The 112395-nt window shown below is 45.3% G+C and overlaps 2 protein-coding genes across 6 annotated transcripts; one reads left to right on the top strand and one right to left on the bottom strand.

Annotated features, from left to right (window-relative positions):
* Positions 1-2242: 2242 nt before the first annotated feature.
* PLCD1 (phospholipase C delta 1) lies at positions 2243-58744 on the top strand. Of its 5 annotated transcripts, none has more exons than XM_031049780.2 (15): positions 2243-2549; positions 16386-16550; positions 28481-28709; positions 33511-33640; positions 37802-38105; positions 39216-39417; positions 40901-41045; positions 42080-42229; positions 47587-47754; positions 49538-49694; positions 52432-52548; positions 53293-53471; positions 53977-54109; positions 56683-56832; positions 57208-58744. In XM_031049780.2, exons 1-15 carry the CDS (start codon positions 2516-2518, stop codon positions 57297-57299), a joined length of 2355 nt encoding a protein of 784 aa, XP_030905640.1. In that variant the 5' UTR covers positions 2243-2515; the 3' UTR covers positions 57300-58744. The 5 variants fall into 5 exon arrangements, with proteins under 5 accessions (XP_030905640.1, XP_030905641.1, XP_030905639.1 ...); XM_031049781.2 differs by having other exon boundaries at positions 28461-28709; XM_031049779.2 differs by lacking the exon at positions 2243-2549 and adding an exon at positions 11387-11624.
* A 2379-nt stretch (positions 58745-61123) lies between these two features.
* VILL (villin like) lies at positions 61124-96719 on the bottom strand. Its single transcript, XM_034060840.1, has 20 exons — positions 96571-96719; positions 84953-85034; positions 83411-83485; positions 81148-81344; positions 79953-80061; positions 79517-79627; positions 77880-78079; positions 77714-77792; positions 76231-76329; positions 73848-74001; positions 72728-72828; positions 71990-72127; positions 71278-71436; positions 70235-70414; positions 69016-69161; positions 68187-68331; positions 67327-67515; positions 64632-64700; positions 62878-63135; positions 61124-61632 (listed from the first exon to the last, which is right to left on the bottom strand). The coding sequence occupies exons 2-20, from the start codon at positions 85019-85021 to the stop codon at positions 61519-61521; spliced, it is 2592 nt and encodes an 863-aa protein (XP_033916731.1). The 5' UTR covers positions 85022-85034; positions 96571-96719; the 3' UTR covers positions 61124-61518.
* Between the last annotated feature and the right edge of the window lie 15676 nt (positions 96720-112395).

Genomic DNA, 112395 nt, shown 5'->3' with positions numbered 1-112395 from the left:
CTTACCCAGCCTGGCTGACATTTAACTCCTTCCAAGCTCACTTACATAGCTAGAGAGAAAGAGAAGCTGTGGATGCCCCATTCCTGGAAGGATGCGAGGATGCAATGGGGCATGATACAGAGAAGAATGAAGGAGTTAATATAATGCCATTTCCCATCACCACTTTCAAACTGCCCTTCTCTACTTTTCCTGCCTTATAAAAACCGTAATGTCCTCATCACCTCAGCTTTACTGGAGCTTCCAGTCTGGCTGACTCAGCCACCAGCCTCCTGTACACTCCCGACAGTACTTTTCCCCATCTCCTGAAAGGATGGGTTTCGGTGGTGTCCTCCAGAAATCCCGCTACCTTGAGGCTTTTGGGGCTGTACAAAGAACCTCTTGGGTACCTCCAGCTGCTGTTCTGCTCGCCAGCATCCTGCCTTGCTGCCAGTTTGCCCCTGTCTAAATAAATGTCTCTTTGTCTGTCCTTGCAAAAGGAATGCTCCTCTCTGAGTCCTTTGGAAAGTGTTTAGCTGAGATGATGACACCCCTTTCTCCCTCCCTTCTTCCCCATGTTATGCTGGTGGCCCTGAGATAGAAGACTGGTCTTTTGAGGAGTCACGGGATGAAATCTCTCCTCTTTTTTTCCCCTCCACTTGTTTGGTTTTGTTAGCTTTGTACTAGCATGAGGAGTTCTGCTATATTAAGGCAGTTTTCCTTGGGTGGTGGCAGTAGCCTCATATTTGTGGACTGTAAACTATCTGAGAGCAAGTCTGGGCTGTTAAAGGAGCAGCCCAGTTCCTGTCAGGGAGGGACAAACAGTCTTAGTCCTAAAGTATTTTTCAACATGTGTCTCCTGATACGGATGTCCTGCGGATAGACTCCACAACTCGTTAAAGTTGTAAAATAGGTATGCTTTGTTCAGCGCTGAGGTGCATGGGGGATTGCTCCTCCAAAGGCTTGAGCACCTTTCTTTTCCCACTCAGTTTGTTTATATTACCTATAATGATTACATAAACATGAATTGCTTCACACCTAATACATATGCAAAACCTATTCCCTTCTAGTATTATAATTAGTTTTCTGGCATTCGTCCCATTGATGCACCTGCGCAGTGCCTCCTGATGGTGGTCATTAGGGGGTCATGAGGATGAAGGCCTGTAGTTCCTCTTCATCACCGCGAGTAACTTCTTGCTTTTATGCAGACTCAATAGGGTTTCGACTCCTAACCAAACCTCAGGTTTGGTACAAGCTGGTTTTATGTATCTTAAAGCAGAAACTTGTTAAGTTTGCAAATTTTGTTTCTCTGGTTATCTTTTGTTCCTTTTCTTTCTATGGATACTATTTAAACAAGAATGTCTTAAATGTTAAGTTATGAATCTTATCTACTACAATTCTGCCTAGCAGCTGTAACTCCTACAATTCTGCTTCACTAAGCACAATGACTGCTTAAGCAAGCAGGCACAATGTTAACCCTTTATTCCCTGGCATCATCCCAGATTTGTCATCATTGGAGAGGGACTTTTCAGTTCTGTCAGTGATGCTGCTGGCTTACAGCTGCTGAGGAGTGAGGGCTTTGAATCTGCCAACAACTCCATCCATTGGTTGCATCAAGGTAACCTAAATAACAAGAAATTGAAATGAACAACAGCAAAACAATAACTGAAAACCTCCCTCAAACATTCAAGTAGAAGGAAACTTTATTTTCGCACACTGGATTCCCTCTTTTCGTCCTCCCTGTTTGCCAGCATCGTTATTCTACCCTTAAAAAATACCTAATTCAAGAGTAGAGGATAGAGTGGAAGAAATCAGTTCCACTCAGTAAAACCCTCAGGACAACGTAGTTTTTTCTGTTTTCTGTCTCACTATCTCAAATACAAAACTTGTAACTTTTGCTTTTAACCTCATGCCTCTGCGAGTGTTTGTGGTTACAGCTTTTATGTCTACATTGGCAATTTGTGACCTGCTTTTTTTTTCTTTCCCCTGAGGAAAGAAGTATGCCCCACTACTATGCAAAAGCTCTTTAGACCCAGACTCTGATCAGTGGTATCTGCTTGAGGCCCTTTTCTTGCTTTGGGGTACCACGAAGGACAGATTCCCCGCACTCGGTGCCTTCTGGAAATCTTGCCGGAAAGGAGAGGAGCGTGATAACGTGCCAGGAACAGGAAAAGAGGCATCGTTGTGAAGATGCAGCTGTAAGCGAAACGCGGGAGGCTGGGCCAGCGGTGAAGACGCCAGATCTCAGCGGGGAGGAGCCAGGGCCAGCGGCGCTGGGGTTCGGGCGCTCCCCCTCAGTCGATGCGCAGGGCAGGCGGAGGCGTGCGGATGCGGGAAAGAAATAAATGAGGAGTCATAGCGAAGACCTAGTATTTCTAGCCAAGGGGAAGGAGCAGGCCTCTCGGAAGGGAGCTGACGTTGGGGATTACTGGAGCAGGGGGAGCTGAGCTCACGGGACTGGCTCCCACCCCGGGCCAGCGCTAACTTGTGGGCACAGCTGCTTCCCGGAGCTCTTTCTGCTACTTACACACCGGCAGCAATGGAAGCGAATGGCACTTTCCTCGCTTGTAACAGTAAGTCCTTAGAAATGTCCTTGCGTTTCAGCTCTCTTATCTGGTCCAAGGGCTTTATTTTCCCTCCTCTCTTCTCTCCCCTTCTCTGCCTCTCCATTCTCTCATTTGGAAGTAAATCAGCACAGAGTCGGTTGTTAGAGAGAGGTACGACAGATTCTTCTCTGTAATAGGGTTGCATTGGTGGGAAAGGTGTCATGGCTGGGTAAATGTCTGCAAGTCCAGAAAAGTTGATCCAAATCTCCTCCCCTTTATGGTGAAACTGAGAGCGGGATGGTTGCTCAGCTAAAAAAACTCTCTGGGCTCTGGTGAAGACAGCAGAGCCAAGATAAATCACCTCGGCTCAGGGTCTGCCCCTAAGACTCTATAAATGTTAAGTACAAAATAAGTAATGTTTCTGCAACAGAAAAAGTCCTCTCTGCCCTACAGGCAAAGTGATACTTCAGAAGGTTTGATTGGTACCAAGACTGGGAGGCTTGCCTTACAGACAGGGTAATGAAATATCTCTTATTCCCTTGTATGACTTTAATATATTGCCTTGCTACCTCTCTGTTGTATTTTACTTACTCTGATGAGCAGAAGCAACTCAGAGCTGTGATAGCTACAGTTTGAAATGGGATATTGTGATCCCACAGAAATGGGAAGAGGCTACAGTGCTTATTTTTATTTCATGAGGTAGATGCTTTCTTACTATAGATGTGCTATGAACAAAAAGAAATTAATAGAGCCATAAGTGATTGACCATAAACATAATCAGTTTAGCATTACCAGGAGAAATGTGAAAAGATTCCCACAGGCTCAAGTTTTCCTAGATGCTAGAAATCTGACAGGAAGGTGAGACAGAGGTTAATGTCATATTTATTGTAGGTATCTCACTCATTATAGAACCACTGGGGAAATAAAGCTAAGAAATGCATCTGGAACTATTGAAATATTTCCTATTCTGGTCTGTGGGTCATTTTTCAGTAAATATTATTCAGTCTTCTGTGGTTAAGAACCAAGAAGAATTCAATGGCTATTTGTTAATCTGTTTTCTTCTCTCAAGCACAAAAACACACGATGTTGAATGAGCCAAGCTTTTAAAAAAGTATTTACTGAAATTCTTTGACACATAACACACACAAGTGCCAAAGCCACTCTGAATGCCAGACTACTTAGACAAGAAAAGTTGCTCACATGTTAGTTTGTTAGCAGAATCAGACTTGTGCAAAGTAGTTTGTAAGACTGTGGTGACAGGTACTGTGGTTTGTAGATCTGTTTTCTCTACGGCTGTATGTTGAAACTCAGTTCTTTCAGTTTCTCTCTTTCTTTCTTTGTTTTTTCAACATAGATACAACAACAGCTGTATTTGCCATGTCAGAATTAGCCACAGGCACATGGCTCAGTCTCAGTGAAGTATGTGACAGTAAGTAGGAGACACCTCAGATATGTTCCAGTAGCAGAAGTGGGTTTTATTATGGATGAGAGTCTCCTAAAAGTTTATACAGTTTTGTTTGCTCTGCATTTGGATGGAGATCTGAGTCCTGGCAAGAAAACTGAGCATGCTCCCTTGTCTCTGCAGAGCCAGAGTAGCTGCTGTGATTTAGTGGTCTATGCCTTGTATTTTGAATGCATTTTGAATGCATTAATTCAGCTGGATGGGCTTCTTGTTGCTTATTTTATAAAGAGTCATCCACATTTAGTATGTAGTGAATCTGCTAAACTCTATGAGCTATTAATAATCTTTGTCTTGAATCATGAGTTAGTTTGTTTCTGAACTGGGAGCTCTTGTGCTCACAGAGAGTATAGAATAGCTAACTTGTACTATGCATTGTTCTTATACGTTGACTTTTTCCTCCAAGACACTGTGTACATTGTGCATGGAATGCCACAGCCCTGTTACGGAAACGCCCTTTGCCACAGCTCAGGGTGAGGACCAGCAGGGAGGGATGGTAGAATCTTAGAAAACAGGCCATTTCCTTGTCTCTTCTGCAGCTAGTCCTGAGCATTAGCTTCTAGATTTAAATTTCCAAATGAATCATCTCTACCTGCCCTTCTTAGCTGAGGAGGCTCATTCCGGGCTTCAGCCTCTGTGGGTGGAGATAATGCTAGCTGGGATCAGTGCTGGTGACTTTGATCTTCTTTCCTACAAACAAAATACTCCTAGCACACCTCATCTGATGCAGGTTGTGCCTGATGCTTTACATGGGAGTTTTTTGAGCCGTAGTGTTTCCAGTAGTGCAGGAGAACTTGCAATACTGACACTTGTCAGAACATTAAGCATGCAACTTGTTCCATTGCAGGATAATTAATTTGGGGTCTTTTTTCATTTTGACACAAAACCTGCTAAATTTCCAATCTGAGCAATGTCTGTTAGTAAAATTAAAGCCCACAGTGGGTTTATGAGGTTGTTGCTGGTGTGCAAACCCTACCATCAGGCCCAAGAACAGATGAATCGGGGCAAGACGTGGCGTGAAAGTAGGTGACTCAGGGTAAGAAGATGCCTGGGGAAAAATAGAGTTTAATGAGGAAATGAAAGAGAAGGAAGAAGGAAGTGCAGTTGCTTGGAAAACTGCTGCGTATAGCAGAGATGACAGGATACAGCCATCTCCAGGGAAAAGCAACTGGGAGAGGTATGTTGGGAAGAGATGGTTTATGCAGGATCTGGAAACTCAGCTGACTGGGTAGGCAGATGTGGGAGACAAAGGTGTTGATAATTTGGGAGCAAAGTATAGTTTCCTTTACAGGGAGACTGAAATACATAATTGGGTATTTATGAAGGAAAGCTGCAAACAAACACTTAGTGATTTGATCATTCAGGGTGGGATTCAGCTGGCTAAATGTGGGTCTCTGCAAGAAATGCTAGGCTTTTAGAGATCTAGAGAGGTGAATTGTACTCTGTCTTCTCCTGGCCCCTTGTTCAGTGCGTGTTAAATACCTAAATACTACAAGACTAACCCCCAGGCCATATGTCTACTAGGTCCTTACAGCAGGTGGAGGGTCTCAGTCCTTACTCAGCCAAGCCCATGAGAATGGAAGGCTGCAGAGCCTTGTCAAATGCGGAGGTTTCTCATTTTCTTTATGCAGGTAGAGAAGATTTTGCCACAGTTTCTTCTAAACCAAGATACTTCCACACTTTAAATAAGCCAGTTTAGATAATACGTGTGGGGTCATTCTCACACCTCAGGGTTGCCCCTCACATGGATGTCTTTTAAAGCCCTGTGTTGAGGTAACCACACAAGTCTTGTTGGCTGTTTTTGGCTAAAGTTAGATGTGATGAAATTCCAGATAAATCACTGGGGGGGGGTGTGTGTGTGGAATTAAATAATATATATATATCCTCCCCTAGTTTTGCATAATTCAATTGTGCAATTTAATTATTGCACAAATTTTGCCCTGCTACAGAAATGCGACAAGTGACCTGCACTTTGTAGAAGAAATTTCAGCTCCTGAAGAAAAGGTCAAGAAAAGCTGTTAAGTGATCTTAAAAATAAAAAAGCTGAGATCAACCTACAGTTGACTTTGGTTTTGTGAAAAGAACATCTTCATCAGTGTGTGCCCAGAAACATGATTTAAAATTAGGCAACTAAGCTGCATGAGTGCTTCTGGCTGTGGCTCCTGGTCCTATCTATCAAGTTGATATCCTTCTTTTCAATTACTTTCTTCACGCTCTTTTCACACCAGTGACTGGAAAAGCTGTAATTTACTGCAAGCCAGTGTTTTAGTGCCTCTTGCTCTGCAGCCAAATCTCTGTATGCACTGTAATGGAGGGATCAGTGGAAGGACTGAACCAAACCTTCAGTCTGGTTTGGTGCAGGGAACTACAGTAAGGTGTTTTACCTGGATTTCAGTAAAAGCACAGGGCAGTAGCTTTTGCTGGGTCACAACCTGGGCACAGATCGAAGCTCCCTTTGAGTGACCCAGACCGGCAGAAAGATTTATGAAGCTTTTCACAAATACAGGTCATAATTTGAACTGCATATGAAATGTCTGAGCAGGCAGCCTGGCTTCATCTATACAAACCAAAGCCAGGGCTCTGCACTGTTTAACTGCCAGCACATTCCTCAGCATGGTTTTGATCCACAGCAAGCTAGCCCATAGCATGATCTGGGTGATGGCATGGTTCTGCAGTCCTTTGCAGTAGGCAATCTGGATGTAGCCAGCCTCTTTTGGGAAAGGATAGCTGGGCTGAGCACGCTGATCAGACCGGGGCTGGAGAAGTGGCCCTTCTCCCAGAAACCTTGCGCACAAGTTGTGGCAACCAAAGGATACAGAAAGTGGTGCTGAAAAATACTGGGCATGGTGACAACACTGATGTAAATGCACCAGAAACCTGTCCATCACAGGACTTCTTGCCAGCATGCCAGCAGAGGAAGGTTTTAGGCAGTGATTTGAAGGGCAGCCACAACACGATACCTGGGGAGAACTCCTCTTGTATGAAACTTTAAGGTCACCCTGCCCCGGATCAGCAGGATCTTTCAAGCACCCCGGAAAGGGAGTTGGCAGGAAGGGTAAATGTAGGAAGAGAAGGAGGTTTGCGATGCTGCCACAGACCCTGTAGAGAAACCCGTTCTCAGTGTCACCACAAGGTGGAACTGGGTACATACCACATGCACCAGAGATGCACCCACTATCAAGAAGGAGGAGCATCTTTGGCCAGAGATGCACCGATGGTTATGGTCACAGCACCCACCCCCTGGTCTCCACTCCCCGGAGGGAGCAAGGAGGGGAGGGCTGGTGTAGAGGAGTCACTGACGTTTTGTGTTGGTGGTGAGAAACTGACTATTCTCAAGCTCTGCTGTGCCAGAATGATGCTCTGAGGATGTGAGGTGTGACGGGGGAGAATAAAGTGAGAGCACTGAGAGCAGTGACTGGTGTCCTGGAGGTAGTAAAGGAGGAGGGAAGAGTGAGGTTTCTATATGTGCGATGTGAGAGGGAATGAATGAAGTGAATGGACTTGAGAGGGAAAGGTAGGGCAGGTTGGCCCCTGCAGACATGGGTCTTGCTGTCCTGTTCTTCTGGCAGGGTTTCAGCTTGGTGAGAACTAACCATTGCTGGGACCACACTGATTCCAGCCATGGGCCTGCCAAGGAACTGATATAAAAGCCAGGTTGGATATAATTGTAGGGTGGTGACAGATGACAAAAGGGGTGTCTGCAGAGGCACTTCACAGGTAACATCAGTGATTTGCAAAAGCACTGCAAAAACCAACTAAATCCCTGTCACTCAGTGAGTTTTCTGCTTTTCCAAACAGCAGCCACTGCCCAGTGCTGCAGCTGGTTGTGCTCTTTTCCAAGCAGCTGCTGCACTAGCAATATTCCTCATGCTAAGCACGCAAAAGTAATCCTCAGACTTTAGTTACCATCAGGAACTTCAGTTTCTGAGTGTTCTGTCACCCTAACAAGTGACAGAAGGTTGTCATGCTACTATGCATCAGCTGAACTACAGCTTTTCTGAACTCTCATTGATTCTGAGTTCACCTGGACGGAATGTTCTCATGTTTGCTGAGGCCAAGGAATGTGTAGGAGCAGACACTGCAGTTTGTTAATGAGCAGTGACACTGACTGTGCTATTACTCTTATTAAAATAATTCTATTGAATTTCACTGTAAGGCAGCCTGGGAGGGAAGATGTAATTAAAGTGTTTCTTCAAGGAATGGCGTAATGTAACATAGACCTCATTTTTAATTCTGGGCAGCAAATACAGAGCAAGGGCACAACCTTTGGCCTCTTTAGTGGGAAAATCTCCCCTTAGCATGACATTTGTTAGTTGTTATGTAACTGCCATAGGCATTAGCAGTAATAATAAATAATTTACATCATGTGCATGATGCAGTGGGGAAGTGGTGAGGTCATCGTCAGCACAGCTGTTTTCATTCCAGGCCCAAATTATCACAAGTCTGGGCAAATCGGCAGCTGACTTGTCTCACGTCACTTGTGTCAGTGTGGTGTAAAGAGACTATGATCAGTGTTAGGGTTGCACCACTTTTGGTATTGCCCAAACACGATGGTGGAGGGAGAAAAGTCCAGCCCCAAAGAGCTCAAAACCAACCTGCATCTTCCTCTCTGAAGTGGTAACAGTGTTTCCTTAGCTCCTTTAGATAAGGATGTAATGGAGATTAATTCATTTGGAAAAGTGTCTGAAGAGCAGCCTGTGCATTAATAATTTTCTCACATTGACCATTTGCTACCAGGCTCTGCAGCCTTTCTATCTCAAATGTCTGTTTCCTGGATATTAAAGCTAACTTTGGGACCATATTCTGACCTCCTCGTTCACATCGATTTCCATTTGCTCAGTGAGTAATCCAGCTGGAATTGATAGGATAATTAGCACAGCCCCAGTCCTGGGCATGGGGACATGAATAATTTCCCTCATGTGACTAGTGCCATTTATTTCGGTCATGTGGCTAAAATTGCATGCTTGAGTGTTTGCAGGCTTCAGACCCAGTCAGGTGTTGCCTGCAGTGAATAAGGGCTAGAGAATTTTTCCCTAAGCCATTTGCAGGAATCACTTCCTCCAGTGCTGGAGCATGATACAGCAACATGTAACACCAAAACACAATGCCATGTAACCCACAGTGTCACATTTACCCTTCAGGCTTTGTCTGCAGGATGTGACACTGTCTTTAAATGACCTCAGGACCACAACATATCTAGATCTGTTGTTGCCCAAAGGAGGGCACTTCTGGTCCAATGAATTCATCTTCATTTTAAAACCAAATTGATTTTAAGTGCCTTACATCTCTGAAGCACTCACAAACACACACACAGCTGTTCTGTAGAAAGTGCTTAAACTCGGTGACTGCCGATCCTGTGCTTTGTGTGTTCAAGCTTCCAGGATAAGTACAGTAAGATGTTCTCTGAGAGCCTAGAAAGCCCTAAGCAGTGCTATTGCTGGCACTGCTTATTAGGAATTAATGAGAAAATGAAACGGAGGGGCTCTGTGTGCTCCCAGATTGATCCCTATGGAATTCTGGCTGCTGTTGGACATCAGCTGATGCACAGAAGCAAATTGTATTGCTAAGGCAAGTATGGGAGAGCACTCTCATCCCCACTGCTTTAATTGGATCAGTCTCTCCACTACAATGTGAAATATGGGAAGTGCTGAGAGACTGCTAGCTAATAAATATCATCTAGCCATTACATCATGGTGCCCACCTCCTAGCTGTAGCAAAAGCAAAGCTCCCAGCTCCCAGGGGAGCACTACAGAGATTATGGCTCTGACATCCAGCCCCTGTATATATATGCAGGGATCTCAGAAAAGGCTGGAGGTGTTTCCTCAAACACCTACTGACCGCCTGGCTAACATGCTCAGCAATGTCTCATCCAGAAAGTGCCTTTATTCTTCTTTGCTGTCTGTGATTTATAGTTGCCATGTGTAAATAAAGCATTATTAGTTGTATGGCTGTTCAAGGACACACAATGGCTCTGTCTTGTCCTCAGAGGGTTTCTTATGTGTGGCATATGGCAATGATTAATGACTCTTATCCTGACCTTGTGCTGGTCAGATATACCAGTCCTTGGTGTTTATCTGTGAGAAGTGATACACCTTCCTTCAAAATGCAGAGAAAGAAGGGGAAGATGGACAGATCACCAGAGATGAGGTGACAGAGAATGTTTCTAAAACCTCTGTTGAATTTGATGGTGGTGGTGATGGAAATGCTGGTGATGGAGAGCCTTCAGTTATGACTCCAGCAGAAAAGGTGGCATGTAGTTTGCTGTCAAGTTTCTTGGGCGTATGCTGGTTCTTCATTCACCCCAACTTGATTCCATTTCCTGCAGTATCTTCACCCTTGACTTGCCTGTCAGGGCAGTAGCTAGCAAAGGCAATGACAAAAACCCACAGTCTGTGATAAGGTCTGTAAACTTGCCTAAGATGGAACAACTTAGTAAGTATAGCTGCTGTATTTCACCACAGAAGTGATCATGGCTAGGGAGGAGATGGGTTTTAGTCCCAGCCATTGCTGGAACAATAGGCAGTGGTCATGAGTTTCAGCAAAGGAAATTTATACTGGTCGTCATGAGTGAATTCTTCACTAAGGACATTTAAGCTCTTGAACTGGGATTTAGATTGGCTGTGGGGTCTCCATCCTTAGAGATATCCAAAACTCACCTGAACAAGGCTATGAGCAACCTGATGTACCTTTGAAGGTGACTCCACTTTGAGTGGGTGATTAGGTGAACTAGAGAGCTCCAGAAGTCCATGCCAACCTGAATTATTCTCTTATTCTGTGCAATCAGTGACTTGTTGAACCGCTGATGGGGGCTTGTTCCTGTACCAGACTCCACAATAACTTTGAATTACAAGAATAAAGCCAGAACTATGCAGAAATGCAGGGTGACTCATTCAAATCATACAGGAAATCGGTGGCAGTGAAGACACTATCCAGAGTCTTAGGAAAATGCTCTTCTCTAGGTGGAAAAAGAAGAGCATTAAAGCACAGTTTCCAAGCAGCTATTGGGTTGCGTCTGCCCTGGCTAAAAGGTGTTTTTAGCTTCCTCTTCACTGACTGTCAGTGGGAACAGCACGGAGCAGCTCTGCACAGAAGAGAAAGGGTGGAGCCAAGCTCCCTCTGATCCAAGCATTTGTGGGCAGGCTAAGCTGACAAGCCCTAAGCACTGATTAGGAACCACAAGCAATATGTGGGACTCCTCCAGCCTCTGGAAGTGATGTCTAAAAACCCACTGGCATATGGCTGTAGGAAAACTTGTTCCTTCTACCTGGGCAGGGGCTGGCAGGCTCCTCGGTGTGATGTTGCATCCAGCGTGTGCTGGTGAGCAAAGCGGGAGGAGAGACTTCCCACGGTCCCACCCCCAGCTGGACTCTGCCCTCCCCTGCCTTCCTCTGATTCTCTCCCGCTGCTGCCTCCCTCCGCACCCTCCCTGGAGCCCCGTTTGACATCGCGCACGCTGGAGGCTCCTGGATGAGCAGCGATCCCCGCAGGGGTGGCGTAGCCCCCCGACCTTCTCGACGCCTCTCGCTGGGCTCCACACTGGATCATGCAGTGCTTCCGAAGGCAGCCCAAGCGCACCGTGTCCCAGGAAAACATCCTGCGGGAGCAGAGCCGTAGAGTGGCCGCATTGAATGGCATGAGGCTGGGTAAGGGACAAGTTGGCCAGACCCTCGGCACCTCCACATGCTGGCAGCCGCTTCATTTCTGCCTCTTCCCTGCGCAGAGGCAGTGCTCCACCCTAAAGGCAACTCCGTGGTTATTTTTAAACTCCCGAGGTTTCTTTTCCTTTCCTTTGCCTGTAACCACCCAACAGACGTGTAAACCACTTTGCTTGAGGCATCAAAGTGGGACCTCTTTGGCAAAGGGTCGGTTTTCAAATCTCTTGCTGGGCTTTTTTGAATTGTTACTTGTTGAGGGTGTTTGGGGAAGGCAGTGCCCTTTTCCTGCCTGGTTTTAGGACTTCTCAGTGGTGTATTGCCAATTGCTGTAAGAGCCCAAGGAACCACTCAGAGGTCTGCATTTGCCAAACGAAAAGAAAGAGGAAACCCAGGGAGTTTTGTAACTTCTGTGGCTGGCTATGAACTCCTTGCTGGTTCCTGCTCTCTGGAGAGACAGCCCGAGTGGATACGAGTCCCTTAATTTCTGTGGCTACAGAGGGCAGGTGGAAATGGAAAATCGCCATTTACCCACCCAAGTTCTTTGGATTTTATTGGGAAGCATTTCTTCCCTTTTAAGCTGGCAAACTTGACTTATGCCTGGTTATAAACCAGGTGGAAGAGGGAGAGCAAGCAGGAGGTGGCTTGTTTTGAAGCAGTTGTAATTAATGTATTTATGTCAGATCAGCAGCCTTGCAAGTGAGCAATGCAGAAATACAGATTATCATTGTATTATATGATATCATTCTACCTATCTCCATTGTGAACTCAAGCCTGGCTTCCTCCATGACAGCTATTGTTTTATTGTGTTTCCTGCTTGCTGTAAAACTGAGACAGATAAGACAAAGGTCAATATTTTTGATGTCTTAGTGTCTAAAGCTTCATAGTGCAGTATATTAACTTCATGGTTATTGCAGCGCTGTGTTTGCTTGAGGCATTCCTACCTTTGCCAGGCATGATTTTCACTCTGAACATTACTGCACACTAAATATATTCTGTTTATAAAGTGTGTGATTGATATTTTGAGAGGAAGGGGGTCTTGACCCTTAGAAATTTTGTAGGCCAAGTATGTATTTGGTATTTCATAGAGGATGCTAAGCAAGGCATAGTTCTGCCACATGTTTCAGGCAAGATTTGGACGTCTATTTTAGTGCAGTGATTGTGCTTCTCATGCCTAATGTTGTTATATAGTTGGAAACCAATATCCTTATCCTGCTGCACAGTGTGTTTTAAATGATGCGTGTGTGTGATGACTCTGGTTTCTTTCATACAAGTTTCCACTGCTGTGAGATGGAGCTCTGGACTGCAAACGTCCTCAGCTCTATGGCTTTGTTAGGCACAAATTCTCAGGAGCTGGCTCAGGCATAAAACCTGAAATGGGGTTTCTGCTGGGAAAAGGTGGCTTTTCTCCTGGAAAGTAATTCAAATGACCAACTGAGACTAACAACCCACTGGCACATCAGAGAGCATTTGTGGTTCTTGTATCAGCAGATCAAAGGGTCTTCTACTCCATCTATGGCCAAACAAAAATGCTGGTGCTTTGTAGGTAGGAATAGAGAAGCTAAGTGACTTACCCAAGGTCATTTAAAGGGTCTGTGGCAGTGCTTGGTCTGGGCATAGCAGGCAGGGCCCAAACCACTGGCCCTCTTTTCTAGCTGGTTTAGGTGCCTGAGCTTGAACTGCTGCTAGACAGACACAAAGAAGGCTTGGAATAGGCTGTGCCCATGTGGTTAAGAGGATGCCCCTCCTTCCTCCAGGCCCATCATTGGGTGGTTCAGTCAGTACTTGGGATTACCACTGACAGAGCTCAATTCTGTGTGACTGCTCTCTACCTGAAAGACCTCTCACATCAAGGAATGATGGAGCTGTTGGACGTCTATGATTAGTCCTCTCACCCTTTCCTGGCCAAACCTGCTGTATCATAGAAGCAAGCTTGTTTCCGTCCCCTCCCTGGCTTCTCTCACTGTCCTCTGACTCAAGCTCCCACCTATCTTTGATCTTTGCCATGCTCTCACAATGCACCATCCGGCTTCATCTTTCCCTCCTGCTCTTGGGAAGTACAGTGGCCTCCTTTGCTGAGTCAGTTCACCTGGCCTGCTCCTCAGGCATGGTGGCCAAGGATGAGTGCGAGGGCTGCTCCCAACCCATAGTTAGGTCCTCTGAAGAGGAGGGGGAGTTCTGACCCACACTAATGCACTGACTGGGCTGTGCTGGTGAGCAGGATGAAGGGCTCTGAGCTCCAGCTTGTATCTGACCTCTGTGGATCAAGCCTGAAGAAGAGGAGTCTGTGCTTGACCACTGCATGTGCCCATCCAGATTTGCCTGTATTACACTGGTGCAGCTCTTCAGGATGTCCAGGTAGCATGAGACGGTGCACATGCTGCATGTGGTGTCTGTGTAACAAGACATGCCCCATTTCACAGGGGTTTCTCATTACACACTTATGCACATAAATACCCAAAGGAATTGGTGGTTTTCCTGCTTTCCTCTTCATGTCACCCTAGGATAGCATGTCTTTCTCCTAGTCCCATGATCATGTCTCACATGGTTGGGATCTGAAGAAAGAGAAGGAATGACGCTGGAAGCCAGAACAGGAATGTTGTGTGTGATAGAGAGAAGGAAGAAGTATGTCTCCTGCCCAGGAACCTTGAGGGGTACCACAGTGCTGTTAGTGAAGCCTAAGTCTGTGGTATCTTCTCCACACTTGGAAGACCTTTGCTGTGCAAGGGAAGTTTTAACACCACAACTCAGGAGACCAAGAACCTGTGAAGCTGTTGTGGTGTCTGCCCTTCCACTAGATGGTCTTGGCCTCTTGTCAACCCCTGAGCATGCTTGAACCTCAGCAAAGCCAGAAGGGTGTCCCAGGCCCCATAGCTGGGGTCAGTCTTTCACCCTTCTGTGCTTTGCAAGATATGGCTTTTTTCTTCTCTTGATGAGTTTCTTTCTGAGGTTTCCAGAGGAGGAAGCATTCAAATTCTCCTCCTGGGAGCCTCCAGACCAAATAAGAGCTAGAGGCCCAAGGGATGCTGTAGCATGGGAAGACAATTAATTAATGAGATAGATAGCAAATTGAATTGAGAGGAAAGAGAGGCCACAGATGCCTTTCCAGGATCTCCAGTTCCCTCTGTGGCACTTTCAACTCTGGGTGCCTCAGCCAGCTCTGCCCTGGCCATGCTCCTTGGCATCTGCAAAACCAATAAAATGGTGTGAACAGCTCACTGAGTGGACACTCTAATATTTATCTCCTGTGGAGTTATCAGGCTTTCTTTGGCAATCAGAAATGATCTTTAGGTCAATGATCTTTAGGTCAATGTATCCCAGTTACAAACTCATGGTGCTGCTTTTTGTTGCTGCCTCCACGGTGTTCTACAGGACCTGGCGCTTCACTTAGCTGTATGAATTGTCAGGAGTCTGGGGATTTGGCAACTTGGTTCTCGTGCTGGATTTTGCTTTTCAAGCAGGCCTGAACTGGTGTTTGGTAGTTTATTGCCTTGCCCTGTTTAACAAACAACAAACCAAGTGTCATAGGGAAATGCCACACTGCAATATATGAATGTTGCTGCATAGATCAGTTAACTTGGATTTCTGCTTTGTGAGACACCGTGTTATGTGGCATTAGAAGATTTCCCATGATGTGTCAGGTGGCTGCAAGAGGCCAAGTGGTTATCTGCATTGCCAAGACGAATTTAGCAAAAAGCACCTTAGTCAGGATGTGCTTGATCAGTACTACAGACTTAAGTGCTGTTTCACCAGCTTTGAACCAACCTTTCATGCAATGTCAGAGAGATGCAAGGTGCCTATTACAGAAAACCAAGGAAGTGTTTCTCATGTTTCATGCTCTCACCCTCTCCAGCCCACACATTCCAGATCTGTAATTAATGGTTTGTTTGAGGGGCAGACTGTCCAAGGTGTTTATGTATGTGAAACCTGTTTAGGAATGTGTATGTTGCTGTGACATTCGAAACGTTTAGAAAGCCCAATCTATCTTTTCAAAGTCTCAGCAGATGCCTGTTGCTTCTCTAGATGCCTAAATGCCTTTCTGAATCTAGGCTGTGAAATCTGAAGTTCATGAAACCAGTAGGTCTGGTTATTATCACTCGGCATTGTGGCAGCCTAGTAGGGTAAGAAAGATAAAAGTCGTCTTGGATACTAGCTGGGAAATTAGGGGAACATGGTTGCTACCATACTGATGTGATGCTGTCTCTCACCAAGCTTATCTCTGTGTGTCCTGAGCTTCATGACACTGATCTTCAAAATCCCCATGTGGATAGGGGGACTGCTTGCCAGAGAAGGGAGATATCTTTGTGTACTCCTGTTTCCACAAAGGAAATCTGTTGCAGAATGGATTTGAAATCACTTGAAAGTTCCTGACAGTACTCCAATTAAAAGTTCTACAACTTTCCTTTGCCTGCTTTTACTGTTATGCTGTTGGTTTTGTTGTAGGTTTTGCCTCTTAACATTAGACTGTATTTGCTGGGAAGAAGATATTTTATGTTTGTAAAGCACTTAAGAATTATGGTACAAAAGTCTTTGTACTCAAATCTAAGAAATCTACAAGGCTCCAGCCTCTTGTAAGCATAAAGTACAGCATGACAGATTTCTGGGTCTCTCTGCTCTGTAGCCCTCCCTGGACCTGGCTGCACTGTAGTGCTCTGTCTATGTCTGTGATTAGTGTCCTGTGGAAAGGAAAACCCTATGAACATCATTTCTTGAGTTGAATCTTACAACAGTACAACTACTATTTCTCTGCAGGGCTGAAAGATGACAAGGATCTGAAGTTTCTCCTGAAAGGCAGCCAGCTGCTAAAAGTGAAGTCAAGCTCTTGGAGAAAGGAGAGGTTTTATAAGCTCCAGGAGGACTGCAAAACCATATGGCAGGAATCAAAGAAGATGCTGAGGTCTCCAGAGTCACAGATCTGTAAGTAAAGTTTGCTTCATCGTAGGCTTGGGGTTCTGTGGGCAGATGTGCTTGAAGTGAACCAGGACCATTATGCTTGTGATGTGAAGCAATGAGCCCAGACCCTTCGTACCTCCAGTAACACACAAACCGCGTAATGCTGTCAGCTCCAGAGGCAGCTGGGAGGAATCTGCCATGTCAGGAATGGCCACATTTCCCAAGCTCATGAGCTACTGCCTGAAATCATTATGGGGTAGGCCATGCTGGTCTCAGCAGCCTTGCCTGGCTCGTTTCCTCCCCAGAGCAAGAGTTCAGGTTACTCTGGTGCCTGAAACCTCATGTGTGATACATGGCTTGAGCATCTGTGGTGTGGTATAGTCTCCTTGAGCTGCTGGTCAGGGTTATGCCAGGACACTTCTTTTCCACCTGCATTCCCTCAGAAAGCTGGTATTTAAGCCTTACAAGGAAGCACAGAGATACGGAGATCTAAGGGCTGGCAGGAGATATCTCTGAGAAGGAAGGCCTGTTCTCATCCTTATATTGGAAACTCAGAATCTGCCCCATTTTTTAAAGTTCAGCTACAGCAGTCACCATTTACGGACACGGAGTAAACATTCTGTGCCAGCATTCACCCAGCTTGGGGCCATAATTGAGACCAGGAGCCCAACCATGCGATCAAAGTGGGATTGGGTAGGGTGTGTTTATATCAGTTTATGTCTGGTTTTGTTTCTCATCCAGTGTTTTTCTGGCAGATTTCTCTGTCATTGATCATAGACTTGTAAAGCCAAGAGGTAACTTAATAAAGAGGAATGTATTCTAAGGCATGTTGAAGTGTAGAACACAATGCCCGTGTTATTTACACAATCTTTCTGATAACAGTTGTAATTAAATAAATGAAGGGTGGGTCTTCCAAAGTAACCCCCTCCCACAAGCAGGGATAAGATGTTCAGCAGGAGTAAGGTAGCAGGGCAAAATATGTTTATCACCTTGACAGCTACACTCACATGACCTTGGGCACCTCATTTAATCTATTTGTGCATCCTTCCCCAAACATTTCCTTTTTCCTCCTCTATCTAGCTGTAAAATGCTTTTGGATTGGAGGCTGTCCCTTACTGTTTGTTTGCATGCCCAGCATGGCAGGGTCCTGATCTCAACTAGGTGGTTTAGGTACCAACACCCATGAAAAAACCCAGCACACAGAGGCCTTAGTGAATGTTTGCTCCCTTAGCGTGCCTGCTCTGTTGAGCTCTGTCCCATATAAAAGCAAAGTCTTTTCCCAGAGAATGTCTTGGACGGGGCTTGGAGCAGCCTGGTCTAATGGAAGGTACCCCCTGCCTGTGGCAGGGAGCTGGAACCAGGTGAGCTTTAAGGTTCCTTCCAACCCAAACCACGTTTCTATGAAAGCAAATAAGGACGTGAGTTGAGAAGAATGACTTTCAGAGCTTTCTTTCTTTAGACAGTAGTTTCCAAATGATGGGGGCTGAGAGCACCTCCAGGCTGACCCCACCTGATCCTCTGAAGTAAATGGGAGGGGGTCCCTATGCTGTGGCTCCAGGGACCTTGATGTCTGGTTGGAGAAGTTGTGGTTGAACCCATTGCCTCTGTTGCTGGGGCAGTGACACAGAGAGCTGGCACAACTGTGTTTTTTTATAGACTGAGCTGTAATAAGAGCCCTGCATGAAGATCAGGTCCTTTGAGCTGAATGTTGAGCAAAGGTGGGGAGTGCGTCTGTGTGGGTTTACATTTACAGCTCTCAAGGTACACTTTGCTAACTGAGCGCAACCAAAGTTGCCACGCTGCTGGAGACAGAGGCAGTGCCACTGCGGGAAGGAGATCTTGCTATGACCTGGGAGTGTCCTCAGTGCAAAGTGAAGATGTAGGAATACTACCTACTGATGCACACCCACATTTATGCTCCATAATATCTTCATGCATGCACACCTTTTCCCAGATGAAGATTCTTTTCTTTGTCATCAGAATAGCAGGAAAGGAGACAAGGCAGTCGAAGCAGAGTTTGTCCTTGCTGTGCTGAAAAAGCAAGCTCTGGCAGGGCTGTGTCCAGACTGGCTTTGCACTCCTACTCCCAGTTGACCGCAAGAGCATGTCTGGTGCCAGGCTGACCTACCCGTGTTCTGGAGCAGGCTCTGTCCTACTTTGAAGGATGCGAAGCTGTGCCTGTGGTGCAAGCTTTCAGGAGGGTTGGAGGCCCACCTTGGGGCTGCTTGCAGCAGGTGCTCTGAAGACACCTCAACCTGGAAGTCAACAAGAGAGATGAGTATTGACTGCCCAGTCCCATGCCATAACCCAAAGGACATCCATTTTCCCATACCTTGCCCCTCTCTTGGTCTTCTGAGACCTTCCATTCCCAAGTTTTCAGAGTGATGGCTGGGTTTGAGTTTCTTTCCTGAGGTTTTAACTTCACCAGGCTGCTTTGGGTTTAGGTATAGATTGGATTATCTTTGGTCAGTGCCATCTGGCAGGCTTTGTCACTATGGCTGCCACCTTATGTGGTCCAGTGTGTGAAGATGGTCAAATCAGAGGAAGAGTGCAGGCTCATGATTTGATACTCAAAATCAGGGACTTCAAAGAGAGTTGCTCCAGCTGGTCACCCTTCCTTGTTTACAGACAGTAACTTTGCCCTCCAGTATAAAGCCTTCCTAGAACTGCAGATAAGCTGCCCCTTTTTAGGCAGGAAAAAGAATGAGCAAAATGGAAACTGGAAGGTTTTAGCAGCAGGTCTAATCTTATCTGCAGCACTGCTGACAGCAAGCAGATGGAGACACCTCAGAGGAGAAAAGTCTGGGAAGGGTAAGGGGTATGTTCTTGTTTGGACAGTTTCCTGTTATTCCTGTTACTGCTCTTGTAATCATACAGCAAAGCTATTTGTAAACCATTGTGTGGTGATGTCTAGTAGATAAAACTGGGGACCGACAAAGTTAGACGGAGAAATCTCAGATGCTTGAAGTTAAAAAAACCCAAGATAGCAGGGTTGTCACAGGCACAGATGTTGCCTGGGCTGGATACAGGGGTATGACCAGTACCTTCCTGTTTTCCTTATTTTAAACAACTAGAAATTCAGACTGGATGTCACCATGATAGTTCTGTTACCTAGGGCTTTTTTTTTAGAACTGTATTGTCACAGGGCTCTTTGGGGCATAGGCTGTCACTCCAATATCATTTTTAGGCACATAGAAAATACCTAATCCATTTTTTTTCCTATTATACGTTATTTTTTTTAATGTTCCATTTAGGCTCAAGGAAAGAGTTTTTTTCCAAAAACCCTTGAAGCATCTTAAATGTTGTTTTCCAACAAACACGTTATGCCCTGTGTGTACTCTCTGGCTTGCTCTAGCAGAAACATAGGAATGCTGGCATGAAGAACTACACAAAAGCACCTTTAAAAATCTGTTTTTCACCATGACCTGCTAAATCCTGTGTCTAAGCTGCACAGCAGATCCATAAACACACTGCTGCTTTCTATTATCTTAAATGTCGTGTGGAGCTACAATTGGGGTGAATGCTCTCCTGTGAGGAAAAGCTGAGAATGTTGGGCTTGTTCAGCCTGGAGAAAACCCTGGGGAGATTTTAGAGCAGCTTCCAATACTTAAAAGGGGCCTGTAAGAAAGATGGGGAGAGACATTTTAGCAACATCTGTTGCAGTAGGACAAGGGATGATGGTTTTAAACTAAGAGAGGGGAGATTCGGGCTGGGTGTGAGGAAGAAATTCTTTACAATGAGAGTGGTAAAACATTGGCACTGGTTCCCAGAGAGGGTGGGTACACCTGGAGACACTCAGGACCAGGCTCAGTGTGGTTCTGGGCAACCTGATCTAGTTGGAAATGTCCTGCTCTTTGCAGGAGGGTTGGTACTAGATGACTTTTGCAGTTTCCTTCCAACCCAAACTATTCTATGGGTTTTTGGCCTGTGAGGCTTTTACGCATGTGACAACTTTCTCCTTGGACTGAGAAAACAGGGTTCAAGTGGCAGGATTAATAATTTTGGGGTGAAAAAAAAAGTTTCTGTGACGGGGCTGGTAAACAGTTCAATTGGAACCAGTTCACTCCTGAGCATCACTGTGGTGAGAGGGAGGAGAGCCGAAGTGGGAAGAGGGGCTTGTGTTGAAAGAGCAGCAGCCTGTTAGTAACACTGTCTTTAGCTATGGTCAAACATCAGTTCTCATCTAAGTGGGAAGAAGAACAAAAAGGCATGTGCTGCATTCAGTGAAATCTGGTTTTGAAAGTATTTTCTTATACCAGCTGAAATCGCTAGTGCGAGCTCACTTAAGCCAGACTCAATTCCTTTAAAAACTGTCTGGCTTTGTAAGGATGGTTGAAATGCTCTGGTGAAACATCCTTTTGGGCTTTTGGTGGGGAAACAGAATCTTCAAAGCCAGAAGGAAAAGACTAAATAAATTATTTAGATTTAGGGATGCTACAGTGGAGCCCCAGAGAAGCTGGTGTTTTGCTACCTCCTGCTCTCTCTGCTGGAGGCTCAGGGAGATGACGTTTCCTATGACAGCCATGAGTGAGCTCCCACTGCACCAAGGATGACTCACTGGGGGGTGTGTCATTGAATCATGAGCAGAGTAGTCAGGAAAGAAACTTAGGAGTTTTGGATGAGATGTTTCAGTTTCAGGCCAAAAGCTTTACTTAAAAACTACTATTGTTGTTTTGAGGTTTTCCCTGTATTTTGATTTAAAGAATCAGTTTTGGGAGCAATTTACAGAGGTGACCTAAATTACCTGTGCAACTGAGGGTTGCAAATGATAAGTGGCATAAAGTCATGTGATTGTCATCATGTCATGCAAGTCATTTAAAGTAATGAAATTGATATTTTGATCTAATAATTGATTATTAAAAATGCACAGGTTTTGCTCCAGTTCCTCAGACTTCTGACCCAATTATAGGTTATTTTTTGTATGGTTTAAGTATAGTTCAAATGTTTTATGTTTATAGCCTGTTACCAGTGTTCAGCAGAAATTTTTTTCCTTTGTTTTGGGTTCTTGTGAAAGTTAGGAATGCCCTTAAAATGTCATGCGATGAACATACTGTACCATTTTTGTGGGAGAATGAACAATTGTCTCCATTGAATTAAGGCACTGAACTTGCTTGCAGAAGAACAGAAAGGACGTGATCTTGCTCTGTGCTTCTTGAGTTGAGAAGTGAAAACTTTAACTTCTTCATGATAAATGCCTAAAGTCAACAGAAACTCTCAGCAACCTCTATACACACAGCAGGTAGTTGACTGCACTGACAGCTTCCTTCTGGAGCTGGATAGGCAGTTTCTTTAGGATCATTGCTTCACAATCAGACATGTATTTGTTCCTGGAAAACTATTTGCTGATGTGAATGTGTTATGCAAGGCGGCCATCAGCTGTGAAAACAAAACCGTCTGTCTGTGGGTCTCATTAGTCTGTATCAAAATCACTCAACCCATAAAACAAGTCATTTCAAATGCAGAGCCGCCTGTTTCTTCTATTTAATTTTAAATCAGGCCACCACATGTGTTGCTGGGACAGTTTTCATCACATGCATTGTGCTGACAAATATTGACCTTATTCTCCATAGCATATGTTAAATGCAAAGACAGAAGTGTTTAGAGCCTTAGATCCAAATTTAGCGGCGCTGTAATGGCAGAAGTAGGAACTAGCTGCAGAAATAGTTTGAAGGGTCCTGGTTGTGATGTGTGGAAGGAATGTAAATAGAGATCACTCTGTTTACATCAACGCCCCAAGCTGTGATGGGTAGACAGAAAGATTGGGTAAAGACCTTATATTAAAAGGTATTTCCAAACAACTTGTAAAATTACATGTGCATTATATCACTGGTTGTCAGCTGGTGACACACACCAGCAATGAGGGCTGACTGCTGTGCGGCAGATCTCAAGTTAAAACAACATGCTGAGCACGTCAGTGGAGGGGGAGAGAAGAGAATGGATGAGGAATAAGCAGCTGGGACCTGCAGTAATTCACATGCAGGGAGATGAAGGAGCAGTGCGATCAGGTCTAGGAAGGCACAGCGCAGTGGAGCTCATGCTAAAGCCACCCTTGAATCATATTAGAGCACCCCTCGGGGATGAGGGTGATGGATAGCCTTTGGTGTTCCTGCTCCAGGGGAGCTGATGGTGCTCCAGCTTGTGCTGATTACAAAGGTCCTGATCCCAACTGTGTTTGGCCATTAACATCAGCCACCCGTGGTGAAACTGAAATCAACTAAACTGCTTTTTCTGGGGTGAAACCAAAGAGAGAAGCAGCATGCAGTGACAGCTTGCCCCATGTGCTCAGCGTGTTGTGAAATCCACGTAGTCTCTCTGACAGATATCCTGGCTGGCAGGGCAGTCCTGGGGTCAGGCAGCAGCTTTCATCTGTTCTTGACAAGATGCTAAGCCAGCCTGGCTGAACTGCAGCTGGTGAAGGTCTGACCTCTCTGCAGACATGCAATAGTGTGTGCAGGCTATTAACAGCTGAGTACATTTCTCATCTGCATTTCCTGACAGTAAATAGAAGTGACTTAGTGAAACAATTAGAGCGGGGTGGAGTAATTCAACATGACTGAATGCCACATTGTAGAGATCACTTGTTAATAAGAGGCAAATAGGATAAGGAAAGGAAGGGCTCTGAGGAGTATTTCCCCCTGAGTGAAGAAAACAGCTCTCCTCCCCTAATGAGTAACTGTTGTGGTTTAACCCCAGCTGGCAACTGAGCACTACACAGCTGCTCACTCACTCCCCCCTGCTGGCATGGGAGAGAGAATCGGAAGGGTAAAAGTGAGAAAAGTCATAGGTTGAGTTAAAGACAGGTAAATTAGTAATGCAAAAGCTGCATGCTCAACAAAACAGAACAAGGAATTCATTCACCACTTCCCATCATCAGGTGGGTGTTCAGCCATCTCCAGGAGAGCAGGGCTCCATCACACCTAATGATTACTTGGGAGGACACATGCCATCACTCTGAATGTTCCCCCTTCCTTCTTTTCTTCCTTGTCTTTTATTACTGAACTGATGTCATGTGGTGTGGAATATCCCTTGGGTCAGTTGGGGTCAGCTGTCCTGGCTGTGTCCCCTCAGAGCTCCTTGGGCACCCCCAGCCTGCTCCCTGGTGGGGTGAGGAGCAGAAAAGGCAAACACTGCTGCAAGCTGTGTAAGCACTGCTTAGCAGTAACTAAAACACCCATCCCTGTGTTATCAGTGCCCTTTTAGGCGCAAATCTTAAACATTACCACTTAGTAGGTACTGTGAAGAAAATTAACTCTATTCCAGCCAAGGACAGCACAGTAACTCAAGGGCAGCACTTTCCATTGTTCCACCAAGTGTGTCTGTACATTGACCCTCCTCTGCCTCCTTATCAGCAAAGGCACAAGGAAGGAGAAGCAATTTTCAGGCCTTGTCCTTCACATGCTGCTGCAGGAGATGCAGGTTCACTTCCTTGTACTCCCTGTTTTCTATAAGATTCTTGACAAAGTATTTTCTCTCAAAAGGCTGCCAGTCAAACAGGAGGGAGGCAAAGGGTGGTTACTCTCTGCCCCTGTTCCTCCTTTCCCTGTTTTGTTTAGGATTACAGAAGTATTTTACTGTCCTTGCTCCCAGCAGAGTCTGAGGAGCAGTGATGGGAGAAGAGATGGAGAAGCCAGTGGCCAGAGCTCATCTCTCAAAGAAGTGTGCTAATTAGGCACCTTGTCAGGCTTCTCCATGTGTCTCTTCAAGACTTGTAGTTTTGGCTGCCCCATGGCTTGTAGTGCATACATGTGACTTGAATGCATTCCTGAAGCCTAAAAGTTCTGGGATTACAGTTTATAGGGTGATGGGGAGATTGGATTTATGTCTCTTCCTATTGATTCCTTCAGGAATAATTCTCTCACAAATGGCCACCCCCTCTCCACATGCACGCAAGGCTAAGATCCTTGCACGGGGGTGTGTTTGAAGGCACGTCGTGGAGGGTGGTCAGGCCAGCTGACATCCTGCTGGAGGGAGGCAGGCAGCCTTGAAGGAAGAATCTAACTTCTGGGGGATGAGGGAGTTTTGGGTCAGGTGGAGCCGCAGGGGAGGCTCAGCAAGGTTTTGTGAGTCACAGTTTTGGGCTTGGGTACTTGCAGACTCTCTAAGTCTGGTTACCAGCACATCAGTGTGAATCACAGATTTGTTTTCCTTTGAGAGGTGTTCCTCTTCCTTCTGCCCCAGGAGATGAGTTTGCAAGTGTAACTGCAGGCTCCTAGGAAGTTGTGAAGAGAGAAATTCAAATCAAGAGAAACACCCAAAAAATACGTGTTGGTTGCTTGAAAATATCAAGGCTGTTAAAACTGGCTGCCTACATCCTGTGGGCCTGAGTCACACATGCCTGCTAATGCTGTGGGTGCAACAAGAGAAAGACACTGGGCTGAGCATTGGCAAAGGAGGAGCACAAAGGCAGTATCCAGTGATGACAATTGAAAGGAGGATTAAAAAGAAAGTTCTCAGCATCTCCTTGAGACTAGTTCAGACACGAGTAATTCCACTGGCTCCAGGGAATGCTGCTGTATGTCCATGTCAGTGGGGAGCCTTTGGCTGTGGCAGTGGCTGAATGACATCCTCAGCAGCCAGAAGGACTGATCAGGATGTAACCTGTTTGACTTGATGTCTGGAGGCCAGGAAGGACACAAGTTTCCTTGTGCTGTGCTTCATGTTTTGGGCTTTACACAAACCACCGCTTCAGCAGACGTAAATACTGAGAAGTAGATGCAAACTTTCCAGATTCTCTTCTGCTTGTGGTTACCTCCCTGCTGTGGCGTGATGGGGAAGGAACAGGGAGGTTGCAGGGGTATGTGATTGATGGCTGTGTTCTGTAAGTGTTCCTCTGCTGTGAAACATCTCTGTCCCCCACTTATTTCTGATTTCTCTGTGCAGATAGCTCAGCTCAACACACAGTTAGTTTGGGACTGCTAATACAGTACGCTCACTGTCTGGGAGCAGCTGATAATGTACTCATGCTGGGTTAAGATTTTCCAGAAAAGAGATAACATTTGCAGATGGCTTGGGCTGACTCCTTTGGCTTCATCTTTTTTATTGATAGTTGAAAGCAGTACACATGACCAAGCTATGGAAAGCTTTAAGAAGTGTCCTCCCTTACCCTGTTTTTTTAACTGTTCCTGCATTGATAGTTTCTCTCTTTATCTCTTGGGTGACTACAGTAGACACCAATCCTTTTCTTCAGTCTTCCTTGTACCTTTTGTGCACCGAAGAGCTCTGTGCTCTTCGTCATCCTCTTCTCAGAATACCCCAGAGGGATCAAGGCAGCTCTTCCAGACACAGGTTTTCAGTCTTTTTTTCCTCCCACACAGCTCTCTTTTCCAGTGGATTCACTTTGCCAGGTAATGGTTTCCAAAGAATCCATTCTGAATTTCCAATATTTAACATCAGATTTTCTAGTCTTGGAAACCCTAGGTCATTGCCAACCCAAAGTTTAGGGATTGATTGCACAAGCAGACTAGCTAGCCATTCTGAAGGGACAATAACTCCTATGATCCAAGCAGTGGTGAGCAATTGGCAGGTGATGAGGAACAGGATGATCCTTCCACTTGCACTGTTATAACCCGAAGAGACCCAGAGTGGAGAAGAATCATCTACCTGCATGATGCATGTCTACATCTTTGATGCTCAGCCTGGACTTACTTTCTGTTCAAGGGTCCACTGTAGCCATGGATTAAGAGAATGATTTATTTTACCCTAAAGTTTTTTGATTGAGCAGGACAGAATATTTGTGTTCCAAAAGGTTCTTGTGTTTATTTTTTTTTCCATTGGCTATAAAAGGACCCTAAGTAAACTTTTTACACTTTCTGACTGAACTGAATCCATTCGAACATCATAGCATCCTTTACATGAAGGGTGTAGGTCTACCTGAGGCATAATCACAGTCATTTGCCTAGGCTCCTACTTAGTGGGCTAAGAGCAAGGCTGTTTATTAGCAATGCAGCTGCAAGGAAATTGCAGCCCTTTTCTTTTAAGGTTGATTTTAGTACTCAAACCCATAAACTTTCACTCTACAGTAAATTGACCAGATAACATAATTCCACAGCAGCCCATCCCAACCCAACCTTTTCCTCCCTTCCAGCTGATCAACTGTTGACCTTTACAAAGTGATAATAAAAGACCACACAGAGATAATTGCTCATGATTGTCAGCGAGGAGCTTTGCCAGCTCCTTGAAGATCCTCACGGTATGTTCTTGTATAGGAACCAAACCAGCAAAGTGTGGTGAAAGATGTTTGGCCACCCCAGCAAGTGGTAAGAATTTAAAGCAAATGTCAGGTGTCGGTTTTGGAAAGTTACTGAGTTTTGAAGACTGAAGTTTTGGGTGGTCGTGTTCCCACCTCAGCAGCTGAGCATTATCATGACTGCCCTGGGAAAAGAGGGAAGATTTCAAACTCTAAAGAGCAGCTGATAAATATCGGATGATAGCAGGGAAGCCATGCTGAAAATGTGCAGGGTCACTATATTGAGTTGTGCTTTTCTGCAGTGTTGACTTTGAATGAACTGGGTGTTTTAATGGTGAAATTGCACCTGTTTAAATAAATGAGTGGGTAAAATGGATGTTTAAAAGCAAGTTTCTCCTGTTCAGCTAACAGTGGGGATATTTTATAGTCATGTGCCACTTTTCAACGATATAAACACAAATAAAAATTATCTCACACATCTGTGACAAAGGAAATAATTTTTATTTGTAATTTGTAGTTTTTACCTGTAATTTATAACAATTTATAGTAATTTATAAATATAGAGAAGTTAAGCTTTTTTTCTTTTTTATTTCCTCGAAATTTTATGATCCTATCTGTTTATTTTTGCTTGCTTGTTTTATAAGGTGGCTGAATATCTCTCAGCTGTATTGTCTTTTCTGTGTGTGCCCTGAAATGGTATTGGTAGATGTTTGCAAAATGTTAACTAGAGAAAATGCAATGAGGCTTTTTCACTTATGGGCTCCAGCACTGTTGGCAAACATATTTGCCATTATTGTGTGTAGGTGTCATCTCTACTTCAGTCTTAAGTTTCTCAGCAGTCAAATGTGATTAAGCAGTTTCTGGCTTCTCCTCTCATTCCTTTGCAGATGTATTAAGTGACCCATGAAAGACAAAAAGAGGCTGTGCATGCTGCTGGGGACTTGCCCAATTTTAGCACAGTTTGAGGGCAGCTGCATGCTCTCAGGAGCAATGTAGGCATCTCTCCATTACTTACACTTGTTTAATAATGTAGTCTCTCGAATGCACTGCTCTTTCTGGATTGCCTTATGGTGCGACTTCAGGGCTCATTTCCACTAGCTGAGGTGCAGAGGTAGAAATGGGAAAGGATGGGCCTGAAAGGAGTGTTTTACTTTCTTGCAACGAAAAGGATCAAGTCTACCCTTGAAAGGGGTGAGGGTGAAGTATGGGTGATACCAGACTTCTCTGAAGTTGGTCTTTGCCTCCCTAATTCGCACTTGTGTGACTGAGAAGAATATATGGGATTTTAAATTTTGCCTTCTCACTTTTTGCAAACTAAGGAATGACTGGTTTAGTCCCTGTCCTCCTTTTACTGAAGTCACTTCTCATTTTCCCGTGAGGTGATGTTTACAGGGAGGCACATCTCCACTCTCCTCACCCTCAGATAGGGGCAGAGATCAAGTCAGGAATGCTCCAAAGACAGGGACTAAGCTCTTAGCAGTGATTTATATCTCATAAACATGATATCACAGTATGGCATCTAGTATATATCCTGCGTCTTTGTTAAATAAAGAAGTCTTCTTTAGGGAAGAAAGGTTGTTCTTTTTAAAAATCTCTTGCTTTTTCTGCTCCTTTTGATTTGAGCTTTATTTAGTGACCAAAATTTGGGGAAGGGGGAAGAGGGAAAGGTATCCTCCAGAGATTGCAAGAAACAGAGAATATCCCTCACCAAGTACAGATAAGCCTGACTGAACCCCTGCTGACAGCAGGCTCTGCTTTCTTTCCACAGTCTCCATTGAAGATATTCGGGATGTGAGGGCAGGCCATAAAACAGAAGGTATGGAAAAATACGCCAAGGATGTCCCAGAGTATCGCTGCTTTTCCATCATTTTCAAAGACCAGCGGAAAAACCTAGACCTCATTGCAAGTTCAGAGGACGATGCCAACCATTGGATCTCCGGCCTTGCGAAAATCATAGCCCACAGCAACAACATGAACCAGAAAGAGAAACTCCAACAGTATCCTTTGCGTTATAAAGTGGTTAATCACAGACAAAGATGCACTTGTCTTTCTCTGTGGGTGGAGATAGTAGACTAACGCCCTTTTTTTCGTGTTAACCCTGGGCAATGAGTTATCTCTCGCACTGATTTTGCACTCAGGCAAACTCTCTGGTTTCCAATGCTTTTTCCCCCTGTTTTACAGTGATACCAGCAAGAGTGAATTCAGGCTTAACATATCCCTTGAAACAAAGAATTGCCTCTTTCAGGGAGCTCCAGATAAAACAGTCATTATTTTTTTTGTGTTTCCCAGGGGTCTGTTTCATTTGCATTGCAGTAAACTCCAGGACAGGCACTTCTTGGCAAGGCATGAAAAGACCGCACTGTCTATCATGTTTCTCAGCAATACAAGGCGAGGGAACTGATTCTTCTCTTCTGACTGCCAAATTTACTGTGGGGTAGCTCCACTGACTTTGGTGAAATTACTCCTTCTTTGCCTCAGCATGGGAGGCAGTTTTGCCCCCAAAGAATCTGTGAATGCTCTAGTGACAGTCCAGACGTCAGAAAGGAAAGTTAGCAGAGCGGGAAACGAGGGTGAGTTAGTTGTGAAACGGAGTGTGAGTTGATTATTGGGTGAAGCCCTGCCTCTGATGATTTCACAGGGAATTTTCCCTGGGGCTGCATTTCACTCACTAAGTTGCTTTGCAGCCGCAGCTCTCACATCCATAAAAAGAGAGAATATCTGTGGGTGCAGTTTTTGATGGATTTTCTCCAGTGCCTGTAGTTCTGAGGCACTAACCATGACATGAACCTGCTGGCTGATTTCACCCTCATTTGACAGAGTTGCATCAATCATAAAATCCTTTAAGCTTTGTGAAGATAGGCATCCAGCTATCAGAGTGAAAACCAGATAGTGCTCTCAGACAGAGAAAGCTGCATGAGTTTCATGCCTTGTCCATCTCCAAATCTGTGGAGAGGAGAAGCAAAATCCTCAGCTGGGGAAAGTCACAAAACAGGAGTCTGAGCATAATCAGGCAGCAGGGAGCCTTGCTTGCAGTCAAGGCTTCACTCCATGTGGGTTCCCTGCTGGGTAATGATGTACTGCTGCTGAAGGAGGTGGCACATGAATGCTGAGCTTCCATAAGGCTTTTCTATTCTGTGGATTCTCTGAAGTCTAATAAGCACTTGCACAACCTTTGCACTTGCACAACTTTCCACAACTAATAGTGCTGTTCATTTAAAGGAATCAGACTCCAGTAGTTCTGATGTGCTGTGTTTATCTCCTGCACTATGAGTGTCTTTTTGGATGTTTTTTCAAGCTCTAGGCTGTAAAGTCATTCCTCAGTGGTATTACCATTTGTGTGTCCATAGTGATAGGGAGCAGTCCCTAGACAAGTTGGAAATGTGGTACCCTGGCAGTTCTCCTTTTAGATGTGAAGCCTTCCTCTACTCCTCAATGTGTGGGGAAAATCTGGGCTACAAAAAGTTGTCCCTGGAGTGTGTCAGATTGAATATATTGCTGAAAAACTTCCCCATAAGAAACGACAAGATTGCTAAAGGGGGAAAAATAACAATGACATTTGCAAGGGAAGAAGGCTGTAAATTTCCAGCATGGAAAAGTGCCTCTCTGTCTTTGGAAAGCAGAATAGAAGCTAAATAGGGTGGGTAGGCAAGCCGTATTTCTGGAAGAGTAATTACCGTGCAGTGCTGGCTTCCAATCTGGGATTGTCTCAGGCCATTTAACGTAACCTGGAATTACAGAACAGCATGATTTCTCATTTGAAATTTGATGATGTTTAATTAAAGCCTGGGATTTTAAATTTAGTCTGTCTTCACGGGGTTTGCTTGGCAGTGTGGGCTCACTCAGATCTTCCTTAAACCTCACAAGCGTTCTCCGCATCTGTGAGCACAGACGGGGACAAGGCAGTGCATGAGGAGAAGTGTTGGGTCCCCTGCCTGTCCCCCGTGACTGGAGAGCTGCCTTTCAGTGTATCTCATCCAGCCTCCAAAACCTTGCCAAGCAAGTAAAGAATGTGCAAGGTTTTCAAAACAAATATGAAAACAAAAACCTTTCTAGTTTCAGATGGGTTTTGTCCTGTTTATGATATGACGGAGTTGCCTGTGGTAGCAAGGGGCTCGATTTAGTGTCTTATGTGTCCTTCCCAGCCCCACATGCTTGATGAGTACTTCTGATGTTTTCAAGCATACAGTGCCGTTTCACTAAGCCTCAGATTCAACCCTGCAACAACCTGGCAGAGGTTATTTAACTAATATTCCAGGTATGTGTGCAGGGAAGACTTTAGACCAGAAAATACAGGGGACTTTTCATTTTAGCAGTGTGGCACCGTCTGCTTCAATTCTGGGATTTAAATATGAGCTTTTCTTCTGGTTGGAAAACACTTACCAGAAGTTTTGCAGCATTTCTCTTCTGAGCACATTCATGGGATATCTGCCAGATAGTTTCAGTCATCCCTCTTTGGTTTCTAATAGAAAGCTGGTAGCCTTGGAGCTGGCAGATCCTTTAAAAACAAGAGGCAGGAAGCAGGATGTATACAGCTTTTTCCAAGTCCACCCAGGAGGCCCAAATGGGTGCGTAAGGTGAAAGGAGACCAACAAGCAGGGCTGCAAAATGGTGTTTGTAACAGCTGAGAATTTCAACTGAAGTGTGTAGGTCATCCAGCTCCTCTAAATCCTCTCAAACCTGAGGGCTTCAGGTGCTTGGGGCGTTTGAGTGTTCTGAGGACTAAACTCTGCTGTTTGCTGCAGCAACAGGCTGAGGCCTCAGGTGTCCTCAGTCTCCTTTTTCTCTCTTTGCTGCTTGCCCTTCCAGCGAAAGGGCCCACTGTGTGCCTGTGCTTTTTGTGGGCTCTCTGATTTCCCTCCTACTGGAATGGATAGAGCAGGAAAAGCATCCTCCATTCACAGGCAGGACCCTGGCATACACTTTTTTAAGCTGCCCACATACTGCTTTCCAGGGCTGACTTTGGATATGTGCATGACCTCTGGGTGCTCATCCTCCGTGGAAATGACTGCAGACTTCTAAAATGGTGGGGGGTTTTGCAGTGGTTACAGCCAAAAGAGTAATTTCTACACACAGTGCTATCCAGCCCTGCTGCTCACCTGGTCGTGACAGACTGGATTTCCTATTGGCTCACTAGAGTTGCACATTACTCCTGCCTGTTCTTTTTAAGGAGGGCTGTGAAGGGAAGCTGAGGCATACGGATCAGGTATGAATGGATGGCATTGCTGTTGGCACCATGTTGACATGCTGAGCAGACCCTCTCTGGAGCACAGGTGGTGGAGGGGAATGGGTTTCTACCGTGGCATGGATGGTACTGTGTTCCCAGCAGAGCATCCTCTGTGCATGGGAGCTTCATGACTCAAACTTGGTTTCCTGGGAAGAATCAGACCCAGGTTCAGGGCCCTGGAGAGAGCTGGGGAATGTAACCTCTCTTTATTTTGGTTTCTGTGTCTAAAGAAGAGGCTTAGATGGAAGCAGTGTGAGGTCATTGCTTAGCACCTGCCAAGATTTTTATAGACAGAAAGTTCAACCTTCCATGAGACAAACAATACTTAGTAACAGTTTACACTTATCTCCATAGTTCAGAAACACTTGAATGCAGTAGTAACTGTGGTGAATGCTTTGTTCCAGGGTTATGTCTACAGACCCTAAGGCTGTCAGTTAATGCCCTTTTTGGGGGTTATTTTGAAAGGCCCAGTTACAATGTTATGGTACTAAATGCCTCGGCTGGCATTTGCTAATCCTGAGGCTTACTCTGCTTAATATACAGGTTGGGCATTTTTAAAGGAGTTTTTTTTAGAATGAATTTGAAGCAATGCTTCCCGTGCAAGACACAGAAGGTTATATTTGTGGGGATCAAATTGTTACTTTCATAATTTTTCTATTGGAAAATAGGGTATTTTTCTGGATGCTTTTCTTATTTGACAGTAAAGCAAATTAGAGTCAGTTCCATGATGCAAAAGAGAGTTTTTTGTTATTTAAAAAAGCAAGGTACCTCAACTGTCTAACAATTATTTTCCTGCGAGACTGAACGAACATGGGAAATCCAATTCAGATTATCTGACATCACATTAAATAGCTCATTTTTTGTAGTAATTACTCCAGACCCATAGATATACTAAAGTTATTATAAACTAATCTCTTATGAACTACTATTACAGTATGATACAGTATTAGATCACATACATTTCATGAAGGGTAGCCAAGACCCACAAAGTTTGGTTTGATTCTGCTTACAACAGAGTTCTTAAGACACAGGCAGAAATCCCTGAAAAAATACTGAAGCTGAAGGTGAGTCCAGAAATTTATATTAATGCTTCTTTTTAGAAAATCTCTGTTCTTTGTTCACTTTGATATGTTGAATACTGATCAAATCTGTAGCAATGAGTTTACCAAGTTCCATTTGAGAGCTCTTTTCATCTTTCCTCTATCCCCTTTAAACTGTCTGGAGCAGAATGTACTTTCTGTCATAAAAGAGAAATCAGACTGTTCTGGCTGTGGCCAGAAACTCCTACAGGGTAAAGAAAGCTGATCCAGCCTTTGGCCAGATGGTGAAAAACTTCTCCTGGGTCACAGTTGCTTGTATTACAGTGCATTTTGCTTCTGCCAAAGCACCATTTTACTCTTTCAGAGAAGAAGGTGAGATGATGTAAGCTGTTCAGTGGTAGCATGCTGATTTGCAGTAGCTGGAGAGGTGGTTCAGAGGCTTTAAAAGAGGATTTTCCCCCTGCTGTGGGCAGCAGAAGGGTGGTATTTAGGCTAGGCAGTGACCTGGAAAGATTTCCTTACATCATCCTGCAGCTGGATTCATACCTGCTTGCGAAAAGCTGATAAAAACAAAGACAACAAGATGAGCTTGAAAGAGCTCAAGAATTTCCTGAAAGAAGTGAACATTGAAGTTGATGACTATCATGCCAAGAAGATTTTCCAGGTAATGAGAGCAAGCAGATAAAGTATTTACTTTTGGCTGAAACCAAGGTCTCCCACAGCTTTCACCTTTCATTGGAAACCTAAGCTAAAGTGAGCTCCTAGCATCTTTTCTTGTACCAAGGAAGAACTCGATTTTTGGTGCTCAGCTGATTCCCACTAAGATCTAACTTAGGCCAGCACAATGTTTTTCATTAAGGTGTGCTAAGGTCTTTCTCTACTGTTGATTCTGAGGATTTAGAGATGAGATGCAAACATGGATAATGTGAAACAAAGGGAAAAACAAAGTTCTAGTGCTCATTGAGTCCTGGGTGTTTCAGTAGTTCTGCATATCACAACCACATGTCAATGCTGAAGTCTGGCTAAAATTGGTTTAGTTACAATTATGAATCTAGATCCTCATGTTCTCAGAGGAGGAGGGTGCCAAGTGGCAGTATAAGTAAAAAGAAAGTGCAAATTAAGACAAAAAAACCCAAGACCAGATGCATGATAGATATGTAACATTGCTCCCAAGCCTGCACCAGCCTAGTTTATTTAATACCCCAAGGCATATTTAATCTGGTCAGGGACATACAATTCTAAGTTCTCAAGATTTGGCTTGCTGGGTGAGCCAATCAGAATAAAAGAAAGGGCTGAAAATTTCTCAGTTGTTAAGCTTTTGGTTTCTCTCTGAAGAAGCCTTCCTGCTGAGGTGAGATAAAACATCTGGATGATTTCCAGACTTCTGTCCTGTCTGAAGCAGGATTTGAATTCAGGGGTGTGCAGTTTTAGAAATGCTTTTTCTGATCACTGTTAAGCATGTGGGTGGGTTTGGGCACTGAACAGTAATTCTCCTGCTTCTTCCTATAAGAGGATAGAAGGGAAGATTGGCAAGATCTCACTAGGACCTTCCCCCAAGGAGGTACAAGTTTCCTGATTGTTGCTTTATGAGGTCTCTCTCTCTGGTAACTGCAAGAATTGGGGAAGGTCATCAACAGATCTTGAAGAATTTCAGCCTGCAAAATCTTGCAGATGTCCTGCCTGCTCTGGCTGGCATATCCCATGCTTGATTCCCTGCTCAGGAAGACCCTGGAAGAATAGCTGTAAGGCTAGGATTCCTCTGATTGAATTAAATGTCTGCAATGCAGACTTCTACATTGGAAATAGTCACTAACACTTACACATCCTTTGCAGTCTGTGTAGGTCAACCCAGTAATGGAGACCAGGGTGTGATTTACCTCATCCTGAAGGATACATCTCACATATGTCAGATGAGTCACTCCCTACATGTTCAAACATTGAAAATCTGAACAGAATACCCTTTTTCTTTCTAGAGGTGCAGTCTCCTCTTCATTCAGTGAACATCCCTTGCTATTGCAATAGCTACAAGACAGCTCTAGGAGTGGAAACTTGAAGAAGTTCAATCCTCCTTTTGCTTAAGGTCTCCGAGTAATTACTAAACCTTGATTCAAGCCATCTAAATGCAGACAGCCAGTTCAAGTAGCCTCATTAGACATGTATAGGTTTCCTGTATAGCTGCTGGAAAGAGGGTCTTCGAAGGTTAATTCAGATATCTTGTGGGCTAAAGTGCCTTCAGGAAAAGTCTGTCTTACTGCTAAAGCAGTTTCATTTTCAGTTTACATACTGCCTAAAGGTAGATGGACTGAGAGACATTGCAGCATAATAAAAGGTGATCTTTTCTGTCTCCATGAGTTTTTCTTCATGTAGTCACAGGAAGGAAAGCTTGATGAAGGGTCCAAGAAAGAGCTACAGGACATGCTCTCACATTATTCTTGCTTTTCATCACCTAACTCTCTGTCCACATCTAGGTTTTAGATACACCTGAGTAAGACATATGCAATGCAACCAGAAACTGTGCAAAACTTCTCTGATAGTACACTTCATTTCAACCTGACTGTTCACTCTGGTGTATCAGAAAGGTTCTGACTTTTCCTGTCAGGGCAAGGTTAATTCAGGAATCGTGGTTGCAATCCATACAAGTGAGGTAAGCCACACTATTTTGGGTTGAGATTATTTTTCTCATTTGGAGCTCTTGTAGCCCAGGCAAGGACCTCACTTTAATACTGGGCATCTGATCTGTCCTGGAATATGACTGATGCCAATATATTGTCCTATATTCATCAGAGCCTTTAATGGCCACTGATGAACAAACTTCCCAAGGCACATCCCTTATAATGCCAATTTTGTAGAAGTAATATCATGTAATTTTCCCTGTTGTGTCTTAAAGAAAGGAATGTCTGTCATTCATGGCATCCCTGCAGTCTCCAGCAATTCATGATATCTGCTTAAGCCACATAACAGGATTATAGACAAGGAAAAGACAGCTCCTGTACTGCTGAAACCTAATTTGAAGGTGTCTGTAGTACTGAGCATTTCACAGATTCTCCCATCCCTGAGATGAGCCCATAACTTCTATCCAACAGATCCTGAAGTCAGGGCAAGTTGAACTTTTTGCTGTCAGTTCTGTCTGTGAAACACTGCATCATGATCATTTTGTTTGGTTTTATATGTGCACCATAAACAGACAGTGAAGGACTCCAGTGGGGGATTTACAAGGGATGAAATTCCCTCACTATCATCTTGCTTGGGGCACTGCCAAAGCCACTATGGCCATCACTGAGATCATTAGCAGAGTTAGCTTGAGATTAGTATGATGGCTTGTTAAACTGAGACAAGCATTTTGGTCATAAAACCTAAGACAATAGCTCTACACATGTCATAAGAGATCAAAGGTGGAAAACAGTTTAATTCCTCTGGTCTGCCAAGTTACCATCTATCAGCTAAGTCATAGTAACTGATAGCAACTTGTCCATAGCAAGGGTGAAATGAAATGCACCAATATCACCCCTGAGTGGGTTGGAGCACCCTTCTGAGTTCAGGCCTGAAGAAGAGTAGTTTTTAGGGCAAAGACTAAGTAAAGCAAGCCATGTCCTGCAGGGATTTTGGCATCCAGGCAAAAAATGATGTTTTTCTGATGTACCAAAATGTAAGATGTGAGTGGGTTGTATTAGATTAGGATACCACTTAAGGATATGATTGCTTGCTTTAGACACTGAGAGAGAGGGAATCATTGTAATAACAAGGCATCAACTAGAAGTGGATTGACTGCTGAAATTTGCAGGGGAAAACACTTGGAAGCTGTATAACGCTCCCTGATGTAAGTGGGGATCTTCCTCTGAGATAGGCTCTTGCTTTCCATTGCAGCTTGTTTTTTCTCAGCCAATATTGAATGCAGGGGTATAGATCCCAGAGATGACTGAAAAATAGTTGTTTACCTTTCTGTGAAGGATTCTGCTAGGAACAAACTACAGAATTAATATCAGGATTTGCCACAGAAAAAAAAAATACATAATTTCTGATGAAAAATTGAACCTGGGAATATTTTAAATGAACTGGAAATATTTGTTGTTGGAAAAGTTGCTATCCTTTATGGAGATGCTAATTTGCATATGTGAAATACATAACCTCTCATGGCCAGTCAAGTCCTTGACAGTAGCACTCTGTCAGAACTCTTATCTGGTGGAGAAGTTCAAACCTCAGAGAAAGAATTTGAATCGCAGCTCCTTGAGAAGATGATATCTGATTTGGAATTCTGTGGAGATTTTGTTACTTCATGTGTTTTGGATGAGAATGGAAAATTTCCATGGAAAGAGGGATTTTTTCATACCTGAACCTGCACGTGTTTAGCAGTATTTTTAAGTTGGTTCAGATGCCATCTTTGCAACCAACCCTGCTACTAGCTTTGGCAGTCTCTCTAGGCCTGAGCTCAGACCCACTAAGGTCAAGGGGAAAGCTCAATTTACTTTACTTACTGGATTTTAGTCCGCAGTCCCTATCAGTAGTTTCAGATGCATTGAGTTAATTGTTTCCATGTATTGCTCCATCTCATGAGATCAAGAGTCACATTTCTCTTGAGTTCTGATTTGTACTTACACTGTCTTGAGCTGTCCTAACTTATGGTTTGCACTGTGTACAGTGCAGTAGAGCTTGAGGTCATGAGCCATGCCTGATGCTTTTCAGCACACTGTTAATATAAGTAATAATGATAATTGTAACTGTTATATGACTGTTGGCCTTGTCAATGAGAACCATTGTCAACGACCAACTGCTTCTCATTCACTGGCCAGTAACTGTTTCCAATTATTTTGTGTTCTGCGTTGTGTAGCCCTGGTGCAGATTACGGCTGGCATATGCCAGAAGGAAAGAAGGTTTTCACTCCTTCTCCCCTCTACGTTTACAGCACTGTGACAAGTCCAAAACAGAGGCTCTGGAGGATGATGAGATAGAGGAATTTTACAAGATACTGACAGAGAGGAAAGAAATAGACAAGATATTCCAAAAGTACTCAGATGCAGAAGGGTTCATGTCCTGCCAGAACCTTGTGAGGTTCCTCTATGAGACACAGCAAGAAGAAGATGCTGTTGTTGCTGCCCCTGCCTTAATTCAGAGATACGAGCCTAATGAAAGAGGTAGGTTGGAAACCCTATCTGGTTTGGTTCAAAATCTTGCTATTGTGATGAAATACGAATTGTTTTGCTGCTGTTTTCCTCTGCAGCCATGTGTGGCATTTCTTCTCACAGCTGCTTCTAAAACACCAGTCTTCTAGAGGAACATTAGCAACTGTAAGAGAGGAGGGCACAAAAGAGCCTGGGAAATACTTCTCTTCAGTTTTGACTTGGATACACTGAGCAGCTGGAGAGGAGTTGGTATAGAATTGGGTGGGAGATGATGAAATTCCTGAGGGAAAGGCTCTGATGGTTTATTCAAATGCCAAGACCTTGTGTGGCTTTGCAAGGTTAAGAATATAGCAGTATTTCTGTTCTCAAGAGGCAGGAATGGAGGCAGATGTTTTTGAATGTGGACACCTGAAAAGCCATTGGGTGATATCTGAGTAAAGGGCCAAGAAGGTGACAGCTGTTTAGGAGAGTAATCACAGAAATGTCTTCTGATCAGAAACTAAGTGAGTCACCAGTCTGGAGTACCTTGGAGGACATGTTTAATAAATTAACACAGGATCATAGGTTTTACACTGTCTGGATATACCTTCAGGAGAGGCACAGTGCTTTGCAGATGTCAGACCTGGGGATTAGACTGAGATCTAGCTCAGTCCTTCAAGATGAGAAGATCTCCATTTCTCCACAAGGTTGGGTAATTTTGCATTTACTCTTTGCAAACCATGTATTTGTCAGATCTAGACACGATTTATCTGGCTACATTTAGACATCTGACAACTTCTCTATTGGCATGGAGGAAGCTTGAAGTGCTTAAATGGAGTTTTTTATACTGTAGGTCTCTAGAGAGGTGAGGTAAGGGCTGTCTTTGACGCTTTAAAGGTGTTATCAAGGACAGTAAATGTCATAAAAAGCCATGATTGTAAAGGAGTTTTAAAAGCGTGTTCAGGCACTTGAAGCTGTCATCACTGTCTGAACAGCATCAATATCTTTACTATTAGCTGAATACCTAGGAAGCACATTTTGCCTTTGAGATTCTCTGGAGAGCAGCAGGCATCTTGGTGAGGATTGCAGCACCACTGGGTGGTATTGGATTTTCAGTAGGGGTTTCTCTCTATTTATCTCCAGCCAAGAGGGGTAATGCCATGACCAAAGATGGTTTTCTGATGTACCTGCTGTCCGATGATGGGAATATATTCAACTCCTCACACCGTAAAGTTTACCAGGACATGACTCAACCTCTCAGTCACTACTTGGTGTCATCCTCACACAATACCTATCTCATGGAAGACCAGCTCACAGGTCCAAGCAGCACAGAAGCCTACATCAGGTAAAGATTGTGTATTTGTGTGTGTGTATTTATGTGTGTGTGAGTACTTGACCCCTCTCTCATAGAAGACATAGAGTGTGTCTATATTGCTAGGTGCAAGAGGACTGAGAAGCTATTACCTTGAGACCAGGTAATGTGGGTTGTCCCATGTTCATATCAGGGTAAGCTGTTTCTAAGCCAGGTTGTCTATGCCCTGCTTTTCAAAGCACTTTGACCAGGGTCTCTGCTGGGCCCCGTGTGGTGTCTACCTGACTGTTAGATGTATAATTACTACATTTAGGTGTAGTTTAAAATATCTACAATCATGTGGGAACCACCTTGCATTACTTCCGCTATGTCCTGTATTTTTATCAGGTGAGACAGTGTTTCCTTATAAGCAAGGCAATGACTGTAGTTCTGACTTCAGTGCTTATCTGATTCTCAGAGAACAATGGGTGTCTAGAGTCACAAGCTCAAAAGAGAAGGGAGTAGAATATGTCACAAGTTGCCTTTCAGTAGCTGCTTGAATTCCTCTTACAGGATCTTAAAATTTCAAAATTATATTTTGCTTGAAAAAAAAACCCCAAAAAACCCCATGATTCTGGCACAGGTTGCTCAGAGAAGCTGTGGCTGCCCCATCCCTGGCAGTGTCTAAGGCCAGGCTGGATGGGGCTTTGAGCAACCTGGTCTAGTAGAAGGCGTCAGTTTCAGTGGCAGGGGGTTGGAACTTGAGGAACTTTGAGAGCCATTGCAACCCAAATTGTTCTATGATTCTTACTGCTGTAAGTTAAAGGGAGTTGTGTTTTCAGAGACATACAGGGAATAACTGTAAAAAAGACAGGATCACCTCTTAGACAGGCAAGTCTGTACAACGGGAGCCTACACTGGAAAGTAAATTAAAATGAAAGTATGGGTATGTAGAGGCAGAAGTTTCAAGTGGAAATTCAGTCTGTAGACTCAGTTTGGGAAACCGGCCCTCAGCAGTCTCCCCAGCTGTGATGGAGTTCACATAGCTCCCTCCTTGACAGCTCTGAGGATTCATCTCTCATGTCTTATTAGACCTAGATGAAGAAGTCACATCATCCAGGCTTCTTGACCTGGCTTCTAAGGCTGAATGTCTTACTGTCTTTCTTCCAATGCAGGCACTCTTGATTATCTTTTCTTCACCATCTTTGGGAAAAGTCTTGGAGCACAGTCATGAGTGACCTTTCTCATCTGGCACTCACTATGTCTTCTTTGGATAATTCTTACCTTGAACTTACATTACCTCCTTTTTCAGATCCTACTATGCTTTCCTTGCTCAACCTTGAGCTCTCTTTGCAGACTGTGAGCCCTCCTGGTCCCATCCTTTTGCCATCTGTTTTCCTGTTTTTCCAAGTTCCTCTTTTCTTCCTTGCTTCCTAAACTTCCTGTCAGCCTTCCCAGGCAATGCCTGTGCCTGATGCACCCTCATGAGATGGAGCAAAAGGTTTAGAACCCAACCAGGTCCCTTCTTTGTTTCCAGAGCCCTCACCAAAGGCTGCCGCTGTGTGGAACTGGATTGCTGGGATGGCCCTAACTCAGAGCCTGTCATTTATCATGGCTACACTCTCACCTCCAAGATCCTCTTCAGCGATGTCATTAAGGCCATCAAGAACTATGCTTTCAAAGTAAGGATGAGGCACCACCTAAGATTTCTCATATTGCACAGTCCAAGACTGGTAGTGGGTCTCTGGCCTCCCAACAAAGAACATAAGCCATGAAGACTTTACCTTAGCTTTTCTCATGGGTACGAGATGTGTCCTTCTGCATGGGCATTCATCTTCTGCTTTCTGCAGAGGTCCATTTTGGGGAGTTGCAGAGCACTATATCCAAGGATGAGTTTGACTCTATACCAGCACAGCTGCATCCTGGACCTCAGTGCAAAGAAAATAATGCCCAATATCTTGAACATCCTTGGTGGGAAATGCAAACAAACCCATGACTTATGTGGTTTTGGTGTCTCAGGGTCTGCTGTTAGTTTAGAGGAACCCGTGTGCATGTGTTTTGGAGGACTGATGCGAAAGTCTGCTTCTATTCTTCTTTGAAAGGAATGAGCAAGTCTGGAATCTTGTATAGCAGTTCTGGGCCAGCAGCCTTTAAAAAAGCCTTGGGTCTCTCCAGACTCACTGGTCTTTCTGCTGTTTTCCTTGAGTGCACTTGTTACCAGTATCAGTTTTCCTTTGGGGCTATAAAGCAGTGACAATGCCAATACCTTCAGTGCACAAAATGACCAGGAGGGACCATGGGGATCCAGATCAGGCCTATTCACAAATGGGAAGAGGATTCATGTCACCTGAGGATTTGAGAAACCCCAGTGATTTCAAACCCTCCCTTCCCAGTCCTTCCTCTGAGGTAGGAAGGTGCTCAGACCCACAGCGCAAGTGGAGAATGGAGGCACGGGGAGCCTCATTAAACTGCCCCAGCAAGTCTGTGGGAGGCATCCTGACCCAGCCTGGTGCCTTGTCATTAGGTCATCATCTCCAGAAGGTATCAGCAGTAGCTACTGCACAGTTAAATTTGCTCATTTTTGACAAATGCTCATTTTAATAGAATGCTAGACCCATTCATTTGCAGAGAAAACAGCACTGGGGTTTGTATCAATTGCTGTAGACTGGTGAAATTGCAGAGTTCACTGATGATGTATGTTGTTATTTTATTGTAGACCTCACCATACCCTGTCATCATCTCCCTGGAGAACCACTGCAGTGTCGACCAGCAGAAGGTGATGGCTCAGCACATGACAACAATTCTGCAGGACATGCTCTTGGTTGCCCCAGTCGATGGAAACAAATCCCAGTTCCCCTCCCCAGAGGTAAACAAGGAAACTCTAGCACTTTCTGCCTTCTGAGGGTGGAACAAGAGAGAGGTCTGTCTTCTTGCTAGGTGCCAGGTACTGGGCAGTATGCCTGAGGACTGGTGGGAACTGCATTTGCTGAGGAACAGGGATTGTCTGTGGGCAACTGTGGAATAAGGAATATCTAGAAGTAGCCTGTGCACATCAACCACAAAATGCCTGGTTGCTCCTTATTTGTTGTCTAAGGTCTCAGAGAAGATATTCCTGCAGCGCTGAGGACATTCCTGGTTCCTTTGCTAAGAACATCCTTCATCCCATGAGGAGGTTGCTTTTTTTGGCTTTTCCCAGAGAAGCTGAATCCTGAGGGTCTGTCTTGTGTCTTCTCCCCACACCCCAAAGCCTTCTTCAGGCTAATCCTCAGAAGCACTGTTAAGTTGCTGCATGTGCAGAGAACATTAGCACCACAAGGAGTGACTACAAGGTGTCTCTATGGTTTTAATTCAGCAAGGCTGGATACTACCCATACAGGTAGCCTAAATCTATATAGCATGAAGTGTTGTCCCACTTAGAATGGCCTGGTGGGGCAGTGGGGATGAAGATGTCCATGGAGAACTAGGGGAGGCAGAAGGCTGCATAGAGATGCCCCTTTGATTCCCATGAATCAGGGCAGCCATGAAGCTGGGAGCTGAGCTTGGACCCTGCAGGTGAAGAAGATATACAGCCCTTAAGAGTGCACCACCACTATGAAGTCATTAGCTGACAATTAGAAAAAAAATTGGAAACGGAATGTTGATGTGAAAAAAAAAAAAGTTTCCAAAACAGAAGCCAAAATGAAACATTAATTTGTTCACCCTTTGGGGTTGTGTTTTCTTTCTTGCTTAAGCACTTTGCAGAAAGGGGTTTCTGTGTTGATAGCTGCAGTTCCTTTTAAATTGCATTTCTTTGCTGAAGAAATCATTTGCCAAAAATTGGATGAGCATGCCTAGCCGGAGCTGGAAGCAGTTTGTGGGTGGGATAAAGCTGGCAGTCATCAGGGGAGAAGAGAGGAAAATGATCCACCCAAAATATCTTCTGTATTTGTTCATCCTCTCTCTCCCTGATTCTTTCCCCTTTTGTTTGGGATTGTCATGTGTCACTTGATACAATGCCTAGCACACAGGGAAGCTGATCTGGGTTGGTCCCTGGGCACCAGTACAATAAATTAGGATGAATCATAACTTTTAATGCTGCTGTTTCAGCAAGACCTTTGCACTGACACAGACAAGGTGACTCCATTTAAGAAGTGACTCTCCCAGGGTGAGGATACATCCAGCATAGAGGCAGGTCTCTGCAGGCTGTTACCAAGTTGGGAAAATCAGTCTTCTGTGTCACCTCCTGGATTATTATTGATCCTTAGTGCAGGATCAGGAAGGCTGCTGGTGGCTTTTCAGAACACTGCCTGGTGACCAGGGGAATGAAACAAAGAAAGGAGAAACACCACGGAAAGAAATGTGTGATGTGTGTGTAAAGGAATAACCCCAGCTTCCCAAAGATGTTTTTCCCATTCCTGTGCTTGTCTCATCTCCTGTCCAGATGGACACGTGGCTCCAGCTTGAACAAAACAGCCCAGATCTACGTTAGTGAATAGTTTGGGCTTATATGCTCCATTGGAGGGACTGATCCCTTTAGTTTAAAGGGAGAAAAATTGACAATGCAACAAAACCTATCCTTTTCCTTCTGCTACTTTTCTTCTGCCTTCCTGCTATGTGAACTAGGAGGGTGCAAAGAGCTGAATTGCTTCTCTTTTTTTGGTGGAAAATACATTGAAGCTGAAACATTAAGGGAAAAAAAAAAAGCCAAACTAGAAACCTCTTGGATTTTCCACTTCCTTGTGAAGCTGACATGGGGAAGCCTGGGATAATATAGTATTTTTTATATTAGAAAAAAGGTGGGATCTGTCTGGGGCTGAAAGGCTGTAAATAAAAACAGGCAAAGCATTGCTTGCAGCAGATCGTGTTAGCAAGGCAGTGTGAGTAGTTAAAGGAAGATTGACACAGTTTGGATTCATGCTAACGATTCATGCCACAGCCCAGGGCACCATATTATTGGGCTCCAATCAGGAACAGTGTTGGGCTACACAGAGCATCTAAATATCTCCCTCAAGCTGCTATCTTTAGATCCCACTAGTAAATTAAAGGCTTGTAGGATGAACAGCTAAAAGCAACATGAAAGCTCCAGGCAGTGTCAGGGAAGAACTGATCCAGTCTCTGCTGCTGATTTCTTGTTGCAGGTCTTTCTACCCCATCCCTGATCTGGAGATTACAGGGGTTTGCCAGGGCTAATTCCTCATTTCCCTGCATTCTAGCTAGAAATGCTGCAAAGACCAGCCCTAGAACAAGACTAAAACAGTTTCTGACATTTCATGCAACTATTCAGCATATCAGGCATATCTGGAAACCCCTCCAGATCTTTGTTCCTGGACTTCCTTGTTAACAACAGTGGCTTTGGGTTTAGCAGACCTGTCTTGATAGGTGACCCTTAGGGACGTGAGCCTGCATAGTTGGGAGTGCGGTGGCAGGAGCTTCTGCCACCCCTTACCTCCACTGTCCCACCAGTTCTCCCATCCATTGCTGTGTCCAGTGTGTCCCCATTCTACATCACTTAGAGCCATGAGGCTCAGAAACCAATTCCAGTATAGCAGTGGTAATGCAGGGATCAGCACAACAGAGCACTGATGAGCTGAGTGTCTTTGCCTCAGGCTAGAAACAATATCACATGCAGGGGAACCAAGAGAGATGGAACAAGTGCGTATGTGTGTTTGTGTCTGGCTGTACTAGCTTATTTAAAACCTTGTTAAAGAAGACAATCACTCAAATTTAGGACTTTGCTTCCTAGCACCCAAGTTAAATGAAAGAAGACTTTTTGGGACTGGCAGCTTCTGCAGGGTGAATTCAATGCAATGCTAATATAGAATAGCAGGAAATGGAGATGAAAATAGTTTGAGGTGAATTTCACCCCTCATTGTATACCAATAAGCTAATGCATCTCTTCTGGAGTTAGGTGGCACGTGGACTGTCCTGCTTTGTAGGCTTGGTGGAAGTTATCTGCATAGGGGATACTAAACCTCTGCAGCACTGAGGATCCACTGCTGGGAGCCCTGGTATGGGGTGTGGTGAGGAGATAAGCTGGAGGCTGTGTTGCTGTGCCTTCACTGCTGATGTATTAAGCCATGTAGGATGATCTGTGCTGGAAATTACACCTCCCACTTGATGGGTATGCTGTGGAGAAGCTGGGGAGATCATGGAGAAGCTTAAAACAGGGTAGTATCCCTTCTGGTAATTAAGAATCAAGCAACCTGCCCCAAATACCTTGTCTCTAGTTCTCTACTCTTGAGCTGTGACATAAGGCAGTAGCACTTCTTATGGGATGCTAGAAAGCAGAGGCAGATAATATATTACATAGCAGGATGATATCTGCAGCTTACCAAGGACAAGGTCCCCCGTGCAATCCCTCCAGGCTTGCCCATTCAGATTGTTGCCTGGAGCCTCAAAACTCACACAGAACTGGATTTCACCTTCTTCCAGTAGATGTTGTAGAAGAACAGTGAAGAGCTGGATGTTGAGGCAGGAGGGTGGTAAGAGACATATGAACAGCAGACTGACCTGGGACTAAAGATGAGCTGACTCATTTCTTAGCCATGGATGTGAAGAGCTATGAGGGTCACAGCTCTGCCTGGGAGAGAGCTGAGGAGCTGGGAGGATGGAAGATTGTCTGGGGATAGGCAGAAGGATACTGCTATGCTCTGAATGCTCCTTTGGGCCTTTTATTCCCAGTAACTAACTGGTGTATTCCTTCCAGCTGCCTTTGTGTAGCTTTTGAGTGACAGGGAAAGTGTCTCAGTATAAGCAGGTCATTTGCGCTAGCTGAATTAAAACACTCTTGTCTGATTCCTCGGGTACCTGTTTCAAATTTCGGCTCACACAAAGCTTTGTCCAGAGCTTTGGGGTGGTGAGGAGTTGGGCTGGTCTCTGTAAAGATGTGATGCAATTTGCTTGCACCCACAAAGGGGGAATTGTGTTCTTTGAAAATGCCTGTGCTGCTTTATAAAAGGTTCTTGGTTTTCCATAGCCCTGTCATTTGAGAATGATGGGGTTTGTTGCTTTTGCTGTTGTGGAAAGGGCAAGTAGAGAGTGTTGCAGAGAAAAGTGGAACATGCTACACAGACTGAGGGCTATATTTGCTAATTCTGAGATTGCTTCTTTCTGGAGTACTAGCACCCTTCAAAGCCAGGACTACTGAGCACATCCAGGTGGCAACAAGTCTCTCACTTAACCTCACTGGGACGCTGCAGGGTTGAGGTGTGCGCCTGATTTTAATGCATAATCCTCTCACTCAGAGATTGCACCCAGGCAGTCACCATTCTCTCAGCACTCCTCCCTGCTTCTGACATCACTGCTGCATCATTTGGGTTCAGTCAGCCCTCTCCAGGCTTCAGCCTTCCAGTTAGATCTTGCACAAGAGATACATCACTGGTGTGGTGGTCTGTGAGCAACCGTGCACTGCTGGTGTGTGTCTACACCTGAGGGTTTTTGTGGACTTTGAAAGAGGCTGGTGAGAGTTGACTCAGCACAACAAATATGCTCCTTGGATTTGCTCAGCAGCCAGCTGTGTCGTGTTGGCACATGCTGCTGCTTATGATTAGTGCTGTACCATGGTAGCAGTCACAGGAGAAGCCCTTTTCAGAAAAGGAGGTATCTTTGGGAAGGGTCTGGAAACTCTTCCTTAGGCTGTCAGATCTTCCTTAGGCTGACAAGATCTTTTACATATTAAAATCCCATGTCTGCTTGGCAAAATACCTCTCCCCCCATTAAAATACCTAGTGGAGCAGAGGGCTGCACTGCTTCAGTCCCTGTGTGGCTGTCATTTCTAAGCTGTGCATGTGTTTATAGCCACACATTGCAGAGGCTGGGGTGGATTAAAATTCAGGGCCACACAGAGGGGCAGAACAGTGCCATGAGTAGCTCCCATGAGCCCTGACCTCGAGGCTTGGCCTTGTTTGCTGAGACACATCAATTTTGAAAATAGTATATTTTTACTGCCTGTAAACAGAACAATTTTAGTTGTCTAGTTGAGGGAAGCATCAGCTCTGTATCAGAGGGAATCAGTGGGCTATCTGGGGTCTTCAAACTCATGGCTTGTGGTCTCAGAGGCTGACCAGAGTCAGGGCAAGAACTCTGGAAATAGAGACTTTTATTTACCTGTGTAACCACCATTTACTGATGCAACTCCAAAAAGCCCTGGAGTTGCAGCTAAGGAGCTGTTATGCCCTTGCTCCTTCAGGGTGAGCTAGAACCTTTTCTAATCACCAGCTATTTTGTACACTTTTCCTCATGCAGCAGTTAAAAGGGAAGATCCTTGTGAAAGGCAAGAAGCTGAGCAGACACGAGGACCCTGCTGGAACAAATGGGAACAACAACCTGGAGGCAGAGGATGTCTCTGATGAAGATGAAGCAGCTGAAATAGAAGACGAATCTGTAAAGACTGAGATACAGCAGAAGGGGAAGGTAAGTAAAAGAATTAACTGAGTCTGAAAAGCAGCAGATCTGGAAAGACAGAAAAGCTATGAACAAGATCTTTGCCAACTGCAATGCCTCTGAAACCCTGCATCAGGAAATCCTGTTTTGTTAGCCTGTCCCATGACTCATTCTGGGAAACAACTTTATAGGTGGATTTTGTACCATGCCTAAACCAAACAAAACAAAATAAAGAAAACCCCAAACAAAACAGAACAATTGAAATATACTTTTAATATGTCCTTGCTGAGGGTGTTTTCAGTGTGGTTTTGTCCTCTCAGCTGGGGATATGTAAGGGTGAATTGTTGAAATAGCTGGAGCTAAGAATCCTTGCTTACTTTAATGATCTCTGCCCCAAGAACAAGCAGAGATCTTGCAGAGCCAGCCAAGCGTGAAGGCTGGCTTTTTTATTTAAAATGAGGCTGCAGGACCTTGCAGCTGGGACAGACCATGTAGCATTTCTGGAAGCAGTGGAAGGGCACATATTCAATCTATCTCTGCCTGATTTCCAGAAATCTATTTGTCATGGGAACATTATGACTTTGTTTATTACCAGAGACCAGTGCCTTTCTAGCCATGTTCTGGGACATAGCTGCACCCTCACAGGCCATGTGCTTCTGAACATGAGGAAAGAGGGAAGGAAGAGCTATGGATCTGTGGGGAAGGGGTGGTCTGTTACCAAAGAAATTGGAGTTACCATTTTGGGAAGAAAATGCTGGCTTTTACACCAGTATTTTACTCCCTCATGTGTGGACATTAATTTTTCCACACTATAGGTCACTCTACCAGGTTCATAGGAGGTGTAAATATATTCAATCCCACAGACAGCAAAGCTGATGCCTCTGGATTTGGTCTGATCTATGCTTCACTTTGTTGATTTTCTCACTCTCTGAGGATCTTATTTCTTTCCCTGAACTGTAGGCAACAATGTGTATAGTTTTGAAGTCTGTCATTTTCTTTTCTGGCCTCTAATGGGAGCTGGTGGCTAACACTTCACTCTTGCACCAGTGGCTGTAGAGTAGGAGGCATAAAAGCATTGTAAGAGATTCCTAGTTCAAGGGGAGGAAAAGCCTAAGCTCTGTGGAGGCAAAAACATCCTTCACTTTCCTTTATTTCCAGGTTTGCATGCCTGGGACCAGGACAGTAGGGAAAACTCGTTGCTAAGACTCTGTTGTAAAATTTAGCAAGTGGAGACAGCCATTGATGCTGAAATACAAGTGGTCACGCAGACAGCAGCAGAAAGGGTATTCCACCAATAAGAAGAGAGAATCCAGATGGAGAGCATCATGCAACAAGGGTGCTGGGACAGTAAAGCATCTGTTGTGTGAAATCCTCTCTTAGCTCTCCACTACAGACTAATTTGGTTGGTTGCTACGGTGTTTGTAGCCCTAATCACTTGTGAGTTGTGATAGTCAAGCTGAAATACTCATTCATATAATAACATGCAAATAAATGCAGAAGGAGGGATGGCCCAGATGAAATATTCTTGGTAGTAACACTTAGAAGTAAGTAATACTGTTGGACAGGCCAAGATAGGCCTGAGAAGAAGTGGTACTCTGAGAGACGGGATTAGAACTCCATGCAAGGCAAGACATATGGCAAGGGCAGCCCACCCCTTTTCCACCCTCTTTTTACATAGGGGTGTAGTGAGTGTTGATAATGTGCACCTTTTTCATGTAAAGGTTGCGGAGAAGAGAAGCCTCAGGCGTCCTAGACAAAACATGATTATTATTTTTGAGTATGATTGCAGACACTCTTGCTCTCCTGCTTTTAGAGTGACACCTTGAAGCTGGCCAAGGAACTGTCAGACACAGTTGTCTACTGCAAGAGTGTCCATTTCAATGGCTTTGAGGACCCCAGCCATCCTCGGGCTTTCTATGAGATGTCATCGTTCACGGAGAGCAAAGCTCTGAAATTAGCCCAGGAGTCTGGTATGTATGTTCTGCCCTGGCAAAAGGCCATCCTCTGTCCCAGTCCCCCCTAAAGGAACAGTGGTTAAGCACAAGGAAAAGCAAACCTGAAAGACAAGGGTTATGATCTCTTTGGTTATGCATGTCACTGAGAAAGTGTGAATAACTTCATATCATAGAGGCTGTTACCAAGAAGAGCATTTTATACAGGTAGTTCACATTTGGCTAAACTCACTAGGCAGAGGAGCAGTATATATAAAGAAGCAACAATTTAGCTGTGAATGAAGTTGCTAAGCCACTGTTCATCATATTTGAAAAATCATGGCAGTCAGATGAAGTTCCTGACAACTGGAAAAAGGGAAATATAACCCCCATTTTCAAGAAGGGGAACATGGATGACCCAGGGAATTACAGACCAGTCAGTCTCACCTCTGTGCCTGGCAAAATCTGGGAGCAGATTCTCCTGGAAGGCATGCTAGGGCACATGAAAAACAACAAGGTGCTTGGTGACAGCCAGCATGACTTCACTGAGGGGAAATTCTGCCTGACTAATTTGGTGGCCTTTTATGATGGGTCTATGGAACTGATGGACAGGGGTAGAGCAGTTGATGTCATCTACCTGGATTTGTGCAAAGTGTTTGATGCTGTCCTGCACAACATCCTTGTCTCTAAATTGGAGAGACATCAGTTTGATAGGTGGACCACTCGGTGGATAAAGAACTGGCTGGATGGGTACATGTAAAGAGTTCAATGGCTCAATATTAATAATCCAGGTTAACAAAGGCTAGGCAAGGCTAGGCTAGGCTAACCCAACCCAGGCTAGGCTAGGCCAACCCAGGCTAGAATAACCCTGGGTACCCTAAACTAGGCTAACCCAGCCTAACTGAGGCTAGGCTAGGCTACACTAAACTACTCCAGGTTAACCAAAGCTAACACAGGTTAGGCACAGGCTAGGCTAGGCTAGACTAACCCAGGTTAACCAAGGCTAGGCTAACTCTAGGCTAGAATAACCCTGGGTACTTTAGGCTAGGCTAACCCATGCTAAACAAGGCTAGGCTAGGCTAATCCAGGTTAACCTATGCTAGACTAGGCTAATCTAGGTTAACCTATGATAGGCTAATATAACCGATGATAGGATAACCCAATCTAATCCAGGCTAATTGAGGATAGGCTAATCCAGGTTAACCAAGGCTAACTCGAGGTAACTCAGGGTTAGGGTTAACTTAGTTAGTTAAGTTAACTAAGTTAAGCAGGGTAGGCTAATCTCACCTGTCTAATCTATCTGAACTAATCTGACCCGGGATGATCCGAACTGGCTCACCCGAGCTAATCTAACCTGAGCTAATCTGACCCAAAATAATCTGACCTGGGATAATCCGGCCCGGTCTAATGTGACCCGGACTAATGCGACCCTGGATGCATCCGACCCTGTACTAATCTGGCTTGAGCTAATCTGACACGAGCTAATCCGATCCGAGCTAATCTGACCTGGGATAATCTGACCCGGGATAATCTGACTTGAGCTAATCTAACCCGGACTAATGCGACCCTGGATGCATCCGACCCCGGGCTAATCCGACCCGGGCTAATCTGTCTTGAGCTAATCCGACCCGGGCTAATCTGACCCGGGCTAATACGATCCGGGCTAATATGCCCTGAGCTAATCTGACCGGGGATAATCTGACCCGGGCTAATCCGACCTGGGCTAATCCGACCCGGGATAGTATGACCCGGGATAATTTGACCCGAGACAAATCTGATCCGGGACAATCTCACTCGGGTCAGTCTCCCCCAGGTCAATCCTGGTTCACCCAGACTAAACAAGGCTAGGCTAACCCAGGCTAGGATAGGCTAGGCTACACTAACCCAGGCTAGGCTGGGCTAGGCTGTGCTGGCAAAACCTGTAAGAGGTCAATGGTGAATTTTTAAATCCTTTTGATAAAATCCTAAACCAACTACTACGGCTTTAATAAACTGTTTTACAATTTATGCATTCAATTTTAACAGCTCTGCCTCAAATATGTCTGACAAAACAAAGCTCTTTTTCTCTATGATCAAGCAAATTGGCATACAAACACTGTTCCCCCGATGTTTGCATCCGTGGATACTATTACATGGTGTGAGTGATTGGAGTATTGTCATGGGGAGAAAGGAAACTGTAATGGAGCTAAAAGGGGGAAAGCATTCATTATTGATGGTTACTACTGAGCCTTTAAGTGGGGGGGAATAGCAGGAGGCAACTGAAACAGTTCACTCCTTTCTTTTTCCATTTGAGCGGTTCCCTGGCTTCAGGGATGCTCTTTCAATCCTCCCCAACACACAGCTCTCTCCTTGCAGCTCTCTTTCCTACACCTGCAGCAAAGCCATCACTTTGCAGGACCTATAAACTTAGCATTGAGGGGATGATTTACATCCATGTGATGCTGTAGTTTCAGCGCAGCTATACGACTGACTGCAGGGAAGGAATGATGATTCATAAACCCTGGACATTGTGTGTTCCCAATGCACAAGTGCAAAACCAAAAAGAGAGGTTGCAAGAACTTCTTCCTAGCACTCTGGAAGGAAGTAAGACATGGTCACAAAATGACCCAACCCACAACTGGCAACAGAAAGCATGAGAGTCCCCATGTTATATATGAGACCTAGAAGCCTTCTTGACCTCCTCCTAACTATTCTATGATTCTATGATTCTATAACAAGAGGAGACAAAATTAGCTGCCATCACTAAAAGGGCCATTTTCTTCTGTTTTTTCCATAGCAACCAGTTTTATTCATCACAACATCAGGCACCTGAGCCGGATCTACCCTGCAGGCTGGAGGACAGATTCTTCCAACTACAACCCCATTGACTTGTGGAACGTCGGCTGCCAGATCGGTGGGTGCAAGTGGGATGTCACAGAGGGTCACCCAGGCTGGCTCACCCATGGCCTGGCTATGGAGGGGCTTCAATTGATGTAGATGTGTGATCTCAAGCCCTTTACAGGCTCAGTGATCACTGGGAGATGTCAGCTCTTCAGCCAGTGCTCAGTGACTTTCCATAGACCATTTCTGGCCCACCTCAAAACTGCTGGAGAGCCTTTTCTGTATATCTATTTTGGTCACAGCTTCTGTACTTCTACACAAAGAGTTCAAACATGAAGAACTCTGTGGTCTAACCAACAGAGTCATCAACATCCCTCAGGATGGCAAATGAAAATAGGCATATCTGGGCTGGAAAGGAGGTTTTATAATGAGGCTGAGTATCCAGAGAAATGATCTGAGAAGGATTTGCTGGCTTCACTGCAGGCGATAACTCCTTCAGCACAGAAATAAATAGGTTTATCTAAAACATGCAGTTGCTCAACCAGGTGACATAAATTCGATATAGGACACTTTTTGGTCCTGTGGAAGGCAGGAGCACAAATGGAATGTCTGTAATGGCTCCTCCTGCCTCTAACATCTCTGCAAGAAGTCCTCTGAGGTAGCAGGCTGTGAGGGTTAGAGTTTATCACTGTTCTTTGAAGTGTGGAAAAGCAAATGTTTATGTCCATAAAGTGGAATTTCACGTGAACAGAACTAGTATAAAAAGATTACCATTGATTTATCTGAAAGTGACTGAATATATCTATTTATGTTGCAGTTGCCCTAAATTTCCAGACAGCAGGCACAGAAATGGATGTCTACCAGGGTCGATTCCAGGACAATGGGTTTTCTGGGTATGTCTTAAAGCCGGAATTCCTCCGGGATGAACAAACCAAATTCAATCCAAAATCCATCACAGAAGGAACATGGGGGACAAAGAAGAAGCTTCTGCTTAAAGTAAGAACAGAAGTTGGAAACTGTCTCAGTAGCATCCAGCTTCGGGGGGGCATGTAGGTTATACCTTCTTCTGGCCAGCTGTATCCCCACCCTACTAATTTCCCACTGCTGTGTTTCTGCTTCAGTCCTGCATGGGCTTTCATCCTCAGGGACTTACATATTTAATGTTTGGCAATAGGAGAGGTTAATGACAATATTCACTGTCATTACACAAACATAAGGCAGACATGCAGTCAACAGTCATCACTATTGTTTACAAGTATCATCTAATCACTGTGGGGACAGTCAGAAAATTGTCTGTCTCTTAGCCAGCTGGCTGGGCTGGACCAATGTTCCTAAGGTGCTTTGGCTCATGACAACTTCATCTGAAGGATGGCACTCACTCTGAAAGTTCAGCAACAGCTTGTTGCAGCAGGTCCTGCACTCCTGGAGAAGGAGAAGGAAGATTGCCAGGGAGTCCCCTCTCCTAATGATGACCTGACCTCCTTCTCTGTCTCTTCCACAGATCATCTCTGGTCAGCAGCTGCCCAAGGTGAACAAAAGCAAAAACTCCATTGTTGATCCTAAGGTAACGATAGAGATCCATGGTGTCCAACAGGATAACAACAAGAAGCAGACCAAAGTCATTGAAAACAATGGTAAGGGGTTTTGTTCCATGCAGTGCTCCCATGGGGCAGTAAACCTTTCATTTTATGTAGCAAAGTGTTCCTTGCCAACACTGCTGCCCTGTGGCCAGGCTTGCTCGGGTGCACCCAAGCCTCCCCACTCTAGGCAGTGTCACAAACTCACAAAAAATGCTAGCTCAAGTTGCTTGGGGCATTGCCCAGGTGAGTTTTGAGTATCTCAAAGAATGGAGATTCCTCAGACTGTCTGGGCTCTCTCAAGTGATCCCGTCTTTGACTGACCTCATGATAAAATAAGATATCCCTATGCTTAACCAGAAATTTCCCTGTTGCAATTTGTGCTTACTATGCATTAAGCTTTTGCTGTACATCTGTAAGAGCATGGCTCTGTCTTCTCTATAACGGAGTAGTTGAAGATAGCAATAATAACCTTAGCCTTGAAAACTTGACATCTTCTCATATATAACATAGTCTGTACAAAAGGAGAGCATTTCCTTTAACTCAGAGCCCCCTCACAAGGCAGGGATGCTGCATCTGCTCATTCTTTTGCCCAAAGCGGCACAAATTAATGCATATCACAGCAATATTACAGGTGAGGGATGAAAGCCAAAAGCTCCCACCTCCAAGGAACCTGGCTCAAGCCTTACCCACCACTGACCTCGGAGATCTCAGACATTGCACTTCCCTGTGGGCCATTTCTCCTTAGTCAAACATGGAGGGGATTTCTCTCTGTGCAGTGAATATTGGGACCTTCTGAGTTTGCAGAGGGCAAATTCAGCTCTTTCCTAGGAGAGCAGCGAGGCAGTAGGGGTCTGAGAAATCAGTCATTACCCTCCTGCTGACAAGCACACAGGTACACACACACTGCTGTTCTGTGTGGAGTAAGAGCCAAGTGCTAGAAAGCCAATGCATATTTTCCTCCCTGCTAACAATGTTTCCCTTTTCCTCTTTCCTGTTTGAGTAAATCTGGCCTGGCTCCTAAATCTCGTGTCCATTTCCGTTACCTACAATTATTTTTATAATGCCTCGAGTGAAAGCTGCATAGGGAATGTTTCAGACCTGCTAGGCCTGTTCCTTAGGGCTTCTCAGCACACAGTGCCCCACAGCCAGTCCCTGGCTGGCTGGAGTGATACTGGGGTGATGCTGGAGGGAGTGTTGCTCAATGGAAAGTGAGTCAAACAATGAAAACATCAGTGTTGGAAAGAGGCAGATGCAGTGAGGGGGTTGCGTTTCATGAGCTGAGGTTTCAGATATGTGACCGTGCTTCAGCAGTTCACCTGGTTTGATGTTTTACAGTTGGACTCAGTCTTAAGGGTCTTTTCCAACCTAAATGATTCCATGATTCTATGATTCTGTGTTGGTGGGACTGAAGAAGGGGCTATGGGCACAGCCTTGGTGGGATGCTCAGAGCAGCTGTGGGACTTGAGAAGCTGTGGAAACCTGCTGGCTCAGCAGCTCTGAGCATCCCACCAAGTCTCAGAAATGGGCTGAAAATTCTCCCTAGAGGTTCATTGCAGTGAAACTACTGTCCTAAGGCTGATGACTTTCCCTTGACTTTTATGATTTCTGCTCCTATGGAATCAGCAACACAGTTTTTTTTCCCCCAAGGATGAAGGGGGTGATGAGCAGATGTGTATTTTCTGAACAGTCCAGTTAATTTAATCATTTGAAAGTCCAAATAAGATGCACCAGCATGGGTATTTCGCTGTGGGACTGTCCACAGGCCCATCTCAGCATCTTCAGGGCCAGCTGAAAGATCCCTGCTTCCTGCAGAATCAACTACAAATCCTCTATGAACAGCTGACATTTTGTTGTTCTTGGGCTGATGCCAGGAGGGTTTCAAACAGGGTGTCCTCTCCTCATGTTTATTTCTGGGGAGTGGTTTATGGACACTACAGAGAGCACCCACTGTGACCTGGAGAGAGAGCATGGAGCTTGTTCTTCAGCTCCCACCTGATGTGACAGTCTCTGGTATTGTTTGCTTTGTGAGTCCGGACAACAGGATCCTTATCCGTAACAGAAGTAGGGCTTGTCTGGCTGTCTCAGTCACTGCCCTTACACAAGGAAACATAAAACATTTTGTCCACAGACTTGATGTTTTTGTAATCATAAACCTTTCTTGCAGGTAGGGAAACTGAGGCGCTGTGTAGTGACTGTTGGATGTACTCCAGCACTCAGTGAGGCTGTTACAACCCAAAGGCACAGTTCTTCTTTCTGCTCTTCTCTGGTTTAGGGCTACAAAAGTTTGCAGGTGGTCCAGTGGCAACCAGAGACATCCATGTACCAGCCACTGAGAGCATGTAGAGCAGAACTGAGTTCACCTCCCTCCTGCTTCTCATTGCCTTCTGGGACTATGATGCTGAGGTCTGCAGTGAGAAGCCTAAGATAAGATTTATTAACACCAGGTAGAAAATCAGTATCAGAGCTGGGAACAATGCTCTCAGCCCCTGCTATGACCTTTGGCTTCAGTCAGGCAGCCTCCATCCATTTGCAAACATCTCTGGCTGTCGTCATTTCTTGTGAGCATCTCTTGCTTCTTTCCTTATTTGTGAAAAGCTCTGACCATCATTCTTGTCTATGTTGCCCAGGCTTTAACCCAAAATGGGATGAAGAGTTTACATTTGACATAGAGATCCCTGCACTTGCCCTGGTCCGGTTTGTGGTGGAAGACTTTGATATGTCGACCAAGAATGACTTTATTGGGCAGTACACCCTTCCTTTCACCAGTCTGAAGCAAGGTAAGACCCTACTCCCTGTTCCTCATAACAGTGAGCCTTTGGGAAGCTCCAGTGTCCCAGAGGAATGATCCGCATCCATCACACCTCAGGTCAGAATAGGTCCTGTCTCTGAGGTATGGGCAAAATGATAAATGGTTTATTAGGCACCTGTTAGCACTGTCTCTGGGGAAGGGAGCCCCTTGTCAACAGTGATGTTGGGCACAATACATCATTACCAATGCTCACAGCCATGCCTCTCAGACCTACCTGTTCTGTGAGGTATTGAGAGCAAAATGCTCTGAGACAGAGGAGTTGTTTTTGTGGTCTTGGCAAACGTTACCAAATATTTTTCCAGCTGGACTAAAATCCACTTTCCATCTGTCTCTGTGCTTCCAGGTTACCGCCACATCCATCTTCTAACCAAGAACGGAGACCCGTACTCCTCCTCCACCCTTTTTGTGTACATCAATATTGAGGACTGTGATTAGCATCTCAGCTCTTTCACAGTGAACCTCATTATGGATGTAGAAGGAATCCAGCATATGAAGTCTGCAAATGTCAGGGTTCCATCAAATCCCCAGCACATTCTCTGGAGCAGCCCATGGTGCTCCACAGGACCCCTGATGTGAGATAGCCATCAACCTTTTTCTTTCTGTGTGCTGGAAACATCCTGATGCTGCTGTTGAGATTAATCCTTTTGTACCTGTTCGACCAATCCAGCTGTGGTTTTAGTTCACTCAGAGTGTGACTTTTTAATTTTGCTTTTAATGAGAGGATAGGAACTCCTTTTTAGCAAAATACAGCTCTTGGGTTGGGTTTGGTTAGACATCTGGACAAAGCATCTGTGCAAGAAAACACCCGCCCTACCACTGACATCAGTGGCCAGATGCCAGGTGACTTCTTGCAGCTTCAGATGTCAGCCGTGTTTCACCATATGAAGTCTTAAATGGGGACTCGATTCTCCCCTTTCCTGTTACAGATTTAAAAAGAGAGCTGCACTACAAAGCCCCATGTTATATAACTCGGCTTCCCTTTTGTATTATAATGAAAAATACATGAACACTACTCCGCCTGTGTGCCTGGCTCTCAGCCAGGGCTCTTTGCAATCACAGCCTCGCTCTGCTCCTCTGAAGGAGAAAGAAGCTGCCAAACGGCAGAATTCCCTCTAACCCAAAGTGAAACCCGCTCAAAGGGACCTCAGAGAATGTTTTTTGTCAGTGTCAATGGAAATACACTCAACTGACCATAGGGCTTTTTTTAAAACGCAGTAGAACTTTTTTGTGTTTTTATAGAAAAACGTAATTTTTTAACACAGAGGAAGTGGCGGTAGGAGCTGTTGTAAATGTTAGCCTGTCCCACTTGCACTGCAGAGGTAACCTAGCACAGACAAACAAGTGTGTTTTGAACAGCAACAGAGTATTATTTATGGCAACAAGTGATTTTTCTTCAAGTACAAAGTTAAGGGAATATTGTTGAAATAAAATAATATATATGTTGAAGTGCCAACTATATTACTAACAGTATGTTAGAATATTAAAAGTAAAACAATCTGGAAAAGTCCAATTATTTGTCACTATTTGCCTTGTTGTGTTACTTGAATGCAGCTCACACGAATTTGGAGACAAGACCTGCTTAAGTTCTTCAAGCTATCAGTCTTTCTGGGGTTTCTTGTGCCCAGCAGTGGAGAGGACAGGCTGCTATCAAAGAGGTTAATGTCCCTTTAAATCTATTCCATTCCCCACTTATTTTTGAGTCCAGAATAGCCTGGCTTTCGTAGTCCTTGGGCCCACAGCAAAACTGGGTTTCATTTAGTCCTACCTGGAGTTTTTTATACTACAGTTTTCCTTGCTGAACACATTGAAATTTCCTCTTCACTACAATATTATGTGATGTTGTAAACCATTGCCAGATTAAATGTGAATTATACCCACAACTCAAAAGTTCATATTGAATTAACAACCAAGAGTTCAAGAGTGGCAGAAGCCACCAAGGCTGAACAGGGTGTCCTGCAGGGCCAGGGGCTCTCTCTCAGTTCGCCTCTGGGATGGGGCATTTGTATCAGGAGACCTATTTGAAGGCCAAGGCTGGAGCATCCTTGACTCCAACTGAGGTGAGTCAGATTAACCTGCTGAGCTGACTGAGAACAAATTATTTGTGGTTTGGTGTTACAGGATTAGACTTCAGTGGGTTATTGAGCTAAACCAGCCCTCAGCTGCCTGCTGTGGTTAGCACCAAGAAGTGGTAGACAGGGAATGGAGAGAGATGTGGGGCAGGACCACACTCTCCAGTGCCAGAGTGGGCGTATATAGACAACACAGAGAGGACAGGAGTTAGTCTGCTTGTTGTGCACTTACTTACATAAAAGTAGGCAAGATTGGTGGGAAAAGAGAACATCCCTCATCAGGTAGGCACAGCTGGGGGGAAACTACTGGAGCCAGGTGGAAAGTAGCTGTGATGGAGATGGAATGAACCAGAGCAGGATAGATAATGCTGCAAGGTCTCCTCTCTCTCCAAAAGGAGGAGCTTGGTCCATGCTTTTATCACGGGACCTTATCTCTGAGCAAATTAGGAATTTCTGGAGCTCCACTATAAGGAAGAGCTCTGGTGTAAAGAGCAGCAGGAATAGGACAAAAGTGGCAAGTGGCATGAAAAGGAGAATGTGGGTGAGAGTCTTTCCTTTAGAAATCAGAGGCAGAGTAAAAACAACTCTCCCAGCGAGGAGAGGAGAACAGCAGCAGTTTACAACAAGTCCAAATACCCGAAGGCTCTATTATCTCTAAAATCCCATTCCAGTTTCCAAGTCCTGGCAGAAGCGCTCCTCCCAAGTGTTGCTGAGCATTGTGGCAGCAGGAATTAAAGCCTTTTGTAGCAAAGTGGCCTGATCTCCATAACCTGACTGTATTTCTGCTCATCTCCATTTGATTACATGATGCTCATTAGTCCCACACCCAGGGCTGATAGGTGGCACTGGTGCATTTTATGGAGAAGCACATGCAATTCGTTAATTTGGGAGCTGGCAGGAGCATGCCGCAGGGGGGTGATGCAAATATTGTTGCTTCCAGCAGTGCCAATAGCAACTGAAATAGGGATAATGTGCACTGATTGTATCTAGTGTGGACACAACAGGAGCAATCATGCAGGTAATTTGGCTCATTTGTGCCTCTGACTCTTACCTTATTCTGCATGGGGTGGGGTGTAGGATTCAATGGGTTTCTGGCTGGACCCTCAAGCGGAAATTGGACAAGTGGTGGCAGGAGCATGGAGTGGTGGTGGATTATTTGAAATGACTATCAATTCTTAAACACACACATCTATCCAGAAGACCCTATCACCTGCAAAGGTTTGGGCAGGTCCATTTCATGGGCATCGTGGGGTTCAGGAGCAGGGTACATGGACATGGGGGGAAAAATGGTCCTGCCTATGGTGTTTGGGAACAGATGGGGTCCAAAACCTCTTCAGTTTGTTTGGTTTTTACTTTTCAAAAAAAATCCATATTCTGTTAAAGTCCAGGTGTTTGAAGAATTTCTGTCCCTGGAGAGCTTTTACCTACTGCCATCCTGCTCCACATGCTGATCAAAGACACTCAGAGTGCTGCTGCTGGCTGTTTATTAGCAATCACTGATCAGGCTGGAAATGGAGTAAAGCTGCAAACCTGTACCTTCTGAATTCTTAAACATATGTGTTTCTTCTTTTAGTTTACAGTTGTATCCCTTAGTCACTCATATTTCCCACTGTCCTCCCCGGCCAGGCTAAGCTCACAGTGTAGAATGAGCTCTCATCACAGAGATGGACCGCTGATAAAATCTTCAGTGGGACATACTCTGTCTCAGGTCAAACCCCAAACCCTCCCAGCTTCCCCAAGCCTGTGGGCAGATGGACTCTTCAGTTCACCTGACTGCTCAGGGAGGACAGGCAAGATTGGAGTTGCTGTCTGAATGAGAGGAAAATACAGTCTTGTCTGGCAGTCAAACCCAACAACAGCTGTGTCTAGCCCTTAGTCTCATCATCCTTTTGGAAAAAGTCACCTGATAAATATGCTCTTAATAAGTGGGTTATTTTTCCAAGCCAGGTTCTTGTTTGTTTTACCTGGACTGGGCTATGCATTTTAGTGTACAACTGCATCTTGCTCTTCTTCGGTGAATAGCTTTTCTGCAAGATGAGAAGGGTCAGAACTGTCTGGTGTCACTCCATGGGCTACACCATCAAATATCTGGTTACTCCATTACTGTTCTCCTGATCTCAAGGCTCCCCCTCTGTCTTCCTAGGGCTTCCCCCTCCTCTCCCAGTCCAGAATTCATGTAGCAGCTGCAAGTGGCCTTTGTCTTGTATAATTTTAAACTTCTACAAATGAAGAAAGATCACGACCTTGTGCATGTGGCAATTTGCAAAAGGGAGAGGAAAGAAGAGGCTACAATACAATTGTGTGACACACACTTGTCTTCGTGGCTATCAGCAATAAAGTGTCAAAAAGAGGCAAAATCATCTTGCAAAGTCATTCCTGCAAAAGGCTTTGCCTCCTTGGATTCAGGGTTTGTGAGAGAAAGGAGCCATTCCCTGAACAGTGGCTGTTGGAATAACTGCATTGAGATGGGCCTGATTGAGATGTTGGGTTGGGTTCATTGAGCAAATGTCTGTACTTCTTCCCTGCAGCTCCTAAGAAGGCAAGGTTTGGTCCCAGTCACTGGATGCTGGATGGCCCTTGCGGTCTCAGAAGAGTCCATACTGCTTCTTCTCGTTCTGCTGCTTCCATTTGGGCATCTGGTAGAACTCATCCTTGGACTTCCCAAAGATATCGTAGAAATCAGCATCAGAGAGATAGTACTGCAGGGGGAGAAGAGAGCAAGGACAGGTCAATTTTGGCTTTTGCAGAGGCTGGGGCACCTCAATCAGCTGCATGCCCTCCTCACTCTGCCATCACTGACCTCTGACTCCAGGCTAACAGCTCCTGTCTTTGTGGTGGGAAGTGGAAACCAGCAACTGTTCCCCATCCCACTTCTGAAAGCACCAGGGGAATAAAAGCCCACCAGCCCAAAGGGATGATCTGGTTTTGAGGGTTTGCATGCTCTGGCTGGAATTTGGCCTCCACTAATCATCCTGAGGCCAGAACAATTCCTGGTGCATGGGAGAAGTTCTGCTAGCCAAGGTTGTGGGTGGTTTATTAGGCAGTGATTCACAGGGAAAGCATCCCCCCCCCCCCCCCTTGCTCAGTCCCTTCCCCCAAATATTCCACTGGAAATGTTCACTCCCATTGTTGGAAAGAGAGAGAGGTTTGTAGATAGTAGGCTCATCACTGATACTGAGAAACACCCTGTGGGAAACACTTTGCATTTTCCCTGGCATTTTGGGCAGAAGATAGCATTCATGTACAGCCCAGCTGAAATACATCCAAGGGCATTGCCGTGGGGCAGAGCTGCTGGTCCAGTGTGGATCAGCTCTCTGGCTGAGGGGGTTGGCCTTTGCCAGGAGATGTTGGGGCAAGACGTCAATCAAACATGGGTTGTAGAAAGTAGAGGGAATCAACCCCTTGTGTCTCTCCCATCAGCTACAGAAGTTGCTGAAAACCTTGAGCTGATCAGAAATCTGTGACCTGACATTCCTCCCTGTCCCTGGATGGGATTTGCTGAAATACAAGTTTTCTGATAAAAAAAAACAAAGAGAGAATGGTCCCTTCCTGAAGGAATTTCAAACGAAAACTGACACCCACAGCCCAAGCAGAATGCACTCTCAGCTGTGTCATCTTGTCCCGTGGGAACTGTCTTTTGGATTGTCTGTCCCTCCAAGGACAGAGGCTGGGTTGCAAAATAAAATTCTATCAGAAAAAATATATATATTTTTAAATGACTAGTTAAAATTATTTTTTCTGTCATTAAAAATTAGAAACACTTAAGCCACTGTAAAAGTACCACAATTTCCTCTTACATGAAGCTCTTACTTTGTGATGAGACATATGTGTCTAGTTAGTATCTCCTTGAGCCTGAAGAAGGACTTACTAAAGTACTAGTGCACTTAGCCAATGACTAAGTGCCAGGTTAAGCTACAAAGGCATCAAACCAGCAATGTTGTCACCTCTTTTTTAGTGGGATCCACGCCTTCTGGAATTTCATCAACTGTCCTGTTCATCAGCACCTCTCGGGAATAAATTCCTTCACCATTGGGCACCAGAGAAGGGCTGCTGTCACTGTTGTAGTTGCTGCTATTGCAGTAGCTGTTGCTGTCATTGTGGTTGAAGTGTGATTTATACTCTGGAGAAGCATTTGCCATACTTGAACCTGCCAAGTTGGTCATGCTGAGGGTACTCTTGTTCAGGCTGATGTTGTTAAGGTCCTGCCAAATGGAGGAAAGCATATAAAGACAAGAAGCTCTAGCAGATCAAATCTGGGGTTGTCCCAGGATCTTTCTGTTGGGGCTGGGGGACACTTTCTAGCACAGACTATCAACACTTGGCCTGTTACTCCAAAGCAGCAAGGATAAAGTCTAAACTAAAACATTAGTTCAGCCCCTCCATCAGTGTTAAAACTTGATGTTTGGAGTGCTAAAAACACATCACTGATAAGAGCTCTTAGATGTAACTGAAGATACTGTAAGTTATATCTACTTTATATAAGTTATATAAGATATGTTGAGAAGAATGAGACTATAGTCTCATTCTTCTAAAGATTACAGCAGGGAAGGTGCATGTGGGAGGATAGAAAGTGAGATTAGATATCTACCATGTCTAAAACTTCTAAACTACCCGCATACCCCTCCCTGATACACAATCTCTCCTTATTCAAAGCCCCTCACACTTTCTTACAGCCTTTCTCTTTCTCTTTCCCAGGGCAGAATTTATCTCGTATAACAGTTGTGTTGAGACTGTTGGGACCTTCTTTCCTCTCTGTATCTCACATTGCGTATGTCTTTCTTTATCAGGGGTCACTTGTCTGGGATCTCAGGGACCCGACCACTGCAAACTACTCATACAACATTAAACTGCTCACTCTCATAGCTGCACACACTTTTAGAATCATAGAATCATAGAACAGTTAGGGCTGGAAAGGACCTTAAGATCAGGGACACCTCACACTAAAGCATGCCATGCAAGGCTCTGTCCAATCTGGCCTTGAACACTGCCAGGGATGGAGCATTCACTACCTCCCTGGCCAACCCATTCCAGTGCCTCACCACCCTCACAGTAAAGAATTTCTTCCTTATATCCAGTCTAAACCTCTGCTGTTTAAGTTTCAACCCATTACCCCTTGTCCTATCACTACAGTCCCTAATGAATAGTCCCTCCCCAGCATCCCTGTAGGCCCCCTTCAGATACTGGAAGGCTGCTATGAGGTCTCCACGCAGCCTTCTCTTCTCCAGGCTGAACAGCCCCAACTTTCTCAGCCTGTCTTCATATGGGAGGTGCTCCAGTCCCCTGATCATCCTCGTGGTCCTCCTCTGGACTTGTTCCAACAGTTCCATGTCCTTTTTATGTTGAGAACTGTACACAATGCTCCAGGTGAGGTCTCACGAGAGCGGAGTAGAGGGGCAGGATCACCTCCTTTGACCTGCTGCTATTCACATGTGTAGCTTAGAAAACAGCTGGTCAATCTCCTGCTCACATATGACTCTGCACAGGCCTGGAAAAGACCCAGGAGATCTGGGTGTATTTATGGGTGATTAATCACATCTCCTTTTGCTTTCCACAGAGGAGCACAGCTCTGATCCTGACAGCCTGAGGTCCCCATGCCTGCTCTGATCATTATGTCCTCTCCTTTGTGCGAACAGGCTGGGGCATGTGGTGGTGGTTAAACCCAGGTGTTTCCCACCCATATAGTCAAGAAGCAACTCACCACTTTGATCTCGGATATAGCTGACATGTCTCCTAAGCTGTTCTTCATCTCCTCATAGGACTTGCCATCCTAAAGGTTAAGAGAGTTGTAAGAAACACAGGCCACCTTTAGTTAGCACATACTTCTGTTCTCTAACAGGGTCAGGAGATCATATGAATTTTAATGCCCAGTGGTGCCCATTGAGATGCCAGCTGGTGCCTTATGCAAACCCCAGCTCCTGGGATCAGGAGACTGTGCCAAAATCTGAGCTTTCACTTGAAAATGAAGAAGCAAATGGACTTTAGCCTTTGCAGTTGAACAATAACAGGTGAAAATAGGAAATGTAAAGACTTCAGAGAGGAGAAGGCAAATCAAATCATATTTAATGCTGGATTTACATATTTTAAATTTTAAATTAATCTTGTAAAGGATGAAAGTCTGGTTTAAAATATTTTTCTTTTTTCCCCCTTCTGTGATTCATTCAGCTAAAGCAACAGATTTTTTTAAAGTCTCAATCCCTGATTTCTTATAATTTGGTGTCATGTATTACCAGCTACCCTTTAATTCCTGAAAAAGGAATCGACTAAATAAATTGGCAAAGCTCTTGACTGTGTTTTCCTAAGCAGCCAGGAGATGTCAGTTCTTAGCAGAATCATCCAACAAAGTTCCCCAACAAGAAGAAAACAACATAAACACATGGGCTACAGAGCAAACAGATTTAGACCCAAAACTGAGCAATGAACACACACACCAGATGTTTCTGGGATGTCAACAGTTTGGATTGCTTGTCTGTAGTTGCTGAAGCTGCCTACAGGGGATATTTTTAGAGGCACATATTTTATGAGCTGTATCCTTGTTTTTCAGAAGTTCCTCAGAAAAAAAAACTCAAAGTTTTGACCTTTGTTCTAAGCATCAACATTGGTTTAAGGGTCGTTGCTTTGGGAGTTGCTGTCTTATCTGTCCAAATCTGGCTATCAAGACAAACTCTCTACCACCACACTTGCTGCAAAGAAAGACAATGCAAACCCAGCTAGGGGGAATAAAATATCTCTTATGAGTCTTACTGCAGTGTGAAGTCCCCTGAGGACCTTCATGCTGTTCCCCTGACTGTTCCAACTGCAGGATCCAGCATGGGACTTCACTCACAGCCCTCTGAGCAACTAGAAAATATGAACTGTTTGACCACTGATGTTCATTGAAAACACCAGAAGAGAGAAGGGACAATCCGCAGCAGCCCACTGGGAAAGGCTCTGGGAATACACCTGGGAGCCGAGCTTTTCCCAACTACCCATCATATGCATTTTTCATTTAAACCACTCACATCAGTGCCATCAGGTGGCAGGAATTTAGGTGTGCAGCCTGGCACCATTGTTGCCACCTGCCTGTTTGTATGAACCACTACTCTGGCTGTCAACCACCAAAGCCCACCCAGGATTGTCCTTTATTCCCAATACATTCTGTGCTACAGCGTAGTTCCCAGGCAGGCTGGAGTGGTTGGTGCATGGTCTGCATGGATTTAAGTGTTTCACTCCTTCCTCTGTCCAGCTATACTATGCACAACCAGGGCTGGAGACACTGCATGGTGCAGCCTTATGTACTGGCCACATGAACAAATCTTTGCTCCACATTATACTCCTGAAATGACTTGAAGCCCATGTGTTTGAAAGAGGAGAGAAAGGATTTCTTTCTTCCCCAGGCATCTCCTGGGGCAAGTTTCCATTTCTACATAGGAAAGAACTATTATTTGTAAATCAGCTTTTGAGAAGGCTTGTATGTATGTAGGGAGCAAGGATGACCTTGCTCAGGAGCTCCTTGGCTCTGATGGGCAGTCTGCAAACCTGAACATGAGGCCTGTCTGCTTGCATCTTTAATTTCACCAGTGTTTGCTCTAAAAGCTGGGTCATAACATTTTTTCTGTGGCTGCATTTTGAAAAATATATATATTTTTTTTTCCAGTTTTCTTTCTGATGTAGAGTGCTTCTGTTTTCACTCTGAAGATTTTACTACTAGCTGCCCCAACCCATTTTCGGTTGAAATCACAAACCTGATTTGGAACCTAATTGGTTTTTCAAATCGAAATGTGAATATTGTGGATTCAAGCACATTTATGTATATTTGCAGAAATATTGGTTTCACCAAACAGATAGTTTTTGCTGGTGAAGGAATAAAAGCTGCTCAGGTAGCAGCACCAGGAAGCCATGAAGCTCAGGACATCGAATCACAGAATGGTTTCGGCTGTAAGGGATGTTAAAGATCATCCAGTTCCAAACCCCTGCCATTGTGAGGGGCACCTTCCACTAGACCAGGTTGCTCCAAGCCCCATCCAACCTGGCCATTAACACTGCCAGGGATGGGGCAGCCACAGCTTCTCTGAGCAACCTGTGCCAGGGCCTCAGCACCCTCACAGGGAAGAACTTCTTCCTAATGTCTAATCTCAATCTCCCCTCTGTCAGTTTAAAGCCATCCTCCCTTGTTCTATCACTCCATGTCCTTGTCAAATGTCCCTCTCCAGATTTCTTGTCAGGCCCTTTAGGCACTGGAAGCTGCTCTGAGCAGCCCAGAGCCTTCTCTTCTCCAGGCTTAACAACCCCAGGCTGACAAGATGTCGTAGCGAGGTTTAGCTCTGTGCAGCACCAAGGATATGTTCACTGACAGTAACACCCTTTAACCACCCCTGAGCATGTGTGCACACCGCAGGGCTTTTCTAGCAACTTACACTCCATTTGTAGGGGTCCCAAGCATTGAACCATCCTGTGAAGTTGAGGGGTTCATAGCCCTGCTTCACCAGTATTATTGGAGTTGCCAAGTCTCTTCCTGCTGGATGAGTCTTGAGATACTCCTTAGCTGAGGCAATTGCCTCATTCCTCTCATATGTGTTGGAGGCTTTGCCAATCCAAAGGAAAATCTGCAAGAAGAGAAGGTATTGAAGCTCAGTGAGCACTTAGGACCTGCACAGACACTGCTGTTTATTCTTCCCTGCCAACTGGAGCAGAAATAAGACTGAAAAGGCTGTGTCCCAATAATCCCCTGGGATTATGATCCCAGATTTACTCCCAGCCAAGAAATATTTTGCTTTTGAGACATGCATAGAGTATAAATATTTCAGGAAACAGCTTTTGTACATTTCAAGGTAGTTAAATCCCATCCTTGCATGGGCCAAAACTCTAACTCAGTAAGCAAAACCCTCTGAGACGTTTTCCAACAGCCTAAAGCACATTGTCACCACTGGTGCTAGGAAATGAAGGGGAGGGCTTCTGGGTGCCACCCCCTTGTGTGAGCTGGCGAAGGCTGGAGCACGTCCAGCTCTTTTCACTTTGGAGCAGGGCATGGACCAGGTGCCTCAGTTTCCTCCTTTTTCAAGCAAAGCAATCCATGCTACCTCACTCACATGTTTTGTACCTGGGTGAGAAGGACTGGACATATGCCTGCTTGTCTGACTGAGCATCATGAAACGTTTGGAGATGGGACAGAAGGCATGTTGCCCTTGGTTTCACACTGAATGGTGGATTCAAACCAATTGAGCCATAATCTGTTAGAAAGTGTCTGAGGAGAAGGGGAGGGGGAGTCTGTGCTGACCTCTTCCCATGTGTCTAGCAGCATGACATCATCTTCATCCAAGTCTTCCTGGCAGAAGCCCACCACCTCTGTCATGATGAATCGACCAGTCTGGTTGGAGCACTCAAAGAGGCGAGGCTGGTACTGAGTGGTCTGTTCTTGAAACCTTCCTCATGCACAGCAGGGAAAGAAAAAACAGGAGAGGTGGAAACCTTTTCCCGATGGTTTACATGCCACTACTTGTCATGACCTTGATGAAAGAGGTGGGAATATGACAACACTCATCTGAGGGCATGAAAGTCAGCAACGTCAGATCTCAGGGGACTGTTGGACCATTCTAACAATTTTTAAGGTAACTTTTCCTCCACCCAAAAAAAGGCAAAAGCAGAACACTTCTCTCATTGTGGAGATGAGCCTGATGTCAGGTGAATGACACATCGGATTGCTTGATTGCAAAGGAACCCATCACCTGCCCAGAGGGCTGGGGAAATCCAGGTTGTTCAAAAGTAGATTCAGTTTCATGAATCTTCTGGGACTGCCCATAAACCTAATAATGTCTAGAAATGGAGCAAGTGGTTCATGTAGCTCTTATGGCAAGCTATGGGATGTATTTACTGTGGGAAAGGAGGATGTAGCACACTCCTTTCTGAAGGGTTTGGATCTGTAGCTCCTATTTCACTGAAGGCCTGAACCAAAACCTAGGGAAGAGATATCTCAGTGTGATTTCCAAACAAGGCTTTGGTGATACTCTGACCTTGTGATCCCTTTAGTGAGGACACAGTATCAAAGTTTTGATCCCTTGCTTAATGTTGCCTGGCAAAACCTGGAGAAACAAGCAGGTCACTTTTACCTCTTTTCACTGGCATAAGGTGCTTTGCCACCTAAGGCTTCCCAGAACTCTGCTGGCTCTTGTCCTTCCAAAATAGTGTGCTTGTCCCTCTTGGAAACGATGTTAGCTACCATTTTTGCCATCTCCCTCTCATCTCCACTGCATCCCTGTGTTCAGAACATAAGGTTGAGGTGGAGTTAGGGACAGACTGGCAAAACTTATCTGTGGGGAAAAGCTGGCTTGGTCCCACCCTCCCCTCTGGAGAGTTTTATGCCTTCTGGAATGCTTTTGAGGGTCTCATCTAAGCTAGTCACTCAGAATACATTTCTAGCCCTTGAAGGGGCATACAGTGCAGCCAATGGCATCTAGGACAACACTCATAGAAAGGTTTGGCATAAGGGACCTTTAAAGATCATTTAATTCAACCTCCCTGCCATGAGCAGGGATATAGAATCATAGAATAGTTAGGGTTGGAAAGGACCTTAAGATCATCTAGTTCCAACCCCCCTGCCATGGGCAGGGACACCTCACACTAAACCATATCACCCAAGGCTTCATCCCACCTGGCCTTGAATACTGCCAGGGATGGAGCATTCACAGCCTCCCTGGGCAACCCATTCCAGTACCTCACCACCCTAACAGTAAAGAATTTCTTCCTTATATCCAATCTAAACCTCTGCTGTTTAAGTTTTAACCCATTACCCCTTGTCCTATCACTACAGTCCCTAATGAATAGTCCCTCCCCAGCATCCTTGTAGGCCCCCTTCAGGTACTGGAAGGCTGCTATGAGGTCTCCACGCAGCCTTCTCTTCTCCAGGCTGAACAGCCCCAACTTTGTCTTTCACTATGTCATGTTGCTCAAAGCTGGGCATCACTTCTGCTTTGGTTTCATATACCATCTCATCCTGAAACTTAACATGATAAATGAATGCACTCTAATCCTGGATGATTTGTTACAGCTGGAGTGCTATAAAACCTGGGGTGCTTTATTCAGCTGAAAATGTTACGAACATCTAAAATGAGGTGAACCCCAACATAGGTTAATTCTGTACAGAGGTTGTATTACTGCTAATCCTCCATATATGGAGCCTTCTCCAGCGTGCACCTTCCTGCACTGAAATTAATGAGCTGCCCGCCTAAGGATACACCTCCATAGCTCAGTGGAGGTAGGAGACTCAAGACGTGCATCAGCAATTTTGGCTCCCTTAAGCTGTTTCCTCTGGACCCACTTGAGTCTCACCTTCCCACACCACAGGTAGCAGATTTGGCTGGTTGTCAGCAGGAAGACATCATTGGAATTGAGTGAGGAGGCCCTGGCTGGCACCTCTGTGGCCTTTGTGTTCATCTCATCCGTGCCCCTCACCTGGAAGAGGCGGATCGCTGGCTCAGGTGTGTTTTTCTGAGCCCGGCTTGTGCCACCCTGCAAGGAAACAGAGAAAAGGATGGTACTAGGATATAAGGACAATCAAATCCAGAGTGCAACTGACTGGATGAAGAAGACTGTTGGGCTCACAGCTGTAATGATGGAACATGGTCCTGCACAGAGCAGGTAAGGAAATCCGAATACCTGCGGGTTCCAGGTCAGAATAAAAGTTATATGGCATAACTTCCGCTTTTCTCCCCAATTACTGTGAGCTTTGACCAGCTCCTGTTGAGATGCTCAAGTTCAATGTGAGCAGATCTTACTACCTGCAAAGCATTTGCCATGTAGACAGGGTAAGGCAGCTGGACTCAGATTTCCAGCTGTGCTTGGCTTACTGAACATCTGCCACAGAAGTTGTATGGTGGGATCAATGCTGAGAGCAATCCCCCTCTTCCCCAACCATTTACAATGTCTCCACCACAGATGTCAGCACCCACTGCAGCAAGTAAAGTGGCTTAGGAGTTAATTCAGACAGGGACAATTCAAATCATGTAACTGTTTGTAGTGTATTTTGCATATCCTTTCTGGATAGTGTTATTTGTAATTCACAGAAAGATTGCCTTCTTATAACTCTGCAAAATATTCTGGGATAGAGTTGGAAAGAATATAACACATTAACACTGGAGCTCAGGGGTGAACAGCTGAGTCTGGGTCAGTCCAGGGCTGTGTTTATGCATATGGTGTTCAGGCCACTTGGGAAGTAGTAGAAATGTTCCACCGCTTCCATCTGCCAGCCCATGCAGACCTGGCAGTGTCATTCCTGAATATCAGCCCCCTTTTCTGGACTATTTCCATTCCAACTGCCAAGCCATCACTGGTGTTTGCACCTCCCATTGCCCACATGCACAGAGCTGTGTTACCTCGTAAATGATCAGCTTGCCCTTGAAGATGGCCAGGAAGTGTGCGGGCTCCTTGCCCATTGTCACGCGCACCTGCACAGCCTCATCCCCATACTTCTTGTCCAGCTCAATGGCGTTCAGGGCACAGGCAGTGATTTCATCCACAGAGGCATGGCGGCCCTGGGGAAGACAGAGAGATGCCACATGCACTATGATGAGATGCAGGGTATAAAGCGCTGCACGACGTAATATCTTGCCAATCCAAAGCCCCGCATATAATATTGTGAGATCAGAGTTAAACCTTCCAGATGTTTAAATTTCACTTGCATCCTGGTTTTGAAGACTTTAACATCCCATTTTCAAAGCTTCTCTCTGTCTCTTAGGAGAGGAAAAAATGCTTTAAAAAGGAAAGCAGAGGTATTTATATACCCACATGGCTCCAGGAGTTGAGGCTCTAAGGCACAATCTGAAAGACTGCACGGTTTGACCTCAGCATTGTAAGCCCCATAATCCTTCACTTTTTCTGCCTGACACTGCTGGCTCTCAGTCTGACACCAGCTTGGGCTCAGTGTCCCTGCTGTCCAGAAAGCACAGCTTGGGATATTTGCAATGGACAGCTGAGGAGAAAAGGGTATCTGAGTTCTTGAGTGCTTGGGTGGCAAATTTTTTGTGCAATTGCTTCTTGCAGTTTCAGTCTTATAGACAACACAACCACTGTTTCTGTTTGACCTACCTGCCACATGTAGAGGACATAGTGAGGCCTGCCTGATCTCAAGTAGGTGTACAGGACCAGGTAGCAATCACCCCCATAGAACTGCCCATATGTCTTGGGATTCACTGGCTGCATTTGCAAGTCCTCAATCCTCCACACCTAGTGAAAGAAACATTTTGGTGAGCAGCAGTAGAGTCTGTGAAGACAGAGCACACCCCCTTTGCTAGCAGACCGCTGAAGTTCAGGTCTTCAGTTGGAAAGATAACCCTTTCTCTCTCTCCTGGATGCCAGTAACCCCAGCTTACTAAGTGCTTGTTGACAAAGTTTGTTTTCTCCTGGCTGTCACAATATATGTGCCACTAATAGATCTTCAGCAGTCAGTGGTTCTCAAGGAGAAGAAGCCTCCAGGTCCCTCACAGCCCCTCTCCCAGCCAGTTCCATCTTCCATGGGAGAGGAACTTCTGCTCTGTACAAGTTTGGTTGATATGGCCTAAACAGAGTGTTTGACTTCATTCTGACCCACACTCACAGCAGGAGAGGAGTCATCATGGTGACTGCTTTGCTCCACTGGTCAAAGGCTGGAGAAGAAATGCCCCTGAACTACTGTAACTGATGCATTAGAGTTCACAAGCACTTTGCTCTGGCTGCAGCTGTGCTTCCTTGGAGAAAGTAGGTGAGCACAGCATCACAGCTCCATACATCTGCTCTGTGTGAAACACTGATTACTGCATCCTCTGCCAGCAAAAGGAGCTCTCTCACCTCTATCTCCCCAGAGGCATCATCTACCATCCTCTGCTCAGCAGCTAGCTCCGGTCTGGCATGGAGCTGTGTGGTGTCAAACTTCACTTGCTCCACCTTGGCTGCATGCACCAGCAGAATAAAAACAAGAACCCAGTGAATGAACAAGAACATACAAATGCCCTGTATCACTCTCACACACGTACACAACTGTTTTACATATGAGAAAAACCTTGTCTATGGTTGCAAGAAGCCAGTCTTGCCACTAGTAAGCTAATATCAATTCTGGATTATGCAAGCGTTGATACACTCCAGTGTTGACCTGTTACAGGTTGGGAACTGGCCACAAGTATATTGCAATGACAACTGGCTAGTAAAAATACTAGTTGTCTTCTGACTGAAAATTCATAATTGTTTTCCAAATCCATACATATCTCATTCCTTCCCAAATGTTACTTTCAGAAATAAAATGGCTACATTTTTCCAGCTTATGGTAAGGAGAGAGTATTTATGGAGAGCACAGAGAGAAAGAGGCGGATTAAAAAGCGAGAACTTGGAAAGAGATTTGCAGCTCTTGGGCTATTATTGATGGAGACATCCAGCATCTCTGTCACCATCCCATCATTCATCAAGTTCTCTCTCTTTGGTATTGTTTACTCTCTGGGGTTAATGCATTGTAATATTCACTTCAGCAGTGTGATAAATTGAGGCACCGTTTACACCTGGTATAAATACAGAATAATTCCATTGACGTCAGGAGGGTCTTGGGTGGATGCCAGTGTAAATGAAAGCAGAATGTTGTATAACGCTTCCTCATCAGGTTTAGCATCAGTCCTTTAAAAAAAGTTCTGAAAGTATGAAATTTTGCATACAAATTTTCAGACGAGAGTGATCTTCTGTCAATATTTACGTTTGGATTAAGTAGTAGTTTGGTTCATATAAGAAGCCTCAGCAGTTCTCAATGCTTTTCAGCTCCTGAATCTTTTACATCTACTGAAGAAGGTGGAAAATACAAGGTATGGGAAGCATGTGCACTAGATTTTCAAAATACTGGAGGCAGGAGACAGTTTATGTGAACAGTGTCCCCTCAGCTGTTGCTTAGCACAGATAGGAAAAACAAAGTCAGGACAAACATGCTCACCAATTTTGCCAGTAGTGTAGATTTTGCCCAGTCCTTGTGTTTCATCCTTTTCGGTCCACCTCTGGAAAAGCTGTTTAAACATGGCTGACTCTGCTCCATCATTGATCACTTCAATGTTGACGGATGAAGGATAGCCTTTGGCTTGGATAAAACCCTAGTGGGTTTGAAAACGGACATCAATGGGAATACAATAAGCTTTTTACAGACATGAAGAGGGATGTGGACCTGAAGCATCTCAAAGACTGAACATCCCTCACTGAACACAGTGATATTACCAAGAACAGGATTCACCACAAGACTTGCATCCAGACTTATAAATGGAGATGTCTACAAGCTCTCACATATAGCCATGTTTATTTCTGTGTTTAGGGGACTTAACCCTATCCCTAGAGCCAGTCATTTGGATCCTACACTTAACCTCTACATAACACCTTAGTCTTGAAGAAAATCTCTCTCAGTGGGTCTCATGAAAAGCCTCCTTCTCTATCTCAGATAACTCTGTAGATGACTTCTAGTGATGGATCTAGGAGTGAAGGGGAGGGAGCAGTGACAGGGTGTGCCCATGACCCAAGACCCTTGTTCAGTTCTTTGTTTTTTTCCAAACATTTTGCCCCTTTCTAAAACAGGAAGTCTGATCTCCCTGTGTTATGATAGAGGGCATGCAAGGTAGTGAAAGGATGGAGTGAGCTAAGTACCCCGGAGCATGATGTGTGTTCTGAAAGGACTAAATTCTCACAAATCTCTGCTTTATTTTTTTAACCTTTTTCCCCCTAAACCCAAATTATTTCTTTACCATAGAGCTACTATTGAGTTAGAAGACTACTTCAGCAGAGGTGCCTGGAAGAAAATTATCTGTGTTCTGCCACAACACCAAAGTCATTGTTCAGTTCTGGAAACTGCTCTTATGTTTATCTCAGCAGGCCCTGGGATGACCTGGAGCTTCAGTGTCGACAGTCATGGTTCAGGGAAGGAGCTTGGCTGTGGGCTTCTGAGCATTCATCTTCTGCTGTAAATACTACAGCCACACACTACCTCCAGGGAAAAGCAGAGCAGATGGTCCTCCCATCCCTCCCACCTGCTGCACTGAAAGAAAGAGATATCTTTTGTTCTACATGTGTAGCTCAGGGCCAGAATATGAAGAGCTGATTGCCTAATGTGAAGCATCTGAGCTAAGCTTTTGAAAAGAGCACTGCAAGATAAGCTTTAAGGTGAAGTTTTTCTAAGCTTTTCTTCTCTAAGATAATAGATGCAATCTGTATTGAAGCTGGATGTCTCCAGGTAAGACCTTATGGATGAAGTTCAGTATATCCTAGTAAAAGCTCACAGAAGATAAGTCTGTTTATAGTATCCACATAACTGAGTAAATGAAACAAAAGCTATGATCCCTTGTAGCCTTCACTTCAGCATGGCAACTTGTAAAAAACCTACCAAACGCCTTTCTTGCTCAGGCTCTCCTGAGGCTAATGTTTTATGGAAAGAAGTGTCGAGGCATGTTCTGCAAGAAAATAACTTCATGGTAGCTCATCTGGAGGAGCACCAGGGCATTACACTAATGTGCTCTTTCTTAACATGAATCCTGGTCTCATCTCAGGTTTGCCAACCTGAATTAATGGCAGTTAATAACAGATCTCTTTCTACCCATTGGAAGAGACTTGTATCACCTTCAAATTCACATGCAGAACATGGGCCCAGATCCTTTGGTGATGTGAAAAGGACACATTGATTATAATGGACTTGCTGTTGAGGCCTGTAGCACCTACATTAAAGGTCTGGCTTTTACAGAAAGCCCAGATCAAGTTTCTCACTGACTTGCCCAAGATATTACCTTTGGTTGGGAACACAAGAGATGTTTTCAGGGTCAAAGCAGTGGTCCATGCTGCCTGGAACAGTGGCATTAAGAGATGCTGTTTAGTGAGTGCACACAAGCTTGGTGGCTGGCTTCAGTCTGACCCCTTCACTCTCCTCAGCATCCACAATATTGGGTCATGGATGTTAGAGATGATATAAAAGCCCATTTAGTATCTGTTTATGGACCTGTTGACCATGAATTTGTCTGATCCCATCTTGACCCTGCTTATTCTCTGTGTCCAATCAACAACACCAGCAGTCCGCCATTTACTGAGTAATGAAGTATTTTCTTTTATACTTTATTTTCTTTATGAATTTCCTCCTAGTTTCAGTGGCAGGTCTTTCTTCTTGTGCAATTTGGTGACTAGCAGTTTTGTGTTTGCATCATCTTGCCTTGTTTAGACATGCAACTTTTCCCACTGTTATTATGCGGGCCAGCTCTGCAAGACCTACACTTAATTGCAATTACTGGTCAGATCTAGGTTTGCACTTAGTTAACCTCCCATGACATTGTCTGCAGTATATTACAACTCACCACAGCTCGAGTGAAGGCTGCTTTTTTCTCTTCCAGGCTGGAGGCTTTTCCTCTCCAGACATAAATCTTAAAACCACCTTGGTCTAAAATATAGCAGTCCTAAGGTGAAACAGAAAAAAAGATGTTAAAAACTCCACACAGGCAAAGGTCCTTGTTTGTAGCCTACTCTGGTTGGATCCTTCATGAAGATTCAGGTTAGATTTAGGTTTAGCTCATTTTCTTGCCTTACAGAGCTTCAACCCTCATGCAATCATTAGCAAAGGCAACAGAGGATGGTTCACTAATGGATCACAACTACCATCAACCATACAGTGCAGGGGTACAGGGGTATGTTGACTCTGCAAGCACATCTGACCCAGGGAGCTGACCTTTAACCATAATGTATTTTTCTTAAGCATTGCTCGAAATGGGGCATTACCATCTCATAAGAGATGTTCCCAAACCAGCAAACGCCAGCTCCAAAAGGCTGGAGGAAAAGTGCTGAAATATTAATCCTCAGCCTGCTGTGCTTCAGTGCTGCTGATGGTGGTGCTCCTTTATGCCAAATCTGCTACTAAAGGAGCAGGAAAAGTCAGAGTTAGATATCTGCATGACTATTCTGTGTTCCTAATCTGGAGCTGAAAGTGTTGAATCATTGCGAAACGCAGCAGAATCCTGAACCCAAAGGGGATGAGGTGGCTGCCAGGCAGCCTGTCTCTGCTGCAGAGAGCTGGTGCTTCAAACAGACAACTGTGTGACCAAAGGCTTCTCATTCTTCAGGCTGAACTTTGAGAAAAAAAAAAATACAAGTTTCATATTCCTGTAAAAGGAGACTGAAATTTAACAAGGCTGACACCAGCATGAATAAGGGAGCTGGAGCCTTGCAGCAGTACACCGTCTTGCAACAGGCTTGTCTGCACTGCAGTTAAGGATAAGCAATTCCTTGCCAAAATTCAACCAGGAGGATATTAGGAAAGCCTTTGTTTTCTGAAAGCCTATGGCCAGAGGGTCTGTAAGCAGTCTCCTTCAAGGGTGCATCACTGAGACCAGCCACTTGCTACAGCAGGATAACTATCTTCATGATTTTGTGAGGAGAGTATTCATTTGCTCTGAATTCTGCAGGTGGAGGGCTATCCCTAGACATCAGATATTAAGAAGCCATATTTCCATCTGGAATTTATTCCTGGCCCACAGCTCCCCTTGTCTCTGACTGCCAAGCTAATATCATCCTTGGCTGAGAGGGTCAATTTGCCACCTCCTGTTAGAACAGCTTCAGTGCCCCACCTACCTCTGGCCACTGAGGCTGTAGTACGTCACTGGCTATTACTGAGGCTGTGGTAGGACTACACTGTCCTGTTTTCAGAGGACACCTGATAAACCTGAATGATGGAAGGGCTGATAATTTTCAGGAAATGGGGTATCCCATTGAAATAAGTCCTCAACTGAAAATAAAGCAAGCCCCATCATCCTTTTCTCACTGTAAAGTCTGATGGCTTTCTCTCACCTCATGCTGGAGCAGATCCTGTGTCAGGGGCCGGGTGGCTATCTCCTGTACCACCAGGTCATTTTCCTTCTCATAGACACTGGAAGACAGAGTCATCACGCAGAGTCAGACTTCACAGTGCTTCCTGTGAGAAAGGACAGGGTTTGGAGAACATTTCTGGACTTACTGGTATAGCCGGACATTTGCTTTCTGCAGCTCATCCGCTTTTGTATCCGGGATGGCATCTCGGAGCTCCCCACGCCTCTCACCCAGCACCATCTTCATGATCTGCATGAGGTCCGGGGAGTCTTTCTCGTTGTCAATGATGCCAATTTGAGCGCGGCCACCTCTTTCACTGTCCCTGATGCTGCGAGCCAGCATGAGACCCTGCACAAAGATCAGCAGGGTGTAAATCCTGATGCTGAGAACAAACTCAGTGATCCTCAGACCTAGAGCAATGACTGAGCACCAACAGTCCAAGCCAGCTTACTACAGCTTTCTGAAGCTTCTAGTGTTCTCCAAATATAGCTGTTTAATGTAGTGTATGTGTCTGCAATGCTTTCTTACGAACTAACTCTCAGGAAAATGTTGCTTATTTTGGATCTGACCTATCAATACCTTGGTTACATGTTCTTACTTGTCTCATACTGACCAAGCTGTAATCACTACTGGGGCTTGCTACCACAGGGCACAGGCATGTAGTAACTACAAAAAGCATTGCCCATGTCTGGCTGTACATGAACAGGTCCACTGATCTTGTGACGTACTCTGGGAGAGCCACACACACATGCTGAGGACAATGAGATTGGATGCTGCAGAGCTTCAGGACTCTGGATGCTCTGTGGTGACTTTTTACATTTAAATGTTTCAAGTATTCAAAAAACGTGGATGTTTTCTGTGAAAAAAAGCAATGTGAAACACCAGGCAACTAATTAAGCTGAAATCTCAATTTTCAATTGAATTATCTTTTTCCATGTTTCTTTCCACAATAGCTCTGAAAGGGGCCCCTTTTTGTTAGACCTAGGAAATAACCTGCTTGATTGCCAGGCCTGAAATGAACCATGCCCTGTTCCTCACAGCGGCTGTCCCTCTACCTGCTCTCCATCCTCCATGTCCTGAGGGTTTCTTTGTCTCTTCTTCATTCTGTATTCAATCTTCTCCTCTAGCCATCATGTCCTGGAAAACAGCCTTCCTTGTGAAGCTCCCACCTCTCCTGATGACTGGTTATGAGTTTGGCCACCAACTTTGCTGATGAGCCATTGACAGATCTTCCTTTATTATATCTCTGTATCTCTTTTTTTTCTATCAGGAAAATAACAGTAAAGACTGCTTTGCAAAGTGCCTTAAGAGCTATGGGTCTGATGTATCAACACTTGGGTTATGTATTCCTACTTATCTCATACTGACCAAGACTGAATTCCCAGTGATGCTGCAGAAAAAAAAGGAAATTCGTTTACCCCTGGTGTCATTAGTGCAGCCAAACCTGATGGTGTCACTGACTTTTTAGTCCTACGTCATGCAAGCCATAGGGCACAGAGGGATGTAGATGAACCTCTGCAGAGGGAACTGGATGCCTTCCTGGAGCCAGAGCTAGTAATGTGCCCACAGACGCTGAGGTCAGGTCTGAACTGAAGGGAAGCAATTCCTTGGGCCTGTGATACCAGCAGATGGGCAAGTAGAAATTTACCATGATTTTCTCTGTTTACATCTGTGTTGCTGATTTCACTGAGATTTTCACTGTGCAAACACTGAATGCTGTTTATTTTTTTCCTTGGGCATCAAAAAATACTACTAGTAAATGAAGTGGGTTTTGCCTCTACTCACTCTGGATTTCTCAGCAATGCAGCAGCTGGGTCCATTCCACTGAATCAGCACTTTCCCAAGGTCCAGCAGGAACACATCACCTTTATTGAAACTGTCCCAGGAAAGCGCTACCTGTCATGAAGAAATGAAAGCGTTTGGCAAGCCAGGGAGGACAATGAGTGCTGCAGGAGACGAGTCACAGTCAGTGGAACTTGCACCTGGGGGATGTGAGAACTGGTCTGCAATGACACACTCATTTTTCCAACACTCAGCTCTTCACTGAGTACAATGGCTTCTCCCATGGCAATACCAAACTCTCAAGTGAGGTCTTGAAAACTACCCTGTAGTAGGGGTCCTTGAGCAGAGATGAGCTATCTATCAGATGAACCTGATTGAAAACGAGTGTAGGAGGAGAGGCAAGGAGAAATGATCCATAAGGAGAGAGGTCTCTTCTTACCTCTGTGGCTGATACATGTTTCTTCCCCTTGACATGAAGAAGACGCTTGATGTTGTACATATTGGTCTCCACATGCTTAAATCCTGAAGCCACTCCTCCCTTCTTGTAGCTGTTGTGTAGCAGGGAATAAAGTGTTAGAGCTGGTTAGAAAACACCTTCCCCTATATACTCTGAGAACACCTCAAGATTTTGGCTATAACTAAAATATCATAGCTTGGAAGAGGCTGGCAAGTGTAGTGAGGCATGTGATTCAGAATACTTGAGATTTGTTTGGTCCAGTTTAACATATCCACAAGAGGATGCTGTGGTGATTAGTCTACCTGTGAAGATGTGGAAGGAGCCTGCTTTAATTTCTCATTCTGCCTCAGACTTCCTGTTCAATCTTAAGGATGTGGTTTAGACCAAGATGAAGCCTAACTTGTACTGATTTCAGAAGCAGATATGTTTCCAAATAGACTTCTAAACCTACATGTCCTTCAAAACCTTCATTGTCCCTTACTCATCTTTAAGATGAGGGTAAAACCAATTTCCTGTCTCACAAAAGTCTTGAGGAAACTCATGAGAGATGGAGAGATGCACAATACAGAGGTATTAAAAGCTGGACTGGGACATATATACCGAGGATGAGTTTTCATCCGAGTTTTCTTCAGCTGTTTAAAAGCAAGGCACTTAGGCTGTTTATTGGCAATGAAGGCCTTCCTGGAAGTCAGCTATTGGAGTCACCTTAAAAGACCCCAAAGTGAGCAAAGACCACAAGATTGGATTCAGCAGTATCTTTTAGGTGGCAGAAGTTCAGAGTCACACTTTCCTTCCACTACATGAATATTACTTGAAGGATGAAACAAATCAGCACTTCAAAGTGAATATTAGTCTGAAGTGCCTTGAACGGGCATATTTATCTAAAGTGTGTGGAGGAGAGGAAAGAAGACCCTAGGGTGAACAAGAGGGAGGTTAAGAGGAAATTACTGCAAATATCTGGGAAAATTACCAGTAGAACAAAACATCATGGCTCCAGACCTAATAAATATAAATCATGCTTTCAAAATGAGGTTTTTTTCTTCTGAGTTTTGACCAATTTCATCACTGATCCATATTTTTCAGGTTTTTGAAACACTTATGGCTCTCAGATACAGAGAAGCAGAGAAATCCCAGGGACCATGACCCACCTCGTTGCAGGGTATTTTGAACTACTCACATAATGCCATTGCGGAAGTAGCTTTGGAAGGTCTCAGACTCATGTCCCTGCACTTCCCGGTGCTGCACAGGGTTCCCCCCGAGCACATTGTCCAGCTGGGTGACATACAGGGCTGCGGCACCTTGCTCATCCTGAGACGAATCCTTGCCAATCCAGTAATGCAAATCTACAGCAGATCCACGAGAGGTTCTTTTGGTCTGGAAGAGGTGGGAAAGATGAATGAGAATAAAGACATAGCCCATATGTGTGTTTCAAATAATATCACTGGCCTGAGGGACCTGGTAAAACCAAGCAATCATAGAGCCCTTTCCTAGGGTCTTGCCCAGTTCTGCCTTTCTCCTGGGCAAGGGGAGGGAGGACGGAGCCTTAGGATGCTGGCAGCTCAGCCTGGAGCCAGGGACCTTATTCAGGAGAACACTAATGAGTTTTATGTACAAATTGAACTGAAGGACGTTACTGTTTGTATTCCTTTATAGCTCTTGTCATCAAGGAAAACTGAGCCACCTGTGCAATTACAAAAATTAATGTGTTTAACCTGTTGTACTTTTGTAGAGTTTTTATTCAAACTTAAAGGAGACTCTTCTCACAGATTGCCTTTTTAAATGTAATGTACACTGCTGTTTGTTTGCCTGGAGATACTACCCTTTCTTTCCTGTTCTCTTTCTCGTATCACACTACATAGTAACACAAACCGCCCCTGAATTCCTGCCGACTTGCAAAACAGACATAATTCCAAATGAAGCTGAGCCTATGTGTGCATGCTGTGATTTGTCTTATTACAGAAAACCCCAGTAGCCTAGAAAGAGGAGGCGAGTGATCTGAGAAGAAGTATGCTTATCGCTGTCTGAGTTGTGCCAGTTATTTCTCAGCACATACTGTGTTAAACTCTATTATGGACACCTGGGAAAGGTAATAAAAGCTCATTTTATAAACTGGATTTGACACTAAGTTCTGTTTATTTGCTTTGTGCAGTGATACCACAGCGAAACACAGTAGAAGAACTTGGAATAAAATACAGCTCAATTCCTCTAGCACAGATAATCAATTTGTGGCAAAATTGCCCCATTTAATACATTGCACTAAAGTCCCTTTGTCCTGCAGACAATGTTTGTTTGGAGAGCCTCCAGTGAATATGCAGAATGCAAAGATGAATATTTTTATCCTCCCATCTGCCATGGCAAAGTAGTGTAGTGGGCTGATTAAAGGGTTTTTCTACCTGGAGAAGATATTGAGCCTATGAGCATCAAAATCTATACTGGTATTTATAGTAAGTTCCTTGCAAAGACACTCACATTCTGCTCTCAGCATGTCTTTGGTGGCTACTACCAAATCAATTCAGCATTGAAAGATAGCATAAAGGCTCTGCATGGTGAAGTAGAGCAGGAGACTCATTCTACATCACTATCCCAGCCTGGTTTCCCTACTTCATGTATAGTGGATGTGCAACTGTTTATTGTGTAATAGAGGTGGTTTTGCTGTCTCTTGACTGATGGAGATGTTTGCAGGAGGGACAGTCAAACTCAAGAAGTGGGAAATGCTTCTGGTTTACACTGTATGGAGCTTTTTTAATACAATGGGCCCTGGGTTGCTCTATGCAGATGAAGAGATTTGGAAGGAATTCTGGGAGCTGAGTGCAACACATCATCCTTCCACAGAGTTTTGGGAGCACAAGGCAGTTTGCACAGCCCACAGGGTAGAGTTGGTCTTCCCAAGTTCCTCATGCTTCTGGTTAGCCTGGATTCAGCTGGCTGCAAGTAGGTCTGGACCAAATTTGTGTGGAACAGACGAAGTGTCCTAATGGGGACATGAGAAGGGCTGCAGAGCCTCTGTGCTGCTTGTGTGATGCAGAGTAGGTAGCACACCTCCATAACCCACATCATCTGCTGAAAATGAGACCTTCCATTTGGCCACTTCTCACATCCTCAAAAGACTCCTACAAGGCATACAAATGTGGTCCTTGATTTAGTTTGCCAGGAACATACTGGCTATTTTGCCATGTCCAGACATGACTCAGTTGATTAGAAGATAAAGAGTTTTAATGAATAACTAAGCTAATGGCTCCTCAGGACTTCTGATTTACTAGGCATACAGTATTGCTGCAACAGCTATGTTAATTGCAGGTGCTTGATTAGGTGGTGAACACACATGCACAATCACAGCGATACTCTCACCAGTGAGGGTACCTAGATCCAAGTCAGAGCTAAAGAAAAAGGGTGGAACCAGTTGCCTGCCGAAGCAACCAGTGTTTGCCAGCCTTACTTACATGCAGAATTATGTAACAGTCTCCTTCAAAAAATGTCCCATAGGCCTTTTCAGGTATAGGAACCATCTTCATATTCTGTAAGCAAATGAGAGTTTGAGTCATTACTAGAACTTCAGAGCCAGAAGCTGATGTGTGCAAAACAGGACAGCTGCAGTGCACAAAACACTAAGGTGATAATCAGGATTTGCAGAAGGAAGAATCTGTGTGGTGCTTGTGAGCTGGGAAAAGCCGCTTCTGGGGGAAATCCCCAAAGTACTAAGGGATGAGAAGGGACAAATTATAGTGTTTGGACAGACTAAAAAGGTCTCATTGACCTTCTACAGTCCTGTAGGTATAGAGAAAGAAGACCTAGGTGCTCCAGAGCTTGCATTTGCAGGTAATTTCGCAGGGGAGTGAGCACATCCCATCCTAAGTTTGGTTTTGGGGCATGGTTTTTACTCAGTACTTATAAGTCCAAGGATAACTTTCAGTGCTTTGGTAGGATAACCACTTTACCAGGGGCTCATATCAACTAACAGTACTGAGAAAACACAGACTTGAGGACACTGATGTGTCCTTCACCCCTCCAGTCCCAAACTGTACCCTAATCTCATACAAGTGCACAATCAACTAGCCATGCCTGCCCAGTGCAGGTGCCTGGATGTGTCACCCACCAGAATACATGCAGCTCCTGGGCTTGGACAAGCTCTGTGGTTCCCTGGAATCAGAGACATATATTCTTCTGGTGGCCTGACTTGTTCCCCAGCATACCAGCTTGACCCTTGTCTCTAATTACAGAATCTCTTGGAAGAAGCTTAGTACCGTGCATTGGAGAGGAAAGGGAAAGACCCTGTGATATGTGGACCATAGCTGGGATCTGCAGAGGACCACCACTTGGAGATGTGTTGGAGCGCTTTCCCACTGCTCCCCTGAGTAGACTCTGCACCTCAGTCTATACCCTTTAATTGAAAGAGAATGTTCTTGGAAAATTGGGCCAGAAAAAGGCAGAATTGAGCACAGACCGGCTCCAACCCACAATCAAATACCACCACAAGCAGAAGGAAACTTGCAGGCCACAGTATCTTTCCTTGCAGTGACCCACTGACCAGAGTTGGAAAGACGAGGATGAAGTGCAAATAGACTCCATGGGTTGCTTCTGCTGCAAAAATGGGTGCTTTGCCCATGGCAGCTGCTCATATACACTAAGGCTACCTGTGCATAACCCCTCTTCTTGGTGAAACAGGGAATTAATATCTAGCGTGCTAAAGCAGCCTTTTCTTGGTTCCTGAAGGGGGTGAGAAAGCTTCTAGTGTTGGAAACACAGCTTCAGTCACAGCACATTCATGTTTCCTCGGTCAGTATTATCGCTGTTTCACAGAGCAGGAAACAAAAGCAATAATATGTTGAAAGCTGCATAGGGAGATACTGGGTCTCCTGTTTCCCACCATATCTTATCTGTAATAGCCTCTTTTCCCACACAGATTACTTCAAGAATATCTCTTTCTTGAAACATATACACACACAGGTGTAGAGGACATATGCCATCATTGCCTTTTGTCTTACCTCTATGCCCCATATCTGTAGTCCCAGCTTTCTCTCGATAGTTGGGAGATTTATGTCACTGTCTGTCATCCTGCAGTCTGAGCTGGAAGGGAAAGGAAGAAGGAAAAACAAAAGAAGTAGATAATTGGATACAGCAGTAAGTGTGCTAGTCTCCTGGGTTCCTCTTACTGTCAGTGGAGGCTTAGTACAGATAATCTATACCTTGAAATGTCACTATCTCTCTGCTATGAAGAGAGCACAGCTGCAGTTATCACCAGTTAGGTGGGATGAACCCTCATTCCCAGGCTACCCATGTTCACGGGGGGCCAAGCAAAGTGTAGTATCACAACACAGCAAAGACTAGATAGAATCATAGAATCATAGAATAGTTAGGATTGGAAAGGACCTTAAGATCATCTAGTTCCAAGCCCCCTGCCATGGGCAGGGACACCTCACACTAAACCATAGCACCCAAGGCTTCATCCAACCTGGCCTTGAACACTGCCAGGGATTGAGCATTCACTACCTCCCTGGGCAACCCATTCCAGTGCCTCACCACCCTAATAGTAAAGAATTTCTTCCTTATATCCAGTCTAAACCTCTGCTGTTTAAGTTTCAACCCATTACCCCTTGTTCTATCACTACAGTCCCTAATGAATAGTCCCTCCCCAGCATCCCTGTAGGCCCCCTTCAGATACTGTAAGGCTGCTATGAGGTCTCCATGCAGCCTTCTCTTCTCCAGGCTGAACAGCCCAAATTTCTCAGCCTATCTTCATACGGGAGGTGCTCCAGCTGCTCTGGTGTGGAGTTATTATTGAATAGGTGGAAAGGATTCACAGGGGTGGTGGACCTGTTTTGTTCCCACCATGGCATGAAGGGTGGCAGAGACAACAGCAGACCTCCAGGAAGGAGGGCATGGCAGGTGCCTCTTGGGCAGCTCAGCTCCAATGTAGCAGCCATGGGACAGATTGTGTTTGTGTAGGGGCAAGACCCATATCAGCCTTTCCTCTGTGAGTTAATCCTGCTTAGAGATAAAGGCCCAGTTTTGAGAGAAAACACAGTTCACTGATTTCTGTGCTTTGCATTCATTTGCTTTGCCAGTGCGCTCCTCTGATTTACATTTGTTCGTGACAGACAGAACAATTGCACTAAGTTAAAAAACAGCAACTTGATTGACTGCATTTTCTTCTGTGCCTCTGGATGAAAAGGCTGCAAAGACTGTAGGCCACAGCCTGTCTGCTCTCCTCTGCTCAGCTGTAGGAAACCACCTATGAGAAGGAACAGTGCCATGGGCACAGCTAAGCCATGATGAGATGAAAAATACAAGAAACTCCTGCAGAAAGCCATGAAATAAGCTTCTTCTGAAGAACAGAACAAAGACAGATGATCCCCTGCCAGAAGGTATGTTAATTGCTTGTGCTATGAGAACATGGCAAAATGGGCTGCTTTGGCACCATAAAGTCACAAGAACCAATGGCCAATCTCCTGAAAAGTTCACACACTTAGTAAGAGCAGAATAATTGATGTTCTAGGCAGGAACATTGGTCCATCCAGACCTCCCACAGTGCAGAACTGCCAGACCCTGGCTCCTTACACAGGCAGTAGTAGAGAGACACAGACTGTTGGGAACAGCCCCAACACCTCTCTGCAAACTGAGCAGGCACCCACAGTCTGGCAGTGCTCAGTAGCAGGAGTCAGACATGCTCACTCCTTCTTGAATATGGATATATCTGAATGACTGTGAAAGACTGAGTTCATGTGGCCTCCTTTACCTACCAGGAGTGCATTTAGGAATAATCACCTCCTCCTCAGGTCCTCCATATAGCTTCCAGACAGGAAGATGGGCAGAAAGGGGTAAAAAAAGACATTTTTCATCTCAATTTTTTATCTCAATTCAATACTTGAGACCCACACAGATCAAGAAAGATATTTCAGTGTCTACAGGGGAGCTAGACTCTTTTCTGAACGTCATCCTGAGTTACCTACTGTGAAGTCCAGGGCTATCAGAAACTGAAGCCAAAACCATGGTCCCAGTTCCGATATTTAACCAAAAGACCTTTCTTTTATTATGGCATTCAAAAGGTCCCTATCAAGTTAAAAAACAAGTGAAGCTTCCTTTGCTCAGCTATCTTTTTAATTTATTTAGGGTTTTCCCTTCCACCATCAAAACAGGAATGACCTGAAAACAAAGCCAGTAAAGATGTTTATATGTGAGGGAAGTGTTCTAGCAAAACTGACACTGCTCCTTGTGGAAGGCAGCAGGCATTTTGCTTGCTTGCTAACAGTGCAGGAAACCGGCAGCTGGCCATCTGCGAGACACAGCTGGTTCCCTGCTTCGTCCAGCATCCCAACCTCTCCCATTGGAAAAGTTAACCCAAAGAACGCTGAGATTTCTCCAAGCACAGACAGCCATGCTGGACAAAACCCTCCCAAAAAAAACAATAGAGCAGTGCTCTATCGATTCCCACCTCTTCAGCTTAAAGCAGGGATCTTGGGTACACTTCCTCTGCTCCTGGGGCTCCTTTCTTCACCTGAAACCTCTCCATTAGTGCTGGTCCCCACTTTTCTGGGAAATGCTGTCCCTCCCTTCCTCCTTAGTCGCTAAGCTGGGGCAGCGAGAAGCACAGACAAGGCTGGATGTTTCCCTTCGACTTTCCAGCTTCTTTCAGCTGGTGGCCAAGTTAGAAATAATAGTAATATGACTTACATAATCAGACAGCTCATTGCATTAATGACTTAATGTGGGTTTTTAATCAGATGATCCCATAATTCAACTCCTGTCCAGACACAAAATTCAATATTTATGGAGTGAAAACTTCCCATCTGTGCTGAAACCAGGAAGAGCAGAAACTTTTCCAATTTAAAAAGAAGAACAGGGATGTTTTGGGGCTTGGGTTCACTGTGGGTTTTCAGCAGCAGCGTTTGGGTCAGTTTCTATCTCAATCTAACCAGTTTTGCCCAGCACTAAGTGAAATACAAATTGGCAAGAAGCAGAAGTCGACTGCCTCCAGGGAATTCACGGAGGGAAAAAAACCTAGATCCAGGAATGGACATTTGCTTCCTTGTACACAAACACAGCTTTACCTGCAAAGTGGGAGAGAGGCAGGAGAGCAGCTTACCTAGCTCACCTCTTTGTCTCCGGGTTTGTAACATGTAACTCTCTGATTTCCACCTCCAGGGCCAGCTACTCTGTGCCCACTAGTTCCAGGGCCTCTTGCACCATGGAAAGAGGAGACAAGCTCACACAATAAATAAAGCTGAGAAGTGGTCACTGCATAGCAAAGGCAACTTCTGGCTTGGAGCTGTTCTGCTGGGTCATCACCACTTGGTTAAGATGGTATAAATTAAACTGCAAAGAGCAAAAGCTGCTCTTGTTATTCCAGAGGACCTGGAAACCAAATGTCAGTGGCTGGATGCCACAGTCAAGACAACCTGCAGCCTCCAGAGTAAAAAGCAGAGGCTTCCCTAACATGATCTTCGTAACAAAACTGGTGGGTGAAGGCAGATGGGTATTTATTACACCTGCTCCTCTTCACACACTGCCAAAATCGCAGCAACACTTTTGTTTGCTAAATATGATCCCCAACTCCACTCCAACAAGCATAGTGTGAGGAAAAGCTTTGCCTTCAGGAAGGACTAGATGACTAATTAAGTGTCAAGGTCACTCCCAGGACTGGTTAATGAATAACAGTCTGGGTGGAAGTGCCAGCAATCACTGCTTCATTTCGATCAACCTGGCATGTGCTGGGAAAGCAGACTTAGCAGGACATTTCTTCAGGCAGACTCAGGCTGTTTGGGTGGGGAGGGAAAATAAGGACTCCGAAGGGGGATAGGAGATCATTTCAAACTCCTGAAGTACGTTCTGAATTAAGCCTGATTTGGCTTGTCTGGGTTTTGGCGGCATACTTACTAGGCTGCAGTCACGGTAATAAAAAAACCCAGTGAAATGACTAATGCTCTGTACAGCTTCAGGAAAATAGGAAGCAGATGTGGCTCCAGCTTTTCCAGGCTGAAAGGCCTAATTATTGGGAATACTTGGACTGGCATTAGATGAGGTAAACCAGGGCTGTTGAATTGCTTTCATTGTCTCCATTATAGCTGGGCATCTGGGCCCAAGTAGGTGCCATTTTTTGTTTGCAGAGAGGACAGCAGTTAACTCTCGTTTTGCCCAGAAGAATGAAATTCAACGTTGAGTTTCCTTGTGTGGCTCATGAGCTACAGCCTGGGACCACTGCTTTGAACAGTGAATGTGCCTAGTGAGTGACTGTTCAGAGGTACAGTACTCAACCAGTGTAATCTGTCTTATTTTCCTGTTGCAGGAGGAGAAAAAGAGGCTTTTCTCTCACATGGAAATGATAGGTAGGGAGAGCAAGCAATGGGGCTTGACTTCTTTCTCATGTTGCCACACATTCACATAATATCCTTATCCATTTTTTTTCTCAGGAAGCAGAAGTTGCCTAGGTGAAAGCACCTGTGACATGCATGTCCATACGTGCATGTGTGTGTCAGTGACAGTTCCTGTCCTCTTGCAGTCACAAGAAGGGTAGCAATCAGAGAAGTTGGATCACACTATCCATGTTGGATGTACTGGCACATGGTGATGTGGCAGGGAACAGGATATGTGTCTGGGGGGTGACAAAAGGGGACAAAGTACAGCTCGACTCACCCTCCTCCTCTAAGTCACGCAGGATCCAGGGGCTCTTGGCCAATGTGCCAAGGAGAGGGCTGCATAGACATGTCCAACTGACCATGGAGAGCACTTCAGCTTCCTTGGAAAGAGCTGTTGCCTGGCAGCTAAAATTATATAAAACAGGCCTTGAAATAAGATGCTATTTCTGATCATGGTGGGCAATTAGCTATTGGAACAGCTTATTAGGAAAGCTGGCAGGCTCATCTTAATGTCTTTGAAATGAGACAGCTAAATGGCCGGGATGTGCTTTCTGGGCTCTACTCCTCACTGTCTGTGAGCCCTTGTTCAGGTGCTGCACTTTCAGCAAGCTGTGCCTTCCCATCGGTTTGGTATTAGGGCAATAAAATGGACTGATGGTTCAGCCACCTCCACCAGTCAGAAAAGATCCCCTGTCCATGCTACCAAATCATTTGCGTGGATCATGAATGGAGTTGAAGTGATTTTTTAATCTTCTTTTCAGTAGAGATGGATCAAAAGTTGAAATGGAGCACTGGACTGGATGAACTAAGTTTGTGAAGAAGCTTCTTGCTCACCTTATCAGGATTAATGGCTCTGGAAGTAAGAAGGGACTTCACTGGGTTCAGATGGGCAGGTTTTCCCTTTTTCCATGAATGGCTGACAGGCATCTTGTCCAAGCAGCTACCTCCATCACAGGTGACTGGTCTTTCCTGTTCTTTGCTGACTGGGCAAAGTCTGGGATGCTGAGGACTGAGATGCTAAAGTCTGTTCAGGGTTAATGTGAGTGAAGAGTTATGAGCCTGTGATGAAGTGGAGAGCCACAGAGTTGATTTTATGTTAATGGCCTCTCAAACCAGAAGTGCTCTATGCTCCAGGAGAGACTTGAATTCCCTGCTCAGTAAGCTCAAAGCTGCAGAAAACTGGACCCATCTAGCCAGTTCTCAGGTTCTGCAAGAGCAATAACCATTTTGCCCTGTCTGACAGTCTCCCCAGGACCCAGCTGTGTCTCTTGAACCCTGGAAATTTACCCCATCTTCATTCTCTCTCCCAGGAGAAGAATCAGACCTTCAGGTTAGTGTGTCTTCCTATAGCCTGTGCTTTCACTCCCTTTCCATTTCTGTCATCTCTGACTTAGTAGCTTACACACAGTCTTCCCCAGAAACCCACTGGTGATGTTAGCCTTTACCTGTCAGCCCCTTGTGAGCCACATGAGGATGGGCTTTGCACTAATTCTCCAGTCCTACCACTGATCCTTATTTAAAAGCAAAAGGAAATATGAAGTTACTGTGATATAACCACCTTCTCAGTTGCAACAGCCCTCAATCTGTATCTCATCTGTCTCTTCAGATTCCCCAGAGGACATCTGATGTAGAAGAGCAGGCAATTCATGATTTATGTCCTCATTTCCACCTGCCATAAATTTTAGCTCAGCAGCTCACTCCATCCAGAAAATCTTGCTCATCTCTCCACACCTCCCTTTATGACCTCCTTTGTCCTCTCTAGCTATCTCACTGCTGGTAGCTTTCCAACAGACTGATCTTCAAGCAGATGGTCTTGTGAAACTGATTTGTAGGAGCAGATTTTTCCCAAACTGCTGCTATTTCTGAATCCTTCCTCTAAAATTTTAACAACTGATTGTTTGTCCTGGGAACAATAGAGCTGTATTGTCCCAGCAAACTTCTCAACAATGTAAGAACAATGTACTGATGAATTGGATCGGAAAGCTTTACCACCAGCCACAACTCCCAAGTCATGCAGTCTGAGTTTCCACATTCATCACTGGATGCAGAGCCCAGCTCTCAGCAATGACTGGCGCTGGGAAAGGCAGAGCAAATTGGCTGAATGTGGAGGTTGGCAGCCCTTGCTGTGGTGTCCTATAGAGAAGGTCAGAGCACCCATGCAGCTCTTGAGTGCCTGCTTTCCCAAGAAGTCCTTGTTCTCCAGGATGCCTTTGAAAGCAGCAGGCTCTCCCAGGCAGGTAGCATCTCCGCAGGGTGAGGGCAGCCCTATTAGACTCAAAGCTTTCAGAAGCAGCATCAGAGTCTGAACTGCAGTAACTTCCCCCTGAGATCAGTCCCAGTGACTGGTAACAAACTCTTCACATGCAAACCCACCTCTCTCTGAAGATCCCTGAGGAAAAAAGCAGTGGCACAAGAAGCTGTTGAAAGCATTCTGTGTGCAAGTGCCTTGCAGCAGCATTGCCCCTGGTATGGTGCCAGCTGTATTATTCTCAAATAATATAATGCAGCTTGGCACACACCTACTTCAGGGGTATCCGTTCCACCTCCAGCTCCTTTTTGTAAGGTTATTGAGTCAGTAATGGTACAGAGCCATCCCAAGGGAAAGGCGAGCACATAGCTTGCCAATTCATTATGAACAAATCTCTCTTTCAGCTCTTTCTCCTCTGGTGAAAGGGAGAGCTCACTGGCTCTGGACCAGCACTGCATCCAAAGGCAGAGCTTCGTAGCACAGTGAGGGCAGGAGACACATGCAGAAGGAAAACAAAACTGAAGCCATTTAAATTCCTGTTCCTGGTTTCCAGAGAAGTGGTTCAGATTAGAAGTGTTCTCACACACTACTAGTTACTCACCACTCTAAGAAAAAACTCATGATTCTTTCCCACATCAGCATTTTAATGGAGCATTATTTAACCTACTGATGGCTGTTCAGTAAAACCAGAGCTGAGACATCAGGGAGGAGAACACGTGTGGTTGGTCATTCGTGCAAGACCTTCCAGAGCCCTGGGGGGCACCTGCTTATGGGAAGGGTGTTGAAGAGAAACCCTGAAAAGAAGGCATTTCCCCAGCTGAAACAGAGGAAAGGGCACCACTTCCTATACAGGGTTAAAAGAGCCTTGAGGAAGGCTACAGGAGGGGCTTAGAGGGTGGGATTCACACAGTCTCATTCACATGTCTTAGTTTTAGGTGCTGAAGCCTGAGGAGAGCTCTTCCTGGGTGGTTCCCCTCATCTTGATATTGGGTCTATAGCAGATCCAGTGAATCTTTGTCAGGAGGGACTTATTGTCCCCTCTGCTTACAGGGAAAGCCCCCATATGGAAAGCTCTGTTTGCCAAGATGTGCTTTACCTCTCTAAGAGTGGGAGCTCAGTCCCATCCACTGTGCCCTTAGACTCTGCTTGCCAGATCTGTCAGCATGAACCAAGCCAAATACCATAAATAAAACCACAGTTAAACCCAAGTACCAGTGCCAACCTAGTCCATCCTTAAAACAAGTCTAAAGGTTATTCTGGTGCTGCATATAACCATTTTCTATTTATTGTAAGTGTATGCATGCATATATGTACATATACGTATGTGTGCAAGATAAAGTGCAGGTTTTCCCTGGTGCACAGTTTAACTAGTGCAGTTGAATAACCCTTGCTATCAAGACCTTTGTTTGATGGTGATGGAGCAGGGGTGCTGCTCTGGCTAGGCTCAGACCAGCTGGAGAACTGCTTCCAAGAGCATTGTCTTTCCAGTACAAAGTTGCAAGATTAATATTAACTGTCCAAAGGACTGTTCCAGTTTTGCTCCGGTGTGGATATGCAAGCATCACATCAAACATGAGAAGAGAAACACAGAACTTCTGCAAAAAAACCCAGGTTTACATTTCGAATTGCAAATGAAATGACCTGGACTGAAGCATGGTGCTCCATAGGTGACTACATTTCCATTGCTAGCCCAATGAGATGCAATGGATTTATTCAGGGGAAAGGGTTATTTCCTGAGCTGCAAAGTAAAGCTCATTTTTTGCCTATGTTGGCTGACACACCTCTACAGAAAGACACCTAACTTGTGTCAAAACATGTAAGTACCAACCAATCCAACCCAGGCTTCCACTGGGATAGGGTGCTGAGCCAAGGTACGAGTTACCTTCACAGGATCTTCTCTCAAGGGGACACCAGCAACACATTGCCTTTTGGCAGCAGTCACCCATACCAGTGTTATCCTCTAGGCTTGAGTTCAGCGTGTTTATCACTGCTTATCCAGCCCTTTCAAACTGGGTGGGCTGCTGTGAGGTCATTCTCAATCTTCCTCTGACTTTGTGGGTGACGCTTAGTCTCTACCTGATCCTCCTTGCTTTAAGTGATTGTTCCTTGAGGGAGACCCTGTGATTATGTCCCCTTCCCTTCGGTGGCTTTGACAAAGTGACACATCAACTGCACAAAGCCAAATGAATAAACCATCCCTGCAAGGACTGCAAACAGCTTTAGAGAGAGTTATTCATCCAGGACTGCCTTTTGCACCCAGAGCCGCCAATGGGAGTTCTGTCTGAGCATGGGGAAGGGAATCAGGATTCTGAAAGCCTGGAATGGATGAGATTTGCTCAGACCCAGACAGCTATTTCATGTACAGCAACAAAGTACAGTAATTCAGGCTCTAGCACACTCCCAAAGCAAAGGTAAGTATCTAGACAGTCTCTGTAACCCGAAAAAAAAAGAGTATAATTTCTTGTGCTGCCTGTTCAGCTGTTCTTATATGAACAATTTTAAATAAAGGGCCAGACAGAAACCTATTCTTTCATCCATGGCATAGCAACAGGACATTTTTAGGTAGGAGAGGTCAGCTGCTCTGAATAGCTCATTCCACAGGAACTGCCCAGGATGGAGCTCAACCATGCAATTTAGCATCCCCTGTGTCTCATGTCTTTGGCGTGGAAATAAGGTAATAACAAGTTTCAGTGTTACTCTACCCAGCACTGCCTCAGATAAGCATGAATAGGCTCAGATAAAGATGGATAACAAATGGTAGGATTTCTGTTTCAAGCAGAGGTCCTTGGAAATCGAGGCAACTGAATCAAATATCCATCACCCAGTGATGGAAATTAAGGTTGCTAGCAGGACTTTCCAGACTGAGGTGTGCCAAAGACATAGTGACAATATTCACCCCTTTCTGCATTCCTTTTACACTCAGAATGGGTGGAAATACAGTAGAAATGTATACTTATCCAGGATAAATCACAATTAGGCCCATTTCCAGGGCTGTATTATGTGGAGAGGGAGAGCATGAAAGGAGAGGTTTTAATGAGTCGTAGGAGCTTGTATCCCCTTGTGACTGTACAATCTGTTTCTCTGAAGGCTAACAGAAAATGAAGAATATATGTGAATAAACAAAGAGCTGGAGCAGAGGTATTTTGGGTGTGGTGTGTCCACACTGGAGTCCTTCCTTGTGCAGTTGGACACTTCATGCATAGCCCAGTCCATGGCACTGTGTCAGTCAAGAGCAAGTTTCAGCAGGCTGCAAAAGAGCCTTTTCCCTGTGATGAAAGAGGGACCTTGAGGAGGGGTGATGGCTCATATGTTACCCAGGGATGGTTAAAATGCAGCTGGGCCAGGTAGCCTAAAGGTAGCCCAAAGGCTTTCACTGTACCCAGAGCTCCCCTTCACTGCACAGGGCATTGCACAGCTCTGTTTCCAAGTGGAATATCATGCATTTGGCTCTATTGAAACGGAAGGAGTTTTGTCCAGCAGGATGTGCCTGGCACAGAGCACAGCCCCAGCATCTCCCAGCCATGGGGCAGGTTTCTGAGCCAGTTTCCTCCTTGGCTGGGGACAAACGATCACAACATGGGTGGTGCTGGAGGCCCAAGTTGCAGGACAGATCCAGCTCAAAGTCACAGAATCCTTGGGGCATCTCCTCCATGCCACATGTCCCACACCTCTCCAGGGTCCATAGCTGAAAAGGTAACAACCTTCACACTTAAAGTCCAGAAAACACTCACACAGCTCCATGGAAGAGATCAGGAAACACTGTGAGCATCTTCAGCATCCCTGGCTATGAAAGAGCAGGGATTTATTGTCTCAACCTAACGAGGAGCCCCAGCGATACAAGGCAAGGCAGAAGGCCAGGGTGACACCACTTGCTGCCATGGCACAAAACCTTTGCTCCCAGCTGGGAGACCTTGGCAACTGTTGCCACAAAGTTGTGCCTGGGAAATAATGTCATGAGACTTAGGTTCCTGCCAGTGGGAAGGGAGGCGGAGGAGGAAAAGGGCAGCCTGTTTGTGCAGGGAGGAGGAGGAGGAGGAGGGGAGGCTTACCTGGAAGGTGAGGGAAGACAGGGCTTTCCTGACGTGCACTGCACTGGCCAGTGCCTATGCTAACATGTGCTCCCACCTGGCAGGGAATGGTAAAGAAGAGGAAGGCTGATGCTCTGTCTAATGTCTTTCTCAGGTTCTAATCTGCCCGTTTAGCGGCAGTGTGCAGAGTGCACCTGGATGATTCACGCTCTCAGTGCTGCTCTGGTGGGGCCAGTTTGCTTCATCTGTTGCGACATTTGTTTACAACTGTGCTAGGGTAGCCTTGAATAAGTGTGAACCTCCCACAGATGCTAATTCATATCGGTTCTCCTTTGTGTTAAGTATTTATAGGCACGCCTAAGCAAAATATTGGCAATAAGCCTGCAGCTCAACTCCATTACAACTCAATTTTTACCTCAGTGCAATTTGCATCTCAAATGAACAGGATGAGAAAACACTTTGTGCTTATAGAGCAAAACAACCCAGCAGTTCAGCCATTAGCAGATCTATCGATTAGATGACACAAGAGCTATCAATGAGAACTTGTGTTGCTGTTTGGACCCGTAATGAGTTGCAAAGACAGGCGAGCTTTAAGCTAATCCCCATGGCAGCAAAGCATAAAACAAACCAGGCCAAAACAAAACACCATTAGTTGCTCATTGTGTGAAATCAAAGCCAGCCTGTGCAGATTGCTAAATGAAAGGCATGTGTCCTCGGAGATGATATGTAGCCAGGACGGGTTCTCATGAGCTGGGGCAGCTGCGTGTTCCAACCCCAGTTTTGGAACCCCAAATCAGTATGGGCTCACTACTTTCAGTACAGGCATCCTGGCTTACACCAGGTGAGAAATTCTTTAAAACCTACTAAATCTATTAATTATTTGTTGTTGTTTCTTACTGTCCACAGAACGAAAGTCATTCAGCAGTGCTGGCCTTTAGAAATAAACTTCAGAAGGGTGCAGGGAAGGCACCTACCTTGCTGGAAAGCGCACGGTGTCCTCGCAGGTCTCCCTTCTCTGCCAAACCCAGCGCCTTCTCTCCTCTTTGGTGAGCTAGTTTCAAGGCACTTTTGTTTGCTGTTCTGCTACCTTGTCAGCTCGGGAACAGCAGTGTTCGGTAATTCAATCCTCTACTTAACCACAGAGACACTCCTACTCAGAGATCACACCCATTCCCAGGCTCACGGAAGGACGATGAAGGAGCCAGTATGAGAGAGTTTCAACCAACTACATCAAATATCCACCAGCTCTGCATTCATGGGGCAGTAATGATTAAGTGCTGCTTTAATTAGAAACCTGATTTGTCCAGATCTGAAAGGGCAGGGGAGGATTTTCACCCCCCCTTTTCTCTGTCTCTGCTGGACAAAGCAAGGTGTGGTGCTGCTCAGTGCCACGTTAGTGCTTGGGCCCAAGACTGACCCCAGTCGCTGACTCCAACTTGTCCTGAGTTTTGGTGCAGTTGGTCTGAGAGCAGAGCCTGCTCCTGCCCACAGGGAGCTATGTGTCCCTGTCCTTGCAGGCTGGAGACCTGGGAGTGTTGCAGCCCAGGGTAATGGGGAGCAGGGGTCAAGATTGCCATCGAGATTACTGGCTGAAACTGGGATCTAACAGAGCACTGGAGCATGCAACCAGGCTGCCCTCCCAGGAGAAAAGTAATGATAAACCCAAGCAAAGCTGGCAGTGTTTGTTGTAGCCACCTTCTGAGGCAGAAAGCTGTGTCTGTGGGTACTTGTTGTGATACTGCAGATCTTTGGTAAGAAAAAAACATCTGTGGTATGCAATCACCCTCTCCAAAAGCTGCCCTGATGCCACTGTGGGGCTGTGGATGACCTGAAGATAAACCATTTCCTCTCATTCCCATCTGCTCCTGCCTGGCACCTGCATGGTGCTGCTGGCTGTGGTGGAGGGTTCTGCTGTTGGGGGACCCAGGACTGCATCCAGATGTGTTCTAAATATCCCCAGGAATGGAGACTACATGAGCTCTCTGGACTGGGAACCATCCAAATCCTTCCCTTCCTACACATCAAGTTTCTCTTGCCATTTCCTTAATTTTTTAGACCAACCCAAACAAATGGAAAATAGATATGGATCAGCTCATCAGCTAAACCAGGCATCGGAAGAGGTTTAAACCAACAGTTTCCACAGATCTTGTCCACTGACCACCTAAGGGACCTGTAATAGAAGAGCACCCAAAATACCTGTGACATTAGCTACAGACTGGTGCACCACAGAGATAGCTGCAAATGAGGGTGCGGGTTGAACCTGCTCATTCAGCCTGGGTGTGCCCATATATGAAGAGCACTTCATAGATCTTAGTTTCATGAATGAAAATGCAAAACTGACTCTTAGCAAGCAATTTATCCCTTAATGGCTGCAGGCTACAGCTCATAAAACCCATAGCAGCCTTCACGTTTCATTTTTCATTCTTTTCTGCTTTTAATTTCATCATGTTGAGTGCCTTCCTTTGTTGTAGGGAACAGAGGAACCATGTTTTGTGTCTTCCTCCAGTCCACAGAAGATGGGAATCAACAACAGGGTCTGCTTTTATCTCTGGAGTCAAGCCCAAGTCCACTATTGGCCCAGTGGTGGGGGTCATACACCAGTAGCTCTGGTGGAAGACATTCAGAAGATGGGGTGAAGACATCTCAGAGGATCAGCACCAAACTCCATTGTGCTCCAGTTCCCCTTTTCCCACATGAAGTCATTAAGCCCAGAATCAAGGGTTTATTTAATAGCTGCTGTGTGCCTAGGTCCTTTTCAGTGCTGATACAGACCAATTTAAACCAACCTGTTTCTATGGTTGTGACTACATGAATTTGAGCTCTGGGACAAAGCATGTCATTCCTATACCCACAGTTTATAATGCACTTCAGGCTCGTGCACAGATGATGCTTGAGCTGCCTGTCCCCACTTTCGATCACCACAGTGAACAAGCAGTAAATAATCATGCTGAGCTTTTAAAGAGCCCAAATCTGTAGAAATATATGTCAAGCAGTGAATGTGAAAGGAAAAGAAAATGCTTGTCATAAAACATGGGCTCATTTAGGGCTGAGCTGTAGGCACTGTTGCTTCCTGCTAATTCTGGTCATGCCACAGGGCTATGAAGCAGAAAACATTATTTCCAAGCAGTTTAACTCAGTACTGGCGAAGCACAATAGCCTGACTTTCATAAGCGGAACGTTATTTGAGATGTTCTTGTCCAGCTATTTTTCCTATGTTCAGGACCTGATGCACTCATATTCTGGTCCTAAGCCTTGACTCACTATTCCCAGAGCTAAAAGACCATGTGGTTTAACTTTTTGTTTCATGCATACAGATGGCAGATGAGGCTGTTTTGAGTGTCCCAGTGCAAGCTTAAGACACTGAAGACATTGTCACAGGTTGATGGTGGGGTAAATCAGAAGCTGCTGGGAGGAAGACTGCTGAAGTGCAAACTCAAGGTTTGGCAGTGTAATGGCTCACATCTGCCTCAGCCTTGACAATCCCACGTGCTTGTGGACACGGTTAATATTGTGCATGGGGAAACAGGCTCTGCCAAAGATGTGTTTGCCAAATGACACGTTGCAAAGGTATTTCCACCCTGCTTTCGGGTATGGAGCTCTGGGAGGAAGAGGGAAGGGCCAAACCGTGCAGATGAGATAACACTGCAGGGGCCTCACACTTTGGAAAAGCAAGAGAAGGAGGCAAGAAAACCCCACAAGTTGCCCAAGACACCAGTGCAAAGACCCATCACTACTTAGGTGAGGTTAAATGTCCTGACTTTTGACAGCCACAGCAATGAATGGATTCCTGAGAATGTTACAGGAGAGCTTGCTTTGACCCACAACCAAAGCATGTGACATTTTACTATACATTCCTCACATAGCCTTGCTCAGGCATTCCTCTGCCCTACAAAATTGTGATGTCTGGATGAAAACCTACATAGTGCCTCTTACAGGTCTAGTGCCTCTTGCAGATCCAATAGAGGTGAATTGGGTTATGATTTACTGTTCTCTCATCTGCTGTGATCCCTGGTATGGGGAAAAAAGATGAGAAAGCAATATACATGCATGTATATTGACTGTAGGACATGTGAGGACCTCACTTGTTGGGGCTTATATCTTGCTGAAACAAAAGACCCCCTGAGAAGTACATCTCAGCCAGCCACGGCATCTGACCTGTGATGATGACTGTGGTGGTGATGATGGCCAATCTAATCATGATGATGAGGCAGGGATGACTGGCAGCTATGAAGGATGGAGCACCAGACTCAGGATTTGGCCTGGCTGTGTGCAAGGGGAGGTTTGATGCTGGAAAATGAACAGTGGTTTGCTCTTTGGCCTGGCAAGCTTGGACCAGTGGAGGCTGGGGCTTTGCAAGGAAATGATTTGGTAAGGAAGTGCTCTGTGAGAGCACCAGCTGATAGAACAGCACAGAGCTGCCTCTGACAGGTAACAGTGCTGGTTAATGTCTAGTGACATTAATGGAAATGTCTTGGAACAGGGAAAGGTGCCTGGGAATGGGGGGGTGAGGACTGTTCCTGTGCTGCAGTGCCATGGTGCATGGCTATGCTGCATTGACAGAGATACATCGTCTTGAGCTCTGGTCAGCTTGTGTCAGTCAGTGGTTCTCAGCACACAGAGAAGCCTTGATCCTGCAAAGGATCCTTTTTAGCAAAGCTCCTGGGCAATGCTGTGCATGGAAGATGCCATGGAGACAGGGCTGGATAGGCCAAATTGTTTCCTCTGAATTCAGAAGAAAGGAGCGGCCCTGGCAAGCCATGACACACGGCTAAACACTCATTTCAAGTTTTAGCCAGAGCTCTAGAGATGCAGTTCACCTTCCTGGAGCCAGCAGCTTGCAGCAGGTTAGGACAGGAGCAGTCTTTCTGGCACAGGAGTTTACCACGTTGAGGCAGAAGAAACCTGTAGCTGTTGTTCCAAATTATTGCTTGGCAATCTTAGTGCAAAACGCATTGTAAGCCAGGTATGCTGGGCTGTGAACTGGGGATACAGGGCTCATGTTTCCCCAGGCTATGGGAAAAAAGTACCCCCCAGCAAAAGAAAAGGAGAGGACCAGAGATTATGACATCTTGTATCATGACAGCAAGTTTTTCCAAGGCTTCTGGTCAGCCTTGAATCCCTCTTCTACATCCTAAAATATCTATAACCCATCCTTGAATATGGACAGCACAACTCTAAGCCTCTATTAGCAAGGAGAAATACCTCAGTGACTATAACTGCACTGACTATGCTGATGGGAGAGAACACAGCTGATGAAAACATTCATACCATGCCAGTGTCCCCCCAACCCTTGGTCTTCCTGCATGAGCTCTGGCTTCTGCTGGAGGCTTTGAAAGCACTATTCTGCAGCATGTTTTCTTTCCCAAAGTTACATCTGTGGAAATGCAGAGAGAAACACTGAGGGTGTCTCTCCCAGACTGCCATTGGTGAGCAGCTCCTGCCTCGGAGCAAGAGAGCTACCATCACCTTTCAGGAGGTTAACTGCAGCTTCCCTGGGCACAGGGGGAGGTGGCAATCCCTTGGGTGTCCGGCTGTGCCTGTGTGCACTGCGGGCGTGGGTTCCCCTGCACCTCTCTCTTCTTGCTCTCGCCTGCCACTACCATGAATTAGCAGGTGCACTGAGCAAACAGGAGAGCCAAGGTGGGACCATGACGTGGCACAGGCAAACAGCAGCCCTGGCTGTCTTCCAGCCAAGGGAGGAATGCAGCACAGAGGCCCCAGTTTAGATCCGGATCTATTCAGAACATTGTCCTGTCTGAGGAGGCTTCCAGAAGGAAAAGTCCCAGACTCATCATCCCAAGGTCACCATCAAACCATACTAATGCTGATGCTGGAATTTGGGCACCTGATGTTCTTCATGTTATTGTCTGCTAGGATGAATTAGGTTTGTGATAGAAAAGCTTAGATTTGCTACGAGTTCAGAAAATTAGCCTGCTTTTCCAGAATGCCAAAAAGCTTTAGGTAAGTAGGTTGGTGGCAAAGAAGACTCAGCAGGAGCTGGCCCTTTAGGTAAAGAGATGGAGAGTGTAATGGGGTGAACTTCAAGGCAACATGGTGGACTTTGTAGAGTGGGAAAGCAAAATATTGTGTCTCTGTTCCTGAGATGTTCTCTCTTTTTTACATAAGCCATAAGCAGCTGAGCTGATCTGAACCATCAGCTGCTGATTATTGTTATTAAATTACAGTCTTCTTAGAGATCTTAAATCCTGATTCAGCCATTCTCAAAGCAAATGCAGATGAATTACAGACTTAATCCCAGGGTGAGGTATCGTGGGAGCCTAGCACTGAGATGCTTACCTGTCTCATGTCTGCCTTAAGACAGTAGCAGGGATTATTACCTGCTGTTATAAGGATAATACCAGGGAGGGAGCACAGGATACAGGTGGAAAAGGATTCTCAAGCAGTATCACTGCAGAAACTGGATAGTAAAGACAAGAACAAACCCAGATCACTCAAATACCAGCCTGAAAACTTGGTAATGAAAACCAACCTCCTCCTGAGCATCCTGTCATCACCCTGTCCTCAGTCCTCAGCCATGGTATGGAGCAGATGTTTCCCCTAGGTAGAGCAGCGTGTCTACTTTGAAAAAGAAGGCAGTGAGGAGAGGAAGACAAGCAGCAGAGGATCAGTAAAACCAAACATCCCCACAAACGGGGCGGGTTTGCAAGTTGCTATGTGGATGGATGGCTCAGGAGTTTCACAAAACCTCAGGGGCTCTCTCTCAGCCCTAATGAAAACCGTATGAAACCCAGCAAATTCCAGCATGCTTTGGTCAGGGTCATCACAGAGCCTCTGTGATTTCCAATGTCAGCTGAATCCAGCAGAAAGGAGACATTTCACAGCAAAGGCTGCCCAGGCAGGGGAGGCTCAGCTACGCCGGTACTGGTTAATGGATATGTGTGAGCCTGGCAAAGGTTATCCCACAGCAGCCCTTGGGCACTGGAGGGGTAACTCACTCGTGCCATGGTGGTGACATCCCGAGGCCCAGGCTCCTTGGCACTGTCTTTTCATGGGAACCACACTGCGAGCAAGTGAGAGAAGGAGTTAATGTCTTGTTCTCATTGGGAGATGAAGCAAGCAGAGGTTATTTATGCCTTTTGGACAAGGTTACATGGGAAGTCCGAGCAAGAACAGAAAGTCAGCTTGTGTCCTCAACAGCTCACCCCGCCCTGCAGGAGGTGTGGCCTGGGTTTCTCTCCTGTGGGATATAAAGCTGGTCCTTTACCACTCAGTGAAGCCAATGGGTCCTAGTGGTTTTCACGTGGGTTAGGTTCACTGGGTGCTGGAGGGTACACTTGCAGAACACACTGGCTTTACTGAAGCTCTCGCCCTCGCTGTTTGTCTTTCAGCATTCAGTCAGACCAGCAGTATTCACAACTGTGGGAAACCCAGTAGCTCACACTGGTGACCATACCTGATTGCCCACAGAATGATTCCTCCCTCCCTTCAAACTTAACTGTTAACTGGTTCCATTCCAGCTGCATGTGTGACTGCAGAAACTCACTCTCTGCTAGGGGCTGGAAGTAAAATCCTGAAGCCCTACTGCCAAACCATCCAGCCTCCCTCACAAAACTGGTGTCATAGCAGCTGCCCAGACACATGGTGCCCAGGCATGGAGGGTGTAGGGGACATCCATGTACTGTGTCAGGTGGGAACTGTGCCCCGGGAGAACATCTTGATTTTCCTCAGGGACTTTTGAGTTTGTTCCCCAAGTCTTTCACCAAAATAGAGTAAATATTTTCCCAGGACAGGCAGTCTAGTGGCTGAGCTGGGTTTAGTATCTCCTGTTGTTCACATCTGCTCAACAGAGCTAATGAATTTCAAGTCTTAGGAGCCAAAAGGGTGTGAGAACAAATCATGCAAGCTGCTGAGCCTGGGCACCTGCAGGAAGAGCCAAGATCATGCTTACAGGGCTCAGGGTGCAGCAGGTAGCTGGTGCTGGGGCCAGCCAGGCAGCGAGCTATTGTTTGTAGGAATGCAGCCCTGCCTGTGCCAACCAGGAAGGAGAAAGAAAAATCAATCACCCTAAAGACCAAGAAACTGCCACCCTGCTACATGTTGTCCCTCCCTGTATCCTGCAGTCCCCAAAGGGCTCAGAGCACCGTCTACTTCTGATGCATGTGCTTGGTCCATTACCCCCATACATCAGATGCTGGTCACGTCACGCTGCTGGAAGGAGCTCCACTGCTGCAAGCATGAGAAGGGCATTGATACTCACGGCAGCCTTGGTTCAGCTGATGAAAAAAGATCTCACACTAAGATGGGTGCTGTACACACTTACTCATGTGACCTATGGCCTGCACATCATTTCCACCTAATCCTTGCCGGACCAGCCCAAAGATCACAAGTAAGGGACCACATGATGGCCGCATTAACTAGGATCCACAGCACTTTTCAAAGATGGAAGATGAAGAGCTATTTGAGGGAAACAACTTGATGTATATTATTACAGCTTTTCAGTGATTGAAGAATTCAGACAGCCACCACGATGCAGGCAACATCACAGTCTAGAGAGTGAAGGTGCCTTATCGGAAATGATCTTCACAAAGTCAAAACCAAAGCTGAAATTCAAAGCTCTTCTGTACTACCCAGTGAGCCATACATCCTACTGTATTGCATTTGGGCCTAAAAAGCTGGCTACAGACTTGGGTACCAGTAAGAAATAGTGTCCCCCTAGCCACCATCAGTCTCTGCATGCAAGGCTGGCGAGGAGCTGTGATGCTCCCTGAAGCCCTTTCATTTTCATTGAAAACAGCCCTGAGGCTGATACATCCAAGCCCTCCTGAGAACCTTTTGGTGGTTCATCTGTGCAAACACCAGCACCGGTCAGATCAATGGCGAGGAGCTCAAGGGAGCCAAGGGCCTTTTCCCAGGGAGTTCTGGTTACCGTGTTTGGACACTGAACAAGAAACCTGCATTACTTCTGCGTGGGACAGGACTCTTCCTAATACCAGTGAGAGGTCATCCTTGGGGCATCTTTGTGCCGCTCCCCAGCAGAATTTGGCCAGTTTAGTGTTTCTCCTTGCTTTGTTTCCTGGCTTTTCTGAACAGCAGCACTGGCATAAAGAGCTCATCCTGCAAAGGGTAGTATTACCTTAGCAATTTCTGGCATGAAGGCAAAGCCTCCCTTACACCCAGGGCTTGGTTTATTTGGATCATACATATTATCCAACAGAGCGAATGGACACCAGCTCTACCTGCAGGCATTTACAAAATGAAATGAGCAATTGCACTTGTTACCAAAACTGCTCAGGGACAAATGACAGCGGGATGCCAGGGACATTGCCTCACATGTGATGGCAACAATGTGCACTCACATGTGGGCTTTCTGGCTGGGTTTGCATGGGTTGTGCCTCGCCTGGAGTCAGGAGCATCACCCCCTTTGCAAATAGGGAGGAGGAGGAGGGTGATACTGAGGCTCACCAGCCTCAGGAGGAGGAAGGTGCAGGGCACTTGCACCCTGAGCAGGAAGTGAGTCCTGGCCCTTGGGGCAGATCTGCTGCATCCACCTTTGGTTTTAGGACGTTTTCTCCCCTAGACAAGGAGATCTTGTATGAGATCAGGACTCGACTCCTCTTTGCTCAAAGATTTACTGGGAGGACTTTTCCAGACCACATTCCTTCCACACAGAAATCCAGCTCCAGAAGAGCCTTCTGGGAGAGGGCTGCAAACGATGCCTCCAGGGTTGCATTCCTGGGCTGGTGGATGAATCATTTTCCAGTCCCACAAGGAAAAAGCCCATCTCCAACACACTGGTGGAGGGAGGGGATTTGAACAGGATGGACTGGTTTCCAAGTTCTGGCAGTTGAGGCAGGTTCGGAGTGAAGCTGAAGGAGAGCCATTAGTACAGAGCAATGTGAGTGTTTGCACATCTCTCTGGTCCTGGCAGCTGCAGTCTTTGCTTCCTCTGCAGCAGGCAGCATGGGGATTGCTGCTCTGATAACCTGCCTGGGGAGCAAAAGGACCTGCCATTTTGAAAGGACTGTGCTTTGTGCATAGGAAGTGCATGGTCCAGAGCTGCTTGTTTGCATGAATAACTGACAAATTAGATTTCTTCAGAACATTTTTCACTTTACCCACAAAGTGGTGATTATTCAATAAAAACCCACACCCCAGCTCAGCCTTTTCAGCCAAACTCCAAAGCACTTAAAATCTCCGATGATGCAGGCTTGAAGTTATTTCCTTACATCCTCTTCTCTCCTAAACCAGCCTTTCCAGACGGATTACACTTCCCAAAGGCTCCTCTAACACTGCTTCACTGGGGTACTTTGCCCTGAAAGCAAATAATCAGCAGATCAGCATCCTTCCTTGCTGCTGGGAGCTTTCAGAACACTTGCTTTGCAAGATCAGATGCACTTGTGCCAGAAAATCCCAGCTGCAGATATGTACCTACAGAAACACATAGAATCATAGAATCATAGAATAGTTAGGATTGGAAAGGACCTCAGGATCATCTAGTTCCAACCCCCCTGCCATGGGCAGGAACACCTCACACTAAACCATATCATCTAAGGCTCTGCCCAACCTGGTCTTGAACACTGCCAGGGATGGAGCATTCACAACCTCCCTGGGCAACCCATTCCAGTACCTCACCACCCTAACAGTAAAGAATTTCTTCCTTATATCCAATCTAAACCTCTGCTGTTTAAGTTTCAACCCATTACCCCTTGTCCTGTCACTACAGTCCCTAATGAATAGTCCCCCACCAGCATCCCTGTAGGCCCCCTTCAGATACTGGAAGGCTGCTATGAGGTCTCCACACAGCCTTCTCTTCTCCAGGCTGAACAGCCCCAACTTTCTCAGCCTGTCTTCATACGGGAGGTGCTCCAGTCCCCTGATCATCCTCATGGCCCTCCTCTGGACTTGTTCCAACAGTTCCATGTCCTTTTTATGTTGAGGACACCAGAACTGCACACAATACTCCAAGTGAGGTCTCACGAGAGCAGAGTAGAGGGGCAGGATCACCTCCTTTGACCTGCTGGTCACGCTCCTTTTGATGCAGCCCAGGATACAGTTGGCTTTCTGGGCTGTGTGTGCACACTGCTGGCTCATGTTCATTTTCTCATTGACTAACACCCCGAAGTCCTTCTCCGCAGGACTACCATGAATTTCCTTTTTGCCCAACCTGTAGCTGTGCCTGGGATTGCTCTGACCCAGGTGTAGGACCTTGCACTTGTCATGGTTAAACCTCATGAGGTTGGCATCAGCCCACCTCACAAGTGTGTCAAGGTCCCTCTGGATGGCATTCCTTCCCTCCAGCGTATCAACAGAACCACACAGCTTGGTGTCATCGGCAAACTTGCTGAGGACACACTCAATCCCACTGTCCATGTCAGCGACAAAGATATTAAACAAGACTGGTCCCAACACCGATCCCTGAGGGACACCACTCATTACTGGTCTCCAGCTGGACATTGAACCGTTGACCACAACTCTGCATGTACCCATCCAGCCAGTTCTTTATCCACCGAGTGGTCCACCTATCAAACTGATGTCTCTCCAATCTAGAGACATCACTTTAGAGACAAGGATGTTGTGCTGGACAGCATCAAACACTTTGCACAAATCCAGGTAGATGACATCAACTGCTCCACCCCTGTCCATCAGTTCCATAGCCCCATCACAGAAGGCCACCAAATTGGTCAGGCAGGATTTCCCCTGAGTAAAGCCATGCTGGCTGTCACCAAGCACCTTGTTGTTTTTCATGTGCCCTAGCATGACTTCCAGGAGAATCTGCTCCCAGATTTTGCCAGGCACAGAGGTGAGACTGACTGGTCTGTAGTTCCCTGGGTCATCCATTTTCCCCTTCTTGAAAATGGGGGTTATATTTCCCTTTTTCCAGTCGTCAGGAACTTCACATGTCTGCCATGATTTTTCAAATATGATGGCCAGTGGCTTTGCAACTTCATTCGCCAGCTCCTTCAGGACCCACGGATGGATTTCATCAGGTCCCATGGACTTGTGTACATTCAGGTTCTTAAGATGGTCTCGAACCAGATCCTCTCCTACAGTGGGCCCAAGGTCTAGGTTTTCACAGTCCCTGCGTCCACCCTCCAAGACTTGGGTGCTGCAGTCAGAGCCTTTGCTAGTGAAGACTGTGGCAAAGAAGCCATTCAGAACCTCAGCCTTCTCCAAGTCCTGTGTAACCAGTTCTCCCGAAAGCTTCTGGAGGGGGCCTACATTGTCATTAGTTTGTTTTTTAGCCACTACATACCTATAAAATCCCTTCTTATTATCTTTAACACCCGTTGCCAAGTTTAGCTCCAATTGGGCCTTAGCTTTCCTAACTTGGTCCCTAACTACCCTGACAACATCCCTGTATTCATCCCAGGCCACCTGTCCTTGCTTCCACCTTTTATGAGCCTCTTTTTTCTTGTGAATTTTTCTCAGCAGCCCCTTATCCATCCAAGGAGGTCTCCTGTCCCTCCTGCTGCACTTCCTTCTGGTCGGGATGCAACACTCCTGAGCCTGTAGCAGGTGATCCTTGAATATTAACCAAGAGTCTTGGGCCCCCTTACCCTCTAGGGCTATATCCCATGGAACCTTACTAAGCAGGTTCCTGAAGAGGCCAAAGTCTGCTCTCTTGAAGTCCAGGGCAGTGAGCTTACTGCACGCTCTTCTCACTGTCTTGAGGACCTTGAATTCGACCGTCTCGTGATCACTGCACCAAGCATGGTGCCTTGCTGTCCCAAGATGCTGGAGTGATCCAAGGAAAGAAGCATCACCAGCAGTAGAATGATGGTGGCAGGATGTATGCTCTGTTTGTCTAGATGAGGGGTGTCCCCACTTACATAGGGAGCTACGAAGTGTGAAGGATCCTGAAGAGGCCATACATACTTGGCAACATGTGGACTCTCCTGACTCACACTGCCAGAGTGCAGTCAGGATTTGTTGTTCAACACCTCCACTAAAGGGAGTTCATAGATCCTTCAGATATCCTGCTTCAGCATTCATGTTGGAGAAGAGGGAAAAAAGGGAACATGAAAAAAAGGAAAAACAGAAAAAAAATAAGGAAAGGAAGGAGAAAGAAAAGGAAAATGGGAAAACAGGGAAAGAGGAAAGATTTCAGTTGAAAGGGACCTACAACAACCATCTTATTCAACTACACCATGCACCCTCACAGTTAAGACGTAGCTGTGCGGCAGTCCTGATACATTGCTGAAATCTTCTTGTTGAAAATAGAGCTGCATTCTAGACACGACACAAACCTGAGATAGTGCTGAAAAGCAGGTGTTTATCCTGACAACAGCTTCCTCTCTTCTAGAATAACCTCTCTGTGTGCTGCTTTCCTACAGACCATGCTTTCTGTACTCTCCTTTCTGTGGCACTCCCAGTCCACTTTACCTATCATTTCTGCCCAGAGCACACTGGCACTGACCACAGCTCCAAACAAAGTCTCTGTGGCATCCAGAAGAGCAGTAGCAATATTTCCCCGAATTCACATAACTCCCCGTTTGAATGTATTCCTCAAATGAGATGATATTTTTTTATTGGCAAGGGTTTGTTTTTTTAAACTTGTGGCTGTTTTTCCTTCTGAAGGATGGCGAAAGTGATCCAGACCTTGTCAGCTACCACATCTCCCCACTCTCTGCAGCACGGCTTCTGGTCTCTATTCATGTATTTGATCTGCTTGGATTTATCAAGCAGGGAGGTCTCCCTGCTCACATCTCTAGTTTTAATCCTCACTGGGAAAACTCACCTCTGCTCCTCATGGTGTTTGAACTGCAGATTGCTTCCCCATGGCTTCAGAGACCCATCACCTTCACCGCCTCCCTGGTTTGGCTGGGACATGGTCAGTCAGGTGCGACTCCATCCACAGCCCCACTGACAGCAACATGGTTTTGCATGGTCCTTCCCTAAAACAGCAGCGGTGTTTAAAATGATGCCTCTTTTTTATTGTTCTCTAGCATGATAATTCAATCTGCTCAAGGCAGTAACCAAAACCATGCAGGAAAAGATTCTCCCTGAGGGAAACTGCATGAAGAAGTGATCTTTGGAAAGCCCCACGGAGCTTAAGCATATGACTGTGAGACAGGAGGGTTTAGGTGTTTCCATGTGGCTTTGGCATGACTAAAGGAACTTTTGCTCAAATCTCTTGTAAGCAATGCACTCTGGATCAGGCTGGGGAAGCTGAAGGATGAGCAAAGCTACGTTACATACCTCTGCACAGGCAACTAATGGAGATGGACATTGCCTGGAGCAGGTAATTGCAGGGAACACTGACCTCAAGAGGATATGACTTTCTGGCCTTCGGGATTTAATGACTTGAGCTGACCTGTGATGAGGGAGGCTTCTCCCAAGACCGATCTTCCCAGCAAAAAGCATCTGATGTTATTATTCCTGATGTTGAATGTTTCCCAACTCGGGCAACTGAAGTGCTTTGAAGTTGCTGCCTCTGTTGTAGATATCAAGGCAGCTTTGGTACCTGACAGGTCCTGCTTCCCAACCTCCAGCCCACCCTCACCTGATCAAGTCATTCTCACCACCTACCTTGCCACTGTGCAGTTTTAAACAGAGCATCAGGATTAAGCTCTGAACAGACATTCAGAAAAGCAGGATTGTGCCTTAACACAGTTTACAGACTTGGATTGGGATAATTCAGAAATCAGCCTCTCACCCTCCAGTTCTTTCCCCTGGATAGTGGTTTAAGGCTAGCTGCAACTTAAAATCGAGTGTTCAGAGGCCAAACAGAGAACACTGGTACTGCAGCAGCCTTTGCTTTCCCATTTCTGTGCTTCTTTCAGTACAGTAGTGTAGTTATATATAAATGGCCCTCGGACCAGCTGTTAAGGCTGTTAGCAAATGAAAGTAATGAGGCTATAGTTGCTGCTCATTCAAGGAAAAAATGGGAAGTAATAAACACCGAACTGTTTTGAACTTAGAAAATGCTATTAAAAATGTGACTGTTTTCCATAAAAGAGGAGAGGTGAACAGAAAGTTCTTGGGAACTGACAACTCTGCAGTTTGTTTTGATAAAAGATTGTAACTTAAAACAAGCCACTCAGAGCAGTCTCACCAGGCTCTAATCCCTGTCATTACAGAGGAACCAGTTCTCCAGAGCATGGAGTGCAGCAGTGGGAGGTCACAGAACACAAAATCCTGCTCCATGTCACACCTTCCCTGGCAGGGTTCTCTCAGCAGTGCCATGGCAGGCGGGATCTTTTCTGCTACAGTGAGACCTTTGACATCCCACACTGAAGCTAGAAGTCTGTGGGAGCAATCATGCATCCCCCCTCCTTCAAAATGATCCACTAGAACTCACATAGTCCTTGTTAGATCATATTGCACCAAGATGATTTTATAGGCTATAGCTGAGGCTTCCTCATGTCCCAGTTTTGCTTCAGACATTGTGCTGCTGCTCCAAATTTCCAGCTTCTGCTCAAAATAATACATCAAGAGCAAGCCCGTGCCATGAGACAAGAGATGGAAGGTTTGTGGATGGGCCACTTTGAGATGCTGTGTTGCATGGGGAGTTGATACCTGTGGGGAAGCAGACAGGAGATGGTTTGTGGTTTTATACCAGGATGCAAAGAATTTATTTGATCAGTGAACCCAAGCTGTTCGAGCTCTTGGCTAATATGTGAGCACAGCCTGTGTGACCCAGATCCAAACCAAAGCTAGTGCAATGGCAGGATATGGAGACACAAGCAAGATTAGGCTTTTAAGAACACTTTTCAGTCCTTCAGCTTTAAATATGCACACACCACTGCAATGGGTGATGTTTCTTGTCATTAGCCTGGCCCCCTACCACAGCAAACATCTGTGGCTGGAGGAGTGCCACAGAGCTGAGAGAGGGATGCTCTCTTATGAAGACAATGGGATGCCTACTGGTTTGGACTTCAAGCCAATGTGGACCAGTAAATCAAACATGCCTCAGTCAAGTAAAGACTGACAGTATCTCATCACCCACAGCCCGTGCAGCGGTACCTGGGTGGTGAGTGCATAGAGTCACAAGATACTTGGGGAGGCCACACTGTGGACCATGGACTGGGACACAGGGGATGCAGGGCCTATGTTCAAGCTGTGCCACAGGTCGTTTACATGATCTGGGATGGTGTCCCCTCTTCCCATCTGTAAAATGAGTGTGTTGCCCCTTAATGGCACTGAGGAACACAAAACAGTAACAGCTTTCCTCTGCCCTGAAGGCAGAGACCTATAAACAACTTTGATTTCTTGTCCCACCAACCATCTTGGCAGCTAACCTGTGTTTCACTTCCCTCTGGGTCAAGTTTCATCAGCTCCTGAACCACTTCATTTGCTGGAGAAGTTCTGTACATTTATCAAGCTGCTCATCTTGCTGGAGGATGAGCTGCCATTATCTTGAATTGTGGAATTTCATAAAGACCCAATTTCTGCTTAACTAGTATCATGGACTAGTTCTAAGGGGATATTGCCTCTAAAGCTGAAAAAGCTATTAGGGAAGAGAACGCACTATTATGCTTATTAGTAACTCTGCTTCAGCACTTCTGTCTCCAGGAAGGAGCTGATACCCATTCTGCTGATGAGATCCCTAAATATGGGTGAGAGTATAGAAAATGGGAGGGTTGGACTAGATGACCTCCAGAGGTACCGTCCAACCTCATCATACCATACTGTGAAAGCCAGCACTTGCGCAATCCAGCCTGTCAAAACTAGTATTTTATAAAATGTATCAAGAAAGCACCAGAGCTGACAGCTGGTTACGAAGAAGTTAAAAGAACAACGTGATTTGCTATGAAGTTGAAATTTAGGAAATGTGAAACAGCCAGAAAAACTGGTTCCCTTTGCTACCTGCAGATGACTCACTGCAGGCAGATGAA

Source organism: Melopsittacus undulatus, chromosome 1 (assembly GCF_012275295.1).
Source record: "Melopsittacus undulatus isolate bMelUnd1 chromosome 1, bMelUnd1.mat.Z, whole genome shotgun sequence".
Lineage (NCBI taxonomy): Eukaryota > Metazoa > Chordata > Aves > Psittaciformes > Psittaculidae > Melopsittacus > Melopsittacus undulatus.
The sequence above is the reverse complement of the archived record's forward strand: the minus strand, read 5'-3'. Positions and strand labels throughout refer to the sequence as shown.

Coding starts and splice junctions, on each gene's coding strand:
- PLCD1 (XM_031049779.2), top strand. CDS start 11,525: ATGCAGTGCTTCCGAAGGCAGCCCAAGCGCACCGTGTCCCAGGAAAAC. Junction 41,046..42,079: donor TCAAGAACTATGCTTTCAAA/GTAAGGATGAGG, acceptor ATTTTATTGTAG/ACCTCACCATACCCTGTCAT. Junction 54,110..56,682: donor CAAAGTCATTGAAAACAATG/GTAAGGGGTTTT, acceptor TATGTTGCCCAG/GCTTTAACCCAAAATGGGAT.
- VILL (XM_034060840.1), bottom strand. CDS start 85,021: ATGACAGACAGTGACATAAATCTCCCAACTATCGAGAGAAAGCTGGGA. Junction 74,002..76,230: donor CAGCCTTCACTCGAGCTGTG/GTGAGTTGTAAT, acceptor CAAACCCACTAG/GGTTTTATCCAAGCCAAAGG. Junction 69,162..70,234: donor GCTACCTGTGGTGTGGGAAG/GTGAGACTCAAG, acceptor TTCTGAACACAG/GGATGCAGTGGAGATGAGAG.